Below are 144179 nucleotides of genomic sequence, written 5' to 3'. Positions count from 1 at the left end.
ATCTCTCGAATCAACGATCTAGTTAAGCTTTTACATCGTTAAGCACAAAGCTGCGCACGCACACACGAAAGGGACGAGGACAAAAAGGGTCAAATCATCCTGGACCACCTGAGCACACAAGAATCTCTCCAACACATTACATCCACCCATTTTCTAAGAGCTCGAGTTATTTGTTGAAATACAACCCGGCTCCAAATGAAGGCCTTGGTGTGTGACAGATTACAGCCTTTAATTGTAGCGACGGGCGCCGTGGGCGACGGCTTTTTACATAACAGTAATACCAGCATCACAGCTGGTTCACAGGCCCATTCATCTCAACTCTGATCCCAACGACTCTTTTTTTCTGCACCGCCCTGCACACTAATTAAAGAAATGCAAGCCATCTCAGAACCTCTGCGACAGTTGGGCTGGAGCCATTGTTGGAGCACCGAGCTTCGCCACCGGTTTGACAGCAGACTGGGTTGGCCTGCGCTCAACCGTCTCAGCATAAAAGCTTAGAGTGGGCGTCGGCTGCACGGCACGGCCGCCTAGGAGCTGCGCATCTCCAGGCCGACCTCCTCCGCTGCCTGAGACTCTGATAAAGGGGCAGTGATGGACAGACGCGTGGGCGGGCGTTGTGAAGGCCCGGCACTGCTGACACAGTGAAAGCGACCCAATTCCTCCTCTTAATCTGATTGGTGTACGTGCCTGGACTGTGCCAGCGAGTGTGTTTGCTCCAGGTAAACACCCACTCCATCTCCCTGTGCCTGTCCTACTGGGCTCCCTCCCAGAGCTTTGTCTAAATGCGACTCTTCCCCCAGTCAGTGACCCGAGAACACACTCGGTATGGTTTCAGGCGTTTTCCTCCTGAGCACGCTTTATCCCAGCCCTGGCAATTTGAGCTACTGTGGCAGGGTGCTACTTTTGTGCCTGATGTGCACATTTTCTAACTCAAATGTTCTAAACTAAACAAGAGCACAAAGCAGTTTTCCTGAGCCATCTACACATCCTGCCTCTCAGTCTGAGAGGCAAGAAGCCACTAAAGGAGAGACCTTTGGCCAATTTTGAACTGAAATAATTAGTATATTACCCGACTGAAAAGTCATTATCCACTTTGTTAGCACTCAACTGATCTCACAGCACTTTTCAATAGGATAATTCAAACATGACTCAGCTCCATTTTACACCTCAGATGTGATGATTTCTACTGGTTCTTGTCTTATAAGTAGGTGACTCAGTCATTTTTGGGATTCAGAATGTTTATATGAGGTGCTTTCTAAAAGATCTGCCTGGGCTTTATGTAACCCTTACCCTTATGGGTAAGTTAGAGAAGACTAAAACTGAGTAGTCATGAGGCATTAAACCAGCTTGTGCACTTCTCTCTCATTTCTGTCTTTATTGGTGTTTTTTTTCCCCCAACTTTTGAGATCTGCTGAGTTGTTATAAAAAAACTCCAAAAAATAAATCCACTGAGGCAAGAAAAAAAACAAAAACAAAGTTTCAACTTACAGGAAACAGGAACTTCTTGGCCTCCTCCATGGCGTGCGCCATGCGCAGGTAGGCGTCCGGCACAGGGGCGAACACCTCGATGAACACGTGCAGCTCCATCGACAGGTGGGCATACTTGGGCTCGCCGCCTTTCCTCAGCTCCTCCTCCTGAGACAAGGGCAACTCGGTGTTAGAGGGCCAGAGGAAGCGCACAGCCAGCTCCGAAATGAAATGAATTATGCAAGAAGTAATCGCATCTCCTCCACCTCAGAGGGCATCAAGCAAAGGTGTGGCACTCCCTTCTTTATTTTAGCTTAACAATTACATCAGACCGGTAGATAAAGAGTTTAAAGGGCAGTCCGGAAGATTCTTGGAACAGATGTGCAGTGCACGGATGCCCTTGGCTTCATCTTAACACCCATCCTCCAAGCTGACAACATCTGGGCTATCTGCCTTCCATCCCAGATGTGTTATTGCCTCATGTACCCCTTCTCGCAGGTGTGTAACTCGTGTTGCGAGTGAGTCTGTGTAGTACCTTGGCTTTGTCCCTCATAGATCCTTTGCCCAGCACAGAGATCTTGGCCCCAGTCTCCTCCTGCAGACGTTTGATTGTGTTGCCCTGAGGTCCCAAAATCTTTCCCACAAAGTTGAACTAACGCAGAAACAAAGAAGAGCAAAATTAGCCCGACAATCAAAGCCGGGCTGAGTGCGATACCCAGAGACAGAAGGAGCGATCGGTGTCGGGGGTCTCGTTGCACATGCCGCTGCCTTAAGAAGTACATTTACAAGACAAAGTCGATATAGAAGCCCCTGAGAGTTGTAACACCGTCGGATGCCGTTCGCTACAGTCAGCACTAAGCTGGGACCCACTAGTGATCAAAAGCTGAAATCTTTGTTTTCTTTCCGAACAAACTAATAACCGTGTCTTACACTAGCCGTCATCGCCACACATGTTTAGCCAAAAACCCTGCCCTAAAGGAAGCAGCAGCCCCCCCCCGGGGGTGGCAAAGGTGGCTTCTACGACCTGAAACGCAAATAAGCTCCGCCATCCGACATAGCTGTGGGAGTGTGGGAGATCAGACTGTAATCCAGATCTGTACCTCCAATTCTTTTTAATAAAATCAAGCAGTCCGTATCCACTTTTGTACAAATCAGAAGAAAACCGGCCTTTAGACAGCGACTGTGCAACTTTAGCAGACTCAGACTTGTGCAAACAGTAAGCAAAATACTGCAACACTGGATGCACCCATGTGTTTGGGCCAGATATCCAATGAACTGTCACAGATGAATGCATCCGAGGTCACACGCTGAAGCCAAGTGAAGCGTCAGTTTGACTGAAAACATTTGCAGACAGACGACCACAACAGAGAGTGGAACACACCTGGATGCAGAACCAAACAAAGTGCGGCTAAATCAACACATCAGCCCGTTTAGTGATATTCTAAAACATGCCGGCATCAGCTATAATTACAGTCCGGAGAAAAAAGATCAGAGTTGAGAGGAGTAATTTGAGACTCCCAAGTAACCCGTGGCTTTGTGTAATTGAGACACAGCTGTGGGATAAAATTAAAACCAGAGGGGTTAAAAGGAGGAAAAAAAAAGAAGAATGCAAAGGCAAAGAAGGCTCACCTTTGGGTACTGTTTGACAGGTATGAGCACTCGTTCCTTAAGTTTGATGTTCTTTGTTGTGAAGAGGTCCAGGTACGTCTCTGCCTCCTTTTTAGTCTCGCCTTTTTGGATTCTGTCGATTTCTAGAAGAGGAGAGGAGAGGGGGAGCGTTCATGCAGTCAGGCTGGAGTCAAATGAGCACATCGCAGTTCTGAGGACGATGAAAGAACCTGAAAAGCACCAAGTTTTAAGTTTGCCACAGCTTTAGTTGAGCTGAAAAGGGGTTTCAAGTGGCTCACTCCGACTGCTTTCAGGCATCCGTAAACGTTGCGACTCACAAAACATTAAAAACATTTCAGGTGCCTGAATGCAGATGGGTTTTAGCTCATTTTAGTGATCTTTATGGGAAAAAAAACAAGTATCATAATAATTCTGTCATTTTTGGATTCGCCTCATTTCTCTGTTGCTTTTCGGTTACCACTGAAAACTCTTGCTTTTGTGCTGCCGATCTCACAAAACAAAACTTGTTCTGACACGAGGCTCGTGGAGCTTATGGGCATCCGATTTGAATTTGGAAATAAAAGAAGCCGGGGGAAGGAAAAATGTTGCCATTTGTATTTCCCTACATCTCTGCCACTGTAGCACAGCGGCAGCGATTCACCTCAGACCGCCACCTCATTCCTGGCCACGACAACTCCTAAGCCTGCAATGTGCAAACATGTCAGCTGCACCACAGGCTACCAGCTGCGGATCCAGGGGAAGCTTCGGTGGATGTGTCACTTGCAGAGAACTTGCAGCACACCCTGACACACTTAGACTTTATCGTACTTTCAAATTCCAGACATGCAGCTTAGATTTAAGCGCACCCTGCAAGAGAAACATGCCAACTGAATTATCACCAAAATAAAGACTGGGTTTGGGAAGGGGGAAAATAAAAAATAAAAAAAGCACATGGGCAGCTGCAGACCAAACAAATCAGGTCATCTATCGCATTAGATAGGCTCTGGTTATGTTTTCATTTCCTACAGGATCCTTCAATGGCCTTGAAACGACTTGTTTTACTCTGTAATGGCTTCACACATTTTTGCATGGTTCTTTGTGATACATTGTTTCAGTTCTGAGACATTAATAGAATGTTTTAAATGTAAAACTGTTAAAAAAAATAAAAATTAAAGGCATAAATAGGATAAAGCTACAGGGTGAGACACGTTATAAGCAGAGGTCGCTTCTCCAGCACAGCTACAATGGCAGCCCCGGATCTGCTCCGGCTGCCGTCGCGTGTAAGATCACTTCAGCAGCGGGGAAAAACACCCGGTACTACCGAGCACTCCGACGCCGTTTTCATTAGGCCGCCTCGTGGCTTTCAAGTGGCGAGATAACCCGGGTCTCGGACACTTGGGCACATTTCTACGTTGCTGCTCAACGCAGCTGTAATAACTTTGGTTCGACATGGACACGAGGCAGACACCACCACACGACGCTTTGTCCCCAAAACCATTAAAAAGCTTCAAAGTTTAAACTCAGCACGCGCCCCTCGCAGCGAGACAAGCGCCACCAGTAAGGACGTGTCGCAGCTGCGCGAGGGGGGAAGCGGAAATTATTCCGTAGCTTATGTGAGAGTGTTTCTCCCTCTTTGATGTTGCAAAAGCTTACCATTTTCAGTCCCTATTCTTTAACTAGCGTTTTAACTTCCTCCCGCGTGTATCGCACGCGCAGTTTTGATTATTGGGCTGCGAGAGCACTTTGCGTTATTAGTGTCGCGCGTCCGCAAACACATGGGCGCAAATAAGTGTGTGTTTCGCCGTTTGTGTTTCCCTCCGTGGCTCGAAGCACAAACCTGCAGCACTGTGAAATACACGAACACGACGATTCAAACGCTCTTTTACCTGCGTTTAAAAGTTTCGCCGCGTGCGTGAACGACGAGTCCAGGCTGTCCTTCTCCGCCTGAAGCTCGGGGAGATATTTATCGTCGTTCTCCATCTTGTTGAGTTCAGAGAGGGGGTGGGGGGGGAGAGAAGTCGGTGATATCGATGCAACAAGAAAAGCGTGAAAAAAAACCTCCAATAATGGAAAAAAAAAAAAGTATTCCGGTTATGAAATGATGGAGTGCCTCCTGTCCCCTGTGCAGACGGCGCTTCGCATGTGGGATGTCGGACGGGTCCTCTCTGCTTAGCCTCGCTGTGGTTTCCTAACAGGCTCGTCCCTTCTTTTCAGCTGCGCTGTCTAGTTAGAAATGGGAGAACAAAAAGCGGCGAGAGAGCAAAGGAACAGCGTTAAGACTCTAACAAACAGACGGAAGTGAGCTCAGAAGGACGTAGACTCTCTGGGCTGACACCGCCCACTGTGCACTGTGTGGACGCCTCCAGTCTCGACCACCCCAGTCACATTTTTGGGACTTATTTATGCTTGTTGCGGTGGGGCGTTGTACTTTATATCAGGGGAACCCTCACAAATGAACTTTATGTAACCTTCCTATTACAGCTGAACACCTTTTTTGCCATTTCAGGGCCAATCAGGGTCCAAAAGTGAAAGATTTATGACCATATATAGTAACGTGATGTCACTGTGACCAGTGGGGCTGTCATTCGCTTTTACTTCATTTTAGGATTATTTGGGTACCATCATGAAATACCGTTTAAGCCATACATAATTGAAAATAAATGTTGACTCAATTTATATTTAAAATTGTCATGTACTAGTCTATTAGCCCGTTTTCCTTAAATCAGAGGTCCGTGACCCCCTGGTGGTCCGCGGAGGTACTGCAGGGGGGTCGCGAAATCTTTGGTTGATTAGACGATTTTTAACTTTTATTTATTTTTTATTTTTTTCAAACAAATTGTGTGCAAACCGTGTGCCATCCACATATGGTTTGAGGATTCATTGTCCCATCTACATGCATGTTTAAAGTTAAAATCTGTGGATTATTTGAATAGCTCAGTGTTGTATGCAAGATGTTTGTTTATAAATGGCAGTGGCACGGCCACCCTGTACCTTGCACTTGTTTAAAATAAAAACATGAATATATTAACCTGTGTATTATTTGAATAGCTTAGTATTGAATGTACAATAACAGAGCAGCTATGTTTATACACGGCACTAGGCCCCCGTTAAATATAAAACACAATTGTATGCCATATAAATAGTAGGGGGGTCCCTGCTCCAACTCTCCATCAGTTTGGGGGTCCCTGGCCTGAAAAACGTTGAAGACCCCTGCCTTAAATGATTGATTAATAAGTGAATAGAACTCCAATTAAGACAAGCTGCCCTGAAGAAGTGGCGCAATCATCTGAGGCTCTCTACTGCCCCTCAGTGGTCGTTCTGAGTACGACAACTAAAGGTGACTCCATGAGCAGAGGCCCTTCCCCAGTCTAATCATCCATTTTCCTCTCACTCGTGTATTGATTCAAAAATGCTTATGTGAGAGTAAAAAGCATTGAGGAGATTGTCTGGAAGCCACATCTTAAGGATTGATTTCCTTAGTGGTAATGAACCTGCCATGCCATTCAGTGGAGCACATGGGGTCAGAGGTTAGAGCTTGCCTTTGCATACGAAGCAAGAAAAAGAGCATTTCCTCTGTGTCAGGTCTTTAACATAGCGGCATGCATTATGTGCAGGCGGATGCTCTTTAAGCAAACGGCAAAAACTGCAGGTCGTTTGTCAGTCCGCCTCTGGAGGGAAAACTATTACGATCGACCGCAGGTGTACCGAGGCGTGCATCTGCTTAAAACAAATGAAGGTAAAAATTGTCTGCAATAAACACTTATGGGAGAACGAAGATCCACTCTAACTATCAGCGCTCAGCTTGATCTATCTCTGACCATTACAGTGTTATTAGTGTTGGGGGTTGCAAGGTTGTTCTGACTGCTCTTGTCATTGACAGAATGAATTGCACGTGAGCTGAATTTCAATTGGCTCATAAAAGGAAGACTTACTTCTCGTGGCAGGTGGAGGAGTTCCAATCCGATAGCTTGAGCACTTGCCTTCTGCTTATGCGGATATCCCCCTGTCCCCTAGCATACAGGGCCACAGTCTGGGGTAAACAAACAGGGGCAGATGGAGAGAGGTAAACACTGGGGTTTAGCTAATATAAGCTGTCACTCTCCCAGAACTATGCGCGTGACCATTTTTTATGCCCTGCAAGGCAATCTTTGCCTTTGCTCAAAAAAGGCAAAGATTCAGAGCTTCCCTTGAGTTTTATCCTTGTTAGAGAAGAAGAAGAGCCTGTAAATTAGCATTTAGAAAATCATGGCAGTGTGAAACTCAGTGAAATTCTTATGGCAGGTGTCACTACCATTTCTACAAACTGCAATAAAGCTTGCACGCTTACCTTTTAACAACAGCCGTGGTTTGAGCGAAATGCTACTAAGCTCAATGATAACACATTGGGTTTTGGCAGATTTAATTGATAAGTTGGACTTGCGTGTATGCTTACTACAGTTCATCCTGATCAGGACACGAATATGTGTGCAAACCGTGCAATCGGTCCAAAAGTCCAGGTGTTTAACTGAAAACCAGAACTCCAGCCATCAATGCAAAAACATTGGACACTATGTAAAATGTAAACAACACCAATGCAATGATTCTCCAATCCCATAAATCAATATTTAATTCACAACATGACGTAGAAACCATCAAATCCTGAAAGTCTGATTTCTTTCTAATTCCTGAAAAGCATTAGCTCATCTTGATTTTTATAGCAAAACATCTCAAAAACCTTGTGAGGGGAGAGGGGGCCATGAAAAAGCTGGGAAAGTAAGACACAGCTTGAGGAGCATGTTGCAACTAATTAGGTTAATTGGCAAGAGATCAGTTACATGATTGGGTATAAAAAGAGAAGCAACGATGGGCAGAGATTCGGCTGCATCTCTGACGGTATGAGGGTGCATTAGTACCGATGGAACTGGCAGCTTACACATCTGGAAAGGCTCCATCCACGCTGAAAGGTATGTATAGATTTTAGAGCAACACGTGCTCCTATCCAGATTCCAGAGGGCCTTGCCTATTTCAGCAAGACAATGATAAACTGTATGCTGAATCTATTACAACAGCATGGCTTCATAGTAAAAGAGTCCAGGGGCTGGACCAGATCTCTCACCAGTTGGAAACATTTGGCACATCGTGATATGCAGAATGTTACAAAGGTTACAAAGGCAGAACTGTTGAGCAGCAAAAATCTTGTTTCAAACCATAATGAGACAGCATTCTTCCCCCAAAGGTCCATCAGCTGGTCTCAGTGTGGCTACAGACCGTTGTTAAAAGAAGAGGGGATACGCAGTTGAAAACAGGGCCCTGTCCCAACTTTTTTGAGACATGTTGCTGCTGTCAATTGTGAATTGTGAACACCGTTTTGAATAAGATATTGGATTATGTTTGTTTTTTTTACGTTTCACACAGCGTCCCATTTATTTATCTATTTATTTAGAATTGTGGTTGTACATGTCAGTGGATCCTCAGAGTCACTGGGTCATTACAGCCAGCAGATCGAAAAGATGTTGTGAGTTTACTACTTGAGGGAAAGGTTTGTCAGCTGCTGACATTAAATGAAAAGTCAGCAAATCATCAAAGCCAGCATTTGTCCTCTGGAGGCCCTTGTGTGTCTCAACCAAAATGTCACCACAAAGCCTCATATACCTGTTGAGATGTTTGACTCCAAACCACAAATGTCAGTCTCATGATGACGCGAGAGAAGAAGCCAGGAGATCACCGAAGTAATTAGGATGCAGAAATCAAGATTTCACCAGGTAAGTGAAACCTGTGCGCTGATTGTGGCATTAAATGGGATGTGAGATCATCACCAAAGGCAAAGAGATCTTTGGCTCTGTGGATCCCTGCAAACACTGAAGTATCTCAGTTTGGACAACAGTAGTGGACTGGCTGAGTGATGGTGTTGTCCTTAGAACCTTGCAACATGCTCGTTTAAAAACACCCCAAATCAGTACAATTCCAAACACATCTGAAACAAGTAATCCAAGTAGAAACTATTACTCAGGTTGGATGATATCCAATTTTAAAGAAAAGGCTTTTGTCTTTGTAGTATATTTCCCCAAGTAAACAGTACCCAGGAAACAGAGATTAAGTGGAAGTGATAGCGGGACAAATAGAAGGAGAACAGGAATTTGTAGGTTTAAATCCTATGGTGTGCACAATGTCAGCAGAGGGTTTTCCTTATGGGCTGAGGTTTAGGCAAGAAAGCAAGCGAGAGCTTGAAAGGTAGCTGGGTTCCATCTGAGGGTCACGCTCAGTTTAGCATTGCCACAAGGCCAGAGAAACCTTTTTTCCTCCATGAAAGCATTCAGAAATGTCACACCTGCTTAGGTCTTTAACACCACCCCACCCTCCCTCCATCCCCCACACCTCTCCCACACTCAATACACCTCTCTCAACACTCATCCTCCTACGTTGTCCCTTCAACCCATCCACCCCCTGAGAACTTCCTCCAGTTTTATCCAGAGCCGGTTCATCAGGCCTTTGAATTTCCCAACAGTTTCACTGTTTGGTCTGAAGTTTGATGGGTATCTTGTGTTTTGTGAAGAAGAAAAAAAGAAAAAACCCAACACAAATCTGAATTGCTTTGCTTGCTCCGCTACTTAGTGACGGGAGTACCAGGCGAAGCCATTAGTAAGAGCGCTTAAGTATTCTGCTGGTGCTGCAAAAGCAGAAAAAGCATGGGGCATTGACTCAGCAGCTTAAAAAATGTTCATTTACCTCATTAACAAACCGAAGGTCTAAAGAGCGTGGAAGGTGAGATCGCAACATCTTTGCCGCGATGAATAATTGATGTGACATTTCAGGTTGTGTTATTACTGGCATGGCTGAAAAAAGCAGAGAAATGATTCATGTTGTCCTTCTAATGACAGTGAATAGCTCGTTTTTGTGTTAAAGTATAAGTTGTTGTTTTTTTCAAGACCTCTGCTTTTATTATAGCTCTTTGCTGGAATGAGGACAGCATTATGGTTCCCCTGTGTGCATGCTCTTCTGGAGTATAGAACAAAGTGTGGTGAAACCCATATGAATATGCACATGAAGGGGGAAAATTCAACTTTGAAATGAGAGAAGAAAATTCTGTAAAATTCTTTTTTTTTTCCATTAATCATCAGAAGCTGTCATAGTGTATGGTTTTTGTTGCTGGTAGGAATGACCTCCTGCATCGTTCATCAAAGCTGAAGAAACCTCTGACTGAACACATACTGTTGTTCAACACCACACCATGTAGTGTAGAGTGAAGGCAGTTATGTCCAGTATATCCATCACCTTGCGCAGCATTCTTCTTTGCACACCCTCTAGGGGCTCCAGATCAGTTCCCAGCACAGACCCAGCCTTCTTTCGCAGTTTGTTTAGTTTCTTTGAGTCACTGGCCTAATGCTGCTGCCCCAACAGATGGCCCCAATGCAGATCCATCACAGACATATATAAGACATAAGACACATAACATCTTGAAGGACACTGAAGGACCCAACCCTCCCCAAGAAACCCAGTCTGTTCCATCCCCTCCGGTAGCCCTAATGCCACATCTCCCAGCACGCCATTCAGACTAACTCCCAGGTATCTGTGGTCCTCAACCACCTCCTCTCCCAGAATGGAGATAATGTTTGGCTTATTCCTGGTCTTCCTAAGTCATCCACAGTCAACTGTCATTGCTGCATGTCCTTACTCCCCCCTCAACATGTGTTCCATTGGGCTTATTTAGCAGACAGTTTTATCAGAAGCATTGTACGTAACAATGTCATCCAACCCCCTCCTTCCTCCTAATGTGGACCGATTGGCTTGTTCAAAGTAGCAATGTCTAATGATGGTTGCCTTGTTAATAAGAATGGGTAACAACAGCCAGGTATCAGCAGGGCTGCCCTCAGTCCATACTGAGCCCAGGTGTTGTTATATCTGCAGAAAACGGTTAAAGAACGTCATCTGAAAAGGGACGTTCCAAAAATTGCTCCAAAAATTTGTGTATAATATTTGGCATTAACGGTGTCTTCAAAGATATGCAGGTTTTTGAATCTTTGGTTTTGTCGGGACCATAACTATGTCGATATCTGGATATTCATTTCAGAGAACTGCTTTTAGGGTGCAGCAGGCAATGTTTCACAAAGAATCTTTGATGTTCCACAGCAGGTACTCGACCTGCACAGTCCTGAATAGCAGACAGTCAAAAACCAGATTTTCAGTTTCTGATTCATATTAAGATGATGTGAATCAGAAAAGATAAGTGGAACCTTGATTCATATTAAGGGGAAATGGAAACAACTCTTAGAATTTCGTCTGACCCGGCATTAAACATTTTTCTGTTGTGGATGTCCATTGCAGTTGTACTTTTTTCTTCTCGAGGTTAGTTTCTGATTAGGTCAACTACTACTCCTACTGAACTACAGTCATTAGTAATATAGCCTACACTGCCACCCTCAAGCTACACTATGCAACTTGGTTCATGATTCACATTTATTTTCTGCGGCTTTTCGAAAGATCGCTTCGAGATTGTTTCACTTAATGGAACCCAACTAAAGACTGGGTTCCAAGAAATTCAACTTTGACGAGAGAACAGTGTCATTTCTCAACAAGGAATCCAGGACACTTTTTGTGTCTGCTGGTGTGCTTTGCTCCTTTTCTACTTCCTTATGTCTTTACCTTCAAAATGGCACTGCTTACCAATAGCAATGATCAGTCCATGCTCCTTACATCAGAAGCTGCCTACTTGGCCAATATCCAAAACATCTGGATTGTACTTATGAAGAATAATCTCTGTGTGACAGGTGTGATTTGTGTAGAATTGAGCAGGCCACTCCAGAACCCAGAAGGCAGAAGAAAACCTTTACTCAATCACAATCTTTGAGTACTGGCGACCTGTCCAGGCTGTACCCCGCCTCTTGCCTGATGACAGCTGGGATAGGCTCCAGCCCCCCCCCCCCCGAACCGACTGACAGATTCAGCAGGTATAGAAAATGGATGGATGTATGGATGGACAATCTTTGAGTTCATTATTAATGTTCGGACGTTTTTGTGTACGCGTTGTTATCACTGTCTGTGTGCGCTTGTGAGAGATGTACTGTGTGTAGAACATGCCTTACGCTCAGGGGCCTTCCCTCTCCCCGTCACACTGATGCAAGTGCTCTGCTCACTCCTGCTAAAGATACACCTACGGTATTGATTTATGTTACCCAGATACCTTCATCAGACCCAAATGAAAAGCCAATAAGTTGTTTATAGACATGTATGTCTGCACATAGTGCCCTGTGGCTTGTAAGGGTTTTTATTTCCAGTGTTACCTCTGGGAGAACTCTCAGGTAACAAGTTTGCATTCAGCCCATGTTCTGTGTCATCAGTAAGCAAACAGTAAAGTGGCTGGGGGAATCATTTAAGCTGTCAGGCAGCGCTGCTGTGCCAAACAGGCTGAAGGAAGATGTTTGTGGGCTGTAGACACACTTCAACTGTCAGCATGATGGAATTTACTAGTCTCTATCTCCTTGTATAAAGACGTTTGCCCTCTTTTGATAATGAATAGGGTCACTGCAGTTCTTGAAGCCCCTGTGTGGATGTGTTTACATACGTTAGCATATTGTTTAAAGTTATTCTGGTGGCACAGCATAGACACACTGATAATGACCCCTAAGAATTACATTGAAGGTGTTTATATCCCCCACAGCTGATTAAAAAAAAAAGGACATAACTGTTTGCCGATGTGTGGCTGCACGGTGGTGTGGCGGTTAGCATTGTCATCTAACAGAAATGGGGTTCCTGGTTTGAATCCTGGCTGGGACCTTTCTGTGGGGATTTTCATTTATCTGTCCACATTCCCTTCCTGTCTGTCTATGCTGAAAAGGGCTTAGAAAGCACAAATAGTCTGAATAATCTCTGAAACCAAAACAGGATTTAGCATTTGGTTTGAGTTTCTAATAATCAGAAATGCATTTAGGCCTTGAAAGGCTGGCTGCAGATGGAGATCAGAGGCCTTTCTTAGCCGTCAAAGCCCTGGAAAGACGACTGAGATGTTTCTTTCTTTTCCTTCACCTGCTTTTTACCTTCAAGGGCATTTATGTGAATGCAGCCTCAATTCATCCCACATTGAGTTTTTAATGATTGTAAATGATATACCCCTCTTTTGTTGTGCTTCTTCAAAGCAGCCATTCTTTTTGGGTAAAAATGAGGAGTAAAAGAGGAGAGAAATCCTGCTATTGAGCTTGTTTTCAGGGGTGCCTTTGATCGAGCTCTGAGCGCGTGTGAGGCTGTGTAAATGAATGCATGTACGTGTGTGTGTGTGTGTTCGCCGTACAAATTTTTTTTTTTTTAAATCAAGAAAGGAAAAAAAAAAACACAATTTTGTGAAAACACAAAGATTTGTGATCACACACAGCCAGCTGAGGTATAGGTGTGTGTGGGGAAATAAGAGTCATACTCATCCTTGCTGAGGTAAAACACCCCAGATGGAATTTTGAGAGCAGAAATAAATGAGTAAATGAAATTGACATTTGAGCTGTCACTGTCACAAAAGTGTTACAGCTCCACACCATAACAGAGCCTGTCTCTTACTTTTGGTTTATAACTGTCTGTCCACAGTTCAGATTTCCACCCTGTGGTCCATCCTAAATGCCTCAGTCCAAAAAAGTTGACACCACAAGGTTACCTTCTATTTTGCTCAGAAACGTTTTCAGTGTTGTGAATATGACTCTGTATTATAATGCTTGACAAACGTTTTGTTGCATGTGTGGTTATATAATCGACTGATGAATGATGGTTTTTGATACAGTGCTGTCTGAGGGATCAGAGATTAGGGGTGTCCACCTTGGACTTAGACTCTGAGCTCTTGCTCTTTACGCACTGAACTTCCTCCAGATTCCCTGAATGATTTCATGACATTACGGACTGGAGTGGGAGGAAATATTCAAATCCCTTTCCAGTCTGCTCAGTTATAAACTACATCTTCTGCCCATCTTTTTAACTAAACGATTATCTCTTTCGTAAATACCACTTTTGTACCAAACTATGATTCCAAACATCTGTTTAAAATAAGATCCACTTCTCATCTAATTACTAGCCATAAATTGCCCCACTGAGATTTATTGTATCTTTACATTTAGCCCACCGATGACCCTACAGCAGGAAATCCTGCTCATACCTGCTAATTTGAAACATAGTTTTGTTTCTCACTGGGCAGCTCAACTCACCATGAAGACAAAGAAATCATACTCCTTATGATTTGTTGGTGGAGGCAAGCTGACACAAACAACAAAGGGGCCATCAATCAGAACCCTTGGGCGGGCTTTTTTCCCCCGTTCCGTCTTCTTACATATCATGAACCACGGCTCTTTCTTGTCGTTTTGGTTAATCTTATTGTTTGGCAGGCTCGACCCTTTCCTCACGTCAAGGTTACAAGTTGCTCCTTGACTGTCGAGTCAAATTTGTTGGGCCTCTGGTAAAAGCACCCCAAACACACACACAAAAAAACCCACAAACAATGCACACAAATGCCCAACAAAAATTCCCTCTTACACAAGCAGTGGGCGAAGAGGAGAGTGAGCCCTCTCGGCTCAAACAACACCTGGATCTGGACAGCTGGCCTGATGAGGTCTGATGTGGCCTTGGGCGTCGGCAGCTCCGCATTCTCGATGCACTCCCTCAGCCATCTGCAGTGTATCCTACAGCAGGGAGGTCAGACCATCAAGCTTTTCTTCTTTTTTTTCTTTCTATTGCAGTGCTCTGTGCTTTCCGCTTCTTTCTTTATTCAGAAACGGCAGCTCAGTAAAGTCCACTGCATGTTGCTGGAAATGTCATTAAATATTCACCAAATGGTGTAAGAGAGGGGAAAGATTGTTTGAATGCACTGACTGTGTGTGTTAGCTCGATTCTTTCATTGGAAGCTCATGAACAAGCCGGAGCAATCTCAAGTTAAACTAGAAAGCTGCAAGCAGCTGTATGCGGGACCAAGATGTGTACATACTCTCTGCGTACGTACAAGCACATAATAACCCCAATGTGGAGGGGTTTTGAAAATTTCTAGGGGGCGCCACTGAGCCACTTTGCTCCGCCCACACACGATACCCTTTACATACGTACGAGGTCAACAGGGTGGACGTGTGTGCCAAGTTTCATGACCTCGCAATGATGATAAGGCTTTCAAATCACTAACGCCATCACAAGATTTTCACCGCCTGGCCACGCCCACACCGTTCATAGTTTGGAAAAGTTTCTCCATGATTTTTTTTCCCCCATGCCTTAAGAGTAACCTGGCCAAGTTTGAAGCCTGTAGCATTAAATCTGTAGTAGGAGTTCGATCAAATGCGATGTGTGGGAAAAAAAAGATGTTTCCAACCACCAGCAGGTGGCGCTAAAGATGGATGTCACTATGATTATATGTGCGCGTTCATGCTGGGTCCAGCATTCACCGTATGGAGTTTGGGACAGGTTGGATAATATATGTGGGAGTTATAAGCAACTTAATGTTTTGTGGCGAGTGATGGCGAATCATCAAACTTTGAGGCATCGCCACGGCAACGCCCTTTAAGTTTTGAAAAAGTTTCTCCATGAATTTTTCCCCCCATGTCTTAAGAGTAACCTGGCCAAGTTTGAAGTCTGTAGCATTAAATCTGTAGGACAAGTTCGATCATATGCAAGGCGTGGAATCGGTCAAAAATGGCACGAAAACTCACGTTCCATCCAAAATGGCCGCCTTCCTGCGGAGTGGGACCATGGCGGCATGAGACTTTTTTGTGCGTCTGGGCATGATGAATGAGTGTACCGAATTTTGTCGTCCCACGCAAAACTAACCCCAATGCGGGGACCATTTTGAAGCATTGTAGGGGGCGCTACAGAGTCTATGAGGGACTCCCAAAAATATAACGTTTAGATTCTTTCATGTCGTCGACTGGCAGGTGGCGCTCGCAAAATGTCCTGAGTTTTCGAGCACCTTTTGCAAAGAATAAGAAGAAAGAAAGAAGAAACCTTACAGATACAATAGGGTCCTTGCAGTTTCACTGCTCGGTCCCTAATAAAGTATTTATTGGTGGTCACACGTGAAGTATATCAGCGCTGGGCTCAGTGGAACGGAGCTCCCGCAGGAAATCCGTCAGACCGAGCCCCGTTTTCCTGGGTACATTTCGTATTTATATAACTCATTATTTCACATAGGTTGGACTTACACTCGACTGAGTATGATCAACATGCTTCGTCATATTCTCTGGATAAGCCAAACTGTGTGTGTGTCTGTGTCACTATGCTTGGATCATTTGAGGTCATATATCGTGTGCATCGTGGAAAAGTACAGAGCTAAGAACAAAGCCAATTTTCACCATTGGAGATGCTAAATTATGCCAGAACACAGAGCTCTGTAATGAATTGTAACTGCTTTTTAATTCATTTCTATGACTTCAGATTATTTTAAGTTCTTACAGCGTGTTCAGACCACACACCAAGTGAACTGTGGGGATGGCATGTTTCAATGTAAAGTCAACTGAAGAGCGCAGGTAGACACATGTGGCTGGAAGCAAATATAAATCTGCAGACACGTGACAGAACAAAACCGTGCAATGCTTTGTTGCAACTTCTTGCAGTCATTAAGATTCTTCCTTTGTCAGCAGGAGGGAGAATCAGAATGGAAATGATGGATTCCTCAGACTACAAGGTAAGTGATAAAAAAAAAATGTGTCTGTTACTTAATTTCAGCTATCAGCTAGACCAACTTAAGCCTAAAACCAACTAGAAACAGGATTTTGGCATTTACGGGATTTATCCAGCGAGTGTGATGGGGCAGCTGATGTTATCAAACTCTGAGCCAGCATATGAGCACTTTATTAATCCAGAGGGAAACGGTTTACGTTACGACTGCATGTAGGCACAAGGACATTAAGGACATATGTTAAATTAAATAAGGACAGGTATAAACAATCAAGTAAAAACAATAAAAGGAGAAAATCTGTGTGAAGTACTGTAACAAGGGTTAAATTGGCTTGTGTATAATTCCACAAAATTATTGTTTTTAATTGTTTTTTTGACATTTATAAGACTAGTCAGGTGGAACTTTTGTTTTCTTTTTCGGTTTCTGTACAGTCTTTTATGGGGGAGCAACATCTGTGACAAAAGACACGGTCCCGCCTAAACTCTTCCTCTTTTTTCTGATGTTCAGTGAGGAAAGGTGGAAGAAAATAAAGACCTTCGAAAGAGCAGCGGTGTGGTCTCCATTTGTTCTAACATTAACACAACGCAGAGGGTTCATACCGGTTACAGTACTATGTAGAAAAACAGTACAAAAATAAGATACAGTGGAATGATGACAATATATTATCACAGAGATTACAGTAGAAATTGCGGGAGGAATTGTATTATATTGTATTCTGAAGTATAAGTAAACCTAAAGTACTGAAAATGTTGAGCACATGAATGACGCTGTTTCTGCCTTCTGACAACAAACATAACCGAAACTCACTGATGTGCACGATACACGGGCGAAAAGAATTCCTAACCCTCCCCAAGTGTCCCCACAGAGGTGTTTGTGGCCAAAGCAACTGGCAACAAAGCAAATCGTTCATCCAGAAAAAGTCAGACCTCACAATCGCTTGGCACTATTTTCTCTCCCTTCGTATCACAGCACGCAGTAATGAACGATTTTGTGATGCAAATGTATTACTCTTTTGAACGCATATTGTTTTGAGAAGCAAAACGAGGCTGGAACTCGGCTCACAGGACGCAGCAGGGGGTAAGAAAATGTTCATAAATGATATTGCTAGTATGGGATGTCATACAGCTTCATGTCAAAAGAGGCGAACTGTCCCTTTAAGGCATTTCCGGCCCTACTTGTGCTCTCCTCTCACTCCCCTGTAAACTACAAGTTATAATTCACCCTCATTCACAGGTTGAGTTACGGCAACTGTCCACACTTTATTATACCCAACTGCCCAAATGTACACAGCATCCAGAAACACGGCACACGAACTTAAACGGTTCAGTCACCTCTAAACTTCTTAAGCTTTTATTATCTAGATCAACCTTGTGAGTTAAGGCAATACAAAGTCTCTTAAGATATTCCACCCCCACCACAATTTCCTTATGGTTTTGAGTATGATGTGAGCCGAAGAGTTAATAAGTGTGATAATTACCTGTGTGGGAGACAAACCAGGCCCCCAGAGCAAGCTCACTCCCCCCCCCACACCTCCATTGTCCTCCCACAAACCAACCGAGGGCCGTTACAGTCGTTTTTAAATGAGCCATCGTTGTCCCCCGCCTCGTCTCCAAGGTCAGACGAGGTTTCGCTGTTAGCACAGTACCATCTACAGGAAGTCTCCAAAGTAACTCAGTTATGGGAATAATTAGAAGAACACAATGTCAGGGAGAACGGCAGAGAACACGGAGACAGAGAGGGAACTGCCATCAAGATAAGGTAAGGAGAGAGGAAATGGTTAGCTGACTGGAGGCTGAATGTGATCACAGCTACATCCTGTCCAACCATGTTTCAGCATGCGTGCACTTAAAAATGTGTCAAGTCCTTCCACCTTTCTGGACATCTCTGCCGGGAAAGAGGAATATAAAAACTTCATAGATTTGCTCGACCATATCTCAGGCTATACATATATATGTCTGTCAGTCACACCCTCACAGGCACCTCCACACACTAGGCACTAATGTGATATCTCCTTCAAATCTCAACACGTATGTATCTGATGCTTTGGGCAAGTCGGAGCAGAGGTGTTTTTTTTTTCCTTCTTCTTTTTTTTTCTAATAGCAAGCTCCGGTGGAAGCAGCCAACAGCACAGCCAGAAAAGAAGAGCATAGAGCCAGAGGTCAGCACAGACGGGCTCATGGAGCAGCCCACAATAACAAGCACAACAAACAGCAGGACTGCACTCTTATAACGCTTACAGGAATCAGTGCCCACCAGCGCCGTCATGACAGCAAATTTAGACTTTCATTGGATGCGTCAGTCAAGTTGTTTCACGTGTAGCCCTTTGCTGATGTTGGGAAAATGTTTGAAATTCATTTTGGGCTTCAGTAAGTCCACACCAGCAGATTCTCTTTAAAGGCATTGCGCTATGATCAATCATTTTGGTAACATTTGCTAACTTTACACATCAAAGCCTACTTCTAAACGGGCAAAATCCACTCCAAGCGACTCCATAAACTTTTTTTAATTTGTGAAAGTTTAAAGCGGAGTTGAAGTAGGTGCTGGACTGTTTGATACAGAGACCTTTTTGTTGTAGCTGTTTGGTCCTCTGTCAAAAGCTAGAATCCCCCTCCTCACTCTTCCTCTTCCTCTGGTCGACCCGGTTACGGCCTTTGGCAATGTTGAGGAGTTTGCTGCTTTCAGAGATCCCTCCTGCGCAAACATAGAAGAGCTAGGAAGTCAGTTCAATCCCTTACACAAGGCACAAAGCAGCTAAACTGTTGTTGTACCCCAACTTTATCGAGCCAACAATGCTGGGACTGTGGAATTAGAGGCAGGGAGAAGAAGCACATGGACACAAGGCTTTTGGCACTGGCAGCCGCGAGCTTTCCTCCCCAGCTTGCTGGTGTTTGAGCGTCTGCTGGGTCTCTGGATCTCTGCCGTCTCATTTGCATTTGTATGACAGAGCAGCAGCCATAAAAAAGATGACATGATGTAATAGCCTTTTTTAATGCAATAATGTCCAGAGTGGGTGTGTTTATGTGAATGTCACCGAGTGTGTGATGGTAGAAGGGCAAGAGTTACAGTCAAAGAATGCGTGCGCGCGGGAGGATGACTTTCTCACTTCATGTGGCTGCTGCACAATCATCAGCGAAGTGAAAGACAGCATTCTGGCATCTTTTACACACCGACACACTGGAGAATAAATTTCCTCACTAGACCACCCATTCTTACACACACACGCAGAATCCTTCTTAAAAAAAGCAAAAACATCAGACACAAGGAAGTTGCTGAGAAGCAAAAAGCCGCCTAAGCTGTTGATCCTGTTTGCCGCTTTGAAAATTTCTGGGGAAAATTTTCCTTTTCAATCTTTTGAGCGCGCGGGTGAAGGAGCCTTATCTATTGTGGGGCAGAGCAGCACCCCCTTTGAACTGACGCACACTCACGTGCTCCGATCTCACGAGTCCTCTGCCAGCAAACCCAAACTCTTATGGAACAGAGGGGAAGAGCCAGCACATACTGGAAAGCCAATAACTCTATATTCAGCGATCTGTCTACGGAATATGCAGATGGTCTTTGCCCAGCAATAGTTTGTCACTTCTTCTCAAAGCCACTCAAGCTAGAGAAAAGTGTCTCCATGATTCAGTCAACAAGTATGCTTAAACAGATGTTGCTTGTCTAAGTCTGTGTATGACCAGTCAATTATTAAAAACAGGCCAGGAGATTTTAAAAGCTATTCTTGAAATCGTTGGTAAACAGTGAGGTTGAAATATGGAAAATATGTCAACATTTTTAATTAACACTTTCTTCCTTGTCAGAAGCTTAGCCGTCAAATTTTGTACAACGTGGCGGCAGTTCAATGATTTTTGTGTCAGCTAAGCAAATAATGAGTTGTACTACTCTAAATGGGTAAAGAGCATGAATGAGAGGGTGACCTATTCGGATTTAGGCAGTTTTGCGAATGTTATTGAAATGTTTTGAAAAGCTGAGAATGAACCATTTCCCCCAGATTTTTTGTCTCAGTAGTGCACTGATAATCATGGGACGCATGTGTTTGGATGGCAGACTCTCTGTGCTTCATGGGTCCAAATACCATCACCTCAGTCTCATCATTATCTAACTTTAAGAAATTACAAAACATTCACGGTTTGATGTCATCAAAATGAGCGGCCTACACGAGGTGGTGAGATATATTGATACATTTGTGTGTCATCTGCATAAAAAAATGGAAAGACAGCGTTGATTTGCTGATGATCTGATCAAGTGGTAACAATTATATGGAAAATAATAGATGGCCCACAATGGGCCCTTGAGGAACACCATACAACTGTTTGCCAAACTAGAGCTGGAATCCATAACAGAGGAATCGATCACTGGACCAAGACCTAAACCCACGCCCACGCAGTTTTATAATCTGTTAAAACTGAGACCAGATATCCAATAGTACTATTACTGCACAGCAGCTGGAATCAGAATTCAACCTGGAATTAAAAGAATGAGCCGGTTAGATAGGGGTCTAAAACTGTTCCAACTGTCATAGCCTACTTTCGGGGCTTTCAAAAGGTGCCTGCACTATGGCTGATTTAAAACTAAGAGTAAAAGAACCTGAAGATGAAGTCAAGTTACAAACTGTTCAAATATCTGGTGCTAAAAGGGCCGAAATCTCCTTTACTTTGCAAAAAGCAGTCATCCTAAAGAAAGGGCAATATGTCCTAAATCATGATTTCTCCAGCTGATTCTCATCAAAAGCCAGCGTTTTGGATCAACTGGAGGCTTTGAAAAGAATTTTTGACACAGCCAGATAATAAGGAACCGCAGGTGTCCAGTCTCGAAGAAACAAATACAAGGATTAGAAACTTGTTTATGTGTGAGCTGAGGGACACATACTGGTCCAATATAACTTCAAGGTTCCTCACAGTTGCACAGAAGGCCAAGGTAATGCCCTCCAGCTTTACTTCATATTTAAACATTTGAAGACTTTTTTTCAGGAAAGGAAAGAGAGCCTCTACTGTTACTACTACTCTTATGTATTTCAGCCTTGATTTTCCTCCGTGAGCAAAACGTTTTTTAGTGGAATCATGCTTCCGAAATCCAAATTTAAAATTTAAAACCTATCTTGTTATAAATTCCCCTTAGTCTTAAAGGAACATTAGAAAATTTGACAAGCTCTTTGTTCTTTGGCTCCCCTACAGTCATAAAAACACATCTCTGCGAGACCTACAAATGCACAACCATACATGATATGAATTGGTTGTCAGGGTGACGAGACCAGAAAGACGGCATCAAAAGCCCACGAAAATGTGGTCCGGGGCTGGAAACCAAATCCTTCTACGGCGGTATCTCTGCCTCCAGGCGTTCTAGTACAGTTTCAGCTCCAGGAATGTGCATAATATAATAACAATATAACAACAACAACAACTTGAAAACAAGTCAGAAGGACGTAGTTTTAAAGTTCACAAACCTTTCCAGTGTTGCTTCGAACCTGCATTTTTTTTGTAATGCCCATCAGGGTCCAAATCAAAGTCAGGTTGAGCAGGAGTCTATGAGAAAAAAAAACCCCATTCATTACCTGAATTATCATCACACTAAATATTGTCATGATGAGTTTGGAAATGGCAGTTTGAAAATGTTGAGGTTCTATTTGTGAATTATAATATACATTTAGAGCACAGATTGTAGCCTGTAAAACAAGGTATGCTTTAGAGTGGGTCTATAATGTGATTTTAGAGTCATAGAGTCTCTCACCCAGCCTTCATTACATCTGGATTCACCCAGTTTCTATTACATCTGGATTCACCCAGCCTTCATTACATCTGGATTCACCCAGCCTTCATTACATCTGGATTCACCCAGCCTTCATTACATCTGGATTCACCCAGCCTTCATTACATCTGGATTCACCCAGCCTTCATTACATCTGGATTCACCCACCCTCTATTACATCTGGATTCACCCAGTCTCTATTACATCTGGATTCACCCAGTCTCTATTACATCTGGATTCACCCAGCCTGCATTACATCTGGATTCACCCAGCCTGCATTACATCTGGATTCACCCAGCCTTCATTACATCTGGATTCACCCAGCCTTCATTACATCTGGATTCATCCAGCCTTCATTACATCTGGATTCACCCAGTCTCTATTACATCTGGATTCACCCAGTCTCTATTACATCTGGATTCACCCAGTCTCTATTACATCTGGATTCACCCAGTCTCTATTACATCTGGATTCACCCAGCCTGCATTACATCTGGATTCACCCAGCCTTCATTACATCTGGATTCACCCAGCCTTCATTACATCTGGATTCACCCAGCCTTCATTACATCTGGATTCACCCAGCCTTCATTACATCTGGATTCACCCAGTCTCTATTACATCTGGATTCACCCAGCCTTCATTACATCTGGATTCACCCAGTTTCTATTACATCTGGATTCACCCAGTTTCTATTACATCTGGATTCAAGGAAGCAGCATGGCAACAGCTTACCTTGAAGTTTCCGAGTGGCAGTCTGTCATGGTATCAAAACTAGGTCAAAATTCAATCCACATTAAAACTGAACTAGTTCATGTTCATCATTTGAAATTATGAACTGAATTTGCAGTCCCAAAAATTAAATTCCCTTTTTTTGTGACCCCCTAAATTTTGTAAATTTTCCTCCCTGTATGGTGCACAGAGTTATGGAGCGCTATGAAGGACAGTAACACGTTTCTGTACTTGTCTGTTTTATTACTAACAGTCGTATCGAATCGTGATAATAAAGAAAAAACAAGCATAAAATGAAAGCTCAGGAAAACATCAGAAAAACCAGTATAGGCGCTTTTGATGTTATGGTTTCTATGGCAACAGTGGTCATGAAGTTGTCGTGAACTCACCGATACACTGAAAACAGATTTTAAAAATCGTTTTTTTTCTGACTAGATTAGATGTGGATAAGAGGTGCAAAGAAAAAGTTTGATATCCAAGTGTGGACACGGCTGAAGTCTCCGGAATTAAAAAATGATGTGAGCAAAATCCTCCAGAGACTGACTAAATGTCAGGGTAAGCGCTTCTAACAAGGTATCCTCTATTCAGTGTCCAGTGGTGGAGACACGAGGTTTATTTCCTTTGACATGAAAGGCTCTTTGCCTTTTTCCTTTTTTTTTTTTTTCGCAGTCTGCTTCCCTACTGAGGAGGATGATGACGGTGGAAGAAGCAAACTAAGGGGAAAAAGTTACAGGGGCCAGAGTGGAAGACGAGAATAGAAAATAAAACACATATCGAGCGCAGCGGAGAGAAAAAGCCTCCGAGGAGAGGAGAGGTGAGCTTTGCTTATTTCATCTCAACCTGCTTGCGTTCATTTGAGAAGGTGTTGCCGAGAGATACTCTGAGTTATGGGAAGAATAAGTCAGGAGGGAGAACAAGCAGTTCGGTGAAATTGCGACAAGCCCTTTGCGGAAATTCTTATCTGACTGGAGGAAGGGGGACCGAGGCCCTGACAGATTCAGGGCACAGCATGGCATTGTGTGTTTTCCTTTTATTTGTCCTGTGAAATAGGACATGTTAAGAAAGATTCCTCTTCATCTGCTCCTGTGTCGTTCCTTCAAGGGCAAACAATCTATTTGGCTATAGAAGGGGCTTCACTTGAACAGACACACACCAACAGTGTCATACTGTAGAAGCAATCAGAGTATTGTAGAAGCTGGAATTTCCTCTGCGTCTGAAGGTAACCTTTCCCTTCTTCTCTTTATCTTCATCTGCGTAGCACCCTCTCCCCACTTCGTTTCTCACCTCCTTTCTCCCGCCGCACAAAAGGACACCTCGCTGAAAGGTGACGCCTGCGATGAGATGAAATCTAATCGGACAAAAGGGAGCGTTTAATGGATCACCAAAAGGGAGGAAATAAACCCACCCACACACCCACCCACCCCCCTCTGCGCTGCTTCCACGAACAGTCAGTTCAACAGAAAATGCCCACAATCAACACCTCTTTCTTCGGGACTGTCCAGCCTACCAAGTTACAAACCACTGACAAATTGAGTTGCGTTCTTTCCGTGCCACTTGTGTCATCAAGTGTTTTGTGAGGCAGCTAAAATAGCCGGGAAAATCGTTTACCAAAGCAGAGGATGGTGTGTGCAGTCAGCAAAAAGGGTGGCAGGTCATGAATTCTGTTTTGCACGGGAAGGGGGGGTGAAAAACACTTCTGAGGGAATGAGTGATGGAAGAGCCACGTCGGTCTCAAAGTCTGACACTGTCAAAACACCCTGCAGGATGCTTACGCGTGGGCGTTTGTGTATAAATGTGTCGGAATTAGGGGCTGTGTGTCTGTACTGTAGCACTGTGTGCATTGAAAAATGAGTGCAACCGTAAGCCCTCTGCCTGAGCTCTCCTGGGATCTGCGCGGAGCAAAAAGTCATTAAACAAGAATTTGAAAAGATGGATTCACAACATTTCACCAAGTACATAATTACATGGTGCACAGATAGTTGTTTAAGCGAGACAATTAGTTTTATTCTCTTCCATACACTCCTGGGACTATGCCACATTCAGAGTATGACGGTAATGAAGGGAAGATTCCCATGTTGGGCCGTCCAATGATATGAATGTTCACATCACTGAGAAAGTCCAGATGGTGGCTGATATTCTTGACTGTAGTTTCTTACCAGAGAAGAAGAAGAATGTCACAAGCAAACAGTTTGCTGAAAACAAACGTGAGGATTTCAACGCACGGCTCTGGTGACGGCTTAGCTGTGATGCTTTAGGGGTATTTGCTGCAGGCAACATGGACACCATTGAGTCTTGTAGTGTCATGCTTTACCTTCAGGAACTTGTTTGATAGGCTCCAGCTTTTTCATGTTTGAAAGACAACGCTTCAAGCACACCTCTGGGTAATAGAAGCACCTGCTTGGAAGTAGGAGAGATGGGTAGCATGGTGTCAGTCATATCGGGACCACCTCAGTCACCTGACCTCAGCCCCAAAGAACTTAGTTGGAATGAGCACGGCCGAAGGCTTCAAATCATTCAGCCAATACAAGCACAGCTGCTCCGGGAGTGTCTTCAAACTGCACAAAGAGAGAGTCCAGTAAGCTGCCGGAATTTGCTGCGAGACAAAAATCTAATGCCTGAAACATCAATGGTTACGCTGCCTTTCCCTCTGAATGTGGGTGTTTTTGCACTACCTGACAGCATTCCAAGTTAAAAAGTCTATAATCTGGGTGTGTTTATGGGTGCGATACACATACATGCAGTCAGATGCTGTAGAATTTGAATCTGATGTCATCTGGGGCAGTTCTTTCAGAATTGTTCCTCTGTACACCAAGACGATGGATTTGAGCTGAAGCAGTCGATGTAACTGAGAGCCAACATTCGGCTATGGAGCTTGACAAAATACAGCAACAATCCTTTGAGAAGTTGCATAAATTTATTAACGTAGTTCCTCCAAATTCACAGGACTCAAAAGCAATTGGAAAAACTAATTTAGAGTAATAGTGAAAGTAAGGATTATTCGTACTACTTGAATGCAAGTTCTTTGCAGTCAACCATGGACTAAATGTATAGTTCCTTCCATCTATTACGGGGCTGTTTATGACAGTCCTCTTTGGGGGTTTTCTGCCACCAACTTTGTCTTCGTATCCGCTCAGCTGGGTTGAACTCTGGTGACGTATTTGGCCTTTGTGCGATGGCCCACCTATTGCCTTCAACAACAACTCCTGGGTTGCTTTTGTTGGTTGTTGCCTGGGGTTGTTGCCTTGCTGCACGGTGAAGCACCGTCCAACAAGCTTTGCTGAATCTGAGCAGATGGTGCATAAGCAGACCATCTAGTCCAAAATTCATTCGGCAGCTTCCGTCTTCTGTCACGTCATCAGTAAACACCGATGACCCAGTTCCATCGGCAGCCATATTTGCTCATGCCATCATGCTGCGTCCACCATGTGACAGATGACATTGTGTGCTGTGAATCACAAGCTTTTCCTTTCCTTCTCGATGCTATTCTATTCCCATCTTCCAGACATAACTTATTATGACGTCAGCTGTTGAGGGACTTTTATGTTCCATAACTCATCCTTCCTTATTGCCAGCGGTAAACATCTTGAGGTAAATCCAGCGTATATTCATAAAGGCATCTCTTCATGGTAGACTTCCCCAATGAAATGTTAGCCATAGTGATTGAACAAATACTTCTCTTTTCACTGCTCCTGTTTGAGGTGTTTGTGGACAGGATCTGGCGGCACAGTTGAAGACGGGAGCGAGCCTGGTTTAGGAACCTCAGGATTGAACTTCTGCTCTTTGTAGATGATGTTGGTTCTGTTGGCCTCCTTGAACCATGACCTTCAGCGTGCACTGGAGCAGGTCGCTGTGGAGTGTGAAGCAGCAAGGGTGAGAGACGGCTCCTCCAAATGGTTCTGAACCAGAACAGGGTGGAGGGCTCCTTCTGGATTGGGTCTCTGCCCAAGTTTAAGTATCTTTGTATCTTGTTCACAAGCGATGGTAGGATAGAGTGAGAGATGGACAGATGCGTTATGGATTACGGATAATGACCCCCACCTACATTATAGTCACTAGATTTGGGTAGTAACTGAAAGAACAAGAACATGGTTACATCCCATCCACTGTTTCTTTTTTTTTTTTCATCCATTTCTGGGTCGCGGGGAACATGCAAACAAGTATCTGATGTTAGTTTCTTTTGGAACGTGGCTGGGCTCAGCCTTAAGCCTCATTCCCACTATGCAGTCCGGTACGGGTCGGTTCTAGCCTGGGAATTCCCATGCTGCTTTGCGCGCGATTTCATTCACACTGCAAAGTCAGCCTGGAAACCACCGCCCTTATTTTTGCCAGAGTTTGGGAACCAATCACAGAACGGGGGGGCAGCAAGACGATGACGACTTCTATGCGCTACACCGAAGCTTGTAGAGTGTTAATCCAACATGGCAGCGGACACAACGTTACCGTTCGATGCAGCCTTAGAAAGTGTTTTAAGTAGCTTAGAACGCAAGTTTACTTTTATTTTACTTTTTTTTCTTCTTCTTCCTCATCGAATTTCTGTCGCTCTACATACGTCATCTGGTATAAGTGATACAATTGGCTATGAATCGCGCGCAAAGCAGCATGGGAAGAACCAGACGCCATTTGATAGACATTCGTAGCGCCCAATAAACGGCTCTAGGCATTCGTAAACCACGCCTCAAATACGAGAAAATGCACACCTAGTTCCCAGACCACCATCTCATCGAGACGTGGACGCGTCAGCCAGGCTAGGTCGGTTCAGGAACGGTATGGTATGGGTCGGGTCGCTTTGGGGTCAGCTTGCGTTCCCACTGTACAAAGGGGACCCTCAGGGGTGGGCGGAGTGCGTGCCGAAGCGTAAATAGCAAATAACAGCAAATAACAAATAACATCCATAATTTCGAACCACCTCCAAGCTTCTTCAGCTTAATGCGACACCGGCTCGCGGTCCGATTGAAACCACTCTCTGCCATTTTTGCGGCAATCAGCTGGAAAACTTTTTCGTTTCGCACAGCGCCATCGAGCTCCCGCTGCACAGCCTCCTCACCAACAACGGAGAGCAGAGCCTGGAACCGGTCCTGTGTGCTCGGTACCCCAAGCAGAAGGGTTACAGACATGGTAACGGTACGCTTTCATGGTAATGGAAACACTGAAAGCGAACCGTTCTGACCCGACCTGTACCGGACTGCATAATGGAAACACGCCATTAGAGATTGAGTCAGCAGCTCTTACATCTGGGGGGGGGGGCTCGGAACAGAGCCACTGCTCCTCTGCATCAGAAGAGGTCAGCTGAGGTGGTTCGTACATCTGATTAAGATGCCTCGGAACTCAGAACTGACCCTGAACTCGTTGGAGGGATTAAACATCCCATCTGGGAACACCTCAGGTAAATGGTACATTTAACGTACAAATTAAATGGGGAAAACTTTTTTTGACATTCTAGTGTATAAATAATGAAGAAGCTAAGGATGTACACATATTCAGTTTTATAAATAATTGTATAAACCAAATAAACAATCCTTAAAAAAGTTTCATATGTGGTCAAATCAAACTGCTTAGTGGCTGGATTCAACATAAACGCATCATAACAGCAGAGCCCGATGACTTATGCACAATAGAAAAATGAATAAAACACATTAGCCGAGATGGGACAATCTTGTTTAACTTGATGTGGAAAGTCCTTCAGTGTATATATTCATAATATACACATATTTATTATAAAATATATCGTTTAAGTTCAGCACAGGTGATTTCTGCTCCGAACAAACAACTTATAATATATTTTCAGATATTTTAGTGCCAATTGTAGGTCATTACGGTCCCGCAGCATACGAAGGTCCATTTGGAGCAGGGTAGCAGTTTTGTTTTCCGTTTTGATCACACAAAGGAGATCCCGAAGCTGGAATAAAGTAAGCTGTTTCAGAAAAATACATTTCTCTCCACATGAAGCCTCTGCACATTCCGATGCGGTGGGTCTTCAGGCTTTTAAATGTACCAGATGGCTCATGCTTTACTGCAACAGATTATTCAGGAAACGCCAGAAATGGAAGGGAGCTGGGCTAATTTGACTTGCAGATACACCAGCGGGATTTCTGACGCGCATCATATTGTTTGATCTGGCAAATATGTTCGAATTGGTAGACAAATTCCTGCTAACCTGGTTTCACTCTGCTTGTCAAATCCTCGTGTAGGTTATGATCATCATCATTACTTTTTATTTGGTGAGCCAATTAATCATTTGTTTATCTGCAAGTAGACACGGTAGGAGTTCTAATGGCATGACACAATACTTAGACCTAATTCCAGAGCTCAACAATTAACAGCAGACTGTGTCTCCCTCGTGTGGCTCATAGGGGGAATGACACGAAAAGGCACCTCTCATTTACCAACACTGGATTCCATGAGGATACGGACTGTTAAGCAAGTGTTTAACCCTGAAAGTATGAAAGTATGCACGCACATGAACACGCACCCCGCTCAGCAAACACATGCAAGCATGCGCTTATGTCTTCCATCAGTGTATGGACAAAATGATGCAAAGTACTAAAAGTAGGGAAGTAGCTTCAGCCTTCAGCCTCAATACCGAGACTGTGAAAATGTCTCATGCTCCACAAACCAACTCTTTCATTATTTGAGTCCAAGATCATTGACATAGAAGAAGAAATAAATCTATTGGTGGAAAAACCTGGGAGTTATATTCTGGCTGTCAGGGGGCAGATCTCTTTGGGAACGTAGTGCAGCTGAACCCAGGCCTGAAGCAGTCCCAAATAGTGATGTTTGCATGGCAGGCTCGGAGCGTGATGGCTGCAGCACTTCATCCACCAGAACACGCTCAGTGTGGACTCAGTCCACATGACCTTTTCCAGTGCATCAATCAGTCCGCTTTCAACGTTCCCTGATAAAATTAAGCTTTTTTTTTTTTAAATCAGCCTCACCAATGGGTGGCTTTGTCATACCGTGAGTTCTCTTCACTTTGAGAATGTGGAAATGTGAGTTCTGCTGTTGATTAGATTTCACCAAACGTTTAGTGAACTCTGATGACGAGGCTTTCTTCGGACCACCTTTCTTCCTTGAAGGCAGCGGCTCACTGTTCCATTTCCAGGTTTTAATGAAGGTGTTGGACAGTTTCTAACCCAGATCTAGCAGTTTCAGCCGTCTCTTTGGCCGTTTTGTTCACTTGATGCAGACCAAGAGTTGGACCGCTCTGAAACAGGGGGACACCTGTGGCGTGCACCTTCTGATATGGTCGTTTAAGGAATGAGAAACAACTCGCTGCATCAGTTAGGCTTAAATCACTTGTTACCAGCTGAAACATTCTGTGCTTTGGCTCGGCAGTGTATTAAACACACTTCGCCTGGCAGGTTCCAGAACTCTTCAGTGCGTTTCATCAGCCACCGTTCAGTGACCCCGAGCTTCTACTCGAGCAGATTATCACACAGCGCTCCTTCATCAACACTGGTACCATATGCCACCCTCAGTGTGGAGCTACGAGGCTTGGAGGGCATTCACCACTTTAGCTGCATCCCATCATGCTTCTTTTGTATCATTTCCTAAAGATTTAAACTGCGTTTATCGTTGTTACAACTAAACTCTCATTGAACTAAACTCTTGTCAGTATCCCTTTTATGTTAAGGCTCTAAAAGTTGGCTATTAACACAAGCAGTCTGGCATTCAGCTCAATTAAGGATTACCATTAACACTAATTCATTACTTCAGTCTGAGCAGAGTTTCACCATCTTGTTACGGTCCTGAAAAACAAAGCTAAAAATATATTTATATCTCAAAAGGAATGGAGACACATTCCACGGATTGTGTACACTTTTATTATTATCGTTTTCCCTTGTCAGGTAAAAGCAGATAGAGGAGCGTAATAATCAGAAACTGCAGCAGCTTTGGGAAATCCTGTCCAAAGGCGGACCAGAGAACTGTCTGAGGTTGAGTTTACACTGAGAACACAGGGCAAAGCCCGCTGCTGTGACTGCTACATAACACTGTCCGGATCATAAACAGTCCCAAAAAAACAGCTGCTGCCAATATTTTCTGACAGCTGGTCTGTAAATCATTCATGACACACAGTTATTCTGAGGTAAGCTAGAGGTGGCTAGTGTTGTACTGAGCAAATAAACATGTATTCTGCACTGTATAGCTATAGTGTTGACACGGTCACATCCCGTTCCTGTAAGCAGTTTGCTCTGCTTCTTCTTCTTCTTCTTCTTGGCATAGCTTTGGCATTTGGAGGCAACGTGGTGGCACCCTGTTGGGGGCCATTAGAGAAAAAGCAACTTTTGTCCATTACATGAACACACAGGGGGGGGTGACTCCTGAGGCCGTGGGCCAGTGAATGAGGGTCTACGTAATGCAAAGTTTAAGTCAGCTATTTCAGAGTGCCTATATACTGCTAATATAGTTTGAGTGAAAGCACCCATAGGTGTGTATATTTTCTAGCTTATATACAGGAGAGCTCCCCTCTTACAGTCGCAGACTGGCTGTGGCGTGCAGCTTTGCAGTCACACTAACTTACATGAGCTTAAGCTTTAGCTTATCCCAGTAAGAGAGAAGGTGCTTGTAGGATTTCTGGCGACACGGTGGTTGTTTTAGCGTTTTTTCCCAAACGATAAAAAAAAAAAAAAAAAAAAAAGGCTGAAGTTGGGGCACACTTTGACATGACACTACAAAAATGACCAAAAAGCAGCGTTCTGTATAACAAAGGAACACAATGATATCTTTTTTTTCCTTAGCATGTTTTGCTCATATAAAAAAAAAAAAAAAAAAGTATAAATAACACTTCCTGTTTTGGATAATCAAGTATAAACGAGGAACATGAAGCACATGTTAAGACACAAAGGAAACTTGGTGCAACTCATCGCTGTCCTTATCCATCTTTTCTTTTCGTTTCTTCTTCCTGGGATTACCTGAGATTCCAGTTGTCCCTCAGGGCTTTGTGGGCTTGACGATGAGAGCACGCGTTGATCGATCGGCGCATTTAAATCAATCGAAATAATCGAGGTTAGAGTCTTACCATCCAGGTGGGGTCAAAGACAAAGGAGCGAGCGGAGGGCCTTAGTTTCACCACAAATGAGATCGCCGCCGCCGCCACACTTTACCCAATCACACCTGACCTGCAGGCTCAGCACATTCGTGTCGCCACAGTCCGTAGACGTTTGAAAAAGCTAAATGAAGGCATGTAGCAAAGAAAGCAGGAGGAGCTCAGCTTAAAATGGACGAGGTATCTTTTACATAAGTCTCCCTCTAAGAAATATAGGCCTTTTAATACCATCTTGGAATGCACTATTTATATTGTTATATAGATCTATACATAAACTGTATATTGCTGTTAATAGAAGCAGGATTACTGTTGATAAATACAGCGCCCTCCTTACCATCTGAGGCGCCTCAGCGAGCTTCAGCACCCTCCTCCCTTTGATATTTGGGTGTCGCAGGCCCGTAAGGTCCTACGCGGGTGGAGCAGGAGGCATTTATTCTTTTCCTATTTCACTGGATTAAAATTCATATATGCGGATTCAAAAAGTTCCTGGCATTAGTCACTCTTCATCCACCGGCTCCCTTTTTGAATCCTCCTCCTTTTGTTCCGCGGCCTGAGGGCTGGGGCTCGGCAGGGCTGCCACCTCTGCAGGAGCCAGCGAGGAGGAGTCCTGGTGGTCCACGACCCTCTGGGAAGAAGCGTCCTCCTGTGCAAAGCGTACATTAGATGGATGAAGAAAATATTTGGATTTTAGGATTAATGTCTGTGTAGCAGCTTGTGAGTCATAGGCTGCCCACGGGCAGTTTTGGGTCTGGCTGACGCACCGCGTCCACATCTGTGGCGCACAACAAAGCGGCCGTGTAAAGCTTTTCTTCCTAACCTGATCAGCAGGAAAATGCTTTTCTCTGGGACTGCAATAAACATGATAATCACATAATGTGACAGGATGGATTTGTGGGGGGGGGGGGCCAGAAACCAGCACTTTTGGTTACATTTTTTGGACAGCGCTCCATTTCCAGTTGGAAAATTCGGCGAGGACAAACACGTCTCTGAAAACTGAATTTTCTCCCACCCGTCAGTGTCATCCACAGGATCCCGGTCTGCTCCCGGATGGAGTCCAGAGTTTCCCCCTCTGCTCGTTCACAGACTCCTCTCTTTTAGTGTCCATGTACACACATTTCAATCTTTATCGGTATGGTTGGAATAAGACCGAAGACATATTTGGGTTGCTGTTTTTGTAACCAGTGCTGCATTTCATACTTCCTTGAAGCAGTACTGATACCAAGATCTGCAACATCATCATTTTATACAGAAGATTTATGTTACTGAAACAAGCCGTCACTGTTTGCACTGTTCGGATCTATAATAAAAGAAATGTTCTGTGTCATATATATATATTTTAGGGCTGGGCAATAATTAAAATTTTTTATCTAATTAATCACATGATTTCCCTGATTAATCACGATTAATCGCATTTGTACGCAAAATCCAAAGATGAATTCAAAAGTAGGCTAGTGTCTAGCTTTTAGCATTTACTTTTATTTTAAATGTTTTTATGTAGAAGCCTCGCTCCACTGTCTGTTTCCTTGAATGACTTGCTGCTATCAGTTGTGTGTTTTGCCTTTAAGTGATATTTTAGACTGGAACTACTACGCTGAGAAGACAATTCAACTTGGCAGTGTTTACAGATGACTTTGGTTCTGTCGACTCCGCCGTCTGGAAGAACTTTAACATGAAAATGGCCGAGTAAAAGTTCCGTACCCTTCTCCATGTTTGGTGGATCCGCCGATTACTTTCTTTTCCGGTTCCGCAGCAGACAGCAACAGACTTTTACATTAATAAAATAAATAAATAAACCTGCGTCAATGCGCGATAAAATATTTATCGGCGTTAAATAATTAACGAGTTAACGCAATAATAGGGAGTTAACTCGCCCAGCCCTAACATATATATATATATATAATATAATGACAACTCTGCACCCATGTGTTCAGGTTTAAAATGAAACACTTAATTGCTAAAAAATGGCCCAACTAAGATGTATAAAGAATTTATTTTGGTCACTACTTTGCTCAAGGCTCTGTCGTCTCCACTCTTTCCAACCATGACATTTAGGCCGGTTTGGCAGAAAAGCTTCATTGTGAACAATCAGGATCTATTCATTCGGGCCACAGATCTGACCACAAGCTGTCCGTTAGTCGGCTCCGCGTTCACTCACCTGCTCTGAGAAGCGATGATTCACCTGATCTGCAAACTCCTGCATCTCTCCCTCCTCACCGTTGGAGTGGCAGCTCGGACTCTGCACCTCGATTCCGTGGCTTTCCAAAATGGCGGCTTCTGGTCGTTTCAAACAGGACAGCAGAGGTTAAGAGAAATGCCGACCCTCACGTAAACTGTTGGCTGCTCTCTTCCTCTCTTACCTATGTTCGCTCTCCTCTTCATCTCCTTCCGACGGTTAGCGAACCAGTTGTACACCTTCAGCGCTGTCACGCGCTCAAACTCGGACAGCTTAGAGCCTGGAGGAGGAAACAAACACACCGGACAGCAGTGATCTCCCTGAACTGAGTCATGAATTTGGTGTGCTGCTGCTTTCTGTGTGTTTCAATTTATGAGTTTTAAGTTGTTTTTTTTTGCCAAAACCGAAGGTTCACTCACTTTCTTCCAACAGCAGATCCCATTTTATGAGTAATTAGTGAGTTTATCCCAGGTGTACAACATGAAGCAAATAAACAAATCTAATGAAATGAGACGTGAATGAATACCCGTCTGCCCGATACTTTTGTAATGAAAGAGAAAAAGAAAAAACACTGCTTCCAACCTGGCTTCTGGATGACGGAGTTACAGGCGTTTGCAATCTCCTCCCGCTTTGCCTCATCTGGGTACTGATTCTCCATGAAGAAACTGGAAGAGAAGAACACTCGAGGTATTGATAACCGTTTAATCAGCCGGCATCGGGGGGGTGGGGGGAATGAAGCCGGTCTGAGCAGAGCTGCTTCTGCACAAACATTCCGCCCCATCAACTTTTAGTCGTTTTATCAAACCACAGAAGAGTTAAAACAACATTTATTCAGTTAGAGAGCATCAGGAGGGGTCGTCACTGGAAAGATTTAAGCGATTCAGGCTTTGCACGCAATTCAAAGGAACCATTTTCCTTCTTTTTTCCTCTCAAAAATGTGTCCTACTAACGTCTTACTTTTCCATCCCTGCACAGCGGAATCATTAACTCACATTACAAAACACACAGGGATCAATTCCTCCCAGCCTTTTTATGCTCTCACCCTCTGAGCTGCCCTATCCTGCCTCACACACACACATCATCTTCACCTCTACTGTATCGTCCTTGGGTCTAAACTAGCTCATAAGGACCAGCACTGCAGTAGAATTGCGTAATCTGCAGGCCCTGCTGGTGAGTGTTGTCTGTGTGGTCTTATTACTCAGAGTGCCCAGACTGCACTATACTTACAGCAAGCATGTAATAGAGAAATCAATTCCCCACGGTGGGTACACTGCTACTCTTTCTCAGCATCCCTCTGGGTTACTGAGAAGACTGTCTGGGACAAATATGCCACAGGGAAGCAGGGTAACAAAATGTTTAATGATGTGGGGGAAGAATGGAAGAAAGATCAGGCACAGAAAAGTTGCCCGCAGCACTCGGGCTGCTCTGATGAGCTTTTTAATAGTTCCGCGCAAAATGACAACAGCATCTAAAAGAGACCGGACCGAACCCGCTACGGTAGCCAGATGCTAAAACGCCTCGCCACAGTTAAACCTGGAAACTTTAGAGCCGACATCATTTGTGAGCCGATGGCAAGCGTGGGTCGATTCGGTCTTTTTCAGGCAGAACTGTCAAACTTAGAGTAGCAAATCCACATAGAGTGCGTCAGTTTACTATTTAATCATCTGCGATTGTTACCCGAGTAGCTTTTTTGTTGGTCACCAGGAAACGGTGGGGGAAAAAAAATGCAATTTTCTATTTTGAGACTCTTATATACAGAAACAGTCAATTCAAAAGGATTGGAAAACAGAGGAAACTTCCCGAGGATCGATCTTATTTGCTGTTCCTGTTGGTTGTTCACACTAAAACCCATCCATCCAGCTTCTATACCCGCTTCATGGTACACCCTGGACAGTTCCACTAAAATCACGTTTGAGTATTTCATTGATGGAATGAATAAACGTTACTTTAATCATGTCAGGATGAATATGCACGGTCTCAGTTGAGCAGCGAACCTAACCCTTGGGTTCACCTCAGCAAGCGACTTTGCCAGATTTACGGACCTCTCGGTCTCTTTACTGGCGAATCAACAAAGGAAGTAAAAGTCGGTAGTACTGCGCCACGATATGTTCCAGACAGCAGGCGAGCCGCAGCATTCCTGAGAGAGATGTTCGTTATGCAGACAGATGGTGGGCTGTTTGAAAAAGATAAAACAAAAGAATGATGGGCCGGTAAATATGCTGGAAGGGTCTAAGATGAAAAGGCTTCTAGTATGCTTCCAACCGCGGTGAGCGTCTACCAGCTGAGGACATGCAACCCATGAGCCAGGGACAGAGTGATCGACCTCTGACTCTTAAGGCTGATTTATGGTCGCCTACGGAGAGCCCTCTCCATCGACGGAGACCCTCCCGGAGACGCTCTCCGTCGCTTGCGTGCGTCGGCCAACATTCCCATCGAGGCAACGGAGAGCGCAAGGGTTGTGATTGGTCGGCTAACAACATAGTTTCCCGAATCACTTTCCGGTTTAGCGCCTTCCTCTCAGAACAACAACACTAAAATGATAGTTTACTGTGTGCCGGTCAACAAAATTATTTGCATTTCAAAATCAATAAGCTCCAACTCCAACAACAGTCTCTCTCTCTCGGTCGCATCGTTCACTGTGAGGAGTGGAACGGAGCCAGAACGTAAACAATCAATCAACGACTCTCACGATAGACGTCGCGAGATTGGGTCGTTTAACGTAGTGACGCCTACTGATCGGGAGGTGAACTGCCTTGCGTATCCGACATCCCGACGGAGAACTTCGAAAGGACGGAGAGCTGACGGAGAGCTGACGGAGAAGCATACTGAGGCCTTTGGTGGAGTTTATCATATCATGAGAGAATCCAACTTTCCAGGCTCTATCCCTTTGTGGCCAATACGGAAAAGTTCGGATCAACTGTTGATATAGTTTTGCTTGGTTGAAAATCTTTAGTGACACTGATCGATTCTACACCCAATCACCTGTTCAGTGTCTTTTAATGGAGGTTCCTGTCCTTATCCAAATGTTGTTTACGGATAACCTCCCGAATGATGTGCATCAGGTACCCTCGGATACTTTCAGTGCGCCTCAGAGGGTCGACTTTATAATCCAGCACCAAATGAATGCAGCACTTAAGTCTAATGTAGCGTCAGAACTCACTCACCTCTCCATGATTGATTGGCACTCCTTCCTCCAAGTGAACCTGCTTCCTCTACGCAGCCTCAGAGGGCCGCCCACGATCCCCACTCTGTCGGCAGCCATGATCCCCGTCCTCCAGTCAGGTTCCTCCTTCACCAAGGAACGCATTGATAAGGTGGCACCTGAAGAAGACGTAATATGACACGATTTAGATGTCGAGAATTCATGCAAACAGAGAACAGTTGGTGGTCATAAAAGCTCAGACTAATCCCGGCTCCACCCATGGCTCTACCATTCCACTTTGCAGAAGGTGCCCCTTTTCTGTTGGGCATCAGTGGCCATTTGGATGGTTATATGACCACCTGTACCCTACCTGTAAGAAAGACAAACAGAGAAATGGGGCCACGGAAAGGCAGTGGGATAGAGCCCAGGTAAACCCTCAGGGAGAAGTTGTAACTAGTTGGTTTACCAATTGTATGTAACTAATGGACTGAACTTGGTTCTCTGTACATCCTCCAATTGTTTCCTAACAAATACACATGTTAATCTACAGGTTATCGTGTCTTGCAGTCTCATAAACAAGTGGAACAATCTGAGCTCTGAGCTGTTCTTGGTGCTGCTGTTGGTCCTTTAGCTTTGCTCCACTGAGGAACAGACAAACGATCTGCTTTCAGATGGAATGAAACTCAGTGTTAAGCTAGTAAAGATCGTTCAGTGTGGCTGTTGTTTGTGCTTTTCAACCTTTGCTTCTTAAGGCTGTTGGTGCTTTGTCCTCTAATGTTACTAAAATCAGTTGTTGTCAGCCCCTTCCGGCTCCAGCCGGTTGAAGCTACCTTTCAACTCATCAGTACCGCATCATGACGTCTAGCATCATCTCTCAATCTCACGTGTTGTTGGCTTCTTGGAGAACTGGAAGTCTATTGGTTTACGAGCATTCACTAAAAATGTACAACCCAGTCACTTCAGGTGACAGCATAATGTAAAACCAACCACTGGTGACAATATAGAGTAGAAGAGGTACAAAATGATTTATTATTTCTTGGCTTGCATCCATTTCAACATCATCTTTATCCTGTTCAGAGTCAGCAGCTAAAAATCAACAATGATCCACTTCAACTCAAGAGCTTCTTGTACACTCCAAGCCTGGTGGTGCCGATTGAAACAATCATATCCTCAATTCATACAAATATATCTTATTAGGTTTGAACATAGCTATGTTTGAACTGATGTGCAGCTGCAGTCTACTGAATATGAATACAACGAGGCTGCGTCCTGTTAGCATGAGCGGTAGAATCCTCTAGCTTACAGCTGCCATTTGAAACTGTTGAAATGCACCCCAAGCGACAGAGTGAACACAATATGCAGGCGTCCTCTGTGGCATGCTGCTGAGGCCGGAGCGGGGAGTTCGCGGTTACCTGGCTGGGCCTGGGCAGCTGCGGTGGCAGCAGTGTACCATGGCAGCAAGTGCATCAGCAGCTCTCTCTGCCTGCTCCACGACGGGTTGGGGTTCAGGTTGGTGTTTGGGTTGGGGAAGATGTTGGCGAGGCTGCCACTTGCCCCTGATACCGTCCCGTCTCTGTCCCCTCCCCTGGCCCTGGCCGTGGGACTCACGTTGTGCTGGCTTTCACTCCACCTTAGCCCTTCAGTCGGGACAAAACCAATAGTCAGGCAGGCCACGGATGACGTCAAAGACACCAGTTGTGTCTAAGAATTGGAGCTTGATAGTTTACATTGACACCCGTGTCTCCGAGTTAACCGACACACTCCTGTAGACCTGCCTTTACAATTTTTAAGAGTTATCTATTAATAAACAATTGCCTGCTTTGTAATGAGTTATAGTACATTTCCAAATTAAAAGTCAATCTGACGGACATCTCTGCTGATGTCAGGATTCATGAGACAGGTCAATAGGAGCCTGCGCAAGAGGCAAAGCACTGCGGCCGCTTTGGGTTGGGAACATTGCAGGAAAAAGTCATTCTTGTTAGTATTACTGTTAAGAGCCTGTTAGCCGTGTGGGGATGAAAACCAGCACCAGAGTACCTCCAGCATCAGAGTTAAGAACTACGGAGGAGCTTAAGCAAAGCTTATGTGGGTCAAAATAAATAAATTAAAAGAGGAATAAGATGAAGGGAGACGGCAGATGCTTGTTTACAGGATCCGTTTGCTCTATAAACTAATAAAGGGACTTTCTGGTATCATTTATTGCGATCGCATGCTGTTTGACACAATGCAAGGAAAGCTGTGAGCATCTGCTGCTGCTGCTGCTGCTGTAGAGCCGTTTATCTGAATGCAGATTTGAGCAGCTGTGTCGCAGGACATGAAGAGGTCAGAACTGACCCAAGCTGTTACTTTAGCCCGCACAGGCAAACCGCATTCCCCCACTACTATTTCACTTCCTAACCAGAAGTCTCATCGATTAGAATCTCCTGTGACGGGGCTACCTTTATCATTAGTCTTCCTTCTGTAATAATAGATTTGTCTCGTGTCCCTCCTTGACCTCGCAGCCCTTGAGGACCAGCTTGGGAGTTAGCGTGAGGAATAAGAGGTGTGTGGGTTTACCATGCAGGAGGATGGGGGGGGGAGAGGATGACAGATGGATGGGGAAGTGTGAGCAAGCAGTGGTTCACATTCAGGAAACACAACACATATTACCCCTGTTAATAAGCCTTCCATTATCTAATCTGTAATCTATCATCATTAACCTGACATTCAACCTTGGGGCTTTGATCTGCACTGTCATAATTATTCTTCCCCTATCTAGGATCTACTATCCCTGCGGGAATCTGTGTGCCTCTGCTCCGCTCCGTAGAAGTCTAATTTTACAAAACGTGTCGCGTTAACGGCGACAGCCCTGGTCCTGCCCCGTGTCTCACCTGGATTATTCCTCTCCAGCAGGTACCAGCGGTAGAAAGCTCTGCGTTTGGAGTCGCTCATCTCCAGGCCTTGCTGCAGCAACCACTGCGAGATGTAGCTCTGGCTGATGCCTGCGCACAGGAGGCCAGAAATGTCATTTTAACGTGGCGAAGGCGCCGACTTATATCACGGCGCACTAGCAGAACCTGGGCTGTTGAGAGCGACTTGTGTTCCAGCTCTGGAACACCCCTGTTAAGCTAATGAAGTATCTAGTGCAGGACATTATCAAGGCAGAGGGAGGAAAAAAGAAATAAATTATTGACATAAATTTGCTAAACTTGTGAAGCGCATGCTCTTCTCTTTTAATGCATTACCAACACAATCATACATATTACATACAGAAATGTCAGGCACATTCTAAATCCATTAATAGGTTCTTTCATCTGGTCTCTGAAAGGGTTGGTGGTTTCCATTCCACTGGAAAAAAGGAAATACGCCTGCTTTTATTTCTGAGGTTTCATATATGAGGACCTAATGGAATAGAAATAATCTGTAGCTTTGAGAACAATCTTTAACAGCAGTAATTAGAAGTTACAGATTTCTTATCATCAAATCAATCTTTGAAGTGATAACATTATCACTTACAGCTCTCATGCAGTCCCACCACAGCATTTCTATCTGACTGAGGTCTGGACTTTGACTGCACCATTGCAGCACCTTGATTCTTCCCTTTTTCAGACATTCTGCTGTAGATCTGCTGCTGTGTTTGGGATCATTGTCCTGTTGATGACCCAGTTTCAGCCGAGCTTTAGCTGTCAGACAGATGGCCTCACATTTGACTCTAGAATACTTTGGCATACAGAGGAGTTCATGGTGGACTCAACGACTGCGAGGTGTCCAGGTCCTGTGGCTGCAGAACAAGCCCACATCATCAGCCCTCCACCACCGTGCTTGACAGCTGGTGTGAGGTGTTTGTGCTGATATGCTGTGTTTGGTTTTCTCCAAACATGCTGCTGTGCATTATAACCAAACATCTGTACTTTGGTCTCATCTGTCCAAAGGACATTGTTCCAGAAGTCTTGTGGTTTGTTCAGGTGTGACTTTACAAACCGAAGCTGTGCTGCTGTGTTCTTTTTAGAGAGAAGAGGCTTTATCCTTCAACCCCTCCAAACAAGCCGTACTTGTTCAGTATTTTTCTAATTGTGCTGTCATGAACTTTAACATCTAACATAATAACTGAGGCCTGTAGAGTCTGAGATGTAGCTCTTGGGTTTTTGACCTTGGGGTGAACTTGCTGGGACGTCCACTCCTGGGAAGATTGACAGCCGTCTTCAATGTTTTCCACTTGTGAATAATCTTTCTCTCTGAGGAATGATGGCCTTATAACCCTTCCCAGCTTGATGGGCAGCAACAATTGCTTCTTTAAGATCATTGCTGATGTCTTTCCTCCTTGGCATTGTGTTAACACACACCTGAATGCTGCAGACCAGCAAATGACAAAACTCCATGATGACATGATATAATGTCATGTTTTGTTCAGCATTTATCTGCTCTTAAGACCCTTTTTTAAAAAAAAATATTTCCAGATATGGGGCTTGTTCTTCCTTTTTCAAATGACTGATGTTTTATAATGTGGTAGACTGTCGGTGTTAAAATCAAGAGTCAATCGGAATATTTCCGTAGCCTTTTATCTCCAAGCTTTAGTTCAGTTTTAAGATTAAAAAGGCTAAAACTGCATTTAAAAAAAAAAAACATACCTAGGTACAGTGTAAACACCTCTAGCAAATAGTAGCTATCGTTTGGATATAATAGCACCAGAAAGGACAGTTCAATTGTATGTCTTGTGAGAGAGGACGTAGTCTTGTCACTGCATATCACCATTACTGACATAAAATTGAAGTGTTATTTTTACCCGTGTTAAAGAGTGGTGATTGTATCTGCCAGAGAGCGGAGACAAAGCAGCTAATTTTCCCTTGAAATTAGTTGGAATATTTGGCGAGCAGGACCTTCCGTCTGAACATATCAGGGGAGCAACTTTTTATTCAAATCCAAGATTTCTAAATTAGTTATGAGTGACAGGATTTTCTTCTTACATTCTTACAATCAGAGTACATAATAACCAAAGCACTAACAGAGGCTATAAAGAAAGATATCCAACTAATTCTGGCAGTTATTCACCTTCGGCCTTACTCTGCCAGAGCTCTGCCTGCAGCCCCGTTTATTTCACAAGAAAAAGAGTTTGGTGGAGAAGGGTTTCCTGGTATAAATGAAGCAACACAGAGGGAACTTTATACTGCCTGTGGGGCTGTTTTTACCCATTTACACCATGACATGTTGACCAACTTCTGTTTCTACAAAACATCACAGACACTCGGTCATTGTCTTATAATTTCCAAAAATAAATGAAGCTGTGCAATCCATCAATCTGTGGCACAAAGACACTGGACTAACTGATAAAGAAGGCAGGCTCTGCATTGGGGACTGCTCTGGGGTCCCTGGAGCTGGCTGTGCAAAAAAGAAAGTTGCACAAAGTGATCAACAGAATGGACAACGCTGCACAGCCTCTACGTAACACAGGGATCGAACAACAGAGTGCCTTCGGGCAGAGGTTTCTTCAATTCCACTGTCACAGAGAACAGTAAATGAGGTCCCTGCTAATTACGGTGAAGAAACTAAAAAAAAATGGGTTAACAAGTCACGTCTGCCTGAATCCTGCCGAAAGATCTAAATTTAACTTAATAGCAAGAATTCTCCCTTCTTCATCCAGCACTGTGTAATGGCAAAGAGAAAGAGGAGTACCTGTAACTTGGCCTACGATCGCCTGAGAGATCCTGCGGTTGTTGAGGAAAGTTTTGATCTCTTCTTTCACCAGGTTGCTGTCTCTCCTGTAAAAGACATAAAAGCTGATAATGGCATAAGAACCATTGCGCGGTGGTTAAAACACCAGCCCTTGCTCCCACTAACCTTATTCACTGATGCTTCTCTTTTTTCAGCCATCCCCAAACACCTGACCTGAATTAACTCGACTACAATTCTGGAGAATAAGCCTGCACCTCTGGGGACAGCAGCTGTCATTATCTGATGTTATAATAGTCTCTCTTTCATCATCCAACTCATCCTCATGCAGCGCTAGTTCATCTCTCCGGCATCTGTGATAACGCTTATGCTGCGTGTACACCAAGCTGGAGAAGCTTCGCTTGAGAATTTGCTTTGATAGCTTTGGTAGCGTCACATTTAGAATGTTCAATTCTTAAAGGCCCCGCGGCTGTGCAGCACCCCCGCGAAAAAAAACACGAGGAAAGAGAGGGCAGGGACACGAATAAACGTGTTGTTATTCACAATTTGTTATACAAGATATACATCACGTTACAAATGATGTAAAACTACATTAGGTACACCTGAGAAGAGCAGGAATAGCAGAGGCAGCTGTGAAAATAAACTAAATTCGAAATAAATCAGAAATAAAACTTAATTGCAGTGAGAAAGGTATGCGTGGGGTTACTACACTATTGTATTGAAGCACTCGACACGGCAATTGCAACAGTCTCAGGATTAAACGAATATTGTTTGGATAGGAACTAAAGTTTACACGTCTGTTTCCGGGAACCCCGCGGATTGTCGGACCCCTACAATCTGTGGATTGTCATTGGTTTTCGCCGAAACGCGTCATAGCTCATTACCATAAAGTTAGCTTGAGTTTAATCGCTGGAATCCGCTCTGGTAGCGCAGGTAGCTCACCCTCCATAGATATATAATGATGCAACCACAACTTCCTCACCTCATGTACTCCTCCACCTTTTCCTCCAGGTCCCAGTCCTCCTCCGCCATCATGTCATAGCTGAACGATCGCTGAACTGCCACACTCGGAGGATAGAGGGGCGGAGGCGAGGCCTCGTAGCTGTTGCTGGGCGACAGCGCAGCGCCGTCCAGGCCGGAGGTCTGCGTGGTAGCGGAGGCCAGGGAGAGCGAGGAGGAGGATGAAGACGATGATGACGGGGCCGGAGCGGCTGTGGCGGGAGTGTTGTTGGACGGGGCGGGGTGAGAGTCACAATGCGTGGGGCGGTGGTCCGGGTCGAGCCTCTCCAGGGACTCCAAAGCGTGGATGATCTGAGGTTTGGACATGCCAGAGAGACGCAGTCGCTGCAGGAGGTCGATCTGTTCGATGGTGTAACGTGGCTCCACCTCGCAGCACTCCATCCTTGGATCTGCAAACACAACATGTGGGGGGGTGTACAGGCAGAGTTTGTCAAAGAGAATCCGAGGCCGGCAATTAAAATGAAATACTAAAGCTGCACGGCTGAGTTGATTTCCCACCAGATAATCAGCACCACAAGACTTCACAAAGTATTACCAAGACGTACGCTGCTATATTTATCTCTACTCAATATTAAATTTAGAGAGCACTGTGCAGGCTTTCTCAGGACAAACCGATAAAGGATAAAAGGATTATTAATAGATGAAATATATTCTAAAAAAGCCCCACTCAAACTGAATTCAAACACTACAAAGTTCTTTGTAGATTGCCACTTATCTGGAACACAATACTTTAAATGCAAATCGGACTAAATTACTTTCTGGCGTTAACAACAACTATCTCTCAGTAAACAGTACTCATCCATAGAATTGCACTGAGGAGGAAAGAACCGGCTGCATTCTCCTCTGAAGAACCTGTGGGTCATTCAAAGTTCTGGCAACCTTTCAAACACTTGGCACAGACACATGGGGCTAACCTTGGTCTATTTGTCCAGGGTGGAATTAAAGTAAGATCACCCCAGCATTCAACCTAACATCATCAACACCTCCCCACCTCAAACCAGGCTATCTCTCTTTTTAATTATTCTACCTGCCTGTCCTGCAAAGTTGCAACGAGGATCACATTAAACCAATTTATCAAGCTATTTGAGATCATATTAAATACTTCATTACTAATTATCTTGAACGATGTGTTTCCAGTCTTCAGTTTTGCATAACTAGAATTATACGATTTTTCACTGTCAGATATCGTAACCAAAGTACACATTTTCAATCACAATAAACAGAGAGCTGATTGCTTTTCTTTCTCTCTTTCTCTCTCTTTTTTTTTTTTTTTAAAGCTGGTGTAATACCATCTTACCCATGTCGAATTTCCCGAAAGATGCAAACATTTAAAGACACTGCAAATCAGACACTGTCAGACACGTACTTTACCACCAAAACAAAGTTAAAGTTGCTTGATTTTTCCACCAAATTATGTTTACGGGGCAGTTTGCAGACACTTAAGTCACCTTACTGACACTTTGGGATGTTGCTCCGCAAGACTGTAAGGTTCAGAACCCAGCGGTGGAGCCAACTTTGGATTGAAAAAGTACAACGTTGTCCCGTCTTTGACTTACCTGATGGAGGGGGTGACACGGAGAGGCGCCCCGGGAGGGGTTCAGCGCGTGGGGTCGCAGTGGGGACACACCACTGTCGCATGGCTCCGCGGAGTTCAGCTCGGCTGGAGTCAGACAGGAGAGTTACTGCAGTGTGTTGCGGTTAAACTGCCCCCTATTAGCATACTGGCAAACCTTCAAAAGCGGATGACTCGCTAGCAGGCTGTGTTAGCTAAGCTAGCGCCGTCAACTCTGGTTGGTTCCCTTGAGCAAAAGCCTCCCATCGATAGTTGCCCTGCCGTCTTGTTAGCCAGTTCAAGACTAGAAAGCGGAAGTAATGTGTATACTCTTTCAAAATAAATATATATATATATGTATATATATCTTACCCCCACGTAAAGTTTACGTAGAAATAAATAAAATACACACACACATATTAATAATCTATTGGGCAGACTCGGCTGAAATGTATTACTTTTAAATGTAATTTGTTGATAGAAAGCTATATGTAAAAATGGATTTTTTAGGGAGCCGTAATTCAAACTAATTAATTTGGCACTTGTTCACAGAAAGCTACATCTGCTATACCTATTAAGCATTCCGTTATTGAAAAGTATGGTACTGTGCTTTTGTTTTGAAGAACATATGAAGTAGTACTAAATAAATCAGGCCAACTTGACACCTACTTTAATCGGCTATCTAGTTGCCTAAAACTTAGACTTTGGAATCTAAGTGTAACAATCATCATACTTTAAATGGACTGCTAAGTTTTCAAATGTATATCTTTTCATTTGTATTGGGCTGCAAACAAAAAAATAGTAGCGTTACGTCGAGGAGCTGGGACGCAGCCAGCTTCTAACGACTTAGCTCACTAGCTAGCTAACTTAGCCAGTGGCTAGCACCGGATTGTCCCACGGCGAAGCACCTCTCTTACCTCTCGTTGCTGTGGAGAGACGGCTACAGCTGACTGAACGGACCGGGGAGATGGTGAAAACTGTCCAGAAAGTGTCTGTCCACCCGACCCTGCTGAAGAAAGTATTTCCCCGGTCCGAAGCTGACGGTTGACTACCGCGCAGGGGGCGAACAATGCAGGGTCATATTATCATTCAGCTATGCAGTGGGGAAATAGTGTATGCAAATATGTGTAGTCTGGCTCAGTTTGTGACCCCTCAACCGACACTACTGTGGAGGCAGCTGGAATTATGATTTCCGGTTGTACTGTACTCATGTAAAACTTGTTGAATATGTGCTAGCATTAAGCTAAATAAACATTTGAGACAATATATGTGGAAATGTAATTATGAAAACACGCAGACAATGCGTGGAGGGAGTTCGTCTCGATTCAGCTATCTGACACTGTACACTCAAATATCAGGGGGAAAAAAGATGTACAGGCAAAAGATTGTCGTTATAGTTTAAGTGCAAGCTACAAAAATCAACTGGGCTTTGATGAAGTAGCTGGAGATGCCCGAAACCGTTTTTGTCGAGTAGCCTACACAAAGATACACTAAGGACAGAATAAAAAAAGAAATTAAAAAAAGTTTTTCTGGCTAAAATCTCCATTTGCACGTGGATGAGAGTTTGTTCTGCAAATTTTCTGGCGTTAGTGGTGGACAGGACCTCAATCCATAAATCCTGTCCAGAAACACTTTTTTTCCCCTTTTAACCTAAAAGTGTATGTGAGGGCATGAAAGGAAGTATGATGACATTTTATTATAAATCTGTCAAGAAGGAGCGGTCATCAGTTTGGACATGCAAACAGAAAAAAACAAAAAAAGAGATTTGTAGGAGCTAAAAATAACTTGCAAGTCAAGCCAGAGACTTAGTTTTGTCCAAATAAGTCTCCGGTCCCCCCAAAAAATCTTCTTTTTATTCTTTTCAGCCACAGCTCCTTTACAATAAATAACTAAGTAATAATGACAAAGAGATATGTAATAGTAACTATAAGAATAGCTGGATGATATCACAGTGAGAACCCCAAAAGAAACAGCCTGGAAAGCAAAGAAATTGACATTTTTTTCTTTTTTTTTTCTTGGTAAGTCCAGAATGGGCTGAACATAGCACCTCTTTATTCATTCAGCCTGCACTCAGCCTGAGGCTCAGTTACCTTAAGCCTCGGTACCTATCCTAATCCATTGTTGCCTTTTTGTTCCCCTTTTTTTTTTCTATAGCCCTGTGCTATCAGAGTCAATATCATCTGAGTAATCTAATATGCACAGATTAGATTTTCCAGCCTCACACAGATGAGTTCAGACTATGTCAGACCGCATTATACAGTCTGTGATCTAAACCCAAAGGAATACCTGATACTGGCTGATGTAGTTTTATTCACTTTGTCTCAAGATGTTGTCCAATGACAGGTCGATTAGCAGGCCGCCTCACTTTTAAGTTGGAACCTTTCAAGGAGATCCACTGTTCAGAGGGCGTAAAATACAAACTGAACTCTTTATGCCATCTGGAAACTGTATTCCGATCGCAGCATTTTTCTTAAATAGCTGAAACCCAATAACAACAAAATATGTCCTCATAATCATGGAGTGGAGGTGGACTGGTATTTTTGATTGTGTCATCCTGTTTGACATGAAAGCTACATATGAAGCTAATAAGTTGAGAGGCAGGAGACAGATAGCTCACTGAGCATGAAAAGCTCTTTCCAAAGGCAAGTGCCTGCCTACCTGCATGAGTAAAGCTCCTTCTTCCTGCCTTTGTGTGGCTTTGCTAGCTATAGCTCGCCAAGTTGGTCAGCTGCAGTGGTGTCAAAAGTACACACATTTGCTACTTAAGTAGAAGTATAGATACTGCAGTTTAAAAACACTGGTAAAAGTTGAAGTATCAACTTGACCTTTTTACTCAAGTAAAAGTGAAAAAGTATGTGCTCCAAAACCTACTTAAAGTATAAAAGTATAAAGTAACCTTTAAAAAAAAAAAAAAATAGATGCCACGTATGAATTGCAAGCTTAATTTGAAAACTGATTAGTTCTACATGTGGCCCAAGACAACAATCATAAAACCATTACTGTCAAAGACAAAGTCACTCAAGGAGCATGTTCTTTCTCAAACTTTATTGGAATTCAATTACACGTGAGGTAGTATTCAAGAGGTAGGTCGTGAGGTATTCATGTTCGTCCCATCAAAAAAAAAAAAAAAGTCTTACTGCCTGAAAAATTCAAAGAGAAAAGATATACACACGCACGTTCCCCCTTTGTCATAGCTGACAGTCAAGACAAAAACTGAAACGAAAATGAGCTCTTTAACACTACATACAGAGCACCTAAAACGGTCTGAAAATGGCACGGAGTCAGCACAAATTTGACAAATAGCCTAACCGATGAGCGTTTGCTTTATATGATTCATCCAATTACACTCGTTCTCACTAGGTGTGGATGGCGCCACTGATCTGTATTGGATGGCGCACATGACGTGAAATACATAAACATTAAACTGAAGCCAAGAGATAAAAAAACTGAAGCCAAGAGTAACAAGGCTGTTTGTTTTGAAAATGTAAGGAATAGAAAGTACAGATACTTGTGTGAAAATGTAATGAGTAGAAGTCAGAAGTAGGCAAAAAAATAAGTAATGGAGTAAAGTACAGATACCTAAAAAGTGTACTTAAGTACAGTAACGAAGTATTTGTACTTCGTTACTTGACACCTCTGGTCAGCTGTTGCTCAAATATGAAAAGACCAACGTGAAGAGTCATGCTATTCTTGTTTAAATTTTTTCAAAAGCAGCAGATAATGTTTTACTTTATTAGGTATTTCTTTAAGTATGGTACATTTAACTTGTTGTGTCCTTCATGGTTCAAAATGTCTTGGAGCAATCTCTCACTGTGTAACTCATCTATCAGAAGAGGGGTTTGCTATCAGCACTTCCACTACTCATTGGAACTGAAATGGGAGTTTCTGTTTACTTTGTTCAATATCCCTCCTCCTTTCACCTTGTGCCAAGAAGGAAGCAGTATTAGGCAGAATATTAAAGAGCCTTTATGCTTGGCGTGCTCACTTCAGAGACAGTCCAAGCCTAATTTATTTCAGCACTCAGCAGTGTTTGCTACATTTCAGGTAGGGTTCTCTTCCTCTAAGGGTGGTCCAACCAGACATTTGAAAACAACACCATGAACTGGGCTTTCCTAGAGGGGCTCCTCAGCGGGGTGAACAAATATTCCACAGCATTTGGCCGCATCTGGCTTGCCATCGTCTTCATCTTTAGGCTGTTGGTCGTTCTGGTGGCCTGTGAAAAGGTTTGGGGTGACGAGCAGAAGGACTTTGACTGCAACACCCTCCAGCCTGGTTGCCACAATGTCTGCTATGACCACTACTTTCCAATCTCCTACACCAGGCTCTGGGCTCTCCAGCTGATCTTTGTCACTTGTCCCTCCCTTCTCGTGACTCTTCACGTGTCCTACAGAAAAGACAGAGAACGCAAGCACCGGCTGAAGCACGGAGAGGACTGCGTGAAACTGTATGATAATACGGGGAAGAAACGGGGGGGTCTCTGGTGGACGTACCTCTTCAGCTTGATGTTCAAGATTACAGTGGACGGTGTGTTCGTCTTCCTCTTGTACTACGTATACGAGGCTGCTTTCTTCCCTCCATTAGTGAAATGTGGCGAGGAGCCGTGTCCCAATATAGTGGACTGCTACATTGCAAGGTAAGTGTTCGCATTCAAAGTTCTGAATGGTAAAATACAGAAATCTCACTGTCTAATCTTTGACAATCTGCTTCTCAGGCCAACAGAGAAGAAAATATTCACCATCTTCATGGTGGTGACGAGCTTCGTGTGTATGTCCCTCACCCTTTGTGAGGTGGTCTACCTGTGTGGGAAAAGGTTCTCAGAGTGTTGTGGAGGAGGACCTCGCCCCATGAGAGAAACCTCCTTCATGATGTACAGAGCCCCTCTGACTGCGAAGGAAAACTCTGCATACGACAAGCCTGTGGTGGAAGACATGGTCGTCAATAGTAACGATGAAAAAGGCAAACCAAGTTCAGCCCCACCATACAGCATCGTGACTCAATGAGCAAGACTCCCAATAATAAAGCAAAGTATGTTGTAAGAATGATCTTGTTGTAAGGAGATTTTGTTTACAAAGTTAATATAATCTTTAAGCAATTTCACATCAAAATGTTACTGTTTTTCTTCCTTTATTGAACTAAATCTGCATGTGGTACTCTTAAAAATAAAGTGTTGATTTGAAATGACCGATATCGACTAAAAATGGCTGTTTCTATGATTGTATGTTAAATAACTCATTCAAGCATAAAAAAAAACATGCTGGACTTGGTTTGTGCTTATTACCATGAACTCAAGTTAAGACAAATGTATTCTAGGAGGAAATATCATGGATTCCGAATCCAAGAGTAAGGATGCACATCGTCTTTTCCAAAAATAAAGCGTCCTGTGCAATTTGACCTGCCTTTTCATCGTTTGCATACAAAGTTTTCATAGTTTTGTTTGTTAAACTGATGATTTGTGAATCGTAGAGTTCATTTTAGACGGACTCCTCTGTAGAAATGAGGCACATCTCCAGGCTCTAGGTAAACGCTTTGATGCGGGAGTACAGTGTGGAGAAAACTGAACCAACAGAGATTCAGTCTGTGAAGTGAAAGACTCAAAAATCTCCAAACAGCCACATGTTGTGCACCATAAGGACTAAAATAATGATCTTCACATGACTGCAGGGGCTTAGAAAGGAAGCACCGCCCCTATACCAGGTTTTTAAACCACCTCAGTTATCAAACATCGATTTTTAAAGGACAGAATCATAAAACTGAATATACAAATAAGGCGGTGACGATTGCACCGCCTTAGAAAATGAGCAACATATGCCATTTTACAAAGAATCAGCTCTCCATATCTGAGGTGCATATTAGTTCTGCAGTGCTTGTTCAAACAAATTATGGGCGTTTGCCTCTTAAATCCCAACTAAGCACAGATTTCCGATGGAACTGATAAGAAACACAGTGATTGGAGTGAACAAACATTTAAAAAAGACCTATAAGGTCTGATACCATACAAACTTTACTAATTTCCACAGCCACACCTAGAAAAGGAATTCCCCTAAACTAATATCTGTATTTGGTTTCGATTACTTTTTTTTATGGTTTTCAGTGACACTGCCTTTTCACAACACTTAGGCAATAGAAACAGTGATTGAAAATACACTGTAATCAATGCTTTATTATATTTTAAGGTAGGGAGTAAGTAGCTGAATGTTTAAAAGGTCATTCTGGGTGTGTGCCAAAAGTAGACACACCTCCAGAAGAATGGCCAATCCTGTCAATATCAGAAAAAGCCACCAAGGAAAGAGGTTGACCGAAGCTGTCCATTGAACTTATTCCAACAGTAAGTCTGTTTCTCTGACAAGGGGCATGATAGACTGAGCCGGAGACCAGGAATTGCCACTTAAGGTATAGTGTGTGCGGTAAGACTTTATGCAAAGTCTACAAATTAACATAAAGTGTAAAGGCAGACTTGTGTGTGGACTACTGAATTGAATTTCTTTCTTAAACATTTCTGAAGTTAAAACCTTGGGAAGCTGACTGTGTACTGGAGGGTTTTTTATGTGTCGAACAAGCAGTTGTTTCATAAATATTTAAAGGTGCGTGTCTTCAAAGCTTCAAACTTTGTGTGTTTGAGAAAACCCAACTGTCAGAGGAGGGGAAGGGTTTGATCAGAAAGGAGTCTTTTCACAGTAAAAAAATAAATTAATCGACTTTCCTCTAAACAAACTTTGCCTCTTTTTTGTCTCTTTGTTGTGTTCTAGATTCCTAGTTTCTCAACAGTCACAACTTAAACAAAGTCAATCAAAGCTGAGCTCATGGATTGGAAGTTTCTCGAGGGTCTTCTTAGTGGAGTCAACAAGTACTCCACTGGCTTTGGACGGATCTGGCTGTCAGTGGTCTTCGTCTTCCGGGTGCTGGTCTTTGTGGTTGCCGCCGAGAGAGTCTGGAGTGACGACCAGGGTGACTTTGAGTGCAACACTCGCCAGCCAGGCTGCACTAACATCTGCTATGACCACTATTTCCCCATCTCTCACGTTCGCCTCTGGGCCCTTCAACTCATCTTTGTCACTTGCCCTTCCTTAATGGTGGTGCTGCATGTGGCCTATCGGGAGGAGCGGGAACGCAAGTACCAGACGAAGCACGGTGAGAGCACTCGACTTTATGACAACCCCGGCAAAAAGCACGGAGGCCTATGGTGGACTTACCTGATGAGTCTCTTCATGAAAACTAGCTTCGAGATAACTTTTCTCTACTTGCTCAACTACATCTATGACAGCTTCAAGCTGCCCAGGAAGGTCCAGTGTGACACCAGCCCCTGTCCAAATTTGGTGGACTGCTACATAGCCCGGCCCACTGAGAAGACCATTTTCTCTTACTTCATGGTGGGGGCATCTGTGCTGTGTGTGGTGCTCAACATTTGCGAAATTTTCTATCTGATAGCTATCAGGGTGATAAATCTCAAGCATAAAGGCAGCATCCACACCAACAGATCGAGAAAGGGCAAATATGACAAGAACTGTGAGGGCTGCAAGTCCTCTTATCCATTATAGTGGGACACCTCGCAAAGAATAAAATGTGTTATGTCTCTGACTGATCAAGTAAAATGATTTTTTTCTTTCTATTAAATTAACTTTTTCTTTCAAATCAAGCTCAAGATCCACGTCTCTTTATGTGAACATTGAAAAAGTTCTTGGGGGGTTTCAAATCCCCTCCGGCAGTTCAAAAGTGAGACATGAACTTAAAGAGTTTCAGCCTAATACGGACATCAACTGACCGAAAGGGACTTTGAGTAAAGACAGCCTTTTAAAATGGGGAACCTACCTGTTAAAGATATCTTATATTTATAAAGTAAAATTATTTTGATATGATATAAATGTTCTATGCTGGTGTTAGAATTACATTTGACAAGTGTGATTTCATTTAGAATATTTCTATATTAGAATATGATTTAACGGTACATTATGAATGTAACAATCTCGAATCAAAGATTTAAGCAGCTGCATGTAAATTTGCGACTCTTGTCAATGTAACAATGGGCCAAACAGACTCTGACTTTCTGTATTAGTACCTAAAATAAAGTGTTTGTCTTATTATGATATAGCCAGAGAAAATGTTCACAGATGAATGAGACCTGCTTCTCTTTTTCATTAATTGCATGACTTCTCCACTTGGTGGCACTAAAGCCACAATCATTTGATGGATAGGAGGCCCTCGGGAGGCAGAAGGATCCCTTGAAATAATGTGTTTCTGATTTGTTTGGACCATTTACAGAGCAACTTTACTACTCTATTACTGAAATTCAGTTGGAATTTATTGCAACCATTCATACAGGACTGTTCCAAAGTCTTGAGCCACCCATTGAGCCAGACTTTCTTGTGATCTTTTAATGTGGTCTTCAGGAATAGTTCTGCAGGATTTCTGAAGGTCTTTCAAAGATTTCTTGGGATATTGGTTTGCTTTTTCACTCATTTTCAGACCAGTTTTTTTACGTGACATATTTTTTTGTGTGTTTGTTTGTTAAGCCATTAACACTGACCAATGAACCATTTAAACATCCAAAAAAAAAAAAAAAACACCTATAACTCAAGGGATGAACCATTGTTGTGTCTACACATATCAGAAAACTTAGCAAAGAGACAAAAACTGTAAATCAGCTCATTTGTTACTCGTTGCATTCCGCAAAGAAACATCATTTGTTCCCATTTCTTTGGCTACATCTATGAAAAATATCAAAGACAAGTTTGACAGACATGAAACGGGATTTTTGCACCAACAAGGTGATTTCCAAAGAGCCATTAGCTGAAAACTTGGCATTTCTATGCATTGTGTGTTGTGTATCCTTTAAAAGAATTTAAGTAACTGGACAAGTGAAAGGCATCCATTGTATATGAAGAGTATCTCAAAGTTGCACCCTTAGGAAGTAAGAGCCCCAGAACTCAAGACTCAGTTTGAAGCAGTGTTGGATCCACACAGGATCATCCTGATAGAATGAAAGAAAAGGCAGCCAACATCCAAAGTTTCAAAGCACCAGAGAGCTCATCTAAGAAGTTGCAGCATGAGATGTTCATGTCAAAGATTGACTTTCAAGCTTGTTTACTTTCAGACTGTTTTTACTATAAATGCTGTATGAACATAAATCTCCATTTATGTTCATACAACTGTAACTAAACCACTGCCCCTTTTTTTCATTTTCCATGTAATATAAGAACAATTCAAAGGTGACTCAAAATTTGCCCAGTTCCGTCGGCATGTTTGTATTATTTATGGCACCAATGTAACATGGTGCTCAATGTTTCCACCTTATATACAAATATAGACCTTATATATATATATATATATATATATATATATATATATATATATATATATATATATATATATATATATATATATATATATATATATATATATATATATATATTACTGTATAACCAGAATAATACTTAAATGTCCAACTAACAGGTTTCTCTGTGTAATTGTTGCATCTCGCCAGGCTTTGAGCCAGGTGTTGACACCGGAACTAGCCTATGAGCTAATGTTTTAGTGCACCACGTTAAGCCACAGTTCAATTAAAAGTAAAAGAAAAACTCTGAATACATTCGGTTGATTGTAGTGTAGCCTTTAGGTTCACCTGCGTCAAGGTTTCAAAGTTTATCACAGACGTACTGCTAATTAGCTGCGTTACCTTCAAAATAAAAGCGCGAAGTAGCTTGCCAAATAAGTATTTTAGGGACGTTCCTTAACATAATCTAAAATAAAAAAAACATATCTAACAACGATAACATCGACTTCTTCTTCTCTTCACTTCTCACCCAGAGGAAAATGTAGTGACTGGGCCCTGAGATTGATGCGCTGTCAAAAGGTTTACTTTGAAATAAATTCCTGCGTATGTGTCACATCGTGTGGTGCCTCCCAAACGGAATGAGGTGCTAAGTTTAAAGAGAGAGCTGTCAACACGCTGATAAACTCCACACAGAGGAGTTGGACATTCAGGACATTCAGTGCGAATGGTGACCTGAGAGAGATGGCCAGATCAGGTAATTAAAGGATGAGTCTCTAAAGTTTCCTATCTGAGTGCAGGCAGTGTTTGTCTCCCATTCTCACCGTGTTTGCTTGGGTGTGGTGGTGGTGTGGCACAGATGAAATTTTGTGAAGACATTGACACTCAGAATAAATGAAGCAGTTTCAGCAACACTTACCAAAAAAGGGTGCCATGATAAAGTGGTGATAAGTGGTGATATGTTTGCAGTGATTTGAAAATGCCCTGTGGCTCTCAGGGTTTCTGTGTCACGTTGAAGAGCTCTGGAAACTTTTAAAGTTGTCACCTCTGCATGCAACATGCCTTAGAGATCATGCAGGAATGTGCCAGTGAGAATTCCCCAACATATTTAGTTGCGAAACTGTTTTTAAATGTCAACGACCGGGTGGAAATGGGGACTTCTCCCTTGTTGCACACATACACAGATGCTGTTGGACTCAGTTTGCAGGATTAATCACCTGTGCAAACATAAGCAAGAGTCAGTTTCAGGTGACTGTTTAAATGCCATTCATTCTTTTTTTTTTATTCATTTATCGCCGCATCACTTATTTTCTCCGGCATTTTTTTCTTTAGTCACCTCTGACACTTGTTTTGGACAGTCTCAGTTTAGGCAGCCTGTACCGCAGCTATGTGCTCAGCAGCCAATCATTAACACGGGTGACATCCCTGCCGTGCTATTGACCTCGCAGCCGTGCTTTCTGATCAATACAACAGAGCCACGTGGGTGATGTAATTTGCCCTGGAGGTTATCCTGCTTCTCCTCCTCCCCAGGTGTGTGCTGTGGCAGCCTGGCGGACCCCGCGGCCCTGATGAAGATGGGCCTGAGCCTGATCGTCGTCGGCCACGTGAACTTTCTGCTGGGCGCACTGGTGCACGGCGTGGTGCTCCGACACATCAACCTGCACAAGCAGGCCAGGGCCATGGAGTACGCCGTCTCCAATGTGATCGCTCTGGCTTCAGGGATGGTGGTGAGTGCACTAAAACACCTCCAGCTCCCATTTTGGGAATTTCAGGTTTGCTCACTCCCAGCAACAAGAACGTTGTGTTGACGCCGTCAGCCTGCAGGTGATGTAGCGCAACACAATGAGTCCTTTTTTTATTTCAGTTAAACACATCTGACTGTTTCAGTCGAAGACTAAATTTATGGAGAAATTCAGAGCTGTAGAGGGTTTACGTCTTGAAGGAACATTCGCTAAAAAGATCCCGATGGATGCAGTAAGGAAGCTTTCACAAATGGTGACTAACAGCACATGGGTATGTGCTTTAGAAAAAAGCTTCCTGTTAACCTCCATAAGGGGGGGGGGGATTTGTCGTTGAATTTAAAGAACAGTTATGAAGGCTGGTAGAGAAATGTTAAATCCGACCATTTTCATTTGCCCAGGCAGGAACCAGAGCAGGAACCAGCACGTAATCGCTTCCATTTGGCTGTTTGTTTGCAAAGATTTCTGAAAAACTACCAAGCCGAATGTCATGTAACTTGAGGAAGAGCTGGAGCGCGGGCAAAGGGAAAGACCCATTCAATCTTTTGTTATTTATTATGCGTAAAATGGCATGTTGTGGGCCTCTTCTTCATTTTGTTGCTTCTCTTTAAAACTCATCAGTCCTCTCTTTGCAGGGGGCTGTCGTTGGCATTATTGCTATCGTCCTCTCAAAAAACAAGAAGAGCAGAGGCCTGGTCAGTATCACTTTGGTTTTCGTTTGATCACAACATTTTTTTATTCTCTTTCTATTCTTTCTAAATCGGAACTTGCATAACACTGCTTATTTCCACCTGCCTGCCTCCTGTGCTCACTTTAGACATTTTCCTGTTTCCAGCTTCCCTCTCTGTCCGAGTCGTGATGTTAAAGAAGAGCTGCACGTTGCCTCAGGTGTTTGAAATCTGCCCTGCAGATCAGGAATAGTTTCAGTTTTTTTTCCCCCCTCCCGTCAATGCAGCGCTGCCTCTCTTGTGTTTACTCAGTCAGCTGTGAGGCCGCTCAGACGAGACTGACGAGGCAGCCGGCTGAACAGAAAGAGCAGGGCTGAGCTCAATAAACCACTCCCTGTTTCCTTTGTAAGCGAGAGTCTTCGTTAAGTGGGCAGGGCAGGGCTAAAAGTCAGCGGACCGACTGCACCGTCTTGTTATCTTATTTATTCACTGAGCATCTGGAGGCACGAGTCAAAACACTCCTTTGTTTTGTTGAAACATGCGCTTATCACAAGTGCCTCTTCGACAAATGATGCTCCTTTTTTCTCCTTATCAAGTTTAGATTTTACAGCTCAGTCGAACTGATCTTAAAGATCTAACAACCTTCTGTATCCTCTTCTCACCTTCTGCAAACTTGGAAGATGCGGTTCCCGAGGCAGTGTGTGTTTTTATCTTTGTGCAAAGTGTACAATCTATAAATCCATCCACAACAAAGACAACAGCATGTTTTTGATGATCATTTTTACAGCAACAAGGCAATTTCCCCTCAGGGATTAAGGAAAAATTATTGAATTGAATTTAATCAAATGTCTCACAGATGTGGAATATTGTTAAAAAATGTTCACGGATTTTATTGTTTTTAATTAACCGAAGCCCTGAAATCACTTTTATTTTATTTTTTTTCATTAAAACTGTACCACAAATGGTTACCATTCATTTTCTGCCACAGAAGGCTTGTTAGCTACAGCTGCTACTTATTGCTTTTGCAGGGGAGCTTTTGCTAAGAGGAGGAGCTCATTAAACATTTTCAGATGTGGTTTCGATAACGGTGTATCCTTATTAACTGCACAAAGAAGACGCACATTGCCTCCAGTGAATGCGAAGTGCTTAAAACCGGTCTTATGTCTTGTGGCCAGCAGGGGGCGACTGTAGTTACAAAAGAAGAGATCCATGAGGAAATTACTCACCTGATCTATGATCTCAGTAAATGTTTTACTGGTGAATTTATGGTCTGAAATAGGTTAATTTCGCAAACTCATTTAATTGTGTTTCTATTCAATTGGGAGCATAGTGTGAAGAAAACGTAGCATGTCTGGCTTGTTTCCGTTATTTGGTTTGGAGCAGATCAGTGGCGGCTGCTGACTTTTAAAACAGGGGAAGCCCATATTACGCGTTCAGGGTTGTAGTGGCTCGTGCCATCCCAAAGCAGAAGATAGCAAAGTTAAAAAGAATTAGTTATAACATAGCTGTGTCTAGTACGACAAGTATGCCCAGCAAATACACAGAAAGAAGGTATAGACTTTGAAAATTCACACAGCAAGGCCAAAATCAAGTATGATGGAATCTAAGGCCTGTAAATGGCTGGATCTGTGGCTGGATCCGAATCTGTGGAGCATTTTTCCCTGTCATAATGAATACTTAGAGTTTGATGGTGGTGGTAAGTATTCTTAAAAAAGTTAACATTTGTGAATGGGCAGCATGAATTCTGGAAAGAAGCAACTAAAAGTATTACAGCACTTTCACAGACAACCAGTCTCTTTCGTATCCGCTTTGGGACTGAAGTTCCAGCGTGCTTCTCCCCGCTTAAAAATTCGGCTGCCACAGAATCTCTCATGATGGACAAACACTAACTCCAATCATCACGACACAGCCCCTCATATTGACACGCCCACGTCTAATCTACCCCCAGAGACGCCGGGCAGCCTCGGAAGTGATGAGTTTTTGTCGATTTAGCCAATGATGAGCTAGAATTGTAGAAAAAAACTTGACTCTCCCGCCCCCTCCTGAAGCCGGGCAGCCCTCGGCTCGGAAGCCTGGCTGTTAGTGGCGGCTTCATAACATGATTTCCTCAGTGAACGGCGGCGATTTCAGAACAAATCACTTCATTAAGCTACAGGACAACATGTTGTAGTTATGAAAGTAAATGTAGTATTGGGCATATCTTGTGTTTTGTGAATAACTGTTTTATCGTCAATTTGACATTGATGATGTAGCAATTTCGCCAGAGAATGGGAGAGGCTGCCCGGCTTCCCGTGTTGTCTCTGAATAGCCGCGGCTGGAGCAGATAGATTAGGCCGTGCTGCGTTATCAGCAGGTGGCGGTATGAGCCAACAAATTGTCGCTGTTGCCTTGAAATAAAAATTTGAGGGAGAGGGCACAAACAAAATGGAGCCCCGAGTCATGTTGATGTGTCTTGGCCATGCTTATTGTGTAAAAGCAGCAACAACTGATTGTTCATAGGAGCAACGTTTGCTAACCTTGTAGCCATGAAAGTACTGCCTCCGTTGTTGGGCGAATTATTCGAGTCAATGGAGGGCACCACTAGGTGGCACACTAGCAAACCTGGATTGTACGAAACTTTTGGAGCTACCAAAATATAAACGCTGAACATGGAGGGTAATGAGCCCATCCCAATTGTGTAATTTGAGCTTCCTTGTCTCCTCTTTCCTCTGTCTTTCTGCTTTTGACCCAGAAATTGTTCACAGTCAAATATTTTGAAGGTTGTCTCGGTTTGCGAAATGCTCTGAGAGGAGAGATGATTAAATAGTGGGGGGGGGGGGACTTGCTGGAGGTGTATCATTAGTTACTTAGAGAGGAGAGCTGAGGAGCGGAGTGTGTGGAAATTGGGAAATTGGGCGAAGAGAGAGTTAATGTTTAAATTGTCAGAAAAACCATGGCTGCGGAATCGTAAATTGTATTCAAATGGTGTCTGAAGTCAGAATATCTGAATTCCAGTAAAAGAAAAAACGCCCCCTGCCTAAATTGGATTTCTGTCTCATACAGTCAGAGGAACCCTATCAACCTCCCTGGGATGCATATGGCAGCCCCATGCTTAAAAAGTGGAGATGGCTGCAGTAATAATGTGTTCATTCTCACTTCTGTCAGTTTGTGTCTCTTTGAATCAGTCACACACATTGCCAGTTACGAGCTTTACCAGTGAACACGTTGCTGCGGTGTTTGTATGTGCAGAATGCAGCGTGTTGCAGTGTTAATAAACACTGAGAAACTCATCCATGCATTCATCTCCAGCAGACTCCATCACTGTAACGCTCTTTTAACTGGACTTCCCAAAAAGAGCATTAAACATCTGCAGCTCATCCAGAACGCTGCTGCTGGAGTTTTAACCCGGACTAAGAGATCTGAACACATCACAGCAGCTTTAAAATCTTTACTCTGGCTTCCAGTCAGTCACAGAATAGATTTTAAAAGCCTGCTGATGGTTTACAATCTGTGATCTGTTCAGAGAATATAAAGCCAGCAGAGCTCTTAGATCCAAGGACTCGGGTCAGCTGGTCCAGTCCAGAGTCCAGACTAAACATGGAGAAGCAGCATTTAGCTGTTATGCTGCAAACAAGTGGAACAAACTGCCAGTGGAGATTAAACTTTCACCAAATGGAGACATTTTTAAATCCAGGTTAAAAACATTTCTGTTCTCATGTGTCTATGCATGAAATCTGCACGATATCTTTGAACTTATCTGGACTGTTGCTTATTTTTAAATTCATTTAAATTATTTTATTTGTTTCTCTTTATATTCTTTTATGTATTTTTAATGCTTCTTCCACTCCCTGCTGCAATGCTTTTATTTTATGTGAAGCACTTTGAATTGTTTGTACATGAAATGTGCTATACAAATAAACTCTGTATTTGATTTTATTAGCTTGTGTTGAGGGAGCTGACACAGTAAGCACAACAATGAGAAAATCTAACTGGTTTTCCAACGTGCAGCACAACACGGTTGAATTAGGCGTGATGTCATTCCCAACTCCGATTTCTAACTTCAAAGACAACGTACATGCAGTCTTGGGCAGGATGCCTGGGTGATAAGCACAGGAACGCATGATTAAAAGTGATTATATTTCAGCCTAAGCCCACAATAACACCTGCCTGCCACTAACACACGGACACGCCAGGCTTCAGAACCGCAGACTACACAGGCTGAGTGGTTCTGCGTGCTCCTCTCTTTTAACTGCTTCCTCGAAGCCACTGTAGTTGGTGTTTGTGCCGATCTTTTTTTATTTTTTTTTACAGCAAACATTTTGACTTGTCACGGCAGAATAAAACGCATGATGATTGGTAATCATGGCTCAGTTCCACCACAGCAGTGAGTCAGCTTGGAAAGTAACAGAAGTGCAGATCAGCCCTCGTTCATACAACAGTTATTGCTGTGACATGACACCTGACTTTGTGCCCTTTTTGCCATTCTTTTATCCGTTCGCTGCTGCAGATGCCCCAGTTTCCCTTCGGGGCGAGCTTTAAAACTTTATCATGCCAGTGATCAAGACTTTCTTTTGTGATTAATTTTTTTATTTTTGTCTCTTTTCCTTCTCCAGACGTGGTCACTTTTCTCCATCAGTCTGGTTTCGGCGCTCTTGACAGCAGCTTCAGCCATCGGGCTGTTCGTGTCAGTGGTGAAGGCCATCGTTTACCGTGGGCGGAGCCTCCTGACTCACTGCCGCTTTCCCGATGCCATCGGCTACTCCAGCATCACCAATGAGTGTCCGTTTGACCCCACACGAATCTATGTGAGTGTATTAGTGTGCGACGCTGCTGTTCAGATTAAAGCAGCAGCTGACCAGCTGAACGTTGTGCCTGGAACTTAAAGGGACAGTTCGCCTCTTTGGACATGAAGCTGGATGACATCCCATATTAGCAATATCATTTATTAAATTTGATGTGAGGTCTGACTTTTTCTGGATGAACCATTTTGTGATGCAAATGTATTACTCTTTTGAACGCGTATTATTTTGAGAAGCAAGACGCTTTATTTTTTAAACCCCAGCCAACTAGCTGGACTACCTTCATCAACACCAAAACGAGGCTGGAACTCTGCTCACAGGACGCAGCAGGGGGTAAGAAGATGTTCATAAATGATGTTGCTGATATGGGATGTTACACAGCTTCATGTCAAAAGAGGCGAACTATCCCTTTAAGATGCTCTTCCAAAATGCACAGTCTGCTTTGACTGGTTAGTTGCTTGGTGAAAAAAAAATACTTAAGCGAGAAGTAGCAGGTCGTTCTTTGTCTAGCGGTTTGTCAAATTTGCAACGAGGAAAGAATTATTCAAGTGTATCACATGGAAAAGTATCAACCCGAAGAAGGAAAACTTAGGCCACATTTACACATAGCCGGGTATTTAGAGAAACCAATATTCCCCCCCCTCCGTTTTCAATTATAACATCGTGCCCACAACATCGTTTTCAAAAAACTTGTCATTTACATCAACCCGCATAAATACGCCGTCAAGCGCCATAATAACTGTGCCAAACCTATTGGCAGCAGTGTAGGGAAAGGAATAAAGCCATGCAAGCCAATCAGAATCCTCAGATTTCTGATTATTATTGAAACAGCCGATCGATACAGACCGAATGCGTTTGCCGTTTTACGAAGTCTACCCTCATCAGCCAAATAGTACAGGGTGAGGGCAACTTTTTTCGTAAAAATTAGTAGAACTTTAACATCATCCATGATAATCCTGATCAGTAGCCAAACAAACTGTAAACATAAGGCGCTCGCGTGACGTTAAGCATTTTCTGGCGCATAATGTGACGTTTAAGAACCTAAAACGCCGTTTCTCCCAGTTGACACGGCAACACATAACCGGCGTTATCAGAAATCTCCACTTTGGCCGGAGGTTTTAGAAATAATCGTTTTCTGTGATTTAAAAACGGGGTTTTGGTGTAAATGAGAGGCCAAACCGCAGGAAAATATCTGCGTCTTCCTATCGTGTAAACGGGGCCTCAGACAAATGAGGCATTGCAGGCAGCTCCAGAGCTGTGTGTGTGTGTGTGTGTGTGTGTGTGTGTGTGTGTGTGTGTGTGTGTGTGTGTGTGTGTGTGAATACACCGGGTGTGGGAGGCTTGCTGGTGTGTCTTCTGTCACAGAGTTGGTCACGCTCATAGCTGATGGACTGGTGGCAGAAACGCTGACCTGACCCTGTTTGCCCACTCCAGGCTGTGTCCTGTTGCATCGTGCTACAGATGGACTGTCAGACCTGCTCAGCCTCACATCGGCAGCGCTGTGGCGTTTTAATGTGCCGTTGACAGTTATCAGTTGGGCGACTTTTGTTTTAAGCTGGATTTACTCTTGACACAAGGGGTTAATGGAAGAGCAGATGTAGATGCGTAGGGGATTTTGTCGCCCAGGGTCGGATTTCAGCCATCAGCAGCACAAACCCCACACTGGACAGATGCGCAGTCCCCACAGCCATTTTATTCATATTCGTTTCTTGTGATGCAACGCTTGATGCTTGCCTCATTATTATATCCGCTGTACAATCTATCATTCACTGTTTAGAGATGAGTAATTATCAGGAGAATGTGTTAAAAGTTGAATGTATATTTTCAGTATGGATGTATCAGCACGCAGCCACAGAGTGAGAAGGGACTCTTCCTCTGTGTACATGTTGTTATCCCAGCTCGTCTTGGCTTGAGCAGATACACTTCTAGATTTTCCTCCAGTGAAGAAACCATGTAGCCTAGAAATCTAGACGCCCCTAGCGACCGCAAATTGAATTTGCTCCCGGGATAGTCTAGTCACTTGTGGTCGTTTTGCGAGGCTGAAAATCGAAACTTAATCGGGCCAATCAAATCGTGAGGAGCGGGGTCGGAGGCCGGGCTACCTAGTGACGACAGAGATGCGACGTTTCAGTGTGTAGTTCCAGAGAGAGGTAAACAATGGCCGTTTCTCAATACCAAGAATGCAAAGAACAGACTTGTGTTCTTGAGGAGATCACAAGTACACACGCTCCGTTTTCAGTTTTGAGACGATGCGTTCTTCGTGCCCGAGGCAGCCTGCTCTGATTAAACAGCTGGGCTTTTTCATCCAAGCGCTGACAAGTTTGAGGCGCAGAATTCTTCCTAACAAAATTGTAAATAGCTGGTATTAAGACAAATTAACGATAAAATCGGGATCTAAAGGGCTACTTTCTCGCCTCAAAATGTTTTAAACGTGGATAAAGTGATATATTTAAAGAGTTTAGAGCTAAAATGAAATCGGCTTCAGCCTGTTGATTTTGGCTCGGGTAGGAGCGCAGTGCATTGTGGGATATTTGCGCTGACAAATTAGCACAAGTTAGCTACCGATGCATCCTCGGTAAAATGGGCGTGTCGAGAACACATCCGGGAACTTTCACCGTTCTCGGCGAAATGCGAACTTGTGTATTGGGACAGTACTTGGGCTGCAACTGATGACGTTTCACAAGAACACAAGTACGGACAAAAACGTATATTGAGAAACGGCCAATGGCTGCGCCCAGCGAACAGTCTTTCTAGTTGGCTTTGGCAGCGACTCTAGAAGATTTAAATATACATTTTTCTTTGCGAGACGAACAGATAACTGCACTTAAGTTTTTCTTGAAAAAAAAGACGTTTTCGGAGTTTTGCTCACCGGGTACGGTAAAAATTTAATTCACCAGCTTGCTCCGTTGGTGGGACGACGCTCTGATTGGTTGTTGCGCCATCCTATTGCGTGGCGTTGAGTGCAGAGACAACTTAACAGACAACCGTTTATCCCGCCCACACTGCTATCCAGCGTCACTAGACCCCTGTACAGCTTTTTTGCTGTAGGGGTCTGGCTTGCTAGGCTAGAGACCATCTTCTGTGTTTAAAGAACCTCACACAAAGTGGGATGCGTCTGAAATCAACATTGGCTTGCCATTTGTTAATCCATCTATGCTAGCTACATTTCCCCCACAGTGCCTACACAGTTTGTGCAAAAAAAGGAAAGATTCAAAACTTGCGCACAGACGGATCTCATTTTCTGAATTTGGAATATTTGACTCAGTAGAGCATAAATCGGATGTTTTACAGCCTCCACGATTAGCCGCTTGTACATAGACTGGATACGCTGAGATGTTGACTTTGGGGTTGGCTCGGTTGGAGCACTGGCTAGATTGCGCACCTTCACTGTGACATGCTAGTTGAACACTGTGTTCTGGTATTTCTTGTTCCCATTGCTGGTTTTATTATTTCATATTGTTTCTCAGGTAAGTCTGTTGTGGCAGTGCTGGTTGTCAAACTATCTTTATCTGTTCATATAAGTAGACTCTGACTGGCACCCCCACCTCAACTACCAGCAACCACTTAAAGGTTTTGTTTCTATTTGCTGTAAACTGAGATTTCCCGCTGTTTTGTGCCACCCAATATTACCTTCTAAGGCTTGTCTCAATAGTAGTGCAATAATTTTGCATTAACTGGGCCAATGATCCATTTGCTTGTTCTGTCAATATAACTGAGGTCCAAGTTGACACCTTTAGATGTTACCTGTTACTGCTAACTGTAGCTAATGATTTCCTATGTAGTTTCAAACATTGCTCCATGGTTATGTTGCAACCCCAGAAGATACAACTTTGTTAAAATACCTAAATCAAACAAACTCACTTATTTTACACTGTAGCAGAAGCTTACATTTACGACGTAGGTTTACTTGTGAGGTGCTTCTTTTTACCTTTAAGGTAATTGAGCAAAGCCGGATTAGCATGCTACTGTTAGCAACTTCTTATGCTAGTTTAGCCACATGCAGGCAGCTTTGTGTTTGGGTTTATATTTCTGTCATCATTCATCACTAAACTAAACTTTGAGTGAAACTGTGAAAAGCTGTAAAAATGGGTAAGATTAGTCATAGAAGGCTTTCAAACCACTTAATTTCAAATGAGATATGCACAGTAACATTAAATTTGGTGCATTTTTGCTAAATTTTCCTGAAATGAGGGATTATTAGGTTGGCTCCCCTCTTGTTTACTTCCAAATAAAGTTAGTACAAAACCAATTTAAAACGGCGTTCAAAAGGGACTAACATTTTTCTCATAGTCTACAGAGAGTGCAGATGATACTTTTCTTTCAGAGCTGCCCATGAGCAAAGGACCCCCCATTGTGGTTGCCAGAGGATGCATTCCATCACCTGAAAGCTTGTTTTCAGCTCCTGCTTCTTAAAGGCTTCTTAAAACTTAAAGGCTTCATGATGTTCATGCAGGGTTTATTTTCTGCGCCTCCTGCATATTTTATCATTACTTTCAAAGAGCACTTCAAACTATGTGCTTTAAACTTTTTATTCTCTTTGTAGTCTGCAGGCAAGCGTACGCCTAACGATGAAATGCAGTTTCTATTCTTTGAATCCCCTCTGTATATATTTACTTTGATACTTTCTGATTTTTTTTTATTTTTTATATAGCTAACCACAATTCTGACTCTTCTCTGCAAACAGAAATCCCTAGACATGCTGGTGTGTTTTTTTTGTTTCCTCCAATGTTACACAGCAGATTAAGAACAAATGAGATTCTGCATCACATCAATGTCCACACAGTAGCCATTTCCATTTATGTTGGGCTGTGAAGTGCTCTCCTCAGATTAAACTCTGAATGGTCCAGCTGGTGTTTATTATTATTTATTTTAACCAACTTCTCTCCTTTTTCCTCTCTAGAGTACTACTCTGATCCTCTGGGTGCCTCTGATTGTGACATGTGTCATTCAGTTGGCGTTTTCTGCCCGTTGCCTCGCTGCCTGTGCTTCGTTCCTGGGCCTGCCTTGTTGCCCTACCAGGAAGAGAGCTGGGCACTATGCCAAAGCGGTGAGTCTGAAATACAAATACACCTTGGGCTGCTTCAAATATTTAACCCCTAAAGAGTGAGGGAGTGGCACTGAATTGTTTTTAATATGGCAGTAATTGAGCAAATATACTCTCTTAACAAAATGTCTCTGTTTGTGTAGATCAATGTGGTGAGGCCAGTGAAGGAGGCTTCTCATTCTCGTTATACCGAACCTCCAAGAAGCCACAACAGACCCACAAAAAGTGTCACGGAACCTCTGCGAGGCCACAACGTACCTACACGACTTGACACCGAACCTCCGAGAAGCCACAGTAAACTTCCAAGACGTGCCACAGCGCCTCCCAGACAGCATGACAGATCTCCTCCTCCCCCTCCTCCTCCTCCTCCGCCGCATCTTTCCCGCCAGCACCGGAGTCTCCCTCCTTCAGAGAGGCGGCCGCTTCATCAACCATACAGAGAGAGGTCAGACAGAGAAAGGCCAGAAAGGAGGACTGGCAGCCAACAAAGGGCACCAGAGCAGCATCAGCTTCTGCAGAGGGGAACTCTAGAAAGGTCCAGCTTCTGGATTTAGCCATATTTAACATGCCAGATCTTTTTGAACAAGGCATAGTTCTGTGAAAGTTTATGCTACAGAGTCAAATATCACACAGCACTCGTCCTCTTCCAGTAAAGAAAAACAGTTAAAAGCTGTGGTCTCAAAGACTGAAGGTGTCTTATTTAGCGGACCTCACATTGACATTTTCTGACATTTTCATTGTTTGCACAGTGTGCAGCATGCCAGTTGTGTGATTGATTTCATTTTTCTGCTTACAAAGGACAAAATAATCATGCCAGGGAAGAAAACTGAGCTGAATCCTTTACAGTGAGGACACGGTGAAAGTTCCTAATGGAAGGGTTTGACGTGGAAAATGGCTCATCCTTTTTTTCTTTGCCAAGACTTGGAAAAGATTGATGTCTGTGCTAAGTGGGCCAAAATAAGCTGTCAAACTTAGCTTTAGTTAGCATGAAGCCCAAAGCAAGGGCACAGTGCTAGATGGTCCTCTTCGCTATAGGAGAACAACCTTAACATCTCGAATCTTCTCGTCATATAGACATTAGCTAGTTTTCATGTTGAGTTTTCGTAGCTTTCGTGAAACGCCCTTCAAAAGTGGCTTAGCATAAAGCTAATAATATGGTGGGAATGGGTTCCACATATAAATGGTGTCTATCAGTAGAAAAACTGTAGACACTGAAGTTTAATTATGACAAGTTAATTCTTATTTTTTTTCTAATGCTTTGAATTTTTCGCTCAAGCGTAAAATTTCCAAGCTAGCAGCGTTAGCCTTCCCCAGGTGTTCAGCTCGGCTACGCTAATTGTTTACAGCTTCCGAGCCACACGTTTAGTGTAAATTCAATGCTTTTTACCAAAATGTTCCGACTATTTGAGTTTTTACAGAAAATGAAGCTGAGACATGAATCGACGCAACGTGCCAAAGATGTGCGAGCGCGCCTTCAGCTCGACAACCAGACAGAGCCACTGGTTTAATGTCGCTTGGCTGAGAATGAAGCAGGTTGACATTTTGCTTTTTCCTTCTCGCTCTTAGGTCAAGACGAAATAGCGCCACAGCTTTTCATATTTATTTCCTGCATAAATAAAATGTTTTTGCTCAAATTATTAATCCATCTTTTGCACCTTGCGTCTCAGCTTTGCAATTTGCAACATAGAGTGGTGACGGGTGTGTGTTAGTAATGACCTGCAATCTACCTGGACACTGTGTGAATGTGGACTAGTAATGTTCCGCTGTCACACCGGACATCGTTTCCTGCATTCGCCAGATAACCAGAAATGAGGACACAGTTGACACATGCTGCTCTGAAACACATAGGTATATTTTTTTTATATCAGGTCCAACAGAACAAAACATGGCACCCTCATTTTGAGGTTTTCATGCAACAGAAAAATAGTAAGGGAAAGGGGGATAAGAAAGAAGAAGAAGAAGAAAGAAGGGTGCATATTTATCCAACACAAGATACCGATTCATCAAGAGGCAGTGAGAATAGAAAAGGATTAAAACGGTCGTAGATCAGGGAATAGCAACTGTTGTTTTCTTATCCTACCAGCAGAGGGCAGTGACGCTCACGGATCCCCAAAGCAGAGGTGCAGCTGCAGAGGAAGCTTCTGTCCAAATGTTTGGTTCAAGTTAACTTTAGATCAATCTCGATGTCACATGGATGCAGTGGCACCAGGACAGCTACTAGGTTCGCATCAATTTTACACACAATTATTCAGTGTGTTGGGCTATACGATTATAATCTGTGCTCACCATGTACCGCATGTTGTACTTCTTTAGTGAAATATCAGGGTTTTTTTTTTTAGTAGACTGGTTTGATGGCATTTCATTCAACCGCTATATAAAAACGGTGCCTGTGTTGCAACGAGTTGCTTGGCTTACACGTGCACAGTATTCCAGGTTTCCGTTTAATACACGTCCCATTAAAAGTTTAACAACACGCACGTTAGAAGTCTTGCATTGGATCACCGTCACTGAGCATTAATGGTGTTGTTGCAATCAAGATCGATCCACTTATCCCCGTCTGTGCACTTCCGTGCCTGAACTTGCTGCTGTCCCGCGAAACATGTCCCTTCATCTTACTGCTCTGCCAGCAGACTAATCCAGGAGCTCAGAAAAGCATTCAGCTACGGTGTGGTGAACAAGCCCTTTGTGAGTTCTCTGTCAAGAGGGAAAAAAAACCAGAAGAGAGGACAGGGTTTGCCCCAAAGCTAGAGAAATATCTAAGCATTTCCGAGGAGACTGCGGAGCTACAAAAAGATGCCACCGTGCGTACGCTGCTGTGAATTTTGCCGCCGTCTGGTTCGTAGGATCATGCAGTATAGTGACAGGTTACAACTACCTTAAGTTCACTGCTCGATATTGAAGAGTTTTAAAGGGACAGTTCGCCTCTTTTGACATGAAGCTGTATGACATCCCATGCTAGCAACATCATTTATGAACATCTTCTTACCCCCTGCTGCGTCCTGTGAGCAGAGTTCCAGCCTCGTTTTGGTGTTGATGAAGGTAGTCCGGCTAGTTGGCTGGGGTTTAAAAAATAAAGCGTTTTGCTTCTCAAAATAATATGCGTTCAAAAGAGTAATACATTTGCATCACAAAATTGTTTTCCAGGAAAAAGTCAGACCTCACTATCGCTTGGAACTATTTTCTCTCCCTTCGTATCACTGCGCGTGCAGACCGAAGTGCAGAGCGAGCAGTCCCCTGCTTCCGAGCAGCAAACACCGTAACTGTCGGCTGCACGCAGTGATATGAAGGGAGAGAAAATAGGGCCAAGCGATGTGAGGTCTGACTTTTTCCTGGACAGCGATTTTGTGATGCAAATGTATTACTCTGTTGAACGCATATTGTTTTGAGAAGCAAGAAGCTTTATTCTTTAAACCCCAGCCAACTAGCCGGACTACCTTCATCAACACCAAAACGAGGCTGGAACTCGGCTCACAGGACGCAGCAGGGGGTAAGAAGATGTTCAGAAATGATATCGCTAATATGGGATGTCATACAGCTTCATGTCAAAAGAGGCGAACTGTCCCTTTAAGATACTTACAAATTAGGAAACAACACAACATGGTAATACTGTAAAAGTTAGCCTCAAGCACACAGTGTTATGTTCACATGCACGCTCGCATTCGGACCAAATGCACAGCCGTACTTTTGAAAACACATGGCGGCTAAAGCGATATGTGTCATTGATCGAATGCATTACGGGTTCCCCCTATTTCACCAGGAATTTCCTCTCCCTCATCGAGAACAAATCGGTAAATCCCAAAGAGATCAACCATAACTCCCACTTTTTCCTCGCTCGGCTGCTGTAAACAGGAGTACAGTCGTCTCGAACAACATATCAAAGTTGGGAGCATAATATTAAGGATCGAAACAAATAAGAGGAAAACGCTATGTACAAGTGAAGAGAAAAAAACAAACATTTAAAATTAGAAAAAAAAAAAACAGACAAAATGCCAGTAGGTATCTATAAAAACCTAATGGGATCTTAGGCCTTCTTTTTCTGAGTGAAAGATCATATAGCAGTAAAATCCCCCACCCCCATCCCCACCCCATCTCCACCCATTCGGACAAGGAAGCAACGCTACATAATACTGCTTTTCAATGCCAGAGAGTGTGCGTGGTACAGTAAATAAATGACAAATGTACTTCATGTTATGATATACACAGACATACAATATATACATGATATACATGTTTGTTGGAGGATAAACTGATCCCACATTCCAGATCCAGGAACATTAGCGGGCGCCTCTTCAGACCGATCGTACAATGTAGAAATGTCCCAACATTTTCCCAAATATAAAAGCAAAATGAAAGTGATGACGCTTTGTCATTCTCCTCCTAAACCCCTCCACATCACAACAATAAAATACATGATATGAGCGACGCGAACCATCATGCATTGATTTAACCGACTGAGAAGCAAAAGAGAGGGTGAGGGGGGGAAAAAAACCAAAACAAAACAAAAAACGAGCTCGCTGCAGGGTGGTTCAGAACTGGGAGGCCGAGCTGGGGTCGCACTGAAGTAGCCGAACGATGGAGGGGTCGCTTTTGGCACCTTTGATGAACTCCTCCAGGGATAATTTGCCTGCAGAACAGATGGGGACAAAGCAAATTAGAAAGAAAAACATTATTAGGCTGGAACTCAGCTCACAGGACGCAGCAGGGGGTAAGAAGATGTTCATAAATGATGTTGCTAATATGGGATGTCATACAGCTTCATGTCAAAAGAGGCGAACTATCCCTTTAACTCAGATCCTTGAGTGGAGCAACTATACGACAGAACACAAACCGCCACAGTCTGTTGAATTAACAAGTTATAGTGGAGCGACCTCATGGGAAGAACAATTCATATTCCAACAAAATGACTTCGCCAGTCGGGGAAACCCACCGCCCATTCTCATTTGTACTGTTTTCAATCCCGTGCAAGGTTGAATGAGTTGCTAACAGTTCTAATCTGTTTTAATCAGCACTCTAAACAACATCGCAACATCTTTTTTTGCCTTTTTATTATGTGCTTTTCCGATGATCCTGTCGGGTGGCTCTTTGAAATTCTCTGCAAAAATCTCTCGTTCCAAATAAAACGAGCCGACTCCGAAGATTGTCGTCAAATAGCCTGTCACGTTCGCCCCCCTCCGCCGCGTCCCTCTGTGCAGCCATTTCCTCCGCTCACCATCATTATTGAGGTCCATTTGTCTGAAGATCTTATCCGTCCTCTTCTCTGGCGTGGATTCATCTTCTGGCATCTTCATCACAGATGACACCATTTTGTAGATGGCCTGAGAGACAGAGAGAGAGAGGAGGAGGGGAGAGACAGAGTGGGTGGTGGCAGGAGAAGAGAAAGATAAGTGAATTCAAGACAGCAGGGAGCCATTAAGGAGACTCAGCAGGAAAGAGTGAAAACACAACTGAGCTGAAAAATACACTGCAGCTCTTGATTTGTTCCAAACACAATGCTTCAGAGGCATGAGTTACGTGTATCAGCAGTGTCCGTTTGAGGGTCGGAGTTTACGAGCAGAGCTTACAGTATTGATCTGATACATCTTTATCCGTTGACTGATACGAGCGCCTCCAGTCCCCTGGTAGCATTAAATTAACCTGCGAGTGTGCGCAGAAAAGCTCAGAGTATCAGCTGGCCTCGGCTACGGATCTAAATTCAGCTTACGTGCCCATTAAACTTCCTCCGCTGGGAGTGTGCCTGGTTAAACTGGCTGCAGATCGATGTACCGGGGAGGAAGGTTTGCATTGCAGAAAGTACGGCCGTGAAAAAAAAGAGTGCACCCTCTCTCAGCTCCCGCCTGTTAGGAAAAGGAAGCCATTTGGTCCTTACCAGGTCCTGAGATTAGGTCAGTGCTGCGAGGTGTCCAGGTCCTGTGGCTGCAGAACAAGCCCACATCATCAGCCCTCCACCACCGTGCTTGACAGTTGGTATGAGGCTCTCTCCTCCAACCCGAACAAACAAGCCGTACTTGTTCCATCTTTTTCTAATTGTACTGTCATGAACTTTAACATTTAACTTGTTAAACTGAGGCCTGTAGAGTCTGAGATGTAGCTCTTGGGGTTTTGGACCCTGGGACGTCCACTCCTGGGAAGATTAGCAGCTCTCTTGAATGTTTTTTTTATTTTGTGTAAAATCTTTCTCACTATAGAACGATGGACGCCAAATGGTTTGGAAATGGCCTTGTGACCCTTCCAGATTGATGGGCAGCAACAGTTGCTTCTCTAAGGTCACTGCTGATTAAACAGAGATTAAACTTTCACCAAATGGAGACATTTTTAAATCCAGGTTAAAAACATTTCTTTTCTCATGTGTCTATGCATGAAATCTGCACGATATCTTTTAACTTATCTTGACTGTTGCTTGTTTTTAAATTCATTTAAATGATTTTATTTGTTTCTCTTTATATTCTTTTATGTATTTTTAATGCTTCTTCCACTCCCTGCTGCAATGCTTTTATTTTATGTAAAGCACTTTGAATTGTTTGTACAAGAAATGTGCTATAAATAAATTTGATTTGATTTGCTGATGTCTTTCCTCCTTGGCATTGTGTTAACACACGCCTGAATGCTCCAGCAAACCTCTGCTTAAACCAATTATCTGCGTCATGATGTGTAAACCAGCTGCTAAGCAGTCAATAAGTGCATTTGAGTAGCAGCACTTAATTCCTACAGAAGCTGTAAGCCACGCTGCTTCTGCATTTAGGCTCAGTTTGCGTTAGATCAGTAATGACACCATGTAACATGTCACGTGTTCTCGTTCCTCCGAGGTGTTCCCAACCTACTTTAAAGATCTGGTAAGATCTGGATTCAAGTTCGCAGCTTTCCCAAAGACAAAGAGAAAGAGGAAAACAAGAGTATCCACACGAATGAGCAACAGCTACTATCTGTAAGTATGCTGAGATGTTTCAGCTGTGGCTTCTTTAACCTGCAACAGTCTTGGTGCCATCAGGTCTGCTCGAGCGAGTCTTTGAAAAAAAAAACACATCTTCAGTTGTGCCTGATGGGAACCAACTTTCTTTAAATAAAGATTCGGACCTCGGCTCACCACCTCACAACACAACTGAACAAACCCATAAGTGAGCAGTTAAGACATTTAGCTTGATTTGGACGTCTTTTGAATTTTACAATTTTCCTTTAAGGCTACCTAAAAGCTAGCAGGCTCGTTCAGAATTGAGACAGATATCGGAGGTTCACTGGAGGAACTGTACTGTTATGACTTAAAAGCAGATTTCACAGGGGTTTTGAAGGGGTTTTCACAAGATGGGGAACCTGCCACGGTACCGATTTCATTTTAGCATCTGAGCGACCGGGTGATTTTGGTTCAAGCAACCGCAGACGTGCTTCATTGATCGTACTGAGGAGGGTGAAACAGTGCTCTTCTTTGTCCAGTAACGAGGTGCAAAACAAATCAAACCTCTTCAGTCATGATGACAGTCTCCTCTGTCTCAGTCTCAGCGCACAATTACACATTGACGCCCTCCTCGCTCCTCTCTTTAACGTAACCTCTGTGAGGGATAATCCCGGCATTCTGCACACTCAGGGATAAACTCTGGTTAAATTTAACTTGCTAATCCATGAGAACCAGACAAAGACGCGCGCATGCACGCACGACATACAGAATGACCCTCATGCTATATTTTTGACATGACAAGTAGTTACTGTTGCACTTTGGAGCGCACCTGCAAGCTGATGAAAACTGAGCACAACACATGTGCCAGAGCCTTTAAATAGGAGGCGTTTTCGGTTGGTTCAAAAAGCATTTCATCACTTATTGGGGCAAAATTCCTCACTGGATGCATAGGCATTATTCAGATCAAAGTGAACTTTGGCAACCTTAAGATTTAGGACATTATTTTGGGACTAAACAATCCCCACATGACATCTACCGTATGAGGAACATCCTATTTGCCTCAGAGGGGGAGCTAAAATCTTACGCTTGCCTTTCATAAGTTGGCGGCTGACGGCATTGAAGGTGCCAACGCGTTACGAAGCCATGAAAGAAAAACGTAGCCGGCTGTGTTGTGGGAAAATGGCCATCATTTGCTGGTAGTCCTACTCAAGCTTTCACAATACACGTCAACATGTTAGACCGACTGGAATTGTACTTGATCTAATTGATCTAAAGCATGCGTGTTATTGTTTGTCTCTGTGTGGCCCTGTGATGGACTGGCGGCCTGTCCAGGGTGTACCCCGCCTCTCGCCCATTGACCGCTGGGATAGGCTCCAGCCCCCCCGCGACCCGACCGACGGATTCAGCGGGTATAGAAAATGGATGGCATTTGTCTGTTCGACTAAACCCAAACTGGTGCTGCGGGCACGCTCTGCAGTTTCTGAACGGCGCGGAGTTCAGTCACGCAAAATTTGAAGAGATTTTGATGTTGCTTATGTTGGGGGTGGTATGTGTGCAGTGTGGTTGTTGCTTTTTAGAATGAAAAGTGCTATGTAAATAAAGTTTGATTTGATTTGATTTGAAAAAGAAGCAAGGCGTACGACACAGACGCTGCAAACAAGGGACGTCCATACGACATGTACAACGCCCGCTTCGGATCCCCGCTACACCATTCTCAGCGGGACGTTACTGACGTTCGCAGCAAGTTGTTGATCACAGTGCAAGGTTACGAATGAGAAATAAAACAGGCCTTCAGGTGTCATTAGACGCACATGTTGTGTGTGTGTGTGTTTTTTTTCACTTGCACAACTATAAAAATCACTCAGTCTACCAATGTCTTTTCAATAGATGTGTATCAGAACACCTGTGAAGAAGATAACCTCATTGCCTATGTGAAGTTTGTCAGTGTAGGCAGGGCTGAGTGAGTTATGTGTTTGGCTGGGGGGGGGGGGCAACGGTTCCATCTTCAGGTGCACCCAGTCCCCAGCGGTTCGGGCAGGAGGCTGAATGTCCGACCAATGACCTCCCCATAACGAAAAGCAAACCTGCCAGCTAATTTGTTTGTGTCCGCTATGAAATTGGTCAATCAGAAAAGGCCCAATACTAACAAGCCTAAGGAGGGCATAATGGGACATAATTCAGTCAATGAAATGACTTTCCATGCTTGTATGCTGGGTCAAGGACAGAAGTATGATTATGTAGCCTCGTCGGGCTATAAATGTAGCTCAGCTGCGTTTAGTTAAATGAACATTCGGTTCAGTTTGATTGCCATCATCAGTGCCGTCATTGTGTGATGTTCATCGTTGTTTGCTTCATTCAGGAGGTCTTAGTATTGACCTGCTGAGAGTTACCCAACCTCCAACAAAAGCCTCGCCTCTCTCAGTGTATCAGTGAAAATTCTGTGCGAGCACAAAACAGATCACATCTGAAAGTGTTTTTTCCTCTCTCTTTGTCGTGGCCTTACATCAGCCGGTGTGTGTCAGTCAGTTAAAAGCAGGCAAGAAAGTGAAATGTGAAGATAAATGCTTTGACAGAGTCCCACCACGCTAGGCTTAACCAACCAGAGAGCGCGGACATTTGTAGGGAAATAAAAAGGATATTTGGCTTCCGTGAGGAAATCTCAAACAATCAGCATTGGTATCAGTATTGATAATGGCTTTATGTGTGCACCAAAAGAGGTGAAACTCCAGATGACATATTTCCAAAAGCCTGAACACTTTTGCTTCCGTTGCTAAGCTTTTGGAAAGTGCAGGATATTCTCCGATGAAGCATTCTGTTTTCCAAAAGTGGAAGGTTTCCACATGTGATACTGCCAGAGGGAGAACTGCTCCAACAGTGGAACACGAAACGGAACTTTTTAAAACATGACCCAGCATTACTTCCCTGCAAATCTTTTCATCCAGCTGCCACCGCTCACCTGTACGATCTCCAGCATCTCGTCACGGCTGATGTACCCGTTTCCGTCCAGGTCATACATGCTGAAGGCCCACTTCAGCTTCTGCTCCAGCTTTCCCCGTGACGTCACGCTCAAGGCGATGATGAACTCCCGGAAGTCTATTGTCCCGTCGGCGTTGGTGTCGAACGTTCGGAAGACGTGCTCAGCGAACTTTGAGGCGTCGCCGTAGGGAAAGAAATTGGCGTAGATCTTCTTGAACTCCTCCACATTCAAGGTTCCACTGGGGCAATCCTTCAAGAAACCCTGCGAGAAACACACAAGACAAAAGTCCTTTAATATACTGTGAGTTTACATGGCCCAAATAAATCAAAACGAATAATCAGTTTACAAGTTTGTTGAACCCGCAACAAACGTAACCTGCAAGAAAAGGGAGGCAAAAGTCATATCCGTCTCCGTCTCTGTTAGCTGGAGTGAAGCTCACTTGACAGACCTTAAGACCGCCGCAGCGAGGTGACAAAGTCGCTGTCGCTCTCGGAGGACTGGAATTACGTTTTGAACATCATATAACATATTACAAGTGAGAACCGAGAGTCCCCGCGACTGTGCTCTTCATAAAACTTCTTTTATTGCTTGTGCCCGTGACATTTTCTGGGCCGCGAGAGAGCATCACGGTGTTTAGCTAGGCTCCCGGACTCAAAGCGCAGATTTATAGCCAATAAATCCCCACCCCCTCCAAAAAAAAAATGAAACGCTGGATCAATTCTCAGAGACCTCGAGTTCCTCAACATCCCGTGGAATATATGTGGCATCTCCAGCTGTTAATCTGGCGAGAGCGGTGGCCATCGTCACTGTGGGGAGACCTGAGGTCAAGGGTTCAAAACAGTTGTTTGGAAGGTCTAATCCATGGATGAAGCCATACAGCTATGAGACGCACACAGGGGAGGATTACAATGATTAAACTCCATGGAGAGGCTTCTGCTGACAGAGAGTAAACCACTTCTCCGTTACTGTTCATTTTTTCACCTGTGCTCTTGTGTGGAGCGTTGTAAATCAGCTCCTGATTGTCGGCGACGCGGCTGCTGTGGAGTCCTGACTCGTTAAATTGCCTGTAACCGTCGTGCCTTTTCTGCTGCTGTCGCACTCGGAATCTGAATATAAACCCCGGACAAAAAAAGAATTTCTGAAGGGATAATAAAGGAAACTAACCGTGCACACAAGATAGGATAATTGATGTAGTCGGGTCACCGTGGTACTTCATCATGTCAAGATGTAATCCAGTGGATAACAGACCGGGTGTGGATGGTGCTCTGCCGCTGACAGAGACAAACCATGCGAGGCTGCTGCCAGGTCACTGATGGAGCATGTACCCTCAGAACGAGCAAGGCCATCCTGGTAGATTAATCTTAGTGCACTCGATATATTTTACCATTCCGCTTATTACAAGGCGGTATGTTTGCTCTGTTTCGTAAAAGCCTGCACTCATCTCCTAAATGTTGATTTGTGAACTAAAACACAGCTTGGTAGAACTTGTTTTTACCTTAATACAACACAGTAAAAAAGCAGGCATTAGATGCTCAGAGGTTCGAAAACAAAGAAAATCTAAATTCTCTTTACCCTCCAAAGCTGTGTAAATGTGAAGTTTGATCATGGCTATGTGAGTCCTTCAACTTTAAGATATGAAATGTTTTATATTTAATAGGGGTGGGCGAAAAAAATGATTCATGGACATTATGGGATGATTTTAAAAATCGATTTTTCTCCCCTAAATTGATTATATTACGTCATATCCGTGTCCAGAAAAACTTCATTAATTCATTACATTAAGTTATGTTAAGACTAGCCCACATTTGTGCTGTGTGGACATTTCAATTAATTTTGTAATTGTGAAAGATGTTGTACATGTTAAGTACCTCTTTTTGACTCAGTTGAAATAAACGTCAGCTGCTGGACTGACTGACACAGACTGATGTGCATTGTTTATGGGAACGACATTCATTCTAGAAGTGTATGATTCAACTTGTTTGTTTTTTAAGGAGGAAGAAAATTGCAATTACTGATTATATCAAATCACAATACTTGTAGAATTGCAATTATCAAGAATCGTGATACAATCGAATCATGACCAAAGCATATCGTCCCACCCCTAATATTTAAGGAACAAAACTTAATCAGTTTTGTGCAACTGGGCCCTTGAGCACTGGTGGAGTCCAAAATAGAGCTAAAGAACAACGACAACAACATGCCCGTTCCTAGAGGCCCATAGAAATAGAGAGTAGAATGGCCAATGAACGCAACGGCCTTTGGAACGGTGGCGTCAACAGACCGCCATCTTGGAACATGTCTAGTGCCGCCGAGCGCTGCATTGAAATTAATGAACATCGACCGGAACAAAGCAGACATACGGAATTAAATCGGCGTAAATTGACATATTTGACAGCCGGTGTTTTTTTTTATCCTCGTTCATTACAAATGTTAAGCATTTACATGGGTAAAATGATATATAAGCCAATGTTGGTCAACATAGCCTATATTTCTGCTCATAACGTAGGCCTGATTACCTTTTCTTTAATTCATACGAACTCCTAAAATGACAGATCAGCTTGGTTAAGCCTAAAATGTTACTGTACAGTCTTTTGGAAGATACCGCACACTCTTGTCCAATGCTGAATTTATTTAAACAACGTTTCGTACACTGGCCGAAACGTTACCCTTCTAGTGCAAAACTCAGCTTACGGAATAGCTCCGCGGGTATTTATTCACAAACTACGGTGTAAAAAAAAAAACAAACATATACGTAAGTCAGCTGTTCTGTCACAAATCGGGCACTTCGCCCAAACAAGATCCTTACCACTTAAATGCTTTCTTGGAGGGCCCGTTATCGTGTTTTAAGTCACGTGAACTCTTACCTGAAGGGCCCGTTCAACAATAAACAAACACACCAACATGATATACCACATGAAACCCACTTTTAATGCGAGATGTTAACGTAAATTGTACAACAGCCGAGGTGTGCGGAATGCTGTTATTGACGATTGACTAGCATGCTAGGATTGGAACCATGTACCAAGATGGCGGCGGTTCTGACGCATGCCCAGAGGCTCATTGGCCATTCTACTCTCTATTTCTATCCTAGAGGCCCTGGAAGCAGGACCTCCACCGGCTGTGTCTGTTGGAGGTAAAAAATCTGAACTGTTCACTAGTTTGTTGTGCAGTCCCCAAGTAAGTGTGACAGAAAAACTACAGTGATTCTGTCTTAGGTGTAGAGTTTATAATGCAGCATTCGCCATGGCCCATTTTTAAGGTGGTCTGTGATTTTAAAATGTTAAAAACCACAAACAGTTTCCATCAAGCTGTTTTTTTATGACTCTTCAAAGACGGAAAAGAAAGAAATCCCTCGAGTAAAGCGCGGCTCGTAGTTCTCCGTACGCTCTCCGTTCGACGCACATCTAGATGTCATAACGTTTTTCTGCCCCTTGGGGGCAGTCTCTGAGTTGTGGGCTGCTCTTGGATGTGTTAGCGCTGTTGTTACACCTTTAGCTTTGCTTTGCTGTGGAAAAGACTAAAGTGGCCTGGCTAAAACTGGCTCGAGCTTACTTTCAACCGATCAGTACGCCTGTGCGTTGTTAGCTAAAAAACAGTTGGCATAAAACAGCCCTGTCACTAACCCCCCACTTTTGGTTGGTGCAAAGACTTGCTTGACCAAATAAAAAAAAAGACTTGGACTCTACTTGGACTTAACCCTCTGGACTCGAGTCAAGTCACATGCAGCAAGCACAAATATTAAAATATTTTTTAAAAGTGTCGCATCAATACTGTAGCAACCAGCCAGAAATCCCAGCCGTCAGTGACACCTGAACACCGCCCGCCACGTCACGTCACTACGTCACGTTACCTTACGCACAGCTAACAGACGAGTGGTTCAACCTGGTCACATCTGGGTGCAGCCGGTTTTGAATGGTGTTTTTTTTTAATGATTTTTAACACTTGATTTTGACACTTCTAACAGTGTGTAAATCTGTTTATAATCATGACACTTTTCGGAAGCAGTCGGCTAGCCCTATGGTGTCTTTGCTGAGGGAGCTGTACGGAGAGACAGCACAACTGTACGTGTTTATTCATTTTATCTCTCTCCTTACGTGTGTGTGCAATATCACTGAAAAAAAGAGAATTGTGATGTCATTATTCAGTTATTCATAGTCGTGGGTGCAGTGGTTGCAGTACCAGTGCGAGTATTTGTGTTTTTGCGTAAAATCGATTAAATCATGTATTTAATTGTTGAAATATATGTTTAGTCCAGAATAATATGGAGACATTCACCAAAAATCAACACTTGGTCACAATCCCTATGATTATTTTCAATATTTCGCAGAGGTATTCAGTGTGTACCTTGTACCACTCCTGCAGTTCGTGGTCTGAGAACTCCGTATTCTCCCGGAGATCCTGCAGCATCTCTGGCCGCAGTTTGCTGTTCTGTTTCCCCATGGCAACGGGATAGCTTTTTCGGTTTCCTTGACAATGACGGCGTCTAGAGCACGAGCCAGGCCGCTTTTCACACCTGTCAGTCAGAGGAAAGGACACAGAAGGTCAAAAACAATTAAGAAGAGAGGAGTATGAACAATGAGAGACGCAATGCTGCTGGTAATCAGAGCTATTCAGCAACAGATAAAACAGACGGACGGGTCAGAAAGGAAGAGATCATTACATTTTCACAGCATCTTCTCCAACAAGGAAAACAAGACCAGACTTTCACTAACAGAGAAAATGTCGTTTAAAGCTGTTCCATAAAAGACTGACAAACAGACACGGCGACTATCTTCACATCTGAACAAAACCAGCACGAGCCTTTTCACAGGACTCTGTCCCAATCCGCATGACACAAGATATTATGCAAGTCAGCTAGTCCTGAAGTGCCGTATTACGGGCGCAAAAACATAATCCCGAACACTCCCCAGTGAGGTCAAGCTCAAGCCCGCTGATCACATTTGGATGGGGTTTATCTGTCCAGCTGTGCGTTAACTCAGCTGTGTGGTGTGAGCGTTCGTGTGCTCCCATCTTTTAATCTGCATCTCCGCACAACCTGTCGGACAAAATGCGATTTTAGTGACTCAATTAGGCAACGAAACATTTACAATGAGACAGAACACTTTGCTTTGTAACCCCTATTAACTCTCCTATTATCTATCACGTATTTAAGCCATTTATATTCGTCAGGAGATGATTGATTTATTGCAATATCCTTCGTGATAATAAACACACTAACACAACATTTAAAGACATTCAACTGAACCCCAAAAAGAAGATTCAGGTGTGGTTTTTGATGGTTTTTAACTATTATAATTCACTCATTAAAACTATGTTACTGTTGTATGTAAAATTAGACCCATGGAATTAAGAAAGTATTGTAACTTGGGACGATTCCTTTCAAGGGATTACTTGGTTCAGAAACTCACAACTTAAAAGTTCTTAACTCGCACCCGAACAGCAGGGAAGGTAATTAGTGAAAAAGACCATCAAAGTCTTTGCTTCCGTGTGGGTGTTGTTGTGCGCGGTCATTTTAATTACAGAGGTGCGATGGTTCCGGAACACCTCCGACGAGGCGCTCCGACCTCCGGTCCCTCCTCGGGCTAATTACACCAACAGATTTGCATAAATGTGTGCAAGCCGGTGGGAAAACAAGCAGGCCCCGTTTGTGTTGAGCGTGAACGTGAGAAAAGAGTACGAGTACGCGAGGCATAAGGGGAGCACAGTGTGGGTGTCGAGGGCTTCGTGACCAGAAAAAGAAAATCCCACACGTCCGCCCGCCTCTACGCCCGGCTAATAAAATTAGACTCATATCAAATTGCTCATCCCAAGGCATTAAGAATAAATGCTGGTGCACTGACAGCACTGCCTGTAGCCAATTTCCAGGCTTCTGCAAGGAGAACTGTGGACATCAGTCATGATTTCTTCCCTTTTCTTTAGGGATTGGTACACGGAGAGGATTATAGAGCGACTGGGTCATTCGCCAACTGGCATTCAGAAGCCTGTGCCTGTGTGCGTAGTACGAGCTGCTGGACCTCCATCCAAAAACAGGTGTGAATGCTAGTTTAGTATCGCTGTTTGTGCCATGTGTTAATTTGACTTTAAACAGTGGCTCTTGTCCGTCGTGCCACACGCAGAGGACGGGGGAATGAACTGAACTGGAGATTCAATGCAGTCTGTTATTTGAGGTTTCCTTCGCTGGGCTACTTTTCATTAGTTGTTGTTAAATGAATTCAATGATACTGAACTGGAGAGAACTGGATTAGAACTGGTTTTCAGTTCACTATCTAACTGGAGGGATATTAAAGGTAGGGTAGGAGATCCTGGATTTTGAGTCCAGCGAAGCTGCATTTTGAAAATAGACAGGTAAAAAGTCCCAACCCTTTTCTTCACTTTCCCCCCGAAGGCACGCCTCTAGAGTACATGAACGCGCACGAGCATGAAGGTGCACGAGCGCTGTTCTGACAGCAAGCATCGATCGTTGCCGTATTTAGTATTTAGTATATGCTAACTATACGTTTAATAATGCTAGGTGCTAGCCAAGCTGGCTCAATCATTGTGAACAGTCCGTTCACAATGATTGGATACTGTTTTCCCTAGATTGTACGTTCTAGAGGCCACTAAAACTTTTCATATTTGTGTCAAAACTTTTAATTAATTGGTTGCAATGGGGGTGTGAAGAGTATTTCAAGCAATATGTAAAAAAAATGTTCCAGAAAAAGATCCCCTACCCCACCTTTAAACTTTTACATATTCACTTGTGCTTTTACATATTCACCAATACTACAGTGTTACTAAAACAGGGAATCATCGTAATTTCGTGAAGGTCCCAAACTGGTTTTGGTATCTGATTCAGTTTAGCTAGAGTCTTTAGCCTCGTTTCCACTCTGCAGTCCGGTACGGGTCGGTTCAGAACGGTTCGCTTATTTCAGTGTTTCCACTACCACGAAAGCGTACCGGTCCCATGGAGCCCGTTACCATTTTTTGTAACCCTTCTGCTTGGGGTACCGAGCACACAGGACCGGTTCCAGGCTCTGCTCTCCGGTGTTGGTGAGGAGGCTGTGCAGCGGGAGCTCGAAGGCGCTGTGCCAAACAAAAAAGTTGCCGCAAAAATGGCAGAGAGTGATTACAACTGGACCGCGAGCCAGTGTCGCATTAAGCTGAAGAAGCTTCGGAGTGATTGACGTAGTGACGCTTCGGCACGCACTCCGCCTACCCCTGAGGGTCCCCTTTGTACAGTAGGAACGCAAAGCTGACCCCAAAGCGACCCGACCCGTACCGATACGAAGTGACCCGAACCGTACTGACAGTGGAAACGAGGCTTTAGTCTTACACTGATAAACCCTCACATAATATCCACAGGAAAAGAAACTTTAGATTAATTCAGGGAGGAAAACATATTTTACAATTGCCTATTGGTGCAATACCCCTTTTTGAAATTCCTTACGATGTACTATGTACGCGTCTGCTATCAAAGGCTTGTGGTTCCTCACTGTGGCCTTTAAACAGTCAGCTGTTTAGCTGTTCATTCAACACTTGTAAAGCGGCCTTGGGTTCCTTGAAAGGCGCCATACAAATTCAAGTTATTATTATCACTACTACTATTAATAAATGAGGACTTCTAAAGTCTAAAAGAAGCTGAAGGCCAATGTTCTATTGGAGACTGCAAATTTGTGAGCCGTTTCTGCTTTCTAAAGGCTCAGAGGGATTTGCGAGCTTTTATAGGCAGGATTGAGGCAGCTGAGCATATGAGATTCTCTCATCAGTCCCAACTCCTTTTGAGTTCACTACCGGGGCATAGCTTGTGGGACGATGTCCTTTGTCATTTCGCCATTGTTGTTGTCATGCTCATGCTTTCGTGCTCTGCTTTTGAAATAACACATTCATGCATGGCACGGAAGCTAATTTATTAGCTCCCACTTCTTTTGCAGAGCCGTTTTGATCAAATACCACCAGATGTCACATAAAATACTCTTTGAAACGAAACCTGTGAGCAGCTACAGTGACATCATTTTGCTTTGACAATGATCCTACTGGACAAACATCCTTTTATCTGGGTTTAGGTGGTGTAACACTGAGACAACACTGTCATCATAGGGCCATGTTTGAAACTGCAGCACTTCCCTCTTTAGTTGACACTGTGTTGCTTGCTCAGGAAAATCACTTGTTAAGAGTACTTCTGGGTTATCAAATAGAAAAACCTGTTTCCAGCTCCTTGTGCGCTTCAGTTCGAAAGTCAGATGTTACTTTCCCTTTACAGCACTTTGTTATTGACTACGGATACAAATTGACATAAAACCAAGTAGTGAGCCTCAGTAAATAAAGCTTCACAAGATTCCGGGGATTATCAATGCCCTTACGAGAAGGTGGTGACTTTATGATTGTTGGTAGCATCCCCCTCACAACATAACCAGCAAAATGTTCCATTTCCATCAGAGCTTTAGCTGAGTTGACAGCTCGCCGCTGCTGGTTTGGGGCTGTAGCAACGGCGGAGTCAACAGCGTTAAGCTGCGCTCGGCCTGAAGGTTGCACTTTACAAAAAAAAATAAATCCCAATTCGAGTTATTTTCTGCTGACTGACACGCAACGCAGCACAACATGCATTTCACTGGGATTGCTCTCGTCCTTTTCAACCAAATATTCAAAACTATGTGAAAACTTTCACAACATAAAAGCCCCCTTCTCTGCAGTCTGGCTGGCTGAGTGAGCTGCAAATGCCTGCTACAGGCCGACTGTCTGCTAACGAGCAGAAGAGGCACAGCGCGTCAGGGACTTCTTTTTCTCTCTGTCTCATTTTTGATTTGTAGCAACAAAACGCACACGATGATACAGCAACATGTCAACAGTAGCCAAACGCTTATTTCAGAGTATCTAACTAACTGAATGACTTTAATTGCAAAACTAGTTCCCACAAAATCACACTGTGATGTCATCCCTAGTTGCTACAAACCGGACTGAACTCACTGAACTCGAGATTTAGCAATCAGTTTTTTCTGTTGTTTTGACTGAACAGACCTCTGCACTCGAGATGATTATTGTGGAAAACAAACTCTTCGCCACACACGCTTTTTTTTTTATCACCTGCGTGAATTAACAATCACTTCCCACACAGCTATTAGAGAGCGTGAACACAAAACAAAGTCAGTATGTCAATCTGTGTGTGTGTTTGAGGGTATCTGGTAGGTGGATTGTGGGCGTTCGAGAGGATGAGGTTTAATTGCAGAGACAATGATTCTTTAATTTCAGCAGCTAATGTTTTTCTGATGATAAACACGGGACAGGTTTACATACGCGTTGAGGCTCAATTGGAACACTAATGTTGCAGATTTTCTGCCATGAGCTGGGTTGAGATCACATTACACCACTAAAAATCTAATCAGAAGGCTTCTGGCTCCTAAACTGATTCCATTCTTCCCTTGGCAATCCTGTTTGGTGCACGAGTTGCCATAACAAGAAACATTTTTGTAACGTACAACTCTGTCGGGTTCTCTTCCTTCAATCCACAGATTAGCATTTGATTCCCAGCTTCCCCAGTCCATCTGCTGAAGGGTCCTTAGGTAAGATTCTAAACTCCACATTGTCTCCACATATTTTGGATAAAAGCATCTGCTAATAAATGTTAACTAATATGCACTTCCATTGTTTCCCCCCATTCTAAAGAAAGCCATTTTCAGCTATCAGATACATAGGATTAATGGCTCCATCAGTTCATTAAAATCATGGCGTTTGAATATTAAAACGCCGGCCACTCTTTTGTTAATCTTCCTCACTCTTCATCCAGAGAGGCCTGTGAAAGTGGCAGAAAGAGCCATGGTGTAACCACATATATACAGTTCCTGCAACTGATAAAGTGAGGTATAATACGAAAGTGTTAATATAATCACAGCTTTCTCGCAACGTGTCATACGCCGTAACAGTTCACAATAATGTGCCAAGCAATCGGTGGCTGTGTAAAACAAAGCTGTGGTCGACAAAAGCAGCTAAAAAAATATCCCTTTTCTACACCCTGAACAGTCAGTGTTATACTACACTACTGTGAGAGACACAGCAGTTAACTCAAGAAAAAACCTGTCGCTTACTTCACCTGAGGACAGCCTCTCCGAACTGTCACTGCTGTTTCCCAGGTGAGAAGCCGTAAAAAAAACCAAATGTGATTCCTTCTAGAGGTACAATTTACTCAAAAATGAGTGTTGCTTTGCCACATAAATTCATACCAAGCAAACAAAAATGCTGCATTGCATTCATACATAACAGGGGTGGATGGGAGCAGTTTGAAAAAAATCAACGAAGTTTACTGAAAGCAGAAGCTTCGTCAACAGCTCAAACACTCATTTTTTAATTTATTTGTCCCAGGTAATGTGAAAAAAATTACTCTTTGCTGCAGCTAATTATCACAGGTCAAAGGAAGGAGGAAAAAAAGTAGGACACAACTGCTATTCATTTATACATTAAACAAAATGATCTGTCAGATTCCTCTAAACAGCCGATCAGAAGCCACAATAATACACCTGTCCTTTAATGTGTTTTTTACAAACCCACACACACACACACACATACTTCAGTCCTGAAATTTTCTAAAGATATTCTGGAGTGGTGGCATGTGAAAACCAAAATTTCAGAAAGATTCACTCCGGATTTCTCACAGAGATTTCAACCCGTAAGTGAAATCTCTGAAATATTTTTTTTTTTTTACGAATATTCTGGAGCATTTTTTTCCACTGTGTGTGCTCAAGACAGCTGCAACCCCTCCTTCCCTGGCATTACCAGCCAAATCTCCAGTGTTCGTATGTGAAAACAGCTTTGGGCTCACATAGTAAGACGAGAAAGCCTAAAGGAAGATTTTTCACACGTGACACCGACACGTTCAGTTGCTACCACATGAATGTCAAGCTTAGTATTTTTGAAAAGGACTTCAGGTATACTCATTTTTGTGGATTTTCTATTTCCCATCAAGAACTTAACTTAACTTAACTTAACTTAAAGGAGAATTCCGGCCATTTTACAAACATATCCCATCTGTTGGAGACCCAGGGAAGTTGGCCAAAGGGAAAACCGCGAGAAATTTTCATGCCCGCTGCGCAAAGTTGTCCAATTGCGCTGATTTCCATGAAAGCGGGCTCCATCGGGCAAGCGTTTAACCTTTCCTGAGGCTCTTAACGTGTATCAAAATACTTTTGACCGAATTGGCCGTGGTGTCAGTAGCAATACAATTCAACCCAGGGGCTAACCATACCGTTAGCTAGCACAGACATTATACATTTGGAGATTTCAAAAACAGCGCACTTACCTCTCTCAGCTTCCGTGTTCCACAGGCGTGTGCACAAATTGATCGCCGAAGTCATACACTATAGTATTCCAAAATGGTCTTTTTGTCCACCAAAAACGACCCTCGGGAACCGAACTACACATTGCCATGTTTGTTATTGTTTCCTATCGAACAGCTGACTCGTTTCAACACCACGGCCAATTCGGTCAAAAGTATTTTGATACACGTTAAGAGCCTCAGGAAAGGTTAAACGCTTGCCCGATAGAGCCCGCTTTCATGGAAATCAGCGGCAATTGGACAACTTTGCGCAGCGGGCATGAAAATTTCTCGCGGTTTTCCCTTTGGCCAACTTCCCTGGGTCTCCAACAGATGGGATATGTTTGTAAAATGGCCGGAATTCTCCTTTAACCACAGCTGGTTCCGCATTGCTGTAGATGCCCAAAGCATGAGCAGACATTTTAGTGATTAGTACCGTCAAATCAAAGAAATTAGACAAACATCACAGCACTTTGTTAAAATAAGTCCAGTAGCAAACATCTCCCAAAAGTCTAATAGCTATGTAGAAACCGGACATGGAGTATATTTTTATCTTGTTGTGTTTTTAAATGATCATACAAACATAAAATAGCAGCAACAACAATTACAATCACAATCCGTAAACCTTCGAATTGCCACTAGTTGCCTTGCTCGCTCATGTGATCCTCTCCTAGCTGTCCATGGAGAGTCTCACTCCATCATCGACAAAACAGATTTAACAAAGCCCAAAGTAACAAAGTGTAAACTGACAGGCGGACTGTCGGTAGTCTACTAGCTAAAATCACACAAATCTAATTCGAACATGATGACCTCTTAAATTAATTCACCACTTTCACGCCCAACCCTTTTTTTTCTTTTTAGACCAGCTGACCTTATGGACAGTCTGAGGGTAACAGTATTATGCACATGCTTGTGTCCTTACCAATCACATTGGTTTTAATCCCAGTGTGGCCCCCAAAACCATCAACCTCATTTCCAATCCCTCGGAACTGTTTCCTTTTTCTTCAACCCTTCATCCTGCCACATAAAACATTAATCCATCTCTCCCGTCGGAGTGTCCTCTGCTTGTTAGTTGTTGTTCAGCCCCATCGTAAGTAGATACACAAACACAGACACACACACTCACACAAGCAAAAAAAAAAACTCCATGAACATCTGTTACTGTTCCAGAGCTGCTAAGCAGGTCATCAGCCGTTGGATTGATGATTTTTGCAAAGAGGAGCGATGAGAGGAAGACAAAGTAAGGAGCTGGATGATTAAAGGACAACAAGAAAAGCACATGACAAGAGGGTGCTACCAAAGAAAAATGGTATTAAAATGCAGTTTAATTTTTATCATTTAAAAAAAAATGCCAGACAGGGTTGCTAAAGTAAATAATGTAGTGATGAGATCATTTTTCCAGAAACAAGTAAATTACAATTTGAAATTCAGCCATTTACTAATAACCATTGTACATTATTTCACATATATAACTTGTAACTTGTGTTATTTGCTTTTTGTTTGTTGTTTCAGTGGTCACCAGCCACATTTTCGTTCGAAAGCAGTAATAACCTGTTTTAGTTCAGACATTAACCTCACAGCTGCCCTTTTAGATTCATTCACCAATGACATCATGCTAGCATTGAGCTAACGTTTAGCTAGGTGTTGACAGTCCCTGAATGAAAAATGCCAAAAATACCAATCCCTAAACTGCCTTAATTTGAGTCACATTAGACTTTTCTATTTCCTTTTGCATTAGGTATTGAACATATATGATAAATAATATATATACAGAATATATATATTCTGTGTATATATATATATATATATATTATAGGTATAACATACCTTCATATATATATATGAAGGTATGTAATTAGCCCTGATTGGTTAGAAGACAACCATTTCAGAGCCACAATTTTAGCAAATTGGATACTTTTGTTTTTAATTTTTAATTACAACAGTGGAGCTGAATGAGAACCCAAAAACACTTGATTAAAAAGTGACTTATCAATGAAGAGGTAGCCCCGTTATCAAAATACCCATATTATATGTTATCTTGTCGGTTTTACTCTAGATGGGATGATAATTTACTCAATCAACAACATGTGGTATTGAAAAGGATTTGAAACAAGCCATAAAGATGATAATCCCATAAGGGAAATCATTTACAATCATTTACAAGGTCTTTTTTGCGAGGTGAGAAACATCACTTATTGCACTAATCGAGCAGAGGGATATATAATTTCTTGGTACCATGTTTGGATTACATTAGTTATGTTGGTAAACTGGAATTTTTAAACAATTACGAGGGTAAATGTCTTACAAAACTCATTGGCTCGCTGACCCAAGTAATGAAGTGCTCAGAAAAAAAATAAATAACTTCAAGATACCAAAAAACTTTTAAGGCCGATTGTCAATTTTACATTTAAACTACCAGTAGGTGATATTCTGCACAAATGTTGTCGTTTTTCTTCGGGCCATTTTATTGGTTAGGAACCCTTCAGGGGAGCTTTAAAGCCCAGCTGTGGACACGAAACGTAATTCCTCGAGTTGTGTAAGACACTCCTTAAGAAGGATTGAAGCAGGTTTCACTAGAAGTTTTAGAAATGTTGAGCAAAATCCTCCCACACACGGGTGGAATTATTTCTCTGGGTCGCCCTGTGGAATGGAATCACACAAAAAGCCCGTTGACTAACTGTGGACAGAAAGTGGCCAATATCAGATTTTTAATAAAGGGACTGTTACGGGGCACCTGTTCAGTTTAAGCTGCAATAAACTGGAAAAAGAAAGAGGTGGAGAGGAGATTGCAATGGAGAAAAGGCAGTAGGGATGTGAAAAAGAGAACGCCTGAGAGTTGGAGAACAGATAAAGCTAAAGTCCAATTTAATGCTTTAGAAAGCCAGTCTCTCCCTCGACTCTTTAATGTGCTCATAAGACGAGAAAATGCCACTTTCATTTCGGCTGCCAGCAGCTCCGTCATTAGGGAGGAACGGGGATGGAGGGAGAGGCAGAGAAGAAGCAAGGAGACTCGGGAGGAAATAGACTTCGAAGGGAGGGGGCTCTGAGAGGTTTGGAGCACTAAAGTAAAGTGCACAATGTTGGTGCCATGTGAATAAAGCCACAGGTTAAAAAAAAAAACTGGCAGGCGCCATTGTTATTTTCTTTTTGCTTTGAGTGTTTTCAGCGCTCTCCCGTTGTTACTTCTCAAAGAGCAGCAATCTGAGGGGCCACCTGAGACGAAGGGCAGCTCATATCCTCCAACTGTACTCCCTTTCTTTTTCTCCCGATGTTTTCCTTTCTTGTCATTTCTGCCTGGTGTTTTGCTTTTGTCCTCGTGGAGCTTCTCGGTGACCCGCTGCCTCTCCCTGTCACACCGGGGAAAAGTGATGGCCCTTCACAGGCAGTCTTGTCTCACTCGGATTGATCGCACGGAAGATTTGTGGACAATTCTGCTGTCCTTTCAGGGCTCAGCGTTTGGTCTTGTTCCGGTTGTCCTCGACGATCCCTGGTACTCTTATAATATCATCTGTCGTCACGGTCTCTATCTCCACTGTTATGCCTCTTAAGCCAACAATTCTATTGCCAACTGGATTAACAAAATTAAGTCCTAGATGCATGCCAGCTAATGCTCAGGATGAGCACTTGTGTCCGCAGCTTGAGCAAATTTTACATTCTTTAGCCAGACAGGGAGGCCTATACACCTTATAAAAGACTATTGCTGTGTTCGAAACCGCCTACTTCTCCTACTACTCCCACTACTCCTACTAACTTTAACTTTTTTAAGTTCCCGGATGCATACTAGATTCTCCTAAATGTTGGGTATGCATCATGAGGTTACTACTCATACTCAAACTACCCAAGATGCAACGTAACGTGACGTCGCCGATCGTCATTTCCTGTCAAAACGGCAGTTTCAAGCTAGCTACAACGAGGGTAGGTTCACTTCCTGTTTTCAAAACAAAAGCACAAATTGTATGGTAATGGCTTTCCCTATGATAAAAGGCAACGGGTATTTTATTTTGTGAAAATAACCGGAAGTGCGTTGCTCGCTGCGGCTAGCTTTAGTAGCGCCGAATTCGTGGGAACAAAATTGTAAACAGCCGGTATTTTGTCAGATTTTCAACACGTTGGGGATCTAAACGACTACTTTCTCGCCTGAAAATGTTTCAAATGTTCCTAAAGTTATATATTTACAGTTTATAGCTTAAGCGAAATCAGCTTCATTGTGTGTAAACGCTCTGCGTACTGTCTGATCGATGAGTATGCCGTTTGCAAGTATGTAGTATGTAGTATGTAGTATGTAGTATGTAGTATGTAGTAGGCGGTTTCGAACACAGCCTATGTCGCCAAGACATTAAAACACAACTGGTCACTGGATGTTATGGTGAGATTCAGACGTACAGATTCTGCAAGAGTTTACAATCTTGTGTTGTTTTCTTTTTTTACCAATTAAACCAAATACATTCACTTTTTTCTCATTATCAAGTTGATTATTGTTAACATCTGCTTCAGCATCTGCCGCACTCCTCCTCATATCAAGTTGGCGTAATCTTTGCTTACCAACTCTGCCCTTCACTGCGGCTGAAGCTACTCCGAGCTTTCATCACATCCGGACTCCGGTTCTGCTTCAGAATTCTTCATAATAAGAACATAATAAGGGGCATATTCACGCACGAACATGCCAGAAGGTAGCAACAGCAGAAGGACAAAAGCATTTTTGTCTCGGCTTTTTGGCCCAAAAAGTGACAATCGTATAAAATATTGGCACTTTCAAATGTCAGATGTCACGATGGTGACATGCTGCAAGGCTTTGCCTCTTTTTTTGTTGCCACCCTTATCCTTCACGTGTGTCGTCCTAAGAGCATGTGTGTGTGTGTGTGTGTGTGTGTGTGTGTGTGTGTGTGTGTGTGTGCAGTTTGTGTGGTAGGCGTGGCGCTCTGGGTCCCTGGCTGTCTCCTTTAACAGCGCTCATCCATCTACTCATCGTGAAGCAGCTTATTATCCCCAGCTTTTTCTCCAGTCCTCTCTATATCATTGTTTCCTGCCAGTCGGGTAACACTAAATGCTGTTTTCTGGGCACTCTGAGAACGTCGAGCTCAAAGTTTTTTTCTATCTATTCTGCCTACTTAATCGCATTCTCTGTTCCCGTGCCTTCCTACCCAGCCTCTGCCTGCTCTCAGCTCGTCCTGTCGTCACTCGGATCTCTCCGATAACTCATGAGATTATCCTGCAGCTAAAAAAAAAACTTCCTGAAACGTTTTCACCTACCTGTGTTTCCTTTTGGCCTTTCGGAAAAAGCAAAGCACAAGCAAACACAACAGACTAAAGGGCAATATTTCTACGAACTATTAAGTAGAGTTGGGTGTGGTCTCTTAATAAATGCAAGCTTGATCTTCACCTCGATTACCACAGTGATTTGGTTTCCTCCAACTCCTCTCGCTGTTATCTAAACCGCGAGGCAGAGGGGAACAGTAGACGGACCAGTGATAACACACTAGTTTGTCTCAGAAATTGACCGTAATGTACATCTGCATAAAGCTCTTAAAGTTACATTTACTGGGTTAGAGTATGGTTCTTTAACAGAGCAATTATTAACATTGTTGATTTGAAAACCGCTAAAGAAATGTGCTCAATTTATTAACAGAATGCGAAGGCACAACTTTTATGATTTCACAAAGCTGCAATGCCGTGTGTTTGCTGAGCTCTGCCCAGCTCGGGGAGCAACATTCACGAACAGTGCTCTGCGAACTTCCCTTCCATATCTAAACTAAAATTGTGACACAACAATGAATGTAACAATGAAACTCATTGAGAAGAGATGTCACTAATTCTATGAACAGAAGAGGAGTAACGATGAGCAGACCAGCGTCCTGGAAGAAGCCTTATATTCGGGATTCTCTTCATCAGACTGAGAATGCAGTCAGCTACTACTTAAGCATGTTGCATAATCATGTGGCTTTCCGTTTAATCCTTTCACCAAAACACTGCACAGTAGTTGCCTGTGCAGCACTTTAGAAGTCCCCTCTATTTAAAATTTTCAGGTAAATTGTTTTCTTTTTAAGCCGCCCTGTCTTTCATACAGTCAGGCTGCAAAAATAGCTTTTACGTAAGACTTTGAAAGGGGATATTTCGTGGTGATGGTGACCCCGGGGCACCTCCCCTTTATTCGTAACAGTCACAACTTTTGAGGAGACAGCACGAAAAAAAAGTCCATAGAAATGTGTAAAGTGGATACACCCGGAGACTGAGAAGAAAACATTTAAATTCAGGTTTTTTCAGCAAATCATAGATAGATTTTTATTATGAATGTTAGTACTTTCTGGATTACTTACATTGTTAAGGCTAGTATTTTTTATAAAAAATTATGTTAAAAAATGTGTCTAAGGTCTATTTGGCGTGATGGATTTCTTTTCTAGATTTCCAGGTTGAACATGGTTGAGGTTGAATTTGTCAGTGAGAGAGGCACAGAGGCAGTGCCCAACATATTACCAGCAGCTCAGGTACAGACACAGCACCACCCACAGGGGCCTGGCAGCTACTGCGTTTCCTTTTTTAATGTCAGGTTGTGTTTTTTATTCAAAACATATTCTATTGTTGAAATTGGTTTGTTAAATGATGACCTGTTTTCTTTAAACTCTAAACTATCTTATATTTATTCATTAACCCAAATTGTTTTATTTGTTGTTTTTTTCCCCCATCTAATTGAACAGAAACATCTTGTTTCCTAATTGTTAAATTATGTTCAGTGGGCTTTTGTCAGGCATAGATTATTTTCAATTATACTGTTTTCATTAGTATACAACAGGATGGCGGGAGGGTGGGGGCTAATAAAAAAATATTTGCTTAGGGCCAGGAAGTACTTATGAGTAGTCAAAATCTCACCTGCCGTAGACGACTGTGGCCCAGTTTGGAGAGGCACGAAGGGTAGCTGTTGGACGAGCCAAGCTAGCAGCTGCTCAAAATGGGGACAGACAATTTTAATAATGTCTAAAAATACTCGAACCTCATAAACTTAGAGTGGTTTGAGAGACTGTTAGTATTGTGGATATTTACACTAGTTAACTTGTACATCACATAGTTGTTTTCATGGCACAATTGACCTGTTTAAGCTAGCTGCTAGCTTGACCAGCTGCTAGCTTGGGTTGTACACCAGTTCCCCTGCCCGCTTCTTTAAACTGAGTGCTCTTGATGACAGGTAAGACACTGCCAGGTAGTAACAAACTATTATAACACATATTATTTTGAAATGGGCCTCAGTAAGGGCTATTTGACCTCCTCTACTTCTCCATTTTGTACAAATGACACCTTTCAGAGGAATTTTCCTGCCAGCCCTTCATTTCCACACCTCCCCTTGTTGCTGATCAATACAAATCAACCCATCAAGCCGGAAAATTTAAGTCAGTGAGGAAAAAAATAGACACAGAGAAGCAGAAGGAGAGGAAGGATTAATGAAGACACAGAGTTAGCGAAAGAAAAGACATTAATGGAGTAGATAAAAATAAGAACGAGGGCTGGTCCTCAGTGTAGAGCTCCCCTCTGCTGCAGGGAGAGTATTCGGAGCAAACCCTGATAACTCAAGGAAAGCGCACATATACATGAGTTTTCAGGTAAATTTGTACACACATGCACACACGTTACAGAACCTGATGTTATACAAATCTTCCATCTTTTATCAAAAATGGCTAACGTGTAAAACAACAAGAAGAGAAGAGAGTACATCACATAAATCCGGAAGCGAAGGCTTAAAAGGCTTACTGCAGGGAGAGGAGCTGTTTGGTTAAATCACTGATGTTATTCGTAGTTACTTCACCAGAACTTTGGTAAAACAGCTGCATCAGGAATGAAATAATTCTCTGAAGATTAAAATCGAATTCAGGGAATTGCAAAGGATTTACTCTCTCATATTTGTTTTGATATATATTCAATCATCTAATGATTTATTTGATCTTATCAAAAAGTCGACATTGTAATGTCAGGGATGATTGTCCATCCGATTTTCTGCTTGAGCCAGGTGACCTTTACCGTTTCATAAAACCAAGAAAGGGGCAACTTATTTAGGTTTGAGAACTGGGAACTATGAAATATTTGACATTATATGGATGATTATCAGCATATTTGTTTATCAGTTTGTCTTTTGATCAAATAATGCACGAGTAATTACAGCTCTTATGTGCCATGTCCTCTTAGTTTATGAAATTAAAAACCAGAGTGTGACCACAACTAATGGACTGGAAGAGCACACAGAGCGCAGTCCTCTTAAAATAGATTTTATGAAAATGATGAATCAAAAAAGGAAAATATTCCAAATAATCAACATACCAACATACTATTGTCTAAAGGGGATCAAAACAATGCAAATGATCCAATTCTTGGATGGAAGATCTGTTCTTGGGTTTGGTTTCAGGGGCGAAAATGAAGATGAAGCAAAAGAACGAGCGCTGCTCGTATATCCAAGAATTCTGTCTGAGTTCAGACTGACCTCATAAATGACACACCCTTTGAAGGCAATTTCATTTCCATCCGCATCACACAGATGAGAAAAAGATGTCCTCCGTTTAGGAGTTAAAAAAGTGCCATTTAACGTGACTGAAGACTGCAGGCAGCCAGCGAGCATCCATTTTCTTTTGGCCCCTCAGCAAACAAAGACGGATCAATTCTCTGCTACTCCGGGCCTATTTAAAGGCTATCAGGTAATGCTAGACCTATTCCCATAATTGAAAAAAAAGAAAAAAAAATCCCTTTGCTGAGTCTTTCTCAAAACAGACACATTAATCATCCTGTTCCTTCACAACAAGTATTCAGAGGTTGTTTTCTGTCTTATTTTCCCCAGAGTCTCGGCTCACACCCTCTGAAACGCTGCCCCTTATTTCCAATCAGCTGCCAAGGCAGCACTAAACTCTGTTCAGAATTTCTTCTTGGAATGATGCAGCTAATGATTAATGTTTCAGTGGAGGCGAGAAAAATCAAAGATGCATATGTTCCATGTGGGAACAAATGCACGGGCCTTCTTTGCACTTAGATACGAGCCGGCTAATATCACAGAGAAGCATCATGTGTAGAATATGTTTCAAAGCTTCGAGAAGGCTTGTCGCTTGTGGGCAGCCTTTTCTCAGCAGCTCCTTATGAAATATTTACAAAGGGAGGCTCATCTTCACTGTCGGTAACAAAAAAAATAAAAATAATGATTCACCGTGTCGCCAGCACGCATTTATTAACCAGTTCCCTCTTGTAGCTGCGCTGCTCTCTAGATGCAGCAGACATTGCATTTAAATGCTAAATTATACTTGACATTTGCATGCGATAACAACTATGCACACTGTGAATTGGGACGTAACTGACATTTGTCCTGCTGAGGCGAAGACAAAAGCAACATCCGCTGAAGACTGCGCTGTAAGCACTCAATTTGGACCCTTTGCTGTGCCCACTTTCAATACGAAAAGAGAGCCAAAACAGCCCTTTAACCACCCACCTCCCACTGTTCACGCCGGCAATTTGTGTAAGAGCGCAGTAACAGAGTAAGGTGAGTGTTCACAAACAGGAACGTGTGGGCAGCTATTACAGCCTTATGTCTCTCTTTTTCTTTTTGTTTGTTTTACATAATGGCTAAAGGCTGAGTTATACTTCTTTTCACTGCCCTTGCGCTTTCTTCTTGCGTTTATGTTAATGGCTCGAGACGTTTATACTTCATTTTGCTTTGCCGGCGCTTGCGTGTGCTGCGTGGCGATTCACCGCCAGGAGAGCAGGTGGAGTAGCGGCTTTTTTCAATGACACGCCTACTACGATAACAGGAAATTCACCGCCAGGACCTCTTCGAGTGATTCATGCTTCTTCTTCTTGTAAATAGCCGGTATTTTGTCAGATTTTCAACACCCTGGGGGTCTAAACGACTACTTTCTCGCCTGAAAATGTTTCAAATGTTGCTAAAGTTATATATTTACAGAGTTTATAGCTTAAGGGAAATCAGCTTTTCAGGCTGGCTGATTTCGGCTCGGACAGGAGTGAAATGCACTGTGTGTAAACGGTCTGCATACTGTCAGATCGATGGGTATGTCGTTTTCAAGTAGTAGGCTTGCGTCTTTTCTTGCGTGAAGTTTAGAAAATTGTGGTGACACACGCAAGCTCGCAATGGGGGGCTTGCAACCGCGCAAGGGCTTGCGTTTCTTCTTGCGTCTGGCTTTGCGTCTTGCGTTACCGAGTATAAACCAGGCTTAAGAGACCGCAGCTTTTTTTGACTTGAAATGTTTGGTTGTTTTTATTTTATTTGACAGATGAGAAGCGGGTCGAGCATTTGGTTGAGTGCCGTGAGTACTTGGAGCTCTTAAGAAAGCCCTGTGCTCGCTAGCATACGGCTCAGGTCAGCTCCGCATCTGTCCGTGGAGTCACAGCACGGTAGGCGTGCTTCGCTAGCTCCCCGACTGTAGCGCACCATGGCTGTGTTCGAAACCGCATACTACATACTACATACTTGCAAACTGCATACTTTCATTCTGCATACGGCATAATGATCGATCAGACAGTATGCAGAGCGTTTACCCACAATGCATCTCGCTCCTGCCCGAGCCGAAATCAGCCGGCCTGAAGCTGATTTCTCTTAAGCTCTAAACTCTGTAAACTTTAGCAACATTTGAAACATTTTCAGGCGAGAAAGTAGTCGTTTAGATCCCCAACGTGTTGAAAATCGGACAAAATACCGGCTATTTACAATTTTGTTCCGAAGAATTCAGCGCTACTAAAGCTAGCCGCAGTGAGCAACGCACTTCCTGTTATTTTCACAAAATAAAATACCCGTTGCCTTTTATCATAGGGAAAGCCATTACGATACAATTGGTGCTTTTGTTTTGAAAACAGGAAGTGAACCTACCCTCGTTGTAGCTAGCTTGAAACTGCCGTTTTGACAGGAAATGACGATCGGCGACGTCACGTTACGTTGCATCTTGGGTAGTTTCAGTATGAGTAGTAACCTCATGATGCATACCCAACATTTCAGAGAATCTAGAATGCACCCGGGAACTTCTCGCTTACTCAAACTCGCTTACTAACTCAAAAAGTTAGTATGAGTAGTGGGAGTAGTAGGAGAAGTATGCGGTTTCGAACACAGCCCATGTGTTTGTGTGGGAGGGGCCCGGTTTGATGAGACCAGGAGCCGAGTGCCTGCACAGTTTCTTCATCAAAGGGAGTCGAACTTATCCTCCTGCTGATTCCACCATATGAGAGGATGAGACAACACGGGAGGAAAGTGTTTGCAGGGTCAGATTTCTTTTAGCCAATGGAGGATTAAAAAGAGAACAAGATGAAGTAAAAGGGGAGCTATTAAAGCAAACAAGAGGGGTGCTGATGGATAATTAATGACACTTTTTCCTCTTCCTCCCCCCGTCCCCCGCCCTCTGTCTGGGTTTGTCTCCGTATCTTCTCCGTGCAGCGCTGTGACCTTTAGCGAGTGTGTAATTCTAGCGCCTAGCATGAGTATAATAAAATGTGAAAATCCATAGGGCCTGCTGCACACTGTGCAAACTGAAGACATGAGGCTGTGATGCTGACAGGTCAGATCGTGGCCCTACACTCAGACAGACTATTATATCAGCAGCAGCCACACTCCCATGGGGACAGATGCAGCCACAGGTTCGCTCGGCTTTCGATGAAGACATCTTGACCTCAGCAGCCGCGAGCACAGTGAAATATAAAAGACATCCTTCTTGATAATTCAACTGCTTGTTGTAGGCCTTCCCTTTTCTATACTTTTGTGTGTACTAAAGACGATAAGGGGGCGGTCCCAGTGTTTCTAAAAAGAAACAAAGCCCCGTCTGTTTTGTAGTAAGGCAATCAAACCCGTCGAACAATTACAACAACAAATTAAATTTAGAACTAACAGACTCTTCATCCGCAATCATAATCTGAGCTGTTTAGTTCTGTGCTAACATGCTAAAGAGTAGCAGCTATTAGAGTAATCCTGTGGATGAATTGAGGATTACAGGCAGATTATTGGTGCATTTCTCACTGGTGATATGGCACAAACACATCACTGTAAATGAAATGCAGGAAGAAATTCCCCTTTAGTTTCCAGCATCAAAGGTCAGGCTTCATTTACTTGTAGGAATTTGCATCGCTGTCTATGACTGTTCATAATATGCCCTTCTTTTTAATGAAATACCTCTAGCATGCTTTGATCAAAATACCACAGAGGTACAGACCAAGAGCTCCTTTTCTAGCCATGAATTCCCGGACCAGCCGGGCATGGAGTGACTCATTTTACTCCACCGCGCTCCTCGTTTCTTTGAAACCGGTAGAACTCTACAACTCTACACATTACTTTTGTTTCAGAGAGCACAAGCTAAATACCCCGATGGCTAACACTGCCACATACTGACAGAAAAATTCTGGTCATTTAATTCTCAAATACTTCATTTTCTGTAATTACTGTCAGCGTGACCGAAGCCAGTTGGTGCTGACACAATCTCGCTGTGAGTCATGGTCCAGGTTCTTTAAACAGCAAACAGCAAACCACGTCGGCCACTCAGCCGGTTAATATACTCGTCAAAGATGATGTTGAAGTTCTTCTGTCACATTTAGGCTCTAAAAACCAAAACTGAAAGTCAGACTTCCAAGTCTGGTTATAGTCTGGTGGAGCATTGTTAGTTCCTTTCTCTTTTAAGTGAACTATGTGACTGTTGATGAGAATTTTGGAGTTTTGGCTTCCCACCTCTGAGGTGGAGCGTATGCGGCGTCCTGTGAAGTTGAAGTTGGGATGTAGATAAAGATGAGGAAAGTGGATCATTTCACTCTGAGCTGAGACTGAGACATAGAAATCCCCCTGCAAATCTGAGCTGTCTTACTGAATAAGATCATCTCAAATTGAGTGGGCCCCCCAACAAGTTGTCAGAGTTACTTCAGACAACGAAATGTATGCTCCCAAAGCAGAGAAAAGGTGATTTATTTTTTCTTATAATATGTCCCCTTTAAGTTCAGCAGAAAGCAAACACCAAGCAGCATAAAGGCAAACCTTCTGGAATAGTGATTATTTTTTTAAATTGTTCTTTCATTAAGCTGTCAGCTATGATGTAGTGAGATTCATATTGCTTAGAATTATTCATGAAACTTCACGGGGAGAGCGATTTGCTTCTGCTTATATACAAAAGCCCAGCCCGCTTAACTGCAAGATGAGTCATCGACATGTTTTATTGTTGTCTATGAAAACACCATTAAAAATACCTCCAAAAGTACCTATTTGTTGTTGATGGGCCAATGACCACTGACTCGGTTAAGTAAAACATGTGAAAAGCTATGAGCATTTCTTTGTTTTCATAGAGATTCCAATAAACATGACCTCACAATGTTTTTTTCTTTCGCCAAACAGACACCGAAACAAGATGCCTTCGACCGGAGCTCCTTATCTTGTGATTGTGACATTCCACTTGGGTGTTCGTGTGGACTGAAAGTGGTAAACATGCCCATTTGAAAGGCAGACCAAAGTGATATTTTTAGAGTCCCACCAAAGACACAAGTGACATTGTATGTGCAAGACTTTTTCCTCAACAAATCTATATATCATCCATAGATTCCCCTCAGGGCTCACAGGTGCAGCTATTCCTGCCTCTGAGGTGAAGGAGAATCCTGATATAGTTCCTACCTTTAGCTGCAATCGATCTGCTGACACACAGCACCCGTCTTCCCAATCCTTTCATTTACCCCCTCCTTTTTTTTCCTCCCTGCCCATCGACATCAACCTTTTGTCCTCTCTAAACCAGTTCCAATGTCAGTTTGTGTTTTTTATAACAGCCCTTGATCTTCGCTAAATGCCTTGGGCCTCGCTTGCTGCTGCTGCCTGTGCTCCCATGGTATCACTGCTCTAGATCTCTCCTGCCAACACAAACTGGCAACAGGACCACAAGAACTTAGCCATGTGGGCTTTCTCCTTGATATTAAACCACCTAAAATTGCGTTCTGATGCTCCAGGTTGTCTCCATGTGTTGTCATGGTTATCCTGCTTTAGCTGCCCAGCTAGTTAGAAGAGCTAGCAGAGGGGAAAGGACGCTAGCCCTTGTACATCTGACATTTGCAGGTTTGATGAGAGTCTGACATGGCATACCTGTAAACTCTGATGCAATAATCCAAAAGGTTGATGTAAGTACAAACCTCAGGAGACAAGTATTATTCTGCTAATGCGTGTTTAGCCGCTCTGACAGTAAGAAAAGCTTCCAGTTCGCTTTAGTTGTAGCTCCACTGTAACTGATATTATAAGGGCACGTTAAGCAGGACACTCAATCAAACCTCTCTGGTTTCAACCTGCCAGCGGTATCATGTTGCCAGGGAAGCAGATTATCCCACAGGCTTGGAAAACGTAAAGGGTTACTGCGCTGCATTTTCAGCTCTCCACGGGCCCTCAAAAAGGGGACACCCCTTACCGAGAGAGGCCTCCAGGGTGAAGGGCTTTCGAGGCAGGAAGTGAATTTTAGCTTGTGTCCCAGAACAGCAATGTGCTCCACCACAGGGGCAGGAGCCCCTGTGACACGCTCTCAGCCACGTTGAGGAGTCATGCGACTCCCAAACGCACACTTCAGGGGCCCACACTTCCCAAAATGAAGAGGGTAATTACTCTCCCAGCATTAAGTTCCTTCTTTTGTTGCTGAGGGCAATTGCTTGTTATTCAGGTCAAGGAATGCTCTGTAGTATAGAAGAGAAAGATAGTTGGGCCAGCGCAAGATGTGGCACGTCTCCTAGTTCAGCCTGAAAGAATCCAGTTTGACTTCAGTGGAATTGTAGCTAAATGTTTGGTGTCGGGTCTCCCTATCAGGAACTCTGGCGACATTTTGAGCTTAATGTTATCAGGAAGGACAAGATGGAAGTTACTGTGGCCAGCAGAACAGAAGGCCCATGCAAAAAGAGGACAAAGTTACATGGAGAGGGATAGAGCGACTGTAGTTCTGATGGTGTGGTGCTGATGAGTGTTCGGTGTGTGAGAGGCAGATGGGAGAGGCAGGAGCATCAGTCTTTTCCAGCTGCTCTCTGGCACTGATGACAAGGTTACAAACCCTATTTGATTTTTGTCCTCCCACTCTCTGGCTTTCCACTTCCCGATCAATCTCGCTCTTTTTTTCTTTTTTCTTTCTTTTGTTTTGGGTTCCAATCATCTCATCTGCCCGCACAAATTCTGGATTCTGGGTGCCATTTGCCAATCATCCAGTGAAAAGTGGAAAAAAAGAACGCTTGCGCTGTCGTCTGTCAGCAACGCCCTCACCACCTCCACGGGCTCCCTGGCTGAATTCCACCTCGCAGCCAGCATATGGTGATCACACATCCTTTGAAATGTGTGACACGTGAAGCGAAATGGAAAGACTGGATCGAATCGAAGAATATCTGCAAACCTGGCAGCATTTCCGCTCGCGGATCTCGTTTGTGGGGGAGAATTGCTGCTGCGTGCCATTTTGATTTGTTTGATCTAAAAACATTTACTGAGCACTGCGTGTCCTTAGTTCAAATCCTGTTATCTTTTGAAAATACGAAGCTGTCCCAAGTAGATCCGCAAATCACTTTAGTGTGTCACACTTGACGATTACACTGATTTGGACTTTGACGTGTATCCCCGTTGAGAAGGGTGAGGCGAAGGCCTGGGACCTTTTTAATACTTACATAAAGAGGATTTAGCGTCCTCTTCGTGTTCTCACGGCCGTGATCTAACTCTCAATCAGCATTCCTTATTTCATGCAACCTCCCCTGTATCACAGGAAGATTTGATCCAATGTAGTTAATGACACATCTGCGCTGTCCCTCTCAACTCAGTCAGTAAAGTCGGATGGTGCATTTCAGGCAGGGTATGACACACAGAGAGGTGGAGGAAGCTTGAGGAAAAACCGGTGAGGAGTGACTGAAAATGTATATCACGACATCTCACCAGATTAGAGCCGTCTCACTTTCAAACATCCTGCACCGGTGACGACAGAAAAGTAGCTAAAAATACCCTCAAGTTTCATCAGGAAAGAAGTAAGGCAACAAGACCTCATGTGGAACAATGGAGGCCTCCGAGCTGCGTGGAGAAGACGTCCCACAATGCAGTGGCTCGCTCAGGGCTCCGATGGAAAGCTCATATGTTCGAACAATGCCTCAGCTCCTGCTCACAGGCTCGTTTGTGCAGCTGCTACACAAACTCCCTCACCACTTCCTGCGAAGCTGACACATCCGTCTGTTGATGGTGAGCTCTGAATCCCATTTTCGCAGGTTAGCGGTCCCCCCCCCCCCACCCTTTCTCATTTTCACCAATTACAACTCCTGGAAGTGAGAGTCTCTCCTACACCGGGATACCAGCGTGAAAAGATGTCCTGAGAGAGTGCGATGAAAATCAACTGTGCTGCTAAATCTGACGCTTAGATGCTGAGAGGAGTTCCCTTCGAAGAAATGTGTACGGAAAAACAATGCACCAGAGCTCCAGCAACTGACATACATCTGACTTTTAACAACACGGCATTGATTTCCAATCGATGCTCAGTATCGTCTTAAAAACTAACCGCATTTTCAGCTCGTCAGTGCATGAGTTCAACAGTCCAACAGGGACACGACTCCGCTGCCCTTTTCGTTAGCTCGGCTGCTGTTATTTTTGCTAACGTAATTTAACCAACTAAGTATTTTGGCTTCAACAACACAGCCATAAACCTGTGTCTTAAAACTTTGATATTAGATTAATAGCTTTACCATAAGTGTCTTAAAACAGACCTTGTTTGTCATTCAGCGAGCCAGCCAAAGAACCACAACTGAAAGAAAGATTAAATCTGCAGCTTAGTTTAGGATTAGAGTGCGCAGGCTGCTGTGCTGGGATCCACTGGCTTCAGAAGTCGGGGCGAGGGGAGGACATTATGCCCAAGTTGGAATTAGTTTTGCTAGCTACTATTATTAGGAACACAAGTGAACAACGCATCACACTGTATTTGGCAAATATAAACACTGTAGCGACGCGTTTACCGACAGCTGCTGAACAGTACGCTGTGTGCGACTGAACTGGAAAGGAAAAGAACTAGCAGAAGTGCTAATATACAGCAGCTATTGCTGCCTTTTATGAGGAAGGCAGCCATGTTGGATTTTCTAGATCTGGACAGGTTCGGTTCCTCTGAATTGAAAAGACAGAGATCTGACCTCTGGAAGTATTCAAGTTGTTTTTTACAAACTGAGAAAACTGAAATTCGGACTTCCAGGTTCAAAAGGAACCCGTCATTTGCTCTAATTCTTGTGACTTTGAAGATAAAACTCTTTGCCGTTGCTCTTGCTCGCTTTCAAGTTTCCAACTTTTTTGTCCGTTTTGGTTGATATTTCCTTTCAACAACTTTATGTTCAAGTGCTTTTTACAAAAATAGGACCACAGGTTAAATTTTAATTAATTTAAAGTAATTATATAATTAATTAATTTAATTATTTTAGTTAATTTCTGGTTAATTTTTCAATCCAATGTACAAATAGTGTGCTCATGCAGTCTCAAATTTCCACCACTTGAACCTACATGGATGCAGAAACCATGAACATACTTAGGAGAAAATATTCCGTGAAAACGTACTAACATACTTTAAGAAATGCTGGATTAACATATTTGGAGCAATAACATCTTAAAGTGCTGGCAGTAAGAATTATATCGATAGTTATCCTAAAAGCACCTATGTAGCTGTACCAAAACATGAAACTGACGTCCATATAAGCAATTAGTCAGCCAACTAGAACTGCATTCTCCATAGAGGAGATTAAGGCCTCTAATCTGTTGGTATTATTTTCCATGCAGGTGTAAACAATCTCTTACCTGCTATTTAAATCCACCGTTATTTTGTCTCCCTCCGACTTGTGTGCAACAATTTACACCACCAGAAAGCTGGCCGTGTGCTCTGAGAGCTTGGTTTTATATGCTATCTCTGGTTTTTGGTGTTAGTCTAACAGCAAACTGTGTTAGGCCTGAATCCTTCCACGTGTGTAGAAACATAAGGAAATTGTGATAAGGTCCAGAATGAAAGGTGGAATATACACAGTCAATGATGGTCTGACCTGCTGGGATGTAACACAGGCCAAAACATTCATCAGTGTCAGCCTGACTAGCGAGCGATTCCACTGATATTCCCCCTGGCTTGTTCGATGGCTTCATTACAGTTAAATGTTCAGACTGTGTATGCCTGAGACATTGCTTATTTGGCGACTGCAGTGGGGAGGCAGCAGGACAACCAAGGATGCTCACGAACGGCGGACAAGTGGTGAGTTGGGGAAGTCAACCATCTACTTTTTCATGTTGGACCACCTATCTCTAGCAACAGCTTGGTTAATGAACAAAAACTGTGAGTAAATATGACTTAACGACTGTACTAAGTGGATGACAAAGTCCTTGTCTCAGCTGGTCTTTGTTATACTGCTATAGTGGCATGTCAGACTCCATAAGTCAAACGCTGAGGCTGCTCTAATGTCCTCGGTTTGTCATTGACGAAAGGCAGTACTATTCTCAACAGAGTGATCGCAAAAAGAGCACATTTTCCTCTGACTAATGAGCAAATCAGGTCATTATGGATGCCTCTGAATATCACAGCACAGATCTCTCACCCTTTCTTGCCTGATATCAGAACAGAATTGATGAAGCGTTACACTCCATTATCCATCTTCGTTGAAGTGGGAGCTTTCAAAGGTGTGAACCTTTGAAAGCTCTTTGAAAGGCAGTTGAAAGCCTTTCAACTGCCTTTCTTACCTCCTGATTATCATGTTGGTTTCTTTTAAATGACTTCATTTAAAAGAACAGAAGCAGAATAGGGCTGAATTAGACCGAAGAGTATGTGAGGATGGAAATAAAACATTTAGCTTTTTAAGTTGGTGAATTCACACTTTAGTTTAATTCATGGCATTGCCCGACTTGGACGTCTTAAACTCTACAGGGCTCAGCTTTGATAATAAAGAAGGGGTGACATCAACTTTTCCCCAAATAGTCGGGATTACCCTACATGTAACTGGCACCGAGTAATGAGTACGGCAGTTTGCAAACAGATACCTGTACGTGACTCCAGTTGGTACCTATTAGCTGCTAAACCACAGCCTTATGCCCCTCCAAGTCAATCTGATAACAAAACTTTAGAAAATGAAGTTGTTTCTTCTAAGAATATGTCCGGGGATCTTACATGGATGAGTTTTTTTTTTTTAAGAAAATGATCAATTTAAATCAACAGTGTCACATCATGTATCGCCGCCGTCAATAAGATCATACGAATGAACAGAGAAAGAGAGTCGACACTTCCTGTCTACTTGGACTCTCATTGGCTCTGTAATCCTGAAAAAAAGTAGCCTCAATTTTACATTTCCATTGGTTTTCTGTCTCTTTTTTGATTGCAGTTGGCTTTGAATGTGCCTGCTGTGGTCGTCGTTTTCTTACATCGCTTTACATCGACTGACGCGTAACAATATCGGCTCTCCAACGGTACGTCACATATCAACTCGCTCGTAAGCTACAGTCAGACTGCGTGCCAAACGTGGCCCAAATCCAATTTTTGTTTTTTGCTCAAATGTAACTCGGATCAGATTTGTCACATGGAATCGAATTTTTTCGAATTTCCGATTTGGGACGCTTTACCAGCCGGTCATAAATCGGATACAGATGGGATTTTTTTTGTGTGTGGCCTCAGTCTGTTCAGTCAAATCAGAATTCACGCGACTTCTACGTCCCTCGACGTTCGTCACAAATCAAAGCCACTGCATGTCTGCATCCGTCTTCTCGAAACATGTTGGACAAGAGCGTAGACGTTAGCCAGTGGAAGACCGGCGAGCTGCCAGACTTGATAAGCATATGGGGGGGATGACTCCTTTATCAAGTGACAACTTTGTTTTTTGCTCATGCGCGTCATGAGGTCGTTTTTTTCGGTTTCACATTGTAATCTGATATCGGCCCCATTAAAAAGTCAAGCCAAATTTATAATAAGTACGTTTAAAAACAACAGACGCTGACTGGCCAACAACGGGCCAACAAAAAAAAGTCGGATCTGAGCGGTAAATCAGAGTTGGACGGGCCTTCAGGGTAGCAAGCAGCTGACCAATGTGTTCGATAAAACTTATACATGAGGAAAGAAACTGCTCCCCAATAAACTTACAACATAATCTGAAGTCAGACATGACATCAATGCTTCCTTGAATTGAATCCATTAATCAAACAATTGAGCCTTGCAGCTGTGTCCTGACATGTTCTATGCACCCATCCTTCATGGAGAGTGGTTCAACTTCAACAGTAGGGTTGCACGATGCTTCAGTTTGGACAATATCCCTTCTAGTAATATGATTTGAGATATGCTTCTATCTAATTTCTGGCTGAGAGAGAGGAATTATTGTCACGCCTCTTCTGTAATTGAATAATTTCTGCTCTTATTGTTATTATCATTGGAGGGGAAGAAAAACTTTGATTTCCTTTCAAAATGTGTCATGTTCATTGTTTTTTTTTTTCATTAATTATTTTAACTAAACTATCAACTTCATCCTACTTTAATAAGCTTTTACTAAATCCACATTTCAGTGTCGGCTTTGGGCCAGTGCCAATATTTCCTTTGTAAGACTTGCCGATGACATGCTAATATCATCGCGTATCCCTCTTGCACTTTTTACACGAGACAATAAAAGTTACTTTCAGTCAAAAATCCACCAATCTACAAACAAATTATGAATCCCCCCAAAAAAAGAGTAAAAAGACAGCAGTAAAGAAAATGTAGAGAATAGTTAAGTGGTGCATGAATTATTAAGAATATCAATAACCAATGAACAGAAAAATGAACTGGCAGCTACTCTGGTAAACAAACAATGAAGAAAAGTAAGGGATGCTCTCTGGTTCAAGCTTCTCTGATGCTCCAGATTTGTTGCTTTTCTGTCTTTATAGGCCACATTTTTCGAGTTCTGAACAAATGAAGGCTTTCTAAGACGTGTCACATTCTTGTTGCGCACGACCTTCACCTAGTGGAAATACACCAAATGCAGGTAAAATAACTGTTTCCTGTAAAAAAACTGGCGTTGCAGATGTTTTAGGAGAAGTAAAATGTATTCAACTAATTTGTTACTCATATGTTTTGGTCAGGAGCCCTAATTTTGTGACCGCATCACGAGCCAACAAAAGACCAGAGATTCCACCGACGCAATCCACACATTCACTTCCCGCCATTAATTGTTGCTCTTGCTTGTCCGAACACGTGACGCTTCCACGCCACCGCTGACCATCGGCTGCAAATTAAACTCTCTGCGAAAAGAGTAATGCCGGTAATAAATCTGACATTTCGGCCCTGACCGTCATTGCTCACTCCGGCCCCGTTCCGCCCGAAGACGCCCTTGATGAGTGCAAATTGAAAGCAACAGCAGCCTCACCGATGGCTGCTCATTAGTGCGACTGGCCCTTTATCAGTCTGTACAAATAAGGACATCAAAATGCAGAAAGTCACATTTACAGTGGAACAAAAAAAAAAAGTTACAAAGCACCTCCATAAATGAGAGAAAATTGAAAGAAAAAAATACAGTAATTACTGCCCTTCCCATTAGAAGACGGCCAGGCTGTGATCTGACAGGCAGGAAGCACATTTACAGTAATTGGACGGACTCTACAGAATAATACTGCTCTTTCGCTCATGGCTCGGCAGAAAAAAAAAGCTCGCTGCGAGATTGCAGCAGCAGCCGGGAGAAATGAGTCTGCAGTCATTACGGCTGCTTGTAAATGCATCCGAGCCAGCCGGCGCCAGATCGATTTTGCCATTTCTGATTGGCCCTTCGTTATTGCCCAGAGAGGCCAGCGGGAGGCTGGGTGGGAGCTGGGTGGGGGGGGGGGGCTTATCAATTAAGCCGTCAGGGTTTGAATTTTTCACCCGCAACATTTTGTCTTCTCTCTCTCAATCTTATAACAACCACGTAAAATAGATCAGGACGACGGGCGCAGCATCCATTACACTGTTTATGTTTCGCCGGCCGTGCAGAGACACAGCTGGTGGTTATTGTTCCATATAATTCCTCGCTTTCTGCTCAGGTGTAAGAGAGGCCTCGAAATGAAGAGAGAACCCCGTGAGGAGGGGAGAGTCACTTGACAGAGTATAACTTTTTGTCTTTGTTTGTCTTTTGTTTTTCTGCTTACGTCCAGTATTTTGGAGAAAAGGGACTACTTTCTCTTTATAACCCCTTGAGATGGAGGTGATGACTCAAAATTAAGTTGAATAAAGAAGGGGAAAAGCATTTTGTGGAGATGCTGTGATCCTGCGAGGGAGGTGGAGGGTACAGAGAGGAGGAAGGGATGAGGCTGCTCTGAGATGTGGTCAGAGGTATTGGTGGAAGTGCATCTGTGGAGAGGTGTCGGTGCTTTTATGCTACAGAACATGCACCCGCACACAGGTACACCTCTCTCTACCCCCCGGCATCATTAGCCAAACCGCATGCCGAGCTCTGGGAGTAATTGGCTGCCCTTTCAGCCTCCTAATGGCTGGAAGAGGGGGAAAAGGGAGACTAGAACAGGAGGAGAACTAGCAGGATTACTGTCAAATATCAGCTTTTTTTTTTTTTAACCACTTGCTTTCTTGTGATTTCCTTCCTTTTCTTATGTAGGCCACATTATTGTTTTCACCCTTTGCTCATTTGTGTTCTGTCAAATATGTCCAGGCAGGTGGGCTTTCATTTGGATTCACTAAAGACAGAGCAGCCAGACCCCCATCTCTTTCGTTTCATAAAAAGAGGATAGAATTGATTTTTTATTTTTTTTTAAAAACAGCCAGCATTGTCGTTCTAATTCACCCAGGACCCATTTCACAACCGACTCTGAGTTCAGAACTAATCCGAGCGTCGCCTTGGCCTGATTGGTCAAATTTCAGGTTTCCAGCGTTTTGCTGTGAGCCGTCAACCTCCTGCAGAGCGGCTGCGCTCTCAGCCTTATCGCCGGCATCATCAGACTGGATGCCTGACAGGGCAGAAGACGCCCCGCCACAGTACAATGAGGTCTGATTACAGCGCCGGCAGCACACATGGGAAACACAGACCTTGTGTAAACTCATGTAGGCTACATCCTATTCATCCCACAAACCCTACATATGAAATAAGCCACGCAGAGAAAGAGCTCACACAGTCTGAAAACAAATGTCTTTAAGTTGCTGATTCCTAGTCATTCCATCATAAAAACCTATGGAATTATTATAAAACCTCAAACTGCCTGTAAAGTTTGTAATGAATGATGGTTTCTCTTTCTAATTAAAGGGGCATTCCATCGGTTTTACTCACGAAGCTTTGTTAAGAAATACGACAACTGCTACTCCTACTAAACTTTGCATAAATACTAGTGAAGAAATGGCAGATCTGGTTTTCACACTACACCCACAAAAGATAGCAAAAAGAAGGATGTCTCAATCTTCACTTCTTCCATTTGAGAAGCCGGGCGATAAAACGATAACGATAGCTATCGAGGAATAACTTTTCCTCGATTGAGATATGAAACGTGATCCATGTACTTTTCGATAAATTACGTTCGTCCATCTTTTGACGGACAATACGAATAGCCAACGACAGCGAGAGTTGCGCCGCGCTGAACCAATCGCGCGGCTGGAATAGAGCCGTGCCAGCAGCTAGTCGTGGCGTGTTTGTTTGTGCTCCTGCCGCCGTATAAAAGAAGAAAATGAGTGCTCCCTCAGAAGAAACGACGGAAGACACAGCCCAAGGCGTAAGGGATGACATTGTTGATAAGAAGGGCCCGAAGAGTTCGGTGGTGTGCAGTTATTTAGTTTTTTTCGAAGTCCGACACGAAACAGAGTAGTGTGCACTGCAAATTATGTCGAGCACATGTTCCGACAAAGACGGGGAAAACCGCCAATCTTTTTCGTCACCTGAAGCATCGCCACCCGTTTGAGCACGGAGAACGCAAACTTTTACAAACACAGCCCGGAACAAGCGCTAATCTTCCCCCAATAGGGGGTGGCAGTCCACCTCCTTGCCACGGCCGGTACATGACAATAAATCTGATATTTATAACAACGCCTGTGCAGCAGCAACAGAAGATAAGCAACAAAATCTAAGTTTTAGAATTTTTTTATTTATTTGGAGTTGACCAGTCAGATAAGATTTTAATTTAAAATACCTGTTCTGTATGTATCTGAAACAGATAACCTTCTGATATCTTGGGGTTAGAGCTTAAGACCCCACAAACCTATTTTCTCAATCGTATTCCAGCTATGAATGCGAGATCCAACATCAAGACGGAATTTCCCACCAAATTTCAAAGAGTTTTGCTCATTTCAAATTTCAAATAATAGGTTTTTAGTATTTTCCTTTTGCTTGTTGCTTTCCTAGCTTGTTTGAAGTAGGCGGGGCTTATTTAGAACAAGGTGATGTCACCAGTCTTTCTGCACCAATCTAAATTCATCAACATCTGGAGTAAACATGCGATGACAGTTTGCTGGAGTAGCTAGCATTGCCAGTTTTACATACGCTTAATATTGCAGGATTTCAATTAGAGGTCAACTGTTTCATTGGTAAGCCGATTAATCTGTGTCGATAGAATGTTTTTCATGCAAATTGAATTTTTAGATTTTAGCTCCAATGGTTGCTGGTCTGCGCCACTTCTGCCATCTCCATCACACAAATAACTTCTTTTTTTTTTTGCATGAAAGCTCCATGTATGAAGTCACGGAGATGTCCTTGTGTATCAAGCATTTCCAGTCCAAGCTTAAAATATTACAATTTCATGGGATTAGCTTGCTTGAAACCAGGCATAAACACCCTGATAGTAAGTTGTTGTTAGTAAAATCAGGCATGTGGCTATTCAGGGTATCAGTGCAGATGCACAATAACAGTGTGATATGTCAACCTGTATTTAAACACATGCTATTTACACCAACTAAAATGTGCCTGTAATGAAATGTAGTTAAACAGAAGCTGAGTTAAACACTAAGCCTGGAACCCATACCTGCATTTAGCTACAGCGCTGAAGGAACCTCTGGGTCTATCCTGCTGTGTTAACATTCATGCCTCTGAATTCATCTGCTTTTTTCATGCTTCAAACTACTGCTACCCGACATTAAAATATCACAAGTTGTCAACTTGTCAACCTCAGATCTGCGAGCGTCAATGTGAAGAAGTTGAAATCATTTAATCAAAAACGAATGCATTATTTTTTCCGATGAAGAGAGTCTCTTGTACATCAATGCCTAGGATAGGACACATCAAAACCATTATGGTGATGATAACAGGAAGGTGGCCGCTTAGTGTTCGCTAATTAAAATGTAACACCACTCTCATAAAGGATGAACAAACCATTTTCCATTTACCCCATTACTGTTATACCATCAGACCACAGATCCACTTTACACTAAACCTTTAAGTTCATCTCTTTGCAGTTGTCTTACAATGATCTTTTTTCCCAAGAAGGGCCTCAGAGGCCCGGAGGCTGTTCTGGGTGCAGCAAAGTTTCTGAGCGTCAATAACACTCAAAGATTTAACTTGTCTCTGGAAGAAAAAGCTCCAAGACTCTGAGCCTTGGCCTGCGCACACATTGCAAGACAGAAGCCTTAATTCAAAGTGACTTTCTCACTACGTACTTATGTATTCCATGCATACATGCAGTAGGGGCCTCGCGTCAAGAATTTCTGCCAGCGTCATGAGACCAAGGTCACCTATATGAGAAGAGCCGCACTGGCCTTATTAATGTGAGAGCCTGAAGTATAGAACACAGAGAGAGATCCATCGTACACACACACGAGGAGATGGGTGAAAAACCACTGAGAAGAAAACCAGAAATGAAACCATTTTCCTTGTTCTGCTCTACAAACCAAATCTGCCCGAATGAAATACACCTAAACTCCCACATCTATCATTTACAAGGTGCTTAATGCCTCAGGGTGAAAAACCTCCTTTGATGGGTCCTATACAAGTAGGAGGAGTGTGTGTGTGTGTGTGTGTGTGTGTGTGTGAAAGCAGGCGGGTGTGCTTACGAGTCTAAGTGACATACAGAGTCGTGCTCCAGCGCACATTTATCCTCTTATGCAACAACTCGACTAGCATAAGCATACGCAGGCTAAATGCTGGCTTGACCCTCCACAGCACAAGCAGCAGGATTCGGCCCGCTTCAGACTTAGTTGAGCCTCGAGAGCAGATCAGTTTGTTTGGGCCGCACCTCCACACTCCCCTCAGCCGAAGGTCAGGGACGTCCACATTACTGCTCGCATCCCTCGTCATTCCTTTCATTATCACCTGCCCGAAACCACACCGAGACGACGACAACTACGGCGCGTGGTTTGTTCTGTTGCTCCTGAATAAATAACTTTCCGCAGAACTTCCGATTTGCATGTGCCTGATGCAAACACTCGTTCGGCCTGGGAGGATTACACAGAGGGCAGGGCAACAGCCGGGGGGCATTTGGGAAAGAAGACACAGGAGCAAATATATCATGCTTTCAGCGTGGCAGAGACTGAGTCAGGCACAGGCAGGCTTTTCATCTCTCGGAGAAGCAGAGCAGAGGTCCTGAGCACCTCTGTGAAAGATGATCATTTAAGATGCCCCTGAGGGGGCAACAGGGCCCCTGTCTCTCATTTGACCTGCTTAGTTCCTAACACTACTGCCAATCAGCGAGAGAAGTTCCACTCTCATCTCTCTAAAATTGGATAAAATGGTGTACTAATAAAATGCAGAGAGTGGTTATAAGAGGGTGTGGGGCATCTCTGCGGACCCCTGGCTGCCTTAGAAGCAGACTGGCTGTGTGAGGAGGCTGTTAGTTACCTGCTGCAAAGCAGCGAGAAAGCTAACACCAAAAGGCTAAATAAACATCTAAAAGGCTATCTAAATACTTATAATCTTCTGTATCATTGAAAGGCACTGCTTTAAAAAAAAATAAAGCGACAAATCAAAGCATGTTCTTAGAGAACTGGCTCGTTCGGTGCACCTCGAATCTGCACCAAAGCGGAGAAGCTGGAGGAGCCACAGCAGCACGAAGCGCATTTGTGATGTGTCGGTCGCGAACGATCCGGCTCCAAGTGCCGGCTCTTTGAAGTGAACGACAGGAACCGGCTCCACAATGGGAGCCGGTTTGGGATCCTATTTGGGAGTCGGTTTTTTTCTTTCAGTATCTCGCTGTCTCTCCGCCTCCCTGTCGTTGTGCTTGTGCTCTGCAAGTGCCACAGAGATGACAGTTTTTTCCCCACTTCGCTTTTTTTTGTCCTTCGGTGCCTCACTGTCTCTCCCCTCCCCCTCACTCTCCCTCCCTTAAACACCTTAAAACTTAAAAACTTAAAAACAAAAAGCTTAAACACCTGGTGTTTCTCAACGTCAATCTGTAAGTCTTTGAGTGATTTAATACAGTGAGTTCTTCATCTCTAGTGGTTCAAAACTTGTGTTGTCCACATGTTTTTTTTATCCTTCATAGTTTTATACTTTAATTTAATAGCACTGTATTTGATATTTGTATTGTGGCACCTTTTTTGTTATGAAGCTGCTTTGATACTTTTTCGTATTGTGGTGGGTGTTTGTATTTATAACTGTTTAATTTATTTTAAGTTATTTTTGTGGAAGTGGTGCTATTTTGTGATAATTTAATTGGTTATAATAACATTTTTATTTATAAAGCATTGTTATGCAGCATTTTTACTCATCCTAAGTGCTTAACAATGTCAATAATGAAACAAAATGTTATAAAATTAGGTTTAAGCTATTAATTAATTAATAATGTAAAAAATATATATATATGGGGAGCCAAAAGAGCCGGCTCTCCACAGTAAGAAGAGCCATTAGAGCTGCATCTCGAAAAAGAGCCGAAAATCCCATCACTAAGGCGCATCCATCCTGCCTCCTGTCCCACGTTAAGATCATTCATAAAAAAAAAAATGGCAGACCGACACCGCTGTCACGCTATTGGCTGTGCAGATATGTTCCTAACACTTCCAGAGTTGATTAACTGTCCGGAGAACAGACAGTAAATCGCACAGCGCGTGTGGAATAAGATGAGAGTGTGCGGGAATGTCTTCCCGTGGACTCGGCGGCTTTCTGAGAGCCACGCAGCGGGAAGACTCGCAGCTCCCGCGGGTAAACAAAAGCGGCTGCGTCGCGTTTCCAAAGGGCTGTTTTTGTTTTAGATAGCGACGGCGCTGAGGGAAACAGTGACATGCCTAATATTAAGGAGGCTAAACATTTGGGGTTTCAACCAACGCCGAGCCCCTTTGCTTACCCGCTGTGGCGTCGGGGCTGGAGCGGAGGGTTTCCCTGCTGCGGTTCAGAGGGGCCGGCGGTCAGCGCAGCCTGGTGGGGGTGCAGTGATGCTCGGCTCGGCTCGGCTCGGCTCGCGCTGGGCTCCTTCCTGCGGAGCTCCGGCTGAATAACCTTGGTGGAGACGGATGGAGACTTCCTCGTGGTTAGGCTGCTGCCGCCGCTGCTGCTGCTTCTTTGGGCACGCTCGCACACATCCAACACGCGCCGGTTCGCTGGCTTTGGGTTACTTGCTAGGTGGCCCTGAGCTACAGCAACCAAACCCTGCAAACCATGTTAACCGTGCAGGCGGGAGGCAGCAGTGATGGAGCTGCTGTGGCTGGCGCGCGATCCCCTCCAGAGGCAGGCACGGGACGGCAGCGGTGGACTGTGGGTTTAAGTGATGAGCGCCGGTGGAGTGGCTTTAAATGGGGGGATGGTGTCGCTGGGATTACGTGGTAGGGGTTTAATTAGATAGCGCTGCGCCCATTGGCACCGACGATGCGCACAGCCCTCCTCCTCTTCCTCTCCTCCCCGCGCTGCCTTTCTCCTTCTCTGGCAGTGAAAGAGATGGATGCGTAGCAGCGGGTGTCACAACACAGAATGATGGCGAGCCACGCTGTGCACGATGTTTACTGCGCATCATTTTTGTTCGTAGTGACTGGGGATGAGTTGAACATAAACAAACTCCCACCACACACACACACACACACACACACGCACCATAAACCGTCATGTATGTAATGACCCCATATGATCAGAGTAGCTCATAAAACACTGCACACTTACAGATGGTCTTATAGCAGGCTTTTCCTCGGACGACAGTCATAAGAGGCTCAAATCTTGATCATTTATGGGGGGAAAACGGCACAGGGATGGAAAATGATGTGCTGACCGTGTTCATTCATCATTACAGTACAAATACATGTGTCAGCCCACTGCCTCACCCCTCCATCTTTGCTCCATCTTTGCTCACTTCCACCCCTCCTCTTGTTCTGCCAGACACGACGCTGCGTTGGGTTGCTGCTGGTACAAATAAGGCTCACTATCTCTTAAAAAGCAGGATCTCACATGCAATCATGGGGGGGAAGTGCACCATGTCTCAATTCTAAGGAACATAGAAAAAAAAGAAAGTTTTTCCTAAATATTCTGGTCCCTACCAGGTTTTAATATTAGGCAAATACAACCTCAGATGAACAACACCTGAGCATTGTCCCCATACGAGTCTTTCTCATGTCTTGTAAACTTCAGAACTGACAGATGGTGTCATTCTTCAAGTCATGGTGATTGTTTTTTTTTGTATTTTTGTGAAAAACTCCCTTTTTGTTAATAAAAATGACATTCAGGGAAATGGCTTGGATGTGTCTTTTCCTAATTAAGGAGGTGGAAATCTATAAACATTTAAATGAGAAGGGCCACCATTCTATGCTACAGAACACAACAGGAAGGTTTAGTGTGGCAGTAACGCAGACATTTGTGTTTGAATGAGAAACCAGTGCTGAAGGGGCAGCTTATTCTACCAGGCTGCCCACAAGTTTATGCATCAGAATAGTGATTCATTTCATGTGCAGTTCCCATTAAAATGTAAAAAGTTGTTAATGATGTCTTCAAATTGATTGTTCTGGTAAACACAAGCTAATCACGTGTTGCTTTACAACATGTACATAAAGTCTCATCCTGCAAATCGATGGGATCGGCTCTTGAAGTTTGCTGCATATCAAACCTTGGATGCCTGAAATTGTGCGTAGAGCTTTTCACCACTACACTGCAGTCCAGAAATAAAATCCTACAGCTCAGGCAGGGAGGCTCGCTCCTTTTTTTTTTTTTTTTTTTTGGTCTTCTATATAAAAAGACATCCAGATATGTTCACAAGCTAAAACATTTATTCTTCTTCCTTGGAAGTCATACGTACAATAAATTCTCCAAATGCAAAATACAAAATGCACTTTTTATCAGCTTCTAAACAAATAAAATGTGTCAAATACAATTGGGATAATCGAATTATCCTATTGAATTGCAGAGGTGGAGTAAAATGCTTCAAACTTCAAACGATAGAAAAGTTTGACCTAGAGGTCTCAGTAAGAGTTTCAATCTCCAGCAGATTCGTGTAGGGTAGATGAAGCATTCTTTGGAACCAAAACTGCACAAAAGAGTGAAGTGGTCCACTTGGACATTTTTGCAGCACAAGTGCTTAGTGATAGATTTTCACAGGAATAAATGTGTTTCCATAGTTGACCTTTCTTTTTATACAGAGTCAATACAACAACCTAAACTTCACTCCCGCATGAGTTGGTTACCTTGTTTACAGAACTCCTCAATGCATACAACACTCAATGATGATGACCCTGTGAAAAAGATCATCAGTCAGAGGATGCTGGCCACTCGGTTTCATTTGCAGCCGTGTACTATAAAGCAGACCTCAAGAAAGCTGGAAAGGAAGCGGTGTCCCCCTTATTTAAACCAGTCTCACTTAGTTTTGCAAAGCTGGAGCAATAAAGGAGAAAATGAACAAGCCCAGGTTTCTTTTCAGCACTGTAGCCAGCCTGACAAAAAGCTATGTTGCGCCATGTACACCTTTAAATCTCAGTAATTAGGGTTGTAGTTCTATTTATAAAGGTAGCTGAATGTAACAGAATGTACGGGTGCACATACATAAATCACTTTTAAGCACTTTGAATTGCCTTGTGTATGAATTGTGCTCTACAAATAAAATGGCCTTGCCTTGCCTAAATCGTGTGCATGTACACACATTAATCACACTGCTTCCTTCCAAAGTTTAGCACTGTCAAGGCAACTTTACGCATATTAGTCACTCTTCAAACAAAATTCTTTCTGTTTAGACCGATTCAGTTGTGTTGAGCGCTCTTAGTCAACAACAGTTGTTCATTCAACTTGCTTTTTAGACCCTATCCCTCTGTGAGCAAGAATTTTGTTCATTTAACACTTCCATATGAGATCTGATAAATCTATCTTTATTGATAGACTGCATACCTCAGGCTTTAAATGCTTCTGTAACGAAATCTTTACTCTTGAACCGGGAGGGTTTGTCAATTGTAGACCTATTTTCAATCTCTTTAATTCCAAAAATTCCCTGAAACGCTGTTTGAAATTAATTTTGTGACCATTTGCACAGTTTAAAGAGTTTCAGTTTTCGTTTCAGAGCACACAATAACACAGAAAAAAGCACAAGTGAATGTTATCAACAATGTTATGGCCTCAAATGATGAATATAAAGTATAAAAAATATACTTCTCCTGTTGGATCACCATTTGATGCAATCAATTATAAAATTCTACCACAACATTTTTGGGGAATAAAGTAATAACGTTGGGGTGGTTGAAGTCCAATTTGTCTGATAGATTCCATTCTTTTACAGTATATGATGAGTCTTACCCAAACACCAGGGTTAGTCATAGTTTTCAACATGGCTCCATGCTTAAATCATTGCTTTTGTTTGTATGTCTGGTTCTAGTAGGTGAAAATATTATATAGCATGGGATACGTTTTCATTGCCATACAGATGATGCTCAGCTGTACTCCTCCTTTGGGTGGCAGAGACTAATAAGATTAGGTTCAAAACGTTTCTATTTAACAAAGCATAAATGGCGGTCACAGCTGACTGTGAGCTGAAATGCCATTATTACTATCATAAACTTTGCGTTTTTCTTTTCTTTGTCCCATTGAACATGTATTCCTGGCTTGTGTTTTTACATTTGTCCTGTGCTGAGTTGAACTACGTTACAATGAACTGTAATATAATTACATTGACCATGGACTGAATTCAATAAAATATGTACTGAACTTTAATTCTACTTTCACAATAGAATGCCCTAAGATTCCATTTGCTGTGAATTAGTGGTATGAGATATACTGAATATCAATTTCGGCCTTAACATGTAATGTTTATGTCAGAAGAACTGACATTAGCTAACACTAAAGGCTGAGTTATACTTCTTTTTACTGCCCTTGCGCTTTCTTCTTGCGTTTATGTTAATGGCTCGAGACGTTTATACTTAATTTAGCTTTGCCGGCGCTTGCGTGTGCTGTGTGGCGATTCACTGCCAGGAGAGCAGGTGGAGTAGCGGGTTTTTTCAATGACAAGCCTACTATGATAAAAGGAAATTCACCGCCAGGACCTCTTCGAGTGATTCATGCTTCATCTTCTTGTAAATAGCCGGTATTTTGTCAGATTTTCAACACCTTGGGGGTCTAAACGACTACTTTCTCGCCTGAAAATGTTTCAAATGTTGCTAAAGTTATATATTTACAGAGTTTATAGCTTAAGGGAAATCAGTTTTTCAGGCCGGCTGATTTCGGCTCGGGCAGGAGTGAAGTGCACTGTGTGTAAACGCTCTGCATGCTGTCAGATCGATGAGTATGACGTTTTCAAGTAGTAGGCTTGCGTCTTTTCTTGCGTAAAGTTTAGAAAATTGAGGTGACACACGCAAGCTCGCAATGGGGGGCTTGCAACCGCGCAAGGGCTTGCGTTTCTTCTTGCGTCTGGCTTTGCGTCTTGCGTTACCGACTATAAACCAGGCTTAAAGCTGATAGGCTACAACCATTAGCCACATAGCTTTATATCCCTCCAAAAGTGTTTACTAATGAGGTAATATTGGGAGGAAACCAGGTAACTGAAACATGTTCCCTTAAACTTGCCCTAATATCTACATAAATGTATACTAACTTAATCTCTGCGTGTCGGGTTAAGAGATTTCCAACAGGCTTTGGTACAAACAAAGGCAGATTGCTAATGGAAGCTAACTAGCTAGTCTTGCTTCCTTCTCATAGCTTTTCTTAATGTTGCTCCACTGTTAGTAGTTAGTAGTCAGTAGTGCTGACTATGATCATTTCATCTATCACAGTTTTTTATTTATCTATCTGAGATAAAGTTTAAACTATATCATGATTAATTTGCTTAGTTTGGAATTACCCTTATTGTCACAGCAACTTTTAAAAAGTGCAAAAACTCTTTTGGTCTGTCTCCCCTGATTTACAACATCAATACTCCTGTAATTGAGTTCATGGCAGTTTCTTCTTTTTTTATTTTCATTTTTGTTTTTTCATCTATTTAAATCACTCATAATGGTGGACTGAAACACACTGCACTTCGGCTTACCATCTGAGCCAGACATCAGCCGTACTTCGTCACAGCTCATGGAGCATGTCAGAGCTGTGGGAAGATTTTATTAACTCCAAAGGTTGGAGATGAGTCATCGCCGGTGGTCTCTCCAGACTAAGTTTGGCTTCTCTTTACAGATGGCCTGCATGACAGCCACTACCCGACAAGAAGCCTCCTTCCAAAAATTCACAAACACATTAACTTTCCAACAAGAGGAAACAATACACTGGACCAAGTTACCCCAACAGAAAAATAAAAAATGACACATTCCTAGAAGGAGCGTGTAAGTGCTTGAAGCAGCAACAATATCCTGAGAAAGACTGTGTCATGATGGGTTTTAGATGAGGAGGTTTTTTTTGTTTTTTTTCAAAGGATGGTAAGCCTCTTAGACACTGTAGTGTGTGATAATCCCATCTCATTAACCCATCTTTCTTTAGGCCACACATATTATCTTGGCATGGCCATTTTACTACTTGCTGTGTGATGACTATAAAGACAGAGAGGCCAAAAGTGAAAATAACTAATGTTGCTGAATACATGTTGTTTGGTTAACATATAAAGACCATCATATGACATTTGGGTACAATACATACCCAGTAATATTGTTGTAATGTTTTAAATACTTGAACGCAGTTTTTCTAGAGAAAATAATTGTTTTGTATATGGGAGTATCGTCCATCGACTCTTTTGGGCTTTCACATGCGCGAGCGTACAACCAGCCGGTGAGTTACATGCTGTTTATAAAGTTGTTTTGTAACGTCCCCATGCCAGTAATGTGAGAACCATGCATATGGTTTTGATGGTAAGGCTTGTGACTTTATTGTCGGATGGTTTATAAAGTGGTGTGACGTTTCTGCAGTGTGCAAGTTGTTGTTTTACGTGGAAGGGTTAGCGCTTGCCCCTTAGCCACCACGTATTAGCCTCGCATGACAGGCTGAGCGAACAGCGCGATCTCCACACAGGGAGCGCAGATTTGCACCTCTCTGTGTCCTACTATCAGTATTTGACAACCTCTAGCAATGGAAACGCGCTTCAAATGCCCCGGAGTTCCCCTTTAAGAGTGAAGCCAAAGAGGAAGAGAGGTGACATTTCACAGCCACAAATTCTGCACGAGAGAGGAGGCGAGAGTGGAAGGGTGGGGCAACAAAACATTCACCCCTTTAAAGAGTTCTTTTATAAGATTTATAGAGAAGACTTCTTTTTCTTTTAAAAAGTGACCAATTCAACATATGATTCCCAACGTCATTGTGCCTAAAAGAGGGATCAATAGCCCACCAGCTGTCTATGGTCGAATGGCAGATAATGGTAATGTAAATATTTGAGACCAAAATTGCCAGTCAATTATTTTTCAGTGTGGTATGTGGGCTGAGCTCTCAGGCTTATTAATGTTTGCTCTCTCATAGTGTAATAACATGCGCCAAGGGTATTTCAGTACTACAGATTTAAAAAAAAGAAAAAAAAAGAGTGGAGTGGAGTTGTGTGGGTCACTTTACACCCCTAGAAGAGAAGTGTAAATTAACAGAGGAAAAACAAACTGCTGAAGTGTTTTTCTGTGCTAACTTGTTAAGACCTCAGTAAATTCTGTAAACTTTGGAAAAAAAGGGCTATTTCTTGTTTAATTGCTTTTTGATTGTGCCGCTTGTTTTAATGCCTTTTATCTTTTTGTGTAAATTTAACGCTTTCGTTTTTGACACTTGCTTTCATTCATTTATTCATATTGTTATTTCACTATTTGTAAAAAAAAAGAAGATTTTTTCTAAGTGTTGTTGACTTTTTAAGCCTTTCATTTTTCTCTTTTATTTCTATTTCCTGTTTGGTAAAAGGCACTCTGTGTTGCACTTGCATGTGAAAATGTGTGGCATCTGCATTCCGAAGCTGTTGCAAACACAAAACGTGTGTTCAAAGGAGCTCTCAGTTAGTCTGCAAAAAAATACAGAAATAGATAAATCACAGATGAGTTCAGCAACAGAAAGGCCAAGATGTCCATGGATGACATCGCTGATGGATTATTCAAACCCCACAACTTCCATATGATATGATTGATATGTAAAGTATGCATATCAATCTAATCCGCCACATTTAGACAAGAGCAAATGCAGAGGGTTCGCCACATGGTGCAAATTAGAAATTTGAGTTTTCGACAAGAAACAGTCTGAAAAGCCAGACCACTTCTTGAACATTATTCTTCAGAAAGATGGATCAAAGGTGGCAAATAGTAAAGAGAAGACTTGGGCTGTATTCGAAACCGCATACTACATACTTGCAGGGCTCTAAATGAACTTTTTTGATCACCAGCCAATGTGGCTAGTAAGTTTATGAAGTTACCAGCCAATCAGAATTTCCACTAGCCACATATTTTTCCGTGCAAAAAAGACAGATGAGAGCCACTGAATTCTTTTGATCAATTTATTAACTAAAGCTTTAAACTCATTTTACAGTGAAATTGGGAATCTATTTCCAATTAAAGTAATTACAATAATTAAACTTATGTACATACAAAACTTATTCTAACATTTCATTATTCCTCAACCCTCACATACTATTCAGGATCACATTTTTTGTACATAAAAAAATAACTTTAAAACGGATTTATATTCATGTGAACCCTGAATCTACAAAAATGGAAATATTTAACAACTTTCTAACCATGTTTTAGTGCAGATAATGCACAAAATTAAACACAAAACTATGTGCAGAGCCTAATTATGAGGGGGATACTGTGAAATGCTTAAACATCGTCCGAGCTCTCTGAACTGTCTTTGGACCCATCTAAATCAGTTCCATTTTTCCCTTTTCTCACTCCATCTTCTCAAACTCGGACGTCTTCATTAAGGCCAGGCTCCTTCCAGCGTCACTCTCTTCGATACAACACGTTTTGGCGGTTTTCGTCCTCAGGCTCTCCTGATGACTTCGGGCACTCTCATGATCCTTTACCGCCTCTACTTTGAAATTATTAGTTCCTACCACGAAATGATTCATTTTTGTGTTTTTCTTTAGCATACATTCGGCAATCCTGACAGAACATTACGTTGTTTTCGTGATCATACACGAGCCACTCACGACCAGTTAGCCATTTACAGTTAAATTTCCTTTTATTTGTTTCGCGAGGTTCAATATCATCCTCCTCCCCTCCTTTGGCAGGCGTATCTTTTCTCTTTGTATTTGTATTTGTACCGGCGTCTATCGTATTTCCAAACCAAGAGTGACCCACGCCCACTCCCCTAGTACGGCAGCCTCGGCGGATGCGTTCCCATAGAAACTGCGCATAGACTGTATATAATAATTTTGCATCCCGCGAAATAGATGGTAAAGTTCCTCATTTATCATCGGCCAAGCCGGCTAGTGAGTTTTTTTTAATACACGCCAAAAATAACTTTGACCCGCATTTGGCGGGTTGGCGGGTGTTAATTTAGAGCCCTGCATACTTGCATACGGCATATTTCCATACTACGTACTGCATACTCATCGATCAGACAGTATGCAGAGCGTTTACCCACAATGCATTGCGCTCCTGCCCGAGTCGAAATCAGCCGGCCAGAAGCTGATTTCTCTTAAGCTCTAAACTCTGTAAACTTTAGTAACATTTGAAACATTTTCAGGCGAGAAAGTAGTCGTTCAGATCCCCAACGTGTTGAAAAACTGACAAAATACCGGCTGTTTACAATTTTGTTCCCACGAATTCAGCGCTACTAAAGCTAGCCACAGTGAGCAACGCACTTCCGGTTATTTTCACAAAATAAAATACCCGTTGCCTTTTATCACAGGGAAAGCCATTACGATACAATTAGTGCTTTTGTTTTGAAAACAGGAAGTGAACCTACCCTCGTTGTAGCTAGCTTGAAACTGCCGTTTTGACAGGAAATGACGATCGGCGACGTCAAGTTAAGTTGCATCTTGGGTAGTTTGAGTACGAGTAGTAACCTCATGATGCATACCCAACATTTCGGCGAATCTAGTATGCATCCTGGAACTACTCGCATACTAACTCAAAAAGTTAGTATGAGTAGTAGGAGAAGTATGCGGTTTTGAACACAACCTTGGAGTTACTCATCACCTGTAAACCACTTGGTTGCAATTTGCTTGTAAATGATGTGACAGAAAGCAGAAGCACCCAAATGAATCCTCAAATTCGACCAGAAGTGTAGTAAAGTTGATTGTTTGCCTCTTCATAACAGAGGCGGACAGTGACCCAACATATGCGGTGAAAGCTACACAAGAGTTTCAAACGATGGAAAAGTGGAATATCTTTCAATTCTTAATTCAGTCATCATAATCTCAGTCCCACGGTGAATGAACTTCACTTCCTGGAAACCAAAATAAAAGCAGAAAGCTCTGCCAACAAACAAGTGAGGGCAGTTACAGTAAAGGCTTAGCAGGGGACCACAAAGGAAGCAACCCAAACTGCGGAGTCCAGGAAGTGTGTGCCTGCAAAGGATTGGGAACAAAGCGTTGAAAATGAACATTTTAGCTATTTTGTTAGTCTGTTCTACTTTTTTGAAAAGCCGTGTTTCTTGAATTCTTCCTCCAGTTTGGGTGCGAATATTCTCAAATTAAAACTGAGAATTTCCCCCTTTAAAACCATAGTCTTTATAAATGTGTGAATATGTTTTTGCTCTATAGTTTTACAAACTAAAATTTTATCAGTCGAACTATTTCAAGACCTAAATGTCGACAGCTGGGAACCCGTTTGACGCATTCATGTCATAAGAAGACATTCAGAATTGCTTCGGTTTGTACATTCATTAGTGTCCCAGTTGTAACATGCAAGCATTACATGAACAGATTATTTCTAAAGGAAATTAGGCCACAATATTGTGGACATTTACAACACTGTCAATTGATCTGATGTTGTAGATTCTGTATTTTCCCACTGATTCCATTGGACAGTGGTAATTACCCTCCCTTTAAATCCCCTGGCTCACTCAGAGGGCTGGTGTCCTGTTGAGCTGCCAAAGACCTGTTATGTGTTTCTGGAGCTGACTTTGCTTGAGGAGAGAGTAGCCTGGAAGTGGAGATCCCAGGAGTGTGGGTGATGGTGGGAAGCTGTGGGCTTTGAGTGTTTTAGGCCTCCTCTTCAGCTCGGTGTGTGGCAGGTAGCATTGTTCCTGACCTTTTGACCCGAAGGAATGGAGAAGTTACCGTTTGGATAGTGCTGCTCAGCTGTGGTGTGGGCGTTTTCTCTGCCCCCGCCTTCCTTGCTCTCCTTGCCTCACCTCTCTGTTGTTTCCATTCGAGTGAGACAGGGCAAACACCTGACTCAGCTTTTGCTCATTTCATTGGTCGTACATAACTCTGGCTCTCTGTCCTGCGAATGAGGACACTGATGTGATTGAAATGCCCCTTCTTCCTCCTCCTCTCCCTCTTCCCTTTGTTTTTTGTGTGCTGTTTGCACTTTCCCTCCTCTGAGCCAGGGTTCACTGCTGTTGTTGCACTTTCTCTGGTCTTACGTAACTGTGCAGCGGTCGTGTTGCGTTGCATCCTCCGTCTCCTCTTCCCTTGGCAGGATGGTCACTATGGGAAACGGCGGCCCAGAAAGCTGACCTTCATTTCTGTATTCTAGAAAGACTTCCCTCTATGCACGTGGAGCTCGACTCCCACTAGGAGAGCGTCATTAGACCTCTTTGACCTTCGCTGAAGTAGGATAAAGCACCGGGACCTGCTTTGGACAAAGACTGGCGCTCAGGAAACAATGAGTTTATTTCATTATTCATAGATGAGGGGGTCTCGGCTTTCAGCTGTTCTCATCATCTGTCACCGGTGAGAGACACGTAGGTGTTTAAATACAGGAATTCAAAGGTTGGCAAGAAGGTAATTTTTATCCACAACTTAAGTATCAAGAAGAAATTCAATGGTAAAAGAAAGACTCCCCCAGAGAAAATAATTGTTTTTACTCATTAATGATAAATCATAGAAAAATAACTGAGTGTAACAGGATACCCAGGGTGCTTATTCTATAGACCCTCAAATTAAATTATTAAATTCTTGTCAGGCGTGGATTGGTGGTGAAGGGAGGACACGGATGCGGATTTCAAAAGTAAAGGGTGATTTATTTTCCAAAAACAAAGTAACAACAAAAGGCGCGGCTAAGCCGGATTCAAAAAACCTAACTGTGACAAAAAAAGGAACTAAACATGGCATGGATAAATAAATAAATACTTAACTTGCAAAAAACGTGGAACGTGGGGAAACAAGGGAAACAAGGGAAACAAGGGAAACAAGGGAAACAAGGCAGGCAAGGCAGGCAAGGCAGGCAGGCAGGGTCAGGTATCATGGGTAAGGGTAAGAATCTCACAAGGAACAAAAAGGACTGAGAACTTAAATAGGGAGTGAGCGTGATTGGGGACAAGGTGCAGCTGGAGGGGAATAAACAGGTGCAGTGCGTGAACTAATTAACAGGGTGCAGGGAAAACTAAGGCTGTGTTCGAAACCGCCTACTTCTCCTACTATTCCTACTAGTCATACCTTTTTAAGTTCCTGGATGTACACTAGATGCATACTAGATACGCCGAAATGTTGAGTATTCATCATGAGGTTACTTGTCACACTCAAACTACCCAAGATGCAACGTAACGTGACGTCGCCCATCGCCATTTGAACGGTCAAATTCCGTCAACGGGACGAGAGCAGTCAAAACGGCATAACCGGAAGTGCGTTGCTCACTGCGGCTAGCTTTAGTAGCGCCGAATTCGTGGGAACAAAATTGTAAATAGCCGGTATTTTGTTAGATTTTCAACACCTTGGGGGTCTAAACGACTACTTTCTCGCCTGAAAATGTTTCAAATGTTGCTAAAGTTTACAGAGTTTAGAGCTTAAGAGAAATCAGCTTTTCAGGCCGGCTGATTTCGGCTCGGGCAGGAGTGAAGTGCACTGTGTGTAAACGCTCTGCATACTGTCTGATCGATCAGTATGCCGTTTTCAAGTTTGTAGTATGTAGTAGGCGGTTTCGAACACAGCCTAAGACATGAACCGAAAAACTAAACATGGATTCAAACTCAAAAACGTGACCTAAAACATGAAACTAAAAACAAGTCCATTGGCGTGACAATTCTAAAGGTTCTCCAATTTAACTATTTAAAGGGAGCTGATCTTACACATCCAAGTCTTATTACAGATGCAACACTACATGCAAAAAAAAACCCCCATACAAATTCTGTCAAATTGCAGCACTTCCTAATTTAAACATTTTTTTTTCTTCTTTCTAATTTCCAAAGAGCAACGAGTGGAAAACTTGACATTTCTTAGCGTGTAAGCAGCGTGTCCTTAAAGACTGGGAACTTGGATAATCTACAGCAGATGAACAGTATCTGAAAGTGACGCCCTTAAGTTGCAGATATGCAACAAGCTTTTTATTTATTTACATTATATTTTTAGTTACATTACATTATTTGATTTTTTAAATTTACATACATTATTTACATGCATGTGTAATATTTTTTTACATTACATTTTATGTAAAAATGGGTGGGAATAAACCAATATTTTGGTTTATCATATCTGCAACTGTGGGTGCTACAAGGTATGAGACATTGTCGGTTAGGTTTGAAATAGCAAAATTTTGGGTTGAATGGCTAATCATCTCTTTATGTCTTTAGAAGATCGAGGTACTTGAATAATTACCTGAAATGTTGGAATATGAGTCAAATTTTGGGTATCACAGGTCCCAGACTGTGTACAGAGATCATTTTTCCAGCGTACAGGAAGCTGTGATCATGACAGTGCTGCTATTCGGTGATCAGGACTGACAGAATTAGCAAGTTCTGTTTAAACTGCAGGAGTTTGGAAACGGCCACCAAGGAGAGTATGTTTCATCAGTGTAGAGAAGTTATTTGGACACAGCGGCACATTTCCACTTGCCCCCAACCGAACGCAATAGAGCCTGTAACCACGGCAACTGTAAACAAATATTGTAACAACTGTAGCCTTGAAATACATAGTGGCTGTAACCATTAAGAATGTAAAACTGAGACGTCACGGTGGTCAACTCTTAAGAGACTAAAAGGTCATGGCCATTGATCAGAGTGTCGTCAGAGATGGCGTTATAACTTCTAAAATCAATAGACTTCTGCAGCTTCTATCCACTTTGTTCTAAAAAGGCTTTCTGACACCAATTTAGAAAATAATAATGACTAAGGAACTACGGGAGCTTTTGGTCTGCAGCTGTCTTAAAGAGGAAAACAGCTTGCACATGTGTGTGTCCCACAATGTCTCTGTGAAGTTCATTGATATTATCACCAAATGTAATCTACAGATGTGTGTTTTTAATTCCTTTTATTTTTTTTATTGTACATTTGAAAATACAAAAATTGTTATTCAGTAAGAATACAGTCTCTGTATTCTCTAACAGCATTTGGTGAAAAAAAGTGACAAAGCTTTTTGAAATTTTGTGTTTGGAGGTTGGAAGGGTTTGGTGATTTAAAATTGAAATGTTGTCTTCGGTCATTGTTTATTTACACTTTCAGACATAGCTTAGTCAAGCTTTTACATTATAAACTACTTGGTAAGGGTCAGGAAAACATTATGCCTTGAGGATTTGCATTTTACAATTGGGTGGGTGTCACCTGGTAAACAAAGATTTCTTATTTGTGGTTGATGTCATGTTTCTCAAACCATAATGTAATTGCTTAGAGTGTCCAAACATAAGCAGATATAATCCTTTGACTAAGTGCCTAAACCTAAGCAAACATAAACATAAAGTGAACAAGAGGTGAAGACAAAGTTACAAGAATATGGATAGAGATAAAGAAGAAGGCTAAATAGTGAAGTAGAATCATATTACTAACAGCTGAGTTCTGAAAATATGTTTCCAATACTTGTTTTCTGCAACTGATTGTACTGATCGTACCAAGTTTAGCTTACCAGGAACCAAGTTAGCACTAGCATTAGCTGCCTTCCCCAATTAGCTAGTGAGCTGTCAGCACAGCTGGCATTTCCAATGTTGTCTAGCTCACAGACAATTTTATATACAAAAGTTCATGATGTCATTCATCAGTTCAGTTCAGGAACATCCTGAATAACACAAATTGGTGGTCTCAGGGACAACAATTTAAAAGAAAAGAGGAAAGAGACAGAAAGAAAGAGGGGGGTCAGCCGCAGGGTCAGAGTAGAGGTACCCCGCAATCCTGTCTCCCCCTGAGCCCTTTGTTACCACAAGAAAGATGAGCTGCAATTTGATACTGACATCCAAGGAAGACAGGACCCAGGTCGCCAAAATACCTGATGCAGGACCACCTGAGCAGGAAGAGTCGCTCACACACACACACACACACACACGTTTGCACACAGGATGATTGTGGATGGAGCTGTTTTTTATTTTTCAATCATTCCTTTGTGATTTTTTCATTGCATGCATTTAAATTATTTAAAAAACAGTTTCTAATACTCATGCTCACATGCCATCACAAACACATTCCACTATATTTACTTTGCACGATGAAATCTAAACTTCGGAGTTAATAAGTGAACCCATGGCTATTGACAAAATAATATGCTGCTGTGAGGCCGGGTTCATTCTCCTGTTTCATTAATGTTCTGGGGTGTATTTCAAGTTGGAAGTGACCTTTCAAAATTCGGACATAATATGAATAGTTGTTTATTAAAATTGTCCGTTGGTCTTTCACAGGAAGTGGACTGGATGTGGGTGTGAATGATTAAAGGGAGAAACCTCTGTTGTCCAGCAGGACTGGAAGTAAATTATCCAGGTTTTGCCCCAGTACTTGATGAAAGTTGCTCATTTCTCTTGACTCTGTGGTCCATTTTTTAAATGTTTTTTCAGTGAAAAAACAAGTAGTCTGACAGATTTCCACTATATTTTGTCTCCTCCGTTCAGAACATCTTAAATAACACATCTTAAACCCCATGAAAACACTGTTCTGAAATGTGCTTGAGTGACCTTGTATACACTCTGTTCTGGGGATGCCCCGCCCTTCCATATCTACTCACTGTAAATGTTTATCACTTGTAGTTTGAGAAATAGACAGTTGTGCATGGAAATCCAGCATTTTCCATTATGTTTTTTTTTCTTCTTGGTATTGTTTTGATAGAGGGATTGCATTCATATTTCAATGCAATTCTTGATCACTTTGGCAAAGAGAACAACTTTAAGCTATGAATAACCCAACAAACCCAGAATAGGTCAGCCAAATTTCAATCCAAGAACTCGTACTGTACATAATGGATGCTACAATTACTAGTGTAAGACCGGGTGTTGGATGTTTGAATTATTGTCTTACATAAACTATCGGAGGGCTGTGGGTAAATTAAGAGCACGAGGACAACTTCAGCCGTAAACTTGATTCACTTTAATGTCCGACCAAAACAAAACGTCAACTCTCACCTCTTACATATCACTCCGCCAATCTTAATCATCACTCACATTACCTGCACGTAAAGTGCGCCATATCATATAGTTCCAAATGACACTTAAACAGCAAAATATAATATTTATAAATGTAGAAACAATTAGTTAAAATTATGTGGACTCAAAATAATGAACAATTCAAAATAAGGCAATCTGCTGAATATGTATTCTCACCAAAATAAATTTCCTCTTACACTAGCGTATGTTTGAGGAATTTTGTCAAAGCTCGTAAGTAAATCAAAGTAACTTTGATTCCCTTTAACTTTTTCCTAAAATAAGTATCAAAACAATGAGCCTTGTTTAATCCTTCACTGTTATAAAACAAGTACGTTGTCCAAAAAAGGAGACCAATTTTGGCATCAGCAGTGAAACATGGTGTAGATATGAGCTTGAATCTGTCAAAAGCTACATCCCTGCCAAAAGCAAAAACAGTGAACACGACAAATAAAAAGGCAGCATAGAAATACCACTAACAACCCAGCTTCATTTATCTATTTTTTTTTCATTTTGAAACAAATTAGGTGAGTTTTGCCAACACAAATGTCACCCGCCTTCAAACACAATATACTGCTCACTGTGCCAATCTGCTGAATTAAGCCAAAGGATGTTCAATCCTCCATTTCGACAAGCATGACACATTCTGCTCTCTACAACTACCCCCACACCTCACAGTACACCTCCAGCTGTGGAGTTGTGTCTTGAGGAGTTCTGACTATTGTCCAAAGCAGTCATTTTTCCTGTGAGCTCATTCAATATTTAGATGTTTGACCCTGCAGGCACTACTTTCAGAGTAAACTTTTATTACCAGCCTGTGGGGCTTCGGGTCTGTTTTTCCCCTCCCAGGGCGCTGCCTGCTGCAGCCTCCAATAAGCCAAACACCAAACAAACACAGCCACTTTGCATTTGAAAACCTTCATCCAGGTTATGAACCTAGGTTTGGTGCATCTTGGTTGCTAGGTAACTGTGTGGGTTAGTGCTTATAACTGAAATAAGACAGAAATAAACGCGACAGGAAATAAATATAATATTATCTGGCAGTGACTTTTCTTTCATTAACGGCTGGCCAGAGAAGGGGAAAAAAAGTTTATGGTAGTTGTCAGAGTGTTTTCTACTGTTTCATTAGATCTAAGGATGTGGAAAATCCATGCACAGAGCCAGACATGTAATGAGATATTTGTCTCTTCAAGAATTACAATCGCACTTCACCTGCATCTACAGCACAGATACAGGCTGTGCACACATCCCCAACTCCCAGACTTTGGTATTTAATAAAATGCTAGTATGATTTCAAGACAGGCTTTCCACCAACAGTCTCACAGCAATGGCCCTTTATATATTGCAGCCTATCACACAGACAGCACACACAAATTAATTGTCTTCTCTATTGGTCACAAATTGTCCGCCACCTAGTTAATCACATGTGACATGAACAGGAACGGCCGCAAATCTAAAAGACATCCAGGTCTAAAGATTACAGTATGTTGTATTTAGATTTTGAGTAGACTTTCCAAGCTTGGAAGCATCCTGTCAGCTGACAAGGTCTTCCTCTGCTGATGCTCACCTTTGTTCAGTTGACTTATCACAGGGGCAACTGCATGAATACCTGAAATTCATTGTAGAAGGGAGGTAGACACGGTCATGCGGCTGACAGGCTTTTGTGAATCCACAAGCAGCTTATTATCAGCATAAATCTAAGACACATGAAATAGTTCACAATTTATGAAATATTCAGTCCTATATTTGCACTGGAATACTTCAGAGGAGCGTGAAAACATTGACCCATGGTAGTGGACAATGTAAATTAAAATATGTTATGACAGACGATGTTCAGCAGTGTCTGGGATTGAAAACTCACATTCTCTGTCACAATGCTCACATCTGACAAGGGGAGATGCTCCTGAATAATACCGAATATGATGCATTTCCGATAGCAAAATGGGGATATCAGACGTCCGGATGCAGAGATTTTCATCCAGTGACAACGTTGCCATTTTTATATATAACTTCTGCGTTTCTTTCTTTGCCAATTTGTATTTCGCAGTAAACACTCCAGGGGCAGGCACAAGGTTGCTTCTAATCAACCAGCAAACAAGTCTAGATTGACGGCCTGTAGGGTTGGTGGTTAGTTGATAGACTTTTGTCCGAGACACCTTATTTTAATAATCAAATGGATTTTAATTTTTGCTTACTTTGGGAATGGACACCAAAGATGAATCAAGGCTTAGAATATTGTCTGAGATTTTTGTTTCAGATTTCAGTTCTCTCTCAGAGTTTACATTTGGGCACTAAGACGACTGGGTAAGGTTAAGGAAAAGGTAATAGCTTGGCAGCCTTTCAGAAACCTTTATATTTCGTATGAAACACCCCTTTATGACAGTGTGCGAGTGACGTTGGGCTCTTTTGGCAAACAAATGTTGAGATTATACATCTTCTGAACTGAAAATCGTAAAGTTCTCTGACTGGACCACTCCCAAAGTACCAATTGATAGTGATCTTAAACTACATTAATATTTGACAAAAGATCAAGAAATACGGAAAAGCTATGTTGAGACTGGCATAATTCTTGATTTATTTCTTTGTTGGGTACATTTTTTATAGGCATCAGTTGCGATCTCATTCTTCCGCCCCCTGACAATCTGCCAGTGAACGTTTCCATTCATCGTATGTATCTGCTACACAGTGAGAGCTGGGTATTAGTGTGCTTTCATCCAGCAATATGCTGTAATAAAACACTGAGAATTAAGTGGCATGAACAGGGAATGTTACAAAATGTAAAATACAAGAAGCTCACCAACTTTATGAAAGCAGCTGCAAAGATAGTGGGTTCAAAGACTGAGAGGAAGATTTAATATTATTACTTTATATCAGAGCAACTGGATATTTTCAGAAAACAAAGCAAAAGATATCCACTACTGTAGATCTACTGATACTGATAAAACCATCCCCCCCTGGGTTCTCTACAACATGGCCCATTGTAATACGAGGGTAATTCAGGCGTATTAGTTTGAAGAAGGAAGCAGCAGCATCAGACTTTATAATAAGTTCACAAAAAAAAAATTGTGAAGCAGCTGTGTGACATTTTTAGTTAAGAATTATGTCTCCAAGAAAACTGATTGCAGTTCTGTCGGGATTGGTTCCTCCCATCCTCTATGTTGAACATGCCGGCTGTCTGACTTCACCTATCTGAGACTGTGGGTGGTGCCCTGCAGATTCAGAACAGAAAATCTATTTTTTTAATCAAAGGGTGACTTCATTTGTAATTTTTATGTACAATTTAGGTCTGTCAGAGTGAGGGAAGTTACACAGTCCCTTCTTTCTGTTCATGCCTGTTAGGCCCCTGGCCTCTAGAGGCTGTGCAGTCTCTCTTTTTTTTTTAAATGCAGATTCAAGTTTGGGAGCACTCTGCGCTGATTGGCTGCCTGGGAGCTGCTGAGTACCCCTATTGGACCAGTAGGAGATGACAAGCCAATTAGTCGAAGATGAGGTCCACCTTAGTAGTTTGTGTGGTTAAAGTGTATCCCCTGTCTTGTTTATGGAACCTTTTCTTTGTAATAAATTATTTAAAATTTTACTTTTTCCCTCTGGACACATTTAGGTTACCACCCTGATCCCCTAGACCTGGGGTCGTAACAATGCCTGTTACATGTTTTAAGACGTGTACAGATGTGATACAGTCTTTAAAAGTGTAATTAAATTTCATATAACTGAGGTATAACGCACTCCAAAAGCAAATGAATGATATTCCAATAGTTTATTACACAAAAAGGAGCGACAAACATAGACAAACACCGTTCACTTATTGATTTAAAACTAATAATATAAAAAAATTATACGTTTTGGGTAGCCTAATATATGAAATTGTTTTTATTTGCAGCACTGGGATTTCCGACAGGTGAGCTGTCCTTGATGTCTGATCATAAACTAACCGTTTTAGAGGAGGACAGGGGAGGGGGTCGCTCATCAGTAGTAGTGACAGTAATGTTGTAATCAGACACTAGTTCACGGTTCAGTTGTCCTGACCTGTAGTCCCCAGAGAAAAGTAGTTTAGAATAGAAGGAACCAATTTATTCCAACTTTTTGCACATGGAGCGGACATCTCAGTGATTCTCAGTCTCTGCATGTTAATGATGCTCACCTCTGTACCAGGTGACATGTTCTCGCTGGAATTTGTCAGTGATTTCAGGTATGTAACTGGAGCGCTGTCAGTTAAACCTGTAAATGCAATTATTAATGTTGCATATGATGCCAGCGATGCATGGACTCTGTGGAGAGCTCCAGCTGGCTGCTGTGACTGGTCACTGACACTGTATTTCTGCTTCTTCTAACATGTTTCAGACTCTCCTGATTTACATTAATACCTGTATTTTGATATTTGAAATTTCAGGGGATTTTGATAATAATTTATCATAGTTGGTTTGTGAGGTTGTGGAGTTCCTCTTAAAAAAAAAAAAAAAAAAAGGCTTTAATAGGCTATTAAAGGATTTGTCGGAATGGTGGGATGTTTAAGAGGAAATAGAACATACTGTTAGGAAGCTGGGGTTTGGGTTTTCTCCACTAGGGGAGTTCTGCAGCCTACCTGGAGGACAGTCTGGAGATTATTGCTCACACCTGAGTCTCATCTATAATCATCAGCAGCACGATAAGAGGAGCAGGTTGCCAGTCCTTCAGCGCCTGAGTGTTAGCTATAAAAGGTTACCTCCCTGTTGTCTCCTGATCCCAGTCATCACAAACTCCTCAGTAATCTCGTGTCTTCATTAACTTCCACTGGATTCTTGGACCCATTTCCACGGCTGGCGTAACCTGCGTAACTCTGTCCGTCCTCCAACTCACACCCACTACAAACTCTCTCTGGAACTCACCTGAAACCTCCCTTGGACCCAAGCCCCCAGCTTCCACTCACCTCTCCCTGGCGGACTTCCATTTCACCACCTGTAAGTCGTCCTTTCACAAAATCTTCCCGGCTAAACATTCTGGAACTCCCCTTTTTCACTTCCCACTGCAGAACCCAAATAACTACGACCTCATCACCAGCAGCCCCGGACAAAGAAACTCTTCATACCTTCTTTGTATTATTTATTTACCTTTATTTAACCAGGCAAGCAATTAAGAACAGAAATTCTTATTTTCAATAGCAGCCTGCAAGAGCAGAGGCTCGATAAAGGGAAGGGGGAGGAGGAGCTAACAGTTAAAAGAATAGGGTTATATAAAATACACAACAAAAGAAATCAATAAAAATAATAAAATAAATAAATACAGTACAAAACAAAATACAGACAAACAGTAAACAGTATTTGTATAATAAACTTTATTTACCATCTCGTACCTCCTGAGAGAATCCTTGCGTTTGGGTCAAATAACATCCTAAAACCATGACCATGAAAATTTTAGGCTGGTGGGATGTAACCGTCTGGTATCAGGTCTTTAGTAATAGATCCTTCGGGAGCTTTGGGTGGGGTTTTTGTGCATTGATGAATTTAGAAGTTGGATGAACACTTTTGCTATACAAATAACCTTATCTGTAAACAATATAAAGGCAATATATTAGGATTAAACTTGAAGAAAAAGCTGCATTAACAAGGTGAGAGTTTAACTCCGTCTTGTTCCAGTGAGTTTCAGAATGTTATTTTTCACCAGAGGAGCATCTAGCAATAAGTGTGTGGAAACGTCACTGACCAGATGATTTGTCAGGAGGAATCCATGTTTCCCTTCAAACTGCCTGCGATGTGGCAGCTAATCCCGCAGCAGCTTATACCACCTGTGTTCAGTTACAGTGATTATACTGGCGCTGAGAAGGGAGGCTTTCTTTTTTTGTAATCTTGAGGCTGATTCACCCATCTTGTTTTAAAGATGCAAGCATGACATTCAGGTAGTCGTGACTGTTTTTAGAAATAAAAGAGAATACAAAAAGAGAATACAAAAAGAGATTACCGGCAGTTTGGAGAAGCAGGGAACACACCCCATGAAATGAGTGAGAAACTAAGATCGCAGCGATTCATATTTCACACATCTCGTTTTGATTCTTCAGGCTTTTTGTTTCAGAGAGTTGCGCAATCACGACCAGCCAGACTGAGAGGGCTAGTTTTAATACTAATACCCCCCTCACCAATGTTTTGACTGCAGACTTTAAAGCCTCCCCTTAATCAGCTTTGGCTGCGAGGAGAGGATGTTCTCACCTGTAAGATCAGGAGACTTAATGACTCTAGACGAGAGGGCACAGAGCTGTGGCTGAAATGATGATGATGATGAATGACTGTCCTTAATAAGCTCCTCAGGTGCGCAGATATGAAATTTGCACTCCTAAACATTTGAGACGGATGGGATGGCTCCACTTCAGACGATCCATTTTGAGAGATTTGATGTCAAGAAGTGCAATTCTCTCAGTTAATAAAGTAATTGAGGAAATCCAAGTAACATTTCTCAGGTCATCACTCACTGCTCTAGGTACCACTGTGCATATTTTTAATGCTTTCGAGTCCCATCTTTTCCTCAGGGGGTTATATCCTCATAGGAAAAGGCATCCTTATTCCCATCCCCACAAAGGCCTGTTTATCTTAACCTAATCATAAAATTGGCAGCTGGTCCAAGGTCTTCTAGACCGAGGTAAAGAGCGCCCGCATTTTGCTTTCCACTAATGAAGCAGAAAGGAGGAGTCTTTGGTGCCGAGGTGAAAAGTGTCATCTTTCAGATGAAGCGGAGTGACTGAGCATAAAGCTGCAAATAGGACTGCATCGGCCCCATCATGATGAAAGATCCCAGTTCTAACAAAGCTTTTCACTCTGAATATCTTTGGTGTTCTGAGTTGAAACGCTGTCTTCCAACTGAGGATGACTCCACTTGGCCCACTGCTCTTCTTCCCTGTGTCTGATTTTCAGAAATCAAGACAGTCTTGTTTGTTTGCATCCTCCTGAAACTTATATATCATATTATCATTCCTCACGTTGTTTGAATTATGATTGTACAGGTTATGACTTTAAATCCCAAACATGTATACGTCATAGAATGAATTATGCCACCTCATTGCAAGTCTTTGAAAATAATCAACCAGATAGTGTATTAGAGGTGAAAAGATGAACCAGTCTGAATCAGTTTCAATCAAACTTTTAATTGCTGTTTTTCTGCCATTATTTGTATGAACATTTCTTAATACTTTTAGCTCTCAATGGCATCTGATTTCCCTTCAGCCGGGTGGGTTGTATATATATAAGGACCATATAAGGAAATGTGCGTTGCTAAACAGGTGAGTCCCTTCTTTCTGTTCATGGATTTTACATGTTTTAAGACCTGCGTACACATGTGATACAGTCTTTAAGCGTAATTAAAGCCTCTCCCATTCTCTCTCTGCGTGTTATTCTTCAAAGCTTGTGATGTTTGATTGATATTAAACTGATACTGAATGATCATTTTAGGGTCAAATCTACAGTCAGAAGGGAGGATCAGGTGGATGTGGGCTTATTTCGGATTTTAAAAATAAAAATAAAAGATGATGGCACTCAGGATCCATCCATAAGGGCTGTGTTGTTACTATTTCACTATAAATCTGCTGTGTGCGTGTAACAGCTGTCATCAGAATCAGAATTCGTTTTATTGCCATTGTTAGTGAACAGTGTTCACTGACTAGGAATCTTCTGCGGCGTAAGGTGCAAACATGTAACATAGGATATAATGATAAAAATAAAGAATAAAAATATATGAGTATAAAATGTACAAGGTGTGTACAACAATATCCAATATACAGAGCAACAACAGTGCAGCTTCATTAGTGCAATTTTAATGATGGTAAAGTGACTGGGGCAGGTTATGAGGTGATTATGAAGTGTTCATAAGTCCAACTGCAAGGGGGGAAAAACTGTTTTTGTGACGGGAGGTTCTGCTCCGAATGGACCGAAGCCTCCTGCCCGAGGGGAGCGGTGCAAATAGAGAAGGGTCCGCTGTGATCCGACCTGCTCGCCCCATAGTCCTGGAGATGTGCAGGTCTACGGCATACCACACCGTGATGGAGGAGCAGAGGATGGACTCCATGATGGCCGTGTAGAACTGCACCATCAGCTGGGCCGGCAGCTTGGCCTCCCTCAGCTGTCGCAGGAAGTACATCCTCTGCTGGGCCTTCTTGGTGAGGGAGCTGATGGGCGGCTCCCACTTGAGGTCCCGTGTGATGGTGGTGCCGAGGAACCGGTGACAGTCTGCAATGGTGATGGGGGTGTCAGTGAGGGCGAGGGGGGGCAGGGGGGGCTGTGGATTTCCTGAAGTCAACGACCATCTCCACTGTCTTCTGGGCGTTGAGCTCCAGGTTGTTGCTGCTGCACCAGGTCACCAGCCGGTCCACCTCCCTCCTGTAGGCAGTCTCATCGCCGCAAACTTAATAAGCTTAACGGAGTCATGGCTGGAGGTGCAACAGTTAGTATACAGGGAGAAGAGTAGAGGTGAAAGTACACAGCCCTGTGGAGATCCTGTGCTTAAGGTCCGAGTTGCAGAGACACTCTTCCCCAGCCGCACACGCTGACTCCGGTCCGTTAGGAAGTCTGTGATCCACCTGCAGGTGGAGTCGGGCACAGAGAGCACAGAGAGCTTGTCCTGGAGCAGAGTGGGAAGAATCATGTTAAATGCAGAGCTGAAATCCACAAACAGGATCCTGGCGTGGGTTCCTGGGGAGTCCAGATGCTGCAGGATGAAGTGCAGGGCCAGGTTTATGGCGTCGTCTACAGACCTGTTGGCTCTGTAGGCAAACTGCAGAGGGTCCAGGAGAGGGTTGATGATGGATTTGAGGTGGGATAGAACCAGACGTTCAAAGGTCTTCATGACTACAGACGTAAGAGCCACAGGCCTGTAGTCATTGAGGCCTGTGACACGTGACACAACCTCCTTCTGTCGACGGAGCTGTCTGAGTTTTGGTGTGAACCAGGGTTTATCATTATTGAAGAAGACTCTGGAGCGTGTTAGATCGATTCTTTCAAAGGCCGCTCAAGAACAAGCCGGAGGAATCTCAAGTTAAATAAAGTGTTTATTGGAAGTCCAAAATTTCATGTTTCATCTCATCGGCTTCATTTTGTTTGTTTGTACTTTTTTTTTTTTAAAACCACATTCCAGTGAAATTTGGGACGAGACAAATTTAATGTCCCGATCCATCAGTCCTGCATGCAGACGCCCAACGAGGCTGAAATGGGCCGAGGCTTTCGAGCCATGTCAGGGTCGTAATGTTTGTTCATTTTAAATGAATGTTTGAAATTGACAAAAAGAAAAAATAAACGTTGAAACTGAAAGTCTGATTTTAAACTTGAAATTTGAAAATCAAAAAAATATATTCAAAGTAAAAAGAAAAGAAATTTTATTTCAAATTTTCACTTTTATGTAATTTTTCTTTTTTCTTTTTCCTTCAGTTTCAGATTCAGAATCTCATTTATTTTGTTTTCTGTTCAAAATCTATTTTTACCTCTAATTCAAGGCGAGTTAAATCGTTTAATCTGTTCTCCTTTTCTTCTATCCTTTGGTTAAACTTATTATACCTTTAACCTGCACACATACACGACACCTGCACCATAAGAGCTTAAAGGAATGCGTTTAACACGGACGCCGTCGGGCTGTTTTTAGTGCTTCAACATCGTGCTCAGTATTTTTACACATTTAGAATTTTATATTTGAAAAGATGTAAAAAAACATTAATTAGATTTAGATTTGTTTTATTTATTTAAAGGATTTGTTTTAGGTTTTTTTTTTATTTTACTTTATTGCCAATAACGTATAGGCAATACAAGCAAGCACACCACACAGAAACAAACAAATAATAGTAATAACAATATTATACATAAAACGCACATATACAAATAAAATTAAAAATAAAATAAAAATACAGAAATAAAAAAAGGTTCACCTTGATTGCGAGCCTATGTTACATTCGTCTTATACAATTATATGCTTAACCCATATAAAGAATGACAGGTGTCCATCTCCTAAAGAATAGGGGTAATTTTAACTGTAGGATGGCAGTCATATATGATTATATTATTATTACCATACCTTACAAACCTACTCCCCCACTCAACATCTCCGCTCCTCTGATGCAAACCTCCTCTTTCCATAATTGACTTCCCACCCCTCTATGACAATCAATACATATATCCTCCCATATATCATTTTCAATTATTGTATTTAGTTCCAGCTCCCATTGTCCTTTGATGTGTAACGTATTATCTGACATATCTGTTATTAGTTTTTTGTATATTTGAGACACTTGGTGTTTTGTTATTGTGAGGTGTTCCTGTATATATGTGAAATGTGTTTCAATACTACTGGGGTCTCTCTTGAGTAGGTCCCAGTCTGCATGTTTTGTTATGTAGTTCCTAATTTGAAGATATCTATAAAAATCACTTTGGAGCAGATCAAATTTATCCTTAATTTGTGAAAAAGTCTTGATGACCTGTCCGCCTAGAAGCTGATTGATTATTCGTAGGCCTTTCTCAGCCCATCTTCTAAATACTATGTCAACTAAAGATGGGAGAAATTCTACATTTCCTATGGGCATGGCCCTTGACAAAGCTGCCCTTCCTTTTAGGTGTCTTTGGATCGTATTCCAAACCTCAAGGGTGTATTTAGTGTATATGTTCTTTACTTTGATTTTCTTTTGTGATTGTTGACTGAGGAAGGGCAAAGTATCTAGTGCAATTTCTGGTAGAGAATTCTGCTCAATAGACACCCAACCCATTTCACCTCTGGTTATCCATGCTACCATTGCTCTGAGCTGTGCTGCCCAGTAATACATCTTTAAATTAGGTAGACCCAGACCACCTTTTTCCTTGGATGACATCAATACTTTCAACCTGACTCTTGGTCTCTTATTTTGCCAGATGAATTTTGATATACGTTTTTCTAGCACTTTAAATGTGGACTGTGGAATTATAATGGTTAGCGACTGAAATAAGAACAGGAACCTTGGCAAAACATTCAATCTCACAGATTCAACCCTGCCAAATAGTGACAAAGGTAACATGTCCCATCTACTTATGTCTATATTTATTTCTTTTATCAATTTGTTTTAGTTTGCATTATATAATTGTGAAGGTTTTGGAAATCCCAAGATATCTAAATCCCTGCTGGGACCTCCTAAAAGAGACTAAGTTGTCTAGTTGTGATGGCCAGTTACCTACTATCATCATGGCTTCCGATTTAACTGTATTAACTTTGTAACCTGACACAATACTATAAGCATTAAGGCTATTCAGGAGTGCTGGGATAGAGGTGATAGGATTTTCTATAAACAGTAGTATATCATCAGCAAACAATGAAATCTTGTGCTGAACATTTCCTTCATCCCTTATACCTTGAATATGTGGATTAGTTCTTATTAGCTCCGCCAGTGGTTCAATACTTAGCGCTAAGAGAGAGGGAGACAAAGAATCTCTTTAGGTTTTAAAGGTTAAAGTTTTAAGGTTGGAGGGTTCGGGAAAAAGACACTCAAAGGTCAGAGATCAGACTCTTTCAGGTCATTTTAAAAGCTGGAGGAATCTTGTCCGGAGAGATTTCTTCTTTGCCTTCTTCGTCTGAGTCTTTCCCATCTGCTCTTCCAAGCTCATTATCCTTTCCCTCAAACTGTCTACAGATTGTTTCCTTTCTTCTTCTTTATTCTCCGGAGTCTCCATCATAGTTGATAACATTTGTAGAAGGCCGGACTTTTCTTCCTGCCACTGTTTTCTCTCATTTTCCAGTGATTTTTGATTTAATATCGCAGCTTCCTTTGTCCTGTACTTCTCAGTCCGCAGATCCGATTCCAACTTGCTAATTGTACAGGTTGGCGTCTGCATTTAGCTTCTCTTTATTTTGTAGTTCTACGTGTAGAACAGCGATGGCTTTTTCTTTCTCATCTTTCCGACTCTGTAGCTCATACTTTAACTCCTGCACTTCATTTGAAAGTGCAGCGTTTTTCTTCATGGCGTCCCTTTTCTGGTCCTTCACTTGAGTCACGAATTTGATCAGTTCAGCCTTTAATTTGGAGATTTCCTCCATTTGTGCAGCTGAGTTTGTCTCGGCTTCCTTTATCCAGGACTTCTCAGTCCGCAGATCCGATTCCAACTTGCTAATTGTACAGGTGGCGTCTGCATTTAGCTTCTCTTTATTTTGTAGTTCTACGTGTAGAACAGCGATGGCTTTTTCTTTCTCATCTTTCAGATTTTGTAGTTCATTCTTTAACTCTTGCACTTCATTTGAAAG

At 42.7% G+C, this 144179-nt stretch overlaps 6 protein-coding genes across 9 annotated transcripts in view; 3 read left to right on the top strand and 3 right to left on the bottom strand.

Annotated features, from left to right (window-relative positions):
* Positions 1 to 5388, bottom strand: part of khdrbs1b (KH domain containing, RNA binding, signal transduction associated 1b) — a 13375-nt gene extending 7987 nt beyond the window's left edge. For both annotated transcript variants that reach the window (XR_012767034.1, XM_075449146.1), the window contains exons 1-4: positions 4962 to 5388; positions 3097 to 3218; positions 2003 to 2119; positions 1489 to 1635 (exon numbers count right to left, since the gene is read on the bottom strand). Coding sequence is in view for 1 of the 2 variants with exons in the window: in XM_075449146.1 (XP_075305261.1) it covers positions 1489 to 1635; positions 2003 to 2119; positions 3097 to 3218; positions 4962 to 5055 (480 nt within the window). In the remaining variant the exon portion in view is untranslated. The remainder of the gene's footprint in view (positions 1 to 1488; positions 1636 to 2002; positions 2120 to 3096; positions 3219 to 4961) is intronic.
* A 25564-nt stretch (positions 5389 to 30952) lies between these two features.
* Positions 30953 to 46869, bottom strand: LOC142367918 (homeobox-containing protein 1). 2 transcript variants are annotated; one of them, XM_075449942.1, is made up of 11 exons: positions 46642 to 46869; positions 45729 to 45832; positions 44135 to 44561; positions 43156 to 43241; positions 40377 to 40487; positions 38919 to 39143; positions 37529 to 37685; positions 34947 to 35029; positions 34549 to 34644; positions 34347 to 34465; positions 30953 to 32834 (listed from the first exon to the last, which is right to left on the bottom strand). In XM_075449942.1, exons 2-11 carry the CDS (start codon positions 45808 to 45810, stop codon positions 32688 to 32690), a joined length of 1533 nt encoding a protein of 510 aa, XP_075306057.1. In that variant the 5' UTR covers positions 45811 to 45832; positions 46642 to 46869; the 3' UTR covers positions 30953 to 32687. The 2 variants fall into 2 exon arrangements, with proteins under 2 accessions (XP_075306057.1, XP_075306058.1); XM_075449943.1 differs by lacking the exon at positions 38919 to 39143 and having other exon boundaries at positions 46642 to 46868.
* A 2952-nt stretch (positions 46870 to 49821) lies between these two features.
* LOC142368207 (gap junction beta-4 protein-like) lies at positions 49822 to 50724 on the top strand. The gene is made up of 2 exons (XM_075450344.1): positions 49822 to 50357; positions 50436 to 50724. Exons 1-2 carry the CDS (start codon positions 49822 to 49824, stop codon positions 50722 to 50724), a joined length of 825 nt encoding a protein of 274 aa, XP_075306459.1.
* A 1800-nt stretch (positions 50725 to 52524) lies between these two features.
* Positions 52525 to 53259, top strand: LOC142368206 (gap junction beta-3 protein-like). The gene has a single exon (XM_075450343.1). The coding sequence runs from the start codon at positions 52525 to 52527 to the stop codon at positions 53257 to 53259; it is 735 nt and encodes a 244-aa protein (XP_075306458.1).
* A 2412-nt stretch (positions 53260 to 55671) lies between these two features.
* Positions 55672 to 68441, top strand: LOC142368034 (keratinocyte-associated protein 3-like). The gene is made up of 6 exons (XM_075450076.1): positions 55672 to 55746; positions 56520 to 56716; positions 57364 to 57423; positions 61989 to 62180; positions 67075 to 67221; positions 67362 to 68441. The coding sequence occupies exons 1-6, from the start codon at positions 55734 to 55736 to the stop codon at positions 67770 to 67772; spliced, it is 1020 nt and encodes a 339-aa protein (XP_075306191.1). The 5' UTR covers positions 55672 to 55733; the 3' UTR covers positions 67773 to 68441.
* Positions 68442 to 71136: 2695 nt separating this feature from the next.
* On the bottom strand, positions 71137 to 117449 carry LOC142367973 (hippocalcin-like protein 1). Of its 2 annotated transcripts, XM_075449997.1 has the most exons (6): positions 117295 to 117448; positions 116489 to 117192; positions 81426 to 81594; positions 77061 to 77342; positions 72428 to 72533; positions 71137 to 71842 (listed from the first exon to the last, which is right to left on the bottom strand). In XM_075449997.1, the coding sequence occupies exons 3-6, from the start codon at positions 81519 to 81521 to the stop codon at positions 71745 to 71747; spliced, it is 582 nt and encodes a 193-aa protein (XP_075306112.1). In that variant the 5' UTR covers positions 81522 to 81594; positions 116489 to 117192; positions 117295 to 117448; the 3' UTR covers positions 71137 to 71744. The 2 variants fall into 2 exon arrangements, with proteins under 2 accessions (XP_075306112.1, XP_075306113.1); XM_075449998.1 differs by lacking the exon at positions 116489 to 117192 and having other exon boundaries at positions 117295 to 117449.
* Between the last annotated feature and the right edge of the window lie 26730 nt (positions 117450 to 144179).

The sequence above is a fragment of the Odontesthes bonariensis genome, chromosome 18 (genome assembly GCF_027942865.1).
Source record: "Odontesthes bonariensis isolate fOdoBon6 chromosome 18, fOdoBon6.hap1, whole genome shotgun sequence".
In the NCBI taxonomy this organism is placed as follows: domain Eukaryota; kingdom Metazoa; phylum Chordata; class Actinopteri; order Atheriniformes; family Atherinopsidae; genus Odontesthes; species Odontesthes bonariensis.
Note: the sequence above shows the minus strand (reverse complement) of the source record. Positions and strands in the feature narration are given on the sequence as shown.

Bases quoted from the DNA above. Each gene is read 5' to 3' on its own strand.
- LOC142367973 (XM_075449998.1), bottom strand. From the start codon at position 81,521: ATGGGGAAACAGAACAGCAAACTGCGGCCAGAGATGCTGCAGGATCTC. The intron at 77,343-81,425 runs GTACACACTGAA...TGTTTCTCGCAG, and splicing joins AACTGCAGGAGTGGTACAAG to GGTTTCTTGAAGGATTGCCC. The intron at 72,534-77,060 runs GTGAGCGGTGGC...TCTGTCTCTCAG, and splicing joins AGATGCTGGAGATCGTACAG to GCCATCTACAAAATGGTGTC.
- LOC142367918 (XM_075449942.1), bottom strand. From the start codon at position 45,810: ATGCGACAGTGGTGTGTCCCCACTGCGACCCCACGCGCTGAACCCCTC. The intron at 44,562-45,728 runs GTAAGTCAAAGA...TTGTGTTTGCAG, and splicing joins CGTGTCACCCCCTCCATCAG to ATCCAAGGATGGAGTGCTGC. The intron at 43,242-44,134 runs GTGAGGAAGTTG...TGTCTTTTACAG, and splicing joins AAGGTGGAGGAGTACATGAG to GAGAGACAGCAACCTGGTGA.
- LOC142368206 (XM_075450343.1), top strand. From the start codon at position 52,525: ATGGATTGGAAGTTTCTCGAGGGTCTTCTTAGTGGAGTCAACAAGTAC.
- LOC142368207 (XM_075450344.1), top strand. From the start codon at position 49,822: ATGAACTGGGCTTTCCTAGAGGGGCTCCTCAGCGGGGTGAACAAATAT. The intron at 50,358-50,435 runs GTAAGTGTTCGC...TCTGCTTCTCAG, and splicing joins GTGGACTGCTACATTGCAAG to GCCAACAGAGAAGAAAATAT.
- LOC142368034 (XM_075450076.1), top strand. The intron at 57,424-61,988 runs GTCAGTATCACT...TTCCTTCTCCAG, and splicing joins ACAAGAAGAGCAGAGGCCTG to ACGTGGTCACTTTTCTCCAT. The intron at 67,222-67,361 runs GTGAGTCTGAAA...CTGTTTGTGTAG, and splicing joins CTGGGCACTATGCCAAAGCG to ATCAATGTGGTGAGGCCAGT.